The sequence below is a fragment of the Zosterops lateralis genome (assembly GCF_965231275.1).
Source record: "Zosterops lateralis genome assembly, chromosome: 8".
NCBI lineage: Eukaryota > Metazoa > Chordata > Aves > Passeriformes > Zosteropidae > Zosterops > Zosterops lateralis.
The window spans coordinates 12,930,689-13,074,867 of record NC_139768.1 but is presented as its reverse complement, the minus strand read 5'-3'; the positions used below and the strand labels follow the sequence as shown (position 1 = coordinate 13,074,867).

Below are 144,179 nucleotides of genomic sequence, written 5' to 3'. Positions count from 1 at the left end.
CCGACCGCCCTCTCCCGCCGCGTTCGCGCGGCAGAAGAGCCACCACCCAGGAGACATGTTAAAAAAAGCTTTTACTCCGCATTCTTGTATTCCTCTTCTCCCTTCGGGGTGCGGGATTGGGGCGCTCTCCTTTGAGTTCACCCCCAGCATCGCCCTGCAGATGGAACGTCCCGGCCTCTGCCGGGCCCCCCCAGCCGGCCCGGCGGGCTCCATGGCCGATCCTGCTCAGTGCGGGCGCTGCGCGCTCCCGCCCTCCTCGCTCTTAGAAGCGCTCCCGCCATTGGCTGCGGCTGGGCGCTCTTGCCAATCAGGAAGCGGCTCTCATGGAGGAAGGGAATAAATACAAGATGGCTGCTCATATAAAACCAGGCATTGGGCTTCGCCCCGGTGATGGGGGAATCGAGGGTTTAACCCGCGCTCCGAGGGTCGTTCGCCGCTCCCGCCCACGCCGCCGCCGCCCCGCCCGGGGGAGCGACACTCCGACCGCCGCCGGCCTCTGCCGCGCTCAGCCGCCGCCCGCGGATCGCCGGTGGGGCCGAGGCCGGGTGCGGCGCCCCAGGCCCGAGCGAGGCCCAGCGCCCTCCGCCCGGGCAGCGCCCCGGCCCCCCCGTCCCGCCGCCCGCCGCCAGCCCGGCCCGGCTCCGGGCGGCCATGGCCGTCTCCAGGTCGGTGGGAGCTGGGAGGAATGGGGGAAGTAGGGCCGACAGCGGCGCCCCGGCGCTCCCGGCTCTCGGTGTGGCCTGGGTGCGGGGAGGGGGGGAGGAGGGGGTGCCCGCTTTCCATCTACTTTGGCTTCGGGAGCCTGCGGAAACCTCTCGGGGCCTCCCCGCTGGGCTCCGGGGGTGCCTGCGTGCTCTGGGTTCGCTGCCTGGCCCGGGGTGACTCCCGTGCCCCCTCCTGCCTCGGGCCGCAGGGGCACTGCCTGGGGCGTCTCGGGCTCCTTCCTGAATTCGACACCTTCGTTTTGTTGGCCTGTCTTTCGTAGGGTGGTTAAACTGCTAGAGGGTAGGAAATTACGGTATTGAGTCCCAAAAACTGGCGAGAAAGCGTTTTTGCGTTTCAGAGCCCTTAGTTGTAAAGTAACCAAAATAAAACAGGCTTTCATGGAGAAGAGTGGTCAGTGTATTCTGGCTCTGCCTCAAAATGTTGGGCAGTATCTGCTCGCACACATGTGCTCTGGGGTGTGCCAGCGTTTGAAGCATTTACAGATACAGAGGTGTGTCTTACACAGCTGTTTTTGTAAAAAATGCTGAGCACAAAATCTTGCTCCTTTTTTTTTTTTTTTTTTTTTTTTTTCTTTTTTTGCGTGTGTGTGTGAAATGGGCAGGTTAAGCTTCCTAACAGGATACTTGAAAGGAAACCATAAATCCAAATTAAGCTTGTGATAGATTAGCTCCAAGTCACGTGTTGGTAGTATCTCCACTTCCAAAGTGCCATCGCAAAAGTAAATTTTGTTTCAGTAGCTGTGTGTGAATAAATTTACAATTCTGTAGAGGAAAGTAAACGTGCACATTTTTAATGAAAATCCATTCTTCATCAAAATTAATGGGAGCAGTGCACACCTTTTAAGAATTCTAGTAGCAGGTGTTGTATTTTGAGCTTGGTAGTTTCTACAAAGTATTCATTTGTTTTATTCCACTCTTATTTTTTTATCAACTTGTTACATGTTTGTTGTGGCTTTTTCTCGTCCCCCAAATCTGCCCAGAAGAACATGGAAGTAATAAGGATTGCTGTAACAAGATTACTTTGTACATTAAAATAAGTCATCATGTAAAGTAGAGGAGTCGTCTAATTACATTTGTCTGGTCAGTCTGCTTCACCAACTTTGCTGGTGTACATGTGATATGGGGGCTAACTGGAATATCAAGATAGAGCTTTTCAGCTGTGTGCTGAGGCTGTGTCTGCTCTAAAGGCTGGTTTCCATTTCAGTTCCCAAGGTTGCTTTAGTGGAAAGCAGCAAAACAAAGATTTAGTTAAGGCCTTTTGTGAGCTGAAAGGAAAACTAGATATGGTTCATTCTGAGATTCAATGTGAGGCATTGAAAGTTGGTGTGTTAATAATAGTGTTATATGTTGCTTGAGATTATAGTTTTAGTATCCAAATGTTACACAACTGAACACAAGGTATAGCACTTCAGTGCTGTGATGCTGGTGAGTTGCTGCAGAGTTGTTTCAGCTTCACTTGTAACTTAGGTAAAAGAATACTCACTTTGGAGCACTGTAACATCTCGACTATTCCTGGTGAACACCAATGTTTCTATAATTGTAAGAAGTGATAATGTGTAAATTTGGCATTGTGCTTGTCTTTAACAGAGCAAAGCTTGTCTATGTCCCTTTGAGGTTAGACAGCAGCGCCTGATAAAGTTAGTTTCCTTTCTGCTGCTGGGCCATAGGAGCACTGATACAGTGTCAGTGCTGCTTTTGTAAATAAAGATACCTTTCTTCACCTTTTACTTCAGAACACTGAACTTCAAAGAAGGTCCTTTCCTTTCAGAAATACTACAAATAATTGTTTGTATACTTGTGTATATAACCACATAACTTTTTTTTGTAAAGGCTTAGTTGGTTCAGCTTCTGTTCTAATTCCACTTTTCCTCTAGGTAATTATTGTTACTTTTTTTTTTATGGACTATCATAATATTTCATTGTTGAATGCCTCTTACATATACAAGTTTGGAGAGTGAAGAAGAAGCTGACTTGAATTAATCTTTCTCCAAAGCCCACAGTCCTTGTGGAGTGCATACCAAGCATTAATATTAACAATAATTTCTTTAGGTGTAGATCTATATTGGAACAATTATTTTAACAACAACTTTTTTTGGAAGTGAAGGTTGGAGTAGTTTTACATTCTCAAAACAGTAAATTATCAGGTGATTGTTTTCCCAGGAACGTTTAGTTTCTGCTTTTTGGCCAATTGAAAACTTTCTCAAAATTTGTTCAGGGAGATCCAAACAAACATAGGGAATGCATTGAAATACCTCCAAATTAGATTGAGAATTTGCAGCTTTTTTATTAGTAAGGTCATCTTAAAAGTAATTGAAACTCATTGTGACCTGTTGACAAAAAAGTGATATTTAATTCTGCATTTTACGTTACATGGATTGAGGACCTCCTTCTGTAAAACATTTGTGTTGATGCTCTAGAAAACAAGCATAAAAGCAAAACAGTAGATACCTCATACCAAAAGATGTTGTAGAATATTTGCACTGTCTGTTCATCTCTTTGGTAGTTCTGTGCTGAAGAGACTGATGAATGCCATCTTCCAGAAGCAGGCTTAGGTGGGTGGGAAGGTTGATATTCCTTCTGTGAAGGTGCAAACTGATTTGGTAAGCCCTACCTTCTGTCACCAATGTTAGCAGTATAAATTAAGTAGTATAATGTTTGCATAGCTAATAAAAAAAATACCAATGGTTTTGATAGTGGAACTGAGAAGGAAAAAAGGAAGTGAAAAGTTTTGCTTCAGCTTCATTCCTACAAAGTGCATGATCCAAGTGAACAGTTGCAGTGGCTCACTAGTGATCTTCTGAGATACTTCAGAAGGAAAAGTAATACTTCCAAGTGGATGACAGCTCATAGATTACTCAGGATGGTAGAGTTTCAGTAGGTAATAAAATGATGATAGTCCTTCAGTATCTAATAAAAGTCCTTTCCAGTCTCTTTAATGTGTTCAAAGGCACTTTGTGTTATTCTAACACCAAGGTGTTAATGCCTTTCTCCTGTTTTTGAGTGCCTTTGCAGTATGAAGGAGAACCAATGGACTTTTAAAATGTAATAAAGCTAGGAAGCTGGTAAGGTGCATTAAAAGTAAACAGTTTCATTTATTTGGTATATCCTTTAAGCTTTCCCTGAAATACCTTAAAGACAACCTCTTCGAGGTATGTTCAAGACAGTTCTTTACAGAAATATAGAGAACATAATTTGCTGCTCCTGCAACCCATTCTTGATTTGATCTGTGTAAGATTAATAGTGTTTTTTAGAGTTTTCAGGGTTTTGTTCATTTGAATTTGCATATGACTGGTAATATGTAGATTAGGAACCTAGTTTTTATTTTAAAATAAAGAATGTCAAAAGTCTGTGAGACTGAAGCTCCTGTGAACTAGGCATGCCTCATGTGTTGCTCTCAGCTTTTGAATTGTAGGGCTGTGGCTTCCCAAGAACAAGTGACTACACTGCCTGGCATCATTATTTATGTAACACTTCAGATTGAATACTGCATCAAAAATCTCTTATGTGCACTGTATATCTCTTAGATTTTTTTAAAATGTTATCACAGACTTCCTCTATAAAGAATTCAGCTTTTAGCTACTGTGAAAGCTATTACTTCACGGCTGCTCTTGCATAAAAAGCAGGAGTCAACCTGAGCAAGTTTGTGTTCACTACTGTTTAAAGGCCTGTGCCCAATGTTCTGTAGCCAATGTGCTTATGGGAGTTCAGACTCAAAAGAGGGGGAAGAATAATCAAAAGAGGAGGAAGAATAATCTAACTCTTCCCTTGGTGGTGGTGGAGATTAACTTGAAGACCAGAAGAGTGGACTGAGTGCCTTCTGTGCTGCTCTTTCTGGGAGGGCTGATACAGTCCTGGGAAGGGAGGAAGCAGAGCCAGCATGTGCACTGCTGCCCAAAAGAGAGAGAGTTCTCTGTTTCTCAGCCACACTTTTCTAATGGACTGAAATGAAAATTGAATGTCAGGATTGTGTGCTGATAGGAGTGCCAGCCTGCTCCAGCAGATGGAATTTGATTAGTCACCGAGGTGTTCACTTTGTCACTTACCAGTACACGTGTTGTATTAGTCTGTCCTGGCAGCTGCTCCAACTTGCAATTCTTTCTCACAGGTTTTGTGATGTAATTGGTCACGTTTTGGGGTGCATTGTAAGTTGTAGATACATATGTAATAGTTTACAAGTAAAACTTGTACAGCATAAAGTTGTAGATCACAGATGAAATATACAATCCATATGGAATTAATTATACTAATTTTAGCATTTGGTTGGCTTCCTTATGCAGTGTATAATACTGTGACCTGGTGTAGTCATGGAGCTGTTGTTTCATTCCAGATGTTCCTTCAGCTGCTGTGCAAGAAACTAGATTTCTTCATTGTCCACAGTCCCACCTTCCTAACTGCTTGCACACTTAGGAGAAGTAAAATCACAATCCATTTGTTGTGTATCATTGCACTTCTGGGTTTTGTTCTGAATTCTGTTGAGTGGGTTTTTTCTCTTACTGGCTGATTGTGTATTTGAAAGTTGCTTATTTGATTACTTAACCATTCATGTGACTGAGTGTTTAGAGCTGACCAAGCTGGGATTTGACCAAATGATGAAGTGACAGCAGAGAACTGTCAGGTCAACAAGAAAAGCTCAGACTCCATTAGAACTTAGGTTGAATTTCACTCTTGTCAAGTCTAAAGTTTAATTTAGACATATTTTCAAGGTGTCTGGGCTATTTCTGTATTAAGAAATAATGCCTGGGAGGAAGCTCTCTGGATGTTGAAAATATCAACTCCTAAGAGGATTCCCTTGCCTTCTGATGGGTGCTAGCAGCTTTCCAAAGAGCTCTAGGCAGAGCTTGACATTACTGTTCCAGGGACTGTGCCACTAAGGATTTTTTGTACAGTCACACAATTTTAATGGGTTGGAGGATATGCTATGGTAGTTACAAGGTGTTCATACCAGATGGCCTTTACTATTCGAGACTGCTCTCAGGGCAGTTTAACATTTTGGGGCACAGAGATGTAGAGTCCAAACAGATCTTTTCATGGGCAGCAGTGATCAGTTTCACTGTCCCTTTTAAGCCTCCGCTCGCTGAAAGCAACAAATTGGAAGTTTCATCATCTGAAGTCCTGTGGGACCCAGCCCAGTCAGAACACTTACCCTGGGACACTTGGGATCTTTATACAGTGCAGCTGCACATGTATTCTTTTGTAAACAGTTTGAAGAGACTGTTGCTTACCCCGGTATCTTGACATTAATTATCCAGCTACTAACTGTCTCATGCCTCTGGGGCTGAAGGGCTTCCAAATCCAGGTCCTCCTGTTTCCACAGAAATGCCACAAGGTTCACTTTAAATAGTATGACAACTGTCCCTTCAAATGGGGATCAGCCCTCTGTTTGGGGGCAGCAGCAGAGAACTGCAGATTAGCATGAAGAACAGAACAGGTCATTTGCTGCAGCATTTGCCTTCTGTGCCTGGGTGAGGGTCATGTCTAACTTGGTTTAACGCTCAGTGTGCAAAACTGGTGACCAGAAGATGGAATCCCTGTGGTACCTGGAGATGGCCACCACTTAGCTGTGCTGGCTCCTCTGTAGATGAAGCATCTCAAATGCTACTGGATGCCTGTTCTTGAGCATCTGCATTGATGTGTGTCAGAAACATTTCTAGTGAACTTTGTGTCAGTGTAAAAGGTGTTTCTTAGAAGAAAAAATTGTTGAGTGGAGTGCTGATCATAAGAACTTGAATTGTTGCTCTCAGTTGTGTCTTTCTGATCTACTTCAAAAGGAACTAGAAAAATCTCAAATTTCTAAAGTCAGTGGAAGAAATTTACCTCTTTGAGCAAGGCGGTGCTTTGTGCTGAGCTCATATGGGATGAGTTCACATCAAAGTCCTGTAGGGTTGCTGTCCTGCTGGTGAGATGTAGCTGACACAGGATTGGAAGATGACGGAAGGAGCTAAACTATTGTTTATGAATTAAAAGTGAAGAACTTTTTATTTTTAAGTTCTGGTTGCAGCAGTTAAGTGCAGAAGAAGTAGTTTTAGAGATATATTTAATTTTTAGCATGCATTAGTATTTAAATTTTCATAATAATTTACAATTATTTTTCATAATAATTTATAGATCTTTCTGGTTTTAGTATTTTTCTTCCTTGAAGTATTTTTTGTGTTTCTTTTGCTTGCTTGTGTCTTCTATAGGCTTACAACAGTTTTTTTGACTGAGTTTAAGTATTTCATAAAATAATTAAAAATTGTATCTGCGTTGGGAGCAGGTAGAGCATCTCCCTCTACCACATTGCTTCACACTTTTGGGAATGATGTGAGGCACATGGTGCCCTGCCTGCAGCACTGTCCAGCATGAGAGGCAGAGAACCACATGCCATTAGAAAACTTAGTTCTCTTTGGCTTTAATAACTTCTTTAGAGACTGCTAGTTTGTTCTGAAGGTGAAAATCTTATCAGAACTTAGGAAGCTTCTTTTTAAAGTGCAGGTACTCAAAACTAATTTGTTTGGAATATTTAGTGTGGTTTCTATAATTCTTAATGAAACTCAGACTGAAAGCTGTAATTTAAAAAACAAACCAAGTAGCACTGCTGATCATAGACAACTTTTTCAGTGCTACCCTTCCAATTCATGCAGAATTCAGGCTCCACTATACTCTGCTGCAGCAATGCCAGCACTTAATGTGGAAATCTTAATAGCTCCAAAATAGTATCAGTTTGGGAATTTTACATCCTTCTGTGGGAGGAAAAGAGCATGATTGGTGTGACCAGGACTACTGGTAGTCAGATGTTGGCTAATCGTGTTTCCATGTATTTTGCTGGAGTTGAAAGCTGAAACCTTCCTGTAGTGATGTCAGAAAAGTGTAAGGGTTTTTTTTTTTTGTTTTTTTTTGTTTTGTTTGCATTTGTGTGTAAGTGAAGCAGGTTACAATTTAAAATAACAAATTCTAAACCAAACACGCTGTAGGTTAAAAAAACAAACAAACCCCCCTGTATTTTGTAGGTAACACAGGTTTAGAGTGTTGTGGGTTTTAGGAGTGAAGATGTAGTGTTATAACTAAGTCTGGAATTCAAGTTGAGTTTTGCGGGTAGGCTGACTTAGTGGTTTCCTCCTGTTTTGACACATGAAGAGTTGTAGCTGAGGAAGTGGTCAAAGTTACATTGTGCTTGACTTTGAGATGGAAAAAGATAATTTGATAGTTAAAGGAGTGTGTGTTACTAGATGGCAAACTTGAGTATGGAACGCTGAAGCTTCATAGAGAGCTGAAGAATGAAAGGGCTGAGAAAAAGCAAGTTGGAGCAAACAGTGGTTCTGAAAGCCACCATGTTTTGTATTGCAAAATAGTGACTGCTGCAAGTCAGGTTGGGTTATTACTGTCAGAAGTACTGAAGAAAAAATACTGGCAACTAATGAGGTACCTGGTGTGTTTCTCATGACTAGTCCACTATCAGGGATTCAGAGGTGTTGAGTCTGTAAAGCTTTTTATCTCCTTGACGCTCTAATCACACAAAATTGCTGGATTAGATACATCTGGGGTTTAATTTTTGTGACTTTAAAAGAATTTACTAGCTAGTAAATCATAGCAATTGAAACTCTAGTTTTATCTACAGAAATTGAAATAAACTAACCTATTTTAGTAGTAGGAAAAGAATTATTTCTAGGGTGGCAGAAGAATTGTGTCTAAAAAATTAAAATGATTTTAAATACTTTGAGCTATCAGTTTTTAAATCTAATGAATACTTAAACTAATACCTTCAGTTATGAGAGTATTTGGGGTTTGGTATTGCTTGGGCCCTGCACTGCAATTCCTATTGTGTTGTGACATATTAAGGTATATTCAGGATTAAGTGCAGTTTAAGCATGCCAAAGAAAATACAAAATCCAGTGATGTTGGAATGAGGTTTTGATGTTGTTTCTTTTTCTTTTTAAAATATTGGAACTAAACATCAAAGGCAATTAACATGAAATGTAATTAGTAGCAACAGACTAACAGGGGCAAGGCATTTGTGCTTTCCTGTGTGTGCTCAAACCAAGGATGTGTGTTCATGAAGACAGGTGGTTCAGGATACCTTTATCTACATTCTGCCCCACTGGCCTAGTGAGCTTCGCTGCTGGGTGAGGTCTGGTTTTGTATTGGTGCAGTTCTTGGGGGAGTATTTTTATGATAAGGCTGGAAGGTACAATTTTGATTGCTATGTGTGAACAGGTAATTACCTCATACTTCCCAATAACTAGTACATAAATTTGGCACTCATTAAAGAGCTCTGATCAACCCACTGATAGTGGAGGGAATGATGAACACTTGCAACTTCAGTCATAGATTTGAGTATCTAGATAGATAGTTGTGTGAATATACACAGAGACAGACTTTATTTCTCATTCAGTAACTAAACAAGAAAGAAATTAGTTGTTCTACAAATAGATGATTGGACTCTTTCACTAAATACAGAGTTACTGTGGAAACAGATCTGCTGGTTAAATCTCTGTATTTTGTGGGAAGGGCAGAAGCGTCAGATGATTTCCAAACTAAATACAAGAAGTTTGGGTTTATGTATTCCAGGTAATTAGGGGGAAAAGATGTGTAAAGTAAAAAATGTGTCATCCTGGAGAAGCGGAGTTTGGTGTTATAGATAACAGGCTGTGTTGTCACTAGCAGTGATAATGCCCAAGAGGAGCAGCTGAGCCCTCTGCTTTTTCTATCAAATAGAATTTGATGATCACTTACAATATATTTGTTTCAAGATTGGAAGTGTTCTATCACAGAACAAAGACAGGAACGATTAATTTTTTTCTTGTAACTGTGGATTTTTAAAAATAGCATTTCTTACAATTACTCTTTTTTTGTTGTTATCAAATTAAATGTGCTTTTAAAACAGCTATGCTTACTATTAAAAAAACAGTACATTATTCACCCTGCTAACTGACAGTCTTCAGGCAGATGTCTTTTTGAGTTACATAAACTAAAAAATGTGGGGGAATATTAATAGAAATGGGCAACTGAACTATGAATAGCATAACTTTTTGGGTTTTGTCACATTTAGACTTGATCGTCTCTTCATTTTACTGGACACCGGTACAACGCCAGTAACAAGAAAAGCAGCTGCACAGCAACTTGGGGAAGTAGTGAAACTGCATCCTCATGAACTGAATAATCTCTTATCTAAAGTAAGCATAATTTTTTTCCCTGGTATGTTAATGGTGAGAATAAAACTAGTTTAACAGGGTGTGCTTCTGTGGGAAGAAGAAAATATATTGTGGTCTCTCAAAAGTAAGAGAATGAAGAAAATTAGGGGCTGCTTCTGTGAAAGGTGCTGTTTTGTCAGCTTCTGAAATTATTACATAAGTTTCACTTAGCATTCAATATTGATATTCAGCATTTGCTGTAACTTCAGACTTTCTTCTATAAAAAGAAGCTCTACTACCTTATAAAGATTTCTGCTCTTGCCTTTAAAGATTATTACTTGTGTGATAAAGCACAAAAATGTCAGAGACTGCATGTCTTTAAAAGGGCTGGAAATTGGAAGAGTTTTCCATTAGTTTGGAGACTTCAATCTGACCAAGTCTAGTAAAACCACCAAAACTGGTCCATATCTGACAGGTGGAGATGAGTCAGTGACCTCAGTTCTGTTCTGATTGAACAGGTGCTCTCACCACAATCGATGCTATCAACAGAGTGGCCAAGGAATCGTGACTATCAAACTGCTTTCAGAGAAAGAAATAGCTTTTCCAGATGTGTGACATAGTGATAAATCAGTTTAGAAGAGCATATATTGCTTCAAGTGACCCATGTTGTATCTCTTCTTGGGTTAAATGACTTCAGGGTTTTAAGGTCTGTTAATCAATTTTGAATGCTTCCTTGTAGAAAAAAAGCCAGCAACAAGCCAACCAACCAAAAAAATAAAAATGTGTCTCAAGCCTTGTTCAGTATCTGGAGGAAGTCAAGCTTCAGTTTAACTGATTGGACTAAATATATCTTAAAAAGTCTTAAGGTCTGGCTCTGGCAAGTGCTATGCTAAGCAGTCAGCAGTATAGCGAAGGCATTTCTTTGTTTTTTGTTTTTTTTTTTCTTGTCCTTTGCTTTTTTGTTTTGAATGTTGTATTAATCCATAGCATTAAAGTAATTGTGTTTTAATAGAGCAAAACAGCCAATGGATTTTCTTTGGAAGTACTTTTTAAGCAGATACTTATTGACCTATTAATCTCTCCCTCAAGGTGTTAGTGTATTTAAGAAGTACAAACTGGGATACTCGGATTGCGGCTGGCCAGGCTGTCGAAGCAATAGTGAAAAATGTACCTGAGTGGAATCCAACTCCCAGATCAAAACAAGGTGCTCCTTAAATTAATTGTGTATAACTCATTGTTTATCTTATGCAAACTGTCTGTGATATGAGACTTTTCAAGGCATCTCTGTCATTTGGTTTTTTAGGAGTGTAGACTTTTATTTGCATGTAAGTTGTTTGGAGCAGGGTGCTGATAATACCAGGGTTATTGGTTCAGTCCCTGTCTGGGCCACTCACTTAAGAGCTGCACTTGGTGATCCTTCTGGGTCACTTCCAAATCAGACTATTATATGATTCTGTGAGGTAGGACTGTAAATAAACCTCTTTGGCTTTAGATGTCCTGCTCAGCTGTACCTGACCTTTATTTGTTCCAGAATTCTTGTTTGTGCTTTGTACCCTCATAAAGCTTTTATAAGGAAAAGGAATAACTAGTAAAATGGTAAAATGTTTAACCAGTCAACTTTGTCGTGGTAATTTGCAGAAACTCTTTTCATCACTGTTCCCTTAATCCGAGCACCTTTCTGAGGGAGGTGTAAAAGCAGCTTCCTCAAGTGTGTTCTGTTTCTTTTCATCTGAAATCATCATGTTAGGGATGTTAGTTCCCTTGATTGTTGAGTTATAGACTAAGTGATTTTGTCCAAACCCTAAGTGATTTTTGGTACTGTCTATGTTCACAACTTTGTGGTAGAGGTTCCAGAAATTCACTGACTTGTTTAAAAACAGACACACAGACTCCCTAAAACAGCAACAATGAAACTCACATCTGTTTGAGATGATCTCATATTTGTTTCACTTGGTGCCTCCCAGTTCTGTTGGCTTTGAATTTGACAAGCAAGTTCTGCATTTTCCTTGTCCATTGTCTTTAATTTTGTAAACCATCATATTTGCTCTCCTCCAACAACTTCTCTTTATATTGAAGATTTGCGGTCTCTTCAGTCTTTCCTCACAAGACAGCTGCTTTCTTTTAAATAACTTTGTTTTTTCTCTGTGCTTTCTCTGACTTGTGTCCTCCTTGAGATGCACAGAACTCCACACAGTCTACCTACATCTCTAGAGTGCTGAAGTTTACACATAGTGACTAAATGTTGTGGTTTGTCCTGTCATCAGTGTCCTTCCTGGTGAGGCCCAGTACTTTGTTGTCTGCTCTGGCTTTCACTGCTCAGTAAACATATGAATACAGAAAACTGCCAGAAATGCCTCTAAGATTTTTATTGAACGCAATGTTGTGTAGGCATGGTTTAGGTTATTTGTTTTACACTTTCTGTACTTATTTGCCCATTAGTCTGTTCTGAGAGTCCTCCTTGGATTCCTTGGTTCCATTGTGACTTTGGGCTACCTAAAAGAGTTTAGTGTGACCTGCATGCTTGGAGAAGAGAGCATTAGTGATTGTCTTTTCCATTGGTTAAAGAATTTGTACCAACACTGATGGCCAAAGGACTCCATAACTAACTTCTGTCTTTCAGTTTGTAAAAGGATGTTCTCCCCAGCTCTGTGCTAACCTGGTTCTTTTGGTTTATACTTTCATATGAATCCTTGCCAAGAGCTTTTAAATGTATTATGTTCATTGGATGCCTTCCACTTTTTGTTCAACTCTTTAAGCACATTGATAATCAAGTTATTGAAAGCTGTTTTTTTCCAGAGTAATTCTCTTTTCCAGTAAATCATATTTATCCATATACTTAATAATTTAGTTATAGAATTATAGAATAGTTTGGATTGGAAAGAACCTTAAAGATCATCTAGTTTCAACCCCTTCTACCACAGATGGGGCCTCTGCTATTGTACACCCTATCTTACCAAGGATAGAAGTTCATTTCACTTGCCTAGTTCAAGGATTACTTTTAGCATGCCTTTTGTACATGGAAATTGTGTAACCTGTTAGTCTTAGAGTACAGCACCCTTTTAAATGCATTGTCCAGTTCATGCACATCTGCCTATCAGATTGTTAATGAAATTGAAAAGATAATTGTGTGTTTGAGAAGAGCTCACAGCTGGGTGTCAGCAGCCCTGTCTCCCAGTTTAGACCATTCTCCAGCTTCCCAACTTTGGATGCTTGGCTGCTAGGGACACACAGCAGTGTTGGTGTGCTACTTTTGATACTATTTGTGAGCCATATGCAGTTCAAAACTGTAAGCTGGCCCTGTGTGTACAGAGAAGGCCTGGTGGTAGGTTAGTGTCCAAGACTTTAAAAAGCTAAATTTATCAAGGGAAAAACATTAATTATTTTTTATCTATTCAGGTACATTTAGTGACCTATTTCAGTCTGTCTTTGTGAAAACGGAGCCTTTATACTTTGTGAATCAAAATGCTGTATGTCTGATGATTCTTTAGAGAAAAAGATATTTCTTGGTTTTCCTTAATCTTCTGCCAAAATTTTGAACAAAATTTTCATCACATTGTCCTTAATATTATTTTTATTTCCTACCTAGAACAAGGCTCAGAAAGTCCTAATGAAGACTCACCTTCAACAGATCGGTTGCGTTTTGACAGATTTGATATATGTCGGTTGTTAAAACATGGTGCGTCTCTTCTTGGATCTGCTGGTGCAGAATTTGAAGTCCAAGACGATAAATCAGGTATCTATATTTTACTTGCAGACAAGAAAACTCACTGACTTGAAAAAGTTCGTTGTGGCAGCATTATGAATCTAGACATCCATGGGTTCTCAGAATGTTAGGAAATAATGACAGAAAACATGCCCTAACATAAGTGTTTGTGTTTTCTGCCTCAAGTAACACAGTTTTTTAGGGGAGTGTATTGTTTGTTTGGGTTTTTGCCATAACAGTATTACTATGTGAACAGTGGGGAAGAAGGAGTGGAAACCTGAAAAAGCACTCAAGATGTCTGTAACTTTTTTTAAAGGGGCAGGCACTATCACTGCTTGTTCTTCACCTAAACAATGCTTCCACATACAGAAGTAGGATGTGGCTTATTTAAAAGCTTGAAGGTTTCAAGTATAGAAAGATAGCATGAAAAATGCTGAGATAAGACTGCCAAAGTTGGAAGATCAAATACCAGTGCCTCTGTGATGTTTGTTTCAAGTGGCTCGTCTAATATTATTCTGCAATTTTTTAGCTGAGACTTGGTTTGTCAGTGTAATGGCACTGAATTGTTTTAATCTAAGCTGTACTTTTGCTATTACTGTACTTCCCTGCTCTTAATTCCAGGCTATCTACCAGTTTCTGCACCAAGTTAAATGATGCTATTGATCAGAATCTGACTGTGTAGCCCTGATTTTTGTTCCTTCTGTGTGATGGGTTCTGTGCAGAGTACAGAGAAGATCAGTAGCTCAGCAAGAAGCAGAACCTGTGACTGCTGAAACTTGAGCAGTGTCCTGTCTCTTCAGCCTGGTTGCTAATTTATTGCTTGCCATTTTTTAGGCTAGATTTATAAAGTGGTGTACAAGTTTCACCTCGTCTAATGAAACCCAACACTTTGGTTCATAGAAACTTGATAGTTATCCCAGTGTCACATGATTTCACATAAAAAAAATTCCAAGAATGAAAATAAGTAAATAAAGTATCAAAAAATAAGAAAATGAAACAAAATGCTTTGGTTGCTGCTTTTTTTTAACTCATGGGAAAATGCACAGTGTGCTTTCTCTTCTGTGTTTTATAGCAGCTTCCCTTTTCAAGTAAGTAGACAACATGAATGGACATAATGTAACTTAAATAATCTTTAGAATTAGCAGTCTTTGACAATTTTTCCTAAGATGATGTTAGAAAGGGAAAATATTTTATAAAGAATGGAAGTTGCTTGTATTTGCTTGTCAGTTAAATGCAGTTTAAAAAAACCTTACTGGTATAGATAATATTAAGTACTAGTTACTACCTAACCTGGTGTACACCCCAAAGTTGTGCCTGTACTGGTCATCTACTTAAAAGTTTGTGCTGATAATTGGAAAAAAACCCCAAAACACCACAACATCAACAAACCAAAACAACAAACCAACTACTCCTGACTGTTTTCTGTACTCTGCATGCAAAGAGTGAAGTCTGACAGCCCTACCAGCTACAAGTTTTGGGTTGTTTGGAGGGTTTATTCTACTTGGGTGCTGAAATTTTATATTTTTTTATGTAAATGTAGGTGCTCCCAAAGTCCAGGTGTTCTACAGTTAGTGTTGAAACTTCACACATTCTTGAGGTGGCATCTGTTAATTTCCAAAATGAATCTTGTGTGATCACTTTTGAAGTACTTGTGTAGGTGCAGTAGCAGAAAAGTTCTTCCTGAGTATCAGTGTGATTTGTTTTGGAAGACTGTAATAGCCAAGTACAATTTAATCCTGTAAATTTTGGCTTTGTTATGTACATTGAGCAAGTAGTCAGTGAAATATCTGGTTGGAAATCTGACGCATCTTTTAAAACCCCTTTTTAAGGTGAAATTGATCCTAAAGAAAGGATAGCACGACAGAGGAAACTGCTGCAAAAGAAACTTGGCTTAGATATGGGTGCTGCAATTGGAATGAACACTGAGGATCTGTTCAATGATGAAGATTTGGACTATTCTCCTTCTTCAGTTTTACTAGTAAACAAACAACCTGTAGGTAAAACCTTGGGCTATTTGACTGCAAGGAATAATACAGTGGGTTTGCTTTATTTGAGTGTCTGTGGTTATAATATTTATATTTAAATAAGATGATTGGTGTCTAATGTAGCATGCTTTGGTCTCCTGAGTTCTTACATCCCGTAGTTGCTTGTTAGTATTATTTGATGTCAGACTGCTATGTTTGAAATGGAGGGTTGGGGAAGTTGAGAGCGTTGTGAGTTTGAGAATTTTTCAGGACTTCCATCCTAAGAAGAATTGACAATGAATAACTTTTCTTTCAGACTCTTCAGGCTGCTGAGTTAATTGACTCAGAATTTCGAGCTGGTATGAGCAGTAGACAAAAGAATAAAGCCAAAAGAATGGCTAAGCTATTTGCAAAGCAAAGATCCAGAGATGCAGTGGAAGCTAATGAGAAGAGGTATAATAGTGAACTGGTTTCCTTTTATTTCGGTTAAGCTGGGATTGTGATTTGATTTATCTGTTGAGAAACTTCGTACAGTCTTTGCATCTTAAATCTCTTATGTGCTAATTGTGCTGATGGTGGAAAGTTTGCGTGCAGTGCTTGTTCCCAGGAGAGCTTTGTTGAGGACCCAGCTTCAGAGGCATCTTGACATAATGGGATGCTACAGCTGAAAGTGTGCCTTGTCCCTGTTATTAAATATGGCTTGAGAATAATGCGTGAAAATGGGATTTTAAGAAGATGAACAACTAAAAACTTAGGATATAGTTTTCTGATACATGCTGTGTTCTTCAATGTAGTTTATAGTGGCATATTATTCTATCTACTGTGCTCATAATAAGCGGTGAACAAAATTCTTGATCTTATTTAAGAATTGCTGGGTTTCTTGGAAAAATCTGAGATGGATTGTGAATTTGGGACAGCATTCTGCTGTCTCCTCATTGCAGTTTTTGGTTTTACATGTAGATATACCTATCTTGCATATTTCACAGTATTAAACCTCTTTGTTTTGTATTCTTGCCATACTTTATTGTATCTGAAGACTTCAATTGTAGATGTAATTGCTTCCCTTAAAGCATACTTCTAGTTCATAAACATGTACTTGCTCCTTCTCAGCAATGATAGCACTGATGGGGAACCAGAAGAAAAGAGAAGAAAAGTTGCAAATGTTGTCATCAATCAGCCTGCCACAGACTCAAAAACATTGGTAGAAAATGCTCAGGAAGAGGTATGATGGTATTGGTCTGCTGTTAGCAGGAATGATAATTCAGTTTTTTAGCAGAGTAATTTGAAACAAAATTTCTTCATATGCCCACATTCTTTTGTCATTTTAGCATTTAGGGAAATGGAACAAAGAATTTAATGGCCAGCTTACTTTTATACATAATGAAGCAAGTGAGCTTTTAACTGTGTTACAGCATTGAGGAAGAAAACACATTTAATCCTTTGGTAGCAGTTAGTGACCCAAATTAACATGAGTAGGTAGTTACAGGTATCAGACCTGGGTATTAAACTGGAAAACTGTGCTAAACACTTACATGGTAGGATTACAGCGAGCCACAAATAATTCGATCTAAATGCTTATTTAATCTTTATTTAATCTTTGCTGTACTTTAATTAGGCTTAATTTGGAATTAAGTTCTGTCTTCAATAGTTGAAGATTAAAACAACTACCTTAGTCTTGGAAAAAACTGCATTAGTTGACAGAAACAGAAAAGCTAAAAATTAAGAAATGGTGAACCAGAATACAAATGGTGCATAGAAGTTTACTTAAGAAGATTTTATCTAGATAAATCTGTATTCTACAAAAATAATTTTCCAGACATAGTTCAGTAATTAATTATTTGCATAAAAATGATTGGAACGCTAATCTGAAATATTAATTATAATTATGGGCTAAATAGCTGCTGGTTGCTAGCTGTCTTTCAGTTGCTCTGTGTGTAATGATGTGAACTTACTAATGGTAGTAAAAATTCCTTTCCCACAGCTGTGTCGGTTTCTATGTAGGAAATTTGGAATAGTGGATATGCTTTGGTTTTCAAAAAGTGGAATGTGTTTAGAAAAGGGTGCTGTTTATTGCTGGATTCATTGACCCAATTTTGTTATGTAGCGTGTTTTCAAACTGAGACTTGTCTATTATGTTCTTTAAAGGCAAAGTTCATAAATTTAAAGGTCATTGGTCAGAATAAGAAACTTTGCTTAATTTTCTTCCTTAGCGTGGTTTCTAAAGGAAAGGTGAATTCCAGAACATCCAAATTAATTCCCAGATAGAAGAGGTTACACTTTTAACAGAAACTTCATAAACTTAAGAGACCCAGTGCTAATCAACAAAGTTTCTCAGCTGGGGAAGAAGATTGTTTTTTCAATTCAGTCCAGTAATGAAGAAGAAAAGTACTTAAGCTTTTGGAGTTTTTTGTATGCCATTTAAGTATGCAAAGACAACAATATAAGATGTGTTCATGATTCCTTTTTTTTTTTTAATCTGATATTAATATTTTTTATGGATTTAGGCAAATGAATGGCCTCTGGAAAGCTTTTGTGAAGAGGTGTGCAATGATCTGTTTAACCCTTCGTGGGAGGTAAGACACATGCACTATTGAAGGTGGAACTATAAGGTTGTAAAAAGGGCTTCAACAGAAATGCAAACATTGTATGTGTAGAACTTAAGAGAATTTTTCCAGATATCAAAACTTAAATCATTTGTCCGTACAGATTACATAGCCAAGACAAATTTGCTTTTAGCAAACTTAAATGTTTTCCAAGACTGATTTAAAGGGGAATGGAAAACAGATGGGTAGTGTATACTTGTGGAGAGGGGGAAAGATGTGAAAAGCAGTCATTATAGAACTGAGAATTGTGGGAGTATTGAAATTCAAGCAAATGAAATCTCATCAATCTATGGTTAAAAAGATTAAGCAATTAAAACAAACTTGGATTCATCAAGATTTTGAGGAATAGTATGTGAATCTCTTGTTGGCAACAGTGGCATGTTTGCCTAATGCAGAGCTAGTTAAAAAGGAAGGGGGATCAATCCTTTACCTACAAAAGCTGTATATTTGGTTGCTTAGACCACTTATTTTCAAGATTAAAAATGGTTCTACTCACCTTTTTATTCAGTCTCTATACAATTTTTCCACAAACTTTGGTAGAAATTTTAGGTAAAAAATATGAAGAAGCTGATAATGACCTAACTTCCTTGTGGTAAAAGTGGAAATAACTGTTGTCAACTAATTTAATTTTCTTAAGTTGGTTTTTTGAGGGGTTAAATATTAACAGCAGCTCTGACATCCTTATGTGTATCTGTAGCACGGTCTTGGTGATGTCAGAACGTGCAGAGGCAACTTGCTCTAGAACTTGAAAACACAGAGATAAATCATATGCAGCCAGCACAATCATTTTTGTCCCAGAAAAAGAATAATTATATTTGTATGGCACATCACTGCATCTGAGCTAAAAAGCCTCACTTTAATTGAAAGCAGACTGTCTGCAGTTGAAGGCCAGGTCCCTTTGTCTGGTATATAGATGTTCTTAAAGCTTTCTTAGTATATTTGATATAAGGCACATACATCTTAATAAGGGAAGTAGATCAATACAGAATCATTATTACAGTATGTTCTGGGTGAAAAACAGGTTAACCTGCCTCAAAATGTATGTTTAAAGTGGCTCTCTGGCAGTACCTTGCAATGTCAAGAGATTACCTGGGTCACCTACTTCAGACTGCTTGCCACGCTTATGGGAAGGATGAATCCTGCTACTGTTATTTCCTTTATACATATGTGTCTTGCTGGTTTGTGTTTGCAGAAGCTGAGACATTAACTAGCAAAGTCTCCTTTTGATTAGTGAAACCTAGCTCATCAGCTATTTTAGACCAAATAAATTGTTGTGTATGAACAGTTAAGATTTTAAGACTGGACTCTGGCTGGTTTTTATTGGCTTGCTTATAGCTTTAAACAGCAGCCACTGAGCTGTACGCAGGGGACATGTATGTTTGCACTTCATAGAAGATATTCCAGTGAAGGGAGGAGCTACTGCTCAGTTCTAGTTGTTGCTGCTGTGAAATGAAATGGAACAGTTTTCTGCTAGCAACAAAAGAGTTAATTCTCTTCCAACTTATGTAAAGGCCTCTCAATGAGAACCTGGTTCAAAACTCTGCTTTTGCAACTTTGTATATCTGTTGAGTGTGCTTTCCTTGAGAAGCCAATTACTAGTCCAGTTAGGTATAGAAATACCAGAAACAGCTGTGTCTTTAGCATGTCTTTCTACTGGTCTTTTGTTATTTCCAGAACTCTTCCTAGTGTGTTCAACTGTTCATGTTTGGTGAGGACATGCAAGTGCCTATAATTTGCATTCCCATATCACTTGTTCACTTATTTCTAAAATCCAGTCAAGCAAGGCAGTTTTGTAAGTTAGGCAGAATAATAATTCCCAGAAATTTGTTTTGCAGGCTCCAGAATACTCAGTGAGTATCCAAACTCTGTTTAAGAAATACAGAGATTTATAGAAAAACAGTGCTTGATGAAGTGCTTGATACTATAATAATATTGATTTGCTTTAGCTTATAAACTTAATAAAAAAGTAATATCTTCAAACTTCTCTTTGACCCCTAGTGCCATATAGCATAGTGGGGTAAAAGTAAATGAATGTTGGCTGCATTACTGCAAATGTCATAATGTGTAAGAAAATAGAAGCAGTTCTTAATTGCTTCTGTTCATAAGCTGGCAAATACTCGGGAAAAAGGAGGTTGATTTTTGGACAGGTGAATATTTTAATATGTGATTTGATCTAATAATTCCCACAAGTCTAAGTAGTGCTAATTCTGCAGCTCTTGAAATATCTCTGTTAAGAATACAGTAGTATTATTTCAATTTTCCAACATGGGTTTTGTATTCTGTTCCCTGGTATTTTAAAACTGACTTTTTATTTCACTTTCTTAGGTTCGACATGGCGCAGGTACTGGACTGAGAGAGATACTTAAAGCTCATGGTAAAAGTGGTGGTAAAATGGGAGATAGCTCTTTAGAGGAGGTAAGTTTGCAGTTATGTAGATTTAATATCTTACTTAAATGAAGTTTAGAATAGAGACTTCTTAAAATAATTTGCAGCAGGTGTGTGATGTGTGGGAATATAAAGGCTTCTCTGCTCAGAGTCATCTGGATGACATTGCTGTATGCACTGACAAAACATGGTTTTTAAAAGGCCTATGCAGAACCCAGTACTACTGAATAATTGGCCATTAATATGTTGGTTGTGTATGAAGTTCTTAAACATTAGCTTCCATATTAGAATATACTGTTTTCAAGTCTTGGTAAGGCTGTGCTGAAACAAAATGGACAGGTTAATTATGTAACTCTTGTAGTGTCTCAGACCATCTAACTCTACTTGCTTAAATAATAAGAGGACTCTATCAACCTGCTCTCTTTATTATGAGAAAAGGAATTAAAATAGTCTTTTTAAAAGGAGAAAAATATAAAAAATATATCCTGAGAGTAATAACTTGTTTACTAATAGTGAATTTCATCCAGATTCCTACTGTCTCACCTGCTGTAGGAGCAGCAGGAAGAACTTGTGGCTTAGAGAGTTGAAGAATGAGATATATGTCAATGTGCCTCAGCATATTTGTAAATAGGGAAAGCAAAAACTTCTTTACTTGCCTCCCTGTAGTATGTGTTCCACGGTTGTGGCTGGGTAATAATAACACAATCTGTAATGATAAAATACTTTAAACCATTTCTTAACTATTTATGGAAAAATGTGTACTTTAGCTAGCTTCAAAGCCTGCTGTGTAAGCCCTATGCTGGGCATAATTCTTTGGCATGTGTGGGAGTATGAAATCCAGGATATGCTTTGAGTGTTGTTCATTAAAACAATAGTTCTTAAGGGAAGTGGTGACCTAGTAGGCACATAGTGGAGATGAAAAGGATGATGCCTGAGCAGTTGTTTTTATGGGGCTTCTGCTCTGAGATAGAAAATTAGAGTTACTGGTATCTAGCAGAGGCTGGAGCTTCAAGATAAGCTTTGATAAATCTGGAGGAGATGGAACTGAAAAGAAAGTTCCTTTCACTGGGTCTCCCACATTGAGGTACTGCTTTAGAGTTTGTTTACTTGTAAATATGCTTCCAGCATATTAACTGACTTACCTAGGATGTGTTGCTGTTAGTCAGTATAGACTATCTGAATGACTTGACTTTGTGTGCTGTGTAGGAATAAATTGTCCACCTTACAAGATATTCTCAAGCTGTTGTGTTTTAGCTTCAGCAGGCAACAAAGCATCACAAAGCCTCTTTCTCACTCCCCTCTCTGATGGTATGGGGAGGGTTAGGGTTTGGGGACCATCAGGAAAGAAATAAAATTCATCAGTTGAGAAAACAACAGTTTTGTAATTGAAACTAAGTAAAATATTGTAATAATAGTACTAATTTTAGTAACAGTAATGAAAAGGGGAGAGAGAATTAAAACCTAAGACCACCAAGTGCTGCACAATATAATTGCTTACCACCCTCTGATCAAAGCCCAGCCTGGCCCCAGGCACCACTCAGCCTCTTCTGGGTACCTCCCTCAGTTTATATACTGGGCATGACATTCTGTGGTGTGGAATGTCCCTTTGTCACCTATCCCAGCTATGCTTCCTCTCTGCTTTTTGTGTACCTCCTCACTGGCAGAGAATGAGACATTCAAAGTCTTTGGCTTAGGGTTAGCATAATGTAGCAGTGACCAGAACATCAGTGTGGTATCACCATTATTCTTACACTGACTCCAGAACACAGCACTGTACCAGCTACTGAGAAAGAAAACCCACCTCTGTCCCAGCTGAAAGCAGGACACTAGCCTTTTGATAAAGGTACTGTGCTTTTTGAGAAGAAAACAACTAGGTTATGATGTTTATAGTAATCCAGGTGAGTTGAATTAGTGCTGACTACTTGGCCTGGACTGTCTCTGCAAGAGAATTATATTGAGTCAATATGAACATTTGTTGTCATATCTTTTACAGATTTTAGCTAAAGTAAGCATATCAGAAATGCTTTATGAATAAATGTAGTCAAAGTGTTCAACTTCTCTTACAGATGATTCAGCAGCATCAGGAGTGGCTAGAAGACTTGGTTATTAGACTTCTTTGTGTGTTTGCACTAGACAGATTTGGAGACTTTGTTTCAGATGAAGTAAGTTTAAGTTACATTGCATGAACAGATCAGGTTTCTGCAGGAGGTAACACTGCAGCAGCTTGGCTGTGCCGTGTGTAGTGCTACTGCATATACCTGTTATAAATGCTCACAGATGCTTATTAAATGTAGCTGATACGTAAACTTCACCCTTTTTGTATAGCAGTTTGGTCATCTCTTTAAGTCAAATTTTCTACAGAAGTACCTGTTCTATCATTTACTTTTTCCTAGGTAGTGGCACCAGTACGTGAGACTTGTGCTCAGACTTTGGGAGTAGTATTGAAGCACATGAATGAGACTGGTGTTCATAAAACTGTGGATGTTCTCCTGAAGCTGCTTACACAGGAACAGTGGGAAGTGAGACATGGTGGTCTCCTAGGAATAAAGTATGCTTTGGCAGTGCGTCAGGTAATAACCCTCATGACAAATTGTAGAGAACTTTGGATCAAAAATCTCTGCTCAAAGTAGAGGATGTGGCTGAACAGTAGATGGGTGTGATAAAGCAAGCTTGCTTGCACTGCAGTCCTGTGGGTTGAGATGTGTGACTGCACTTTTATATCCATGCTGCAAGTATATAGTGCTTGCAGAAAATGTTATAAATAGAGGATATGCCTGTCTGGTTTTGGTGATACTCTTGTATGTGAAGTAACAGAGCAGAGCGTTACAAGAAGTTTAAGCTGTCTTTGGTGGTATTCTGCAGACAGTGAGCTTTGTGTGTACCAAAACTAAGCTGTTCTATTAAATTTGTAACCTATGTTTAATTTCATGAATGGTAACTTAAAATATTTAGATTACCATCTTGGACCTGTACCATCCCTTTGAAACAGTCAGGTTCATTCACACATACACAGCACATCTTAGTTGGTTGTACCTATATAAGCTTTATCAGTTTAAAAATGCTTTTGATCTTTTTGGCAGGACATGATCAACACTTTATTGCCTAAAGTGTTGCCTGCAATAATTGATGGTCTGCAAGATCTGGATGATGATGTCCGAGCTGTTGCTGCAGCATCTTTAGTACCAGTAGTGGAAAGCCTGGTCCAGCTTCAATCTCAGAAGGTGACTGAACTGTTTTAAGTTCACTTTTGGTCTAAGTGAAGAAAACAATACTTACAGGCATCATTGGTTTGTTTGGGGTTTTTTTAATGATAAACCTCCTGTGCTTATTTGTGTAGGTGCCTTTTATTCTTAATACCTTGTGGGATGCACTTCTGGAGTTGGATGACTTGACAGCTTCCACAAACAGTATCATGATCCTTCTTTCATCCCTTCTGACTTACCCTCAGGTCCGCAAATGCAGGTAACTTTTCAATTAGTATTGCTTCTGAATTACAGGTCTGTGTCCACTTATTGTCAAATTGGAATCACCAGTTTCTTTCAAATCCACATACCAGGGAGATGATTAATTTAACTCAGTATTTTATTTCTACACTGGTTTTTCCATAAAGTGAAGGTTATGACAGTGTTTCTATTTTCGTTACGTTCATGAAATACAGCAGAGGAATTAAGAGTGTACTAGACATGGTTTATATGTGACTTTTTTCCCTTTTCTGTCTCTCCATTCATCTTGGGTGTTTTAGTAAAGGATATTTGCTCCACTCACATGGTGGTCTTGCCCACAAACATCTTGTTTGTTAACAAGAAACAGGCAAACTCCAAACAAGACCAAACTTGTGTGCATTAATACACGTTCATGAACCTGCAGAACTTTGCTATTGGAACAGCTCTGAAATAAGTTACAAATGTAAATAGTACAACCAGTAATTCTGTGACTGCCTAGTTTCTATCTCTTTGGGACTCTGGCAAATTAAAGGAACTTGCGTCTTAGTATGTTAATTTTTTTATAATACACGTGGTAAACTCAGAGTATCTGCACTTAAGGTAGATGTTGTACACATTTGATTTTTCTCATCCTGTATGATTGGCACTGCTGAAGCTGGGGTTGCCCAAATCCAGAATAAAGAATGAAGTTTTATTACTAATGTTGTCTTTAATTCAGCATGTAGTACTTGCATCAGCTGATAGTTCATGCTAAAAAGATGCAAGCTTGTTTTTAATTATTTGTAAAGTCATAACTGCTTAATAGCAACTTTGGAAGAGAGGCAGACCCTCATTTTTTTTAACAGTTGAACAAATCCTAAAGTATAATCTGGGAAGAAAACATGGTAAAAATATATGCTTGAATTGACTGGTTCTCGATACCAGTTAAAAAAACCCAAACCACTATTTTCCTGAGAAAAAGATACCAACTCAAACTGTCTTAAGTGTATAAGTTGTAGTAACTTGATCCTTCACTTAATATCACTGAGTATATGGAATGCTTTCCTTCCTTAAAGCTTTCTTTTGGTTAAAAAGAGAATATAACAAATTAAACTTAGCTCTGTGTGTGTTTTTATCCCTGACACTGCCTCTCTATCTCCCTGTCCTGTAGCATTCAGCAATCCCTGACAGTTTTGGTCCCACGTGTGTGGCCGTTCTTGCATCACACGATATCTTCTGTGCGAAAAGCAGCACTGGAAACATTATTCACACTGTTGTCTACCCAGGACCAGGTAAGAATTAGAGTTATTAGTGTCTTACTGTGATGCATATTGGAATGTGCTTGGTCATATGATATCCTTGTTTCAGAGTTCTTCAACATGGCTGACTCCAATTCTGCAAGATATGTTGAGGCACATATTTCAGTTTTGTATCTTAGAAAGCAACCAAGAAATTCTGGATCTTATTCACAAGGTATTTGTGTGACTCACCACCTAGCTTTAGTGCTTGTATCCTGCTCTTTTAAATCCTCTGTACTTTTGTGCAGATGAAGAAGTGTGCTCATGTGAAATACTTTGCAATTTCCCTGTGTGATGCTTTACTATAGAGCAAATGAGTGTTCCTGCAGTTTCTCAGCATGTGTATGATCTTATGTAGACCATGTACAAATTTGTCATGATTTCTACTGTGGTTCTTTCCCAAGGTGTGGCTGGAGCTGTTAAACAAGGCATCTGTACAGTATGTTGTTGCAGCTGCTTGTCCATGGATGGGAGCCTGGCTCTGCTTAATGATGCAGCCATCTCATTTGCCCATTGACTTAAACATGTTGCTAGAAGTAAAAACCAGGTCCAAAGTAAGTGAAATGTGGCCTCACTGACTGTTCTGAGGAAAGCAGGAAATTGTTTAGCTGTATATCAAACACATTCTAAGGATGTTAGAGGGGGGTAGTGGTGCCTTTCTACAGTTCTAAATGTAAACTGTCTTACAAGCCTCAAGTCTGTGTAGAGCAAAAGGATTCTTGTCAGGTTATCCATGAGAATTAAAGTTCTGCTGTGTAGTGTTCTGAAAACATGCTGAGAGAGATTTCCTTTTTCCTCTCTGTTTATCAGCTGTATGTCAAGTGTTAATTAACCTTTATATTATAGTGAAGGAATGTAGCATACATCTAACTGCACTACAGAATACTATTAGCGTAGAGATGATCCACAAGTATTGACTACTTTAAGAAATCTGTTGCCCAAGAAGTGCTTTTAGTCCAACTTTTTCATGGTGTGGTGATTATTTGTGTTATGGAATATGAATTCATCTCTTCATTACAAACACACTTTCAACCTTTCCTTTATTCCACAGGAAAAAGCAAGTGCTAAACAGCGTCAAGGTCAAACCCAGAATAAGGAGGTGATTCAGGAATACATTGCTGGGGCAGACAGCATTGCAGAAGATCCAGCAACCAGGGATTACGTTGTCATGCGCGCTCGGATGATGGCAGCAAAGTCAGTTTACAGGAAATATGAAAAAATACTTAAAAGCAATGTATTTTTTTCATAATATATAGTGCTTTTGCCAAAATCTAATTACTATTTTGGCATCTTCATTTCGAATCATTGATTGCAGAGTAATTATAACATTGAAGTGACTGTTCTTTTTTGTTTTGTCAGGTTGCTGGGAGCACTTTGTTGCTGCATTTGTGACCCAGGTGTAAATACTGTTACTCAAGAAATAAAGCCAGCTGAATCATTAGCTCAGCTACTGCTCTTCCACTTGAATTCTAAATCTGCCTTGCAGAGGATTAGTGTTGCGTTAGTAATCTGTGAGTGGGCAGCCTTGCAAAAGGTAGGATGTTTCTGCAGCAAAAATAAATTTTACTTACTATCTCAATCCACTGCTTGTTGTGTGGTACTTAGCTTGAAATAAGATTTCAGTAGGTAAGCTAAAATTGTGTTTATACGTGTAAATACCAAAATCTTGATCGTTAGACAGTGGAGGAATACAGGACTCAGTAGATAAATGCCAGCTGTCAGAACTATGAATCAGTAAATATGCTCACATTTTTTCTACCAATAGATCTATTCTCAAGATGCCTTTTATCTAAGGTCAATGGTTCCTTTTAAGGTGACTGTCTTTTCTCTATTCACTGTCTTTTCTAGTGGCAGACTTTTTGTTCCTAATCCTTTATCTTTAATATTCTGGGTTAGAAATGTTGATAGTCCTTCTGGAAACTGGATTTTTTAGCTAGATTGAGCTGCCCAAGACTGAACAAAAGAAATTGTGATTATTCAGAAATGCAAATTGTGTTTTTCTATTACAGGAGTGTACAACTGTGGCTATTTGTGTTCAACCTCGTTTGCTCGGTGTCCTTTCTGAACATCTCTATTACGATGAAATTGCTGTTCCTTTTACACGAATGCAAAATGAATGTAAACAACTCATCTCATTGCTAGCTGATGCACACATTGACATTGGAAACAGAGTAAACTGCAGTGTATTTACAATAGATCAAGCTAATGAGCTGGTAAGTAGAGGCATGCCTGCCTTTCCTCCAAATCTGTTGTCTTGAAATACGCCTTCAGCATGATTATTACATGGACAGTAACTTGCAAAAATAATGTGGTGACCTTTGCATATCTCATGAAAAAGTGTGTAAAGATTCTGAACTGTTTCCCTTGAGGTGTGTTTACAGTCTGACAAAAATCAAGTGCAGTGCAAGGTACATACTTAATGGGAGAATAAAATTGAGTGTTCTGATCCTGGGTGTGGATTCACTATTGAAATCTACACACAAGAAAACAAAGCAGGCTTCAAAACCATTGTTGGAAGACTTGTAAATAGACTATGTAAATTCTAGACCTTCTCCCCTGTTGCCCCTGACCTTTTAATCTGCTTTTAATCTTTTTCCAGTGAAAGATTTAAGCAACAATAGTCAACTAGTTGTGAGTGGGAAAGGTTATGGAAGGTTCTGAAACTACTTTGTTGTGCTTTTTACTTAGACTTTTATCCCAGTCTCTTTCCTCAAAAGAAAATCAGCTGAGAAACAACTTGTTCGTGCACAGGAGCTTGCACATCCTTCCTGGATTCTTGTATTCATATTCTGCTTTGCTAATCTGTCACATGCTTACATATTTCCAGAATATCTGGGTAGAACTGACATATATGGGACAATCTAAATTTGTAGGAGTATATAAACTGCTCTTGTAGCTTTGAGAACCTAGACTTTAAATGTTTGATATACCTGATTTTCTCTTTGATGTGCAGTTCAGGATCCCCAGAAACTACATTTTGGAGCATTTCCTGTTATTTACTGGGAAAGTAGGGATGGTGATATGTGGTCAAGTGACTCATGTTGCACCATGAGGATATCCCGTTTTGTACTCAGTGAAGCAGATTTGTAATTGTTTTTTCCTTTCTCTTAGGTTACTTCTGTTTTCAATGAGGTGACATCATCCTTTACTTTGAATCCTAAAGTTCTGCAGCAGTTGGACAGTAAAAGGCAGCAAGTCCAAATGACTGTTACAGAAACAAATCAAGAATGGCAAGTGTTGCATCTGCGAGTCCATACCTTTGCTGCGTGTGCTGTTGTGAACTTGCAGCAACTTCCAGAAAAACTCAATCCTGTTATAAAACCCTTAATGGAAGCTATCAAAAAAGAAGAGAATACACTAGTACAAAACTATGTGGCATCATGTATAGCAAAGTTACTTCAGCAGTGTACAACAAGATCTCCTTGCCCCAACTCAAAGATCATAAAAAATCTCTGCAACTCCCTGTGTGTGGATCCACATCTTACCCCACTGGCAGCATGTCCTGCACAGCCTCAGGGTAGCCATGAAAACTCAAAAGGTATGATATCTAAGACTGCCAGGATTCTTAATGTCCATGCTTATTTCTGAACTATTGAAATGAGTATTTGAATGAGGCTTGTTTTCATTGATTTTTAAAATGCCAGCATCTGAGTATTCATTAATAATGATTTCATTTAGGTATTTTAAACTGTGTGCAACTAATGTATATTGGTTTATAGCTAAATATATATATATGAAATACTGCAATTCCAATTTCCAGGTATTGATTCTTGTTCAGTTACTATCCAGCTATGATCACATTTCACTTACAAATGTTACTGAGTAAAAATGGAAATTAAAGTAGCCTGTCAAAAATGTGTGACTTGTGTTACATTCCATAGGCTAGTTACAAGATAAAAAGATGAGGACAGTGTTCAAAATTAATAAAATGATCCCATGCATGCAGTGGTCATGGATTCTTTAAATGGCTGTCCATTATTGAAAATGTATGCGTTGAATGAACAACCCAGATTAACCCAATTAAGATCTTAATATTCTCAAAGATTCTAATCTGCTTTAAGGTTCGATTGTATGTTTTACTCTTTCTTACTGAATGCATCCTCTTTAATCTCAGAGTAGAAAAACATTATATCTGATTGAAAATAAAAGCTCTTAAGTAAAAAATACCAACAAATCCAAAGATACTAATGGCATCTTTCATTGTATCGTGACAGAAGTATTGAACTGTTCTAAAGGACACAGAACACGAATTGGTTGAAACTTTAGAACATAATGTGCTTTTAATGAAATAAAATTGTATAAATGTTTTATATTTGATTGACGTGTTACCTGTGCTTCTTGCTGAACTACAATTTCTGGCAGTTTGAACACTTAACTTTCATTCCAAGTCTTTAATGTGCTCCTAGCACAGTAACTCTTCTCCGTACTGAAGTGTCATTGTCCTCAAGGGTAGAAAAAATTATGGATTTTTTTAAAGCAGAATCAGCAGATGACTTGTAGGTAGCTCTCACTTCCCCCTGTGTGTTAAACTGCAGCTTAAAGTGTTGTCAGCTGTTCTCCCTTTTCTTTTAGGGCCCAACTCTGATAAAGATGGGATGCAGCACACAGTTACTAAGCACAGGGGAATAATTACACTGTACAGACATCAGAAAGCTGCTTTTGCCATTACAAGTCGGCGAGGTCCTACTCCAAAAGCTCCAAAAGCCCCTATTGCAGATCTCCCCACAGGCAGCAGTGGAAGCATTCCTACAGAACTTGATGAGGTACATTTCAAAAGCTTGAATTTGCAACTTGACATCCATCCCTCCTTTCCATTACTTGAAGTTCACTGGAGTTGATACCATTGTATTGTATTGGATGGCAGGGGTTTTGCATCACAAAACAGGAAGTTTTGTGATGTAAGCAGCTTATGTTTGATGTTTTAAATGCTTGTCATCAATAACATTAATAACTCCTGAAATGTTATAATTACTGTAGAATATGAATATCAATATAAGTTAATGCAGATGGATTTCCACATAGTGTGGAACAAACACAAGAGGACATGAACTGTGTCCTGCCCATGTTAGTGTTGGTCCACCTCAATTTGTGCTGGATGCCTCTGAAGCATTAAAACCAGCAATTGAAATATGACTGTGTGAAGTAGCTTGTCTGTGTGATTTCACATGTGATGTCCTTAACTCTTCCCTTTGACTAATTTCCAGCTTCCACATGTTTTAATAAGATTCTAGACAGGACTGTGAACTCCTAAACAATGTTGTGGATTTTGTTCTTAATTATTAGTGATTTTTGTTAACTCTGCTTGCCAAAGAGGGTGGGAGCAAGAGAGGAGGGTAAACAACAAATCAAGTATAAGTTTTCTAATGTGTTCTTGGTATCACTGTATTGACAGTATCGGAGGTTCTGGAAACATCTTGTTGAAATGGACCAGTACCAGCGAAGGCCAAATCTCAAATTTATAGGCTTTAAATAATTGGCTATAAAATATTTTTGGTTTTTACATGTATAAAGAATAAAGTAATTAACTTGGGAAAAACCTATTGGTGAATGTGTTGTAGGTATGTTATAAACAGAATCAAATTTGAATGCCTATGTAGTGAGAGGTCACCCTTGGAAATAATTATTTAATATATCTTACTTTGCTACTTTGAATTGTTTAATTCTAGGCTCAGAAACCTTATGTTGTACAGAGAAGAGGAGCTGAATTTGCCTTATCTACTATAGCTAAACATTTTGGTGCTGAAATGGCAACAGGATTGCCACATCTCTGGGATGCTATGGTTGGTTCGTTAAGGAACAACATTCACATAAATAATTTCGGTAATTACACTTCTGATTTAATCTGGGAGGGGTGGCAGGCTGGAGCCAGTATGTCAGTCTTAAACTGAGCACCTTTTCTATTTGTACCAGACCGAAAGTTGTTACTGGAGAAAGGAGATGCTCCAGCCCAGGAGCTGGTGAATTCCTTGCAGGTTTTTGAAACAACAGCAGCTTCAATGGATACTCAACTACATCCTCTGGTAATCAGCTTTTGCTTGAAACACTTCAGTCTCTTCTTTATTGCTAGTGGTTTAAGTCTTTGGTTTTGTTCTTTTTAGATGTTTTTCTGTTTTTGCTCAAATGGTGTTTTAGTCACTCACTAGCCTGCCTGTTCTCCAGTCCTCTGTCCTAGTCTTGATTAAACTGAAGGCATACCCTTCAGCAGTCAAGATGTTCTGTTTCAAAGCTGCTTTCTCCTCTGTATTCTGTAGGATGTTAAATTCTGTCATTTATGCAGGTCGTAGAACAAACCATAAAAGCAAACAGCTATCAAAAATTTAGCCTTGGCCTACCCTTTTTTGGATGAGGTCCCAAACAACATTGTGTCCAACATTTGAGTTATGATAATATTTTTACTGTTGTGTTACATCGGAATCAGTATCTCTGCTCTGCTTTATTCTAATTCTGTATTTCCTAAACCTGGAGAACAGACTGGTAATATGATGCCTTTTGTTTGTTATGAAAGTACAGATAAAAATGTAGTTAGGCAGCACTGTGTGGCTGACTGAAATTGAGTATAATGCACAAACTGACGTGCAGTTTGTGTGGCCAGATTGGGGGCAAAAATGGTACTACTAAAATCATTTTATTGCCTGACTACTCTGTACCAGGCTGAAGGTTTTCAGAAGGGCTGCCTTGTGTGGGGAATACAAGAACTGTGGAGACCTCAGTCTGCCTACAAGTAGGCTAGATTTGATCATTTAAAAGATGGTTTCTTTTTCTGAACTTGGGAGAGAATCCTGGAGTTGGAATAATTCTGTGAAAATACCAGTAAAGTACTGGTTAAAAAAAAAGTTAAGAAAGAAACAGAACAAAAAAGTCATCCTTATGCCTCCATCTAAGACAATTTTCAGTACTAGCCTATCTGCAGTACTCTATTTCAGAGTAAGTATAGTAGCTCTGGAAGAGACACAGAGAAGGGCAACAGGATGACAGAAATATGTGAGGAGGCTCTCATGCAAGGAATAAGTAGGCCAGAAGTCTGGAAAGGATGGGTATGATGAAGGACTATAGAATTCTGAGCAGATGGAGAAGAATCATGTGGAATTTCTTCTTACTTAGTTTAATAAAATACTGAAGTCATTTTTAGTGCATTTAACATATGCCATGGAAAGACTTTTTTAATTTGTGCATTTTATATATGTCCACATAAATGTGGTATGTAGTTATTGTGTAGATTGGTTTTGGCGGTGCTGATACTGTATGCAGTTAAAAAAAAATTCATAGAAAGTCACAGAGGCTGAGCTTGGTTCATCAAAGCTGGTAGTTAGGGACTTTCACACTAGGAATGATCTGACTGTTTATGTATCAATACAAAAGCATATATACACACTGATTAGAAAGAAAACACATAAATACACCAAAGGCACACATGTATACCCTGCTGGGGCAATGCAGATTTCCTTCTGGATGTCCTCCTTGTCATACAGAATTATTGAGATTCCCAACATGAGTAATTAATCTGCTTAAACTCAAAGGGAATGAGTCTAGGACAAATCTGTTAGCTGGAAGGAATTCTTAAATCTGTGTAGCTGTGTTTAAGAAATAATTCTTCTTGTTTGATAAGACGTTCTGGGTACTGTATTTTAGTGTGAAACACATCATTGCTAATTAAGCGCTTCATTAATTTTGATTTTGACTGAAATGCTAAATATTTTGTTACTCTGAATTTTATCTCTGGGGAGTAACATGCATTCAAAGTTCAAATTGCCTTTTTCTTCTGAAATAATTTTTTAGTTCTAAGCAATTATATTTTGCAAAGGAGTCATTTTAAGCATTCTTAAATTACTTCAAAAAACTCAGTAGTTCAAAAAAGTCACCAGTTTGTTTTTAATTTGTATTAACCTTTACTCCCCACACCTTTTTCTTTCATTCAGTTAATACAGCATTTGCCTCATCTTTACATGTGCCTTCAACATCCCAGTACTGCTGTGAGACACATGGCTTCCCGTTGTGTGGGTGTTATGAGCAAAATAGCAACCATGGAAACAATGAATATCTTTCTAGAGAAAGTCCTACCCTGGCTGGGAGCAATAGATGACAACACCAAACAAGAAGGTGCAATTGAAGCACTTGCATGTATCCTTGCTTGTGTATTTGAAAACGTAAATGCTTCTTTACTGTTGCTTCATTTGGGTGAACAAAAATGGTTGCCTGAAAAAAATGGGAGGAGGAAAGAAATAAAATACTAAGCTGTTTTTTCTCCTGTGGAAAGAAACAGAAGAAGCTTTCATTTCCATTGCCCTTATTTTATCTACCAAGTGATGTAGATAATTCAGGTAATTCAGTCTCTCAAACCACACTCTTTGCTGGCCAGATGTAATTGGGCAGATCAGATTTCACTACTTCTGCATTGTTTTGTCACTAGAAATCTCATTCACCTGAGTGTAACCATTAATGACACTTACTGAGAGTGAAATCTCCTGGGTATTTATTTGTCAGACAAACCTGAACTGTTACAAACTGTTTCCTTAACAGCCACTCCAGGTGTAATGGAGCAGCTGGATGTTGGTATTGTTCCATACATTGTTCTTCTAGTGGTTCCAGTTCTGGGTAGAATGAGTGATCAGACAAACAGTGTACGTTTTATGGCTACTCAGTGCTTTGCCACACTGATTAGACTGATGCCTCTTGAGGTAAGCTCAAGCTGTAAGTATATGGAGTATGTGAACTGTCCTGTGTCCACTATTTCACTAGCTGCAAAGTCCAGGCTTCTGGCTTATTGAATCCTGAATGAGTAACTGGTTTTATAGGAGTCCAAATCAGATAACAGAAGACCCAACCTTTATATGTAAAATAAGCAAAATTGGACCTTGTGTTAGCATTTCTCTAATTTAATGTTAAAATAAAATTTCTCTTTATAAGAAACTCATTTCAGCTGTATACACAAAATTAAATGGTAGATTTATTAATTTTGTGCGTAATGCTGCTTTTTAGTTTGGATTTAAAAGTTTTAGGAGTTCTATGTGCATTCTCCTTAGGCGTGTGTGTTGCTGAGTATGTTGTCAAGAGAAATGTACAAAAGCAATACAAAGAAAAATCAAAAATAACATTAATAGAAATAGTGTGGTGATAAGTAGGATGACTTATTACTAGTTCTTAAAATCAAAAAGCATCACCCTACACATTTAGGCAAAATACTGTGTATTGTGATGCAGTAGTGTCTAATCAGTACAGATCTGCTTCAGTCTTTCACTCCTGCTACAACTTGCCTACCTCAGACAACTTCTGATGTGCATCAAGGACTACAATGCTTCTATGTAACTTAATGTGACCACCAGATGGTAATAGAAGACAGTTGAGAATTTCCACAGCAAAAATGAAAAACAATTGTCAGCTTAATGGTTTTTATTATTTCACTTTTCAATTTAGCATAATAGAAACTTAGAATCTGATAACTAGCAATCTGGCTTAACAGGAGCACATACTTTGTGTGCTTACACTGAGATGTTGAACAAGTTTAAAGATTTTAAAGAACTTAATTTCTAGCATGTTCATTGCAGTGCCATTTGCACCAGGGCCCTTTTTCATACATATCTTAAACACAGTCCTGTGGAATACTCATAGCTTAGGGCTTGGGGGGAGTTAAAGCTATTTTAATAAATTTTAGTGAGAATCTCTTATACTGTACTTGTTTTATTAATTGCATGCATATGCACGATCACTTTATATTTCTTTTCCATAGTTATGGAAGAAGTGCCTTAAAATTTCCCTTTCTGGTTAAGGAAGTTCAGTATCAGATATTGAACTATATTAAATATGTAAAGCAAATTAATGGAGAAAATACTTGTGTTGTCATGGAACACTATTTTATTTAACAATAAATAAATAGCATTAAGTGAGTTGGGGCAACTTAACTATGCTCTGTTTCCTGCATCTTTATTGCTCAAATTGATTATTCCTGCAACTCTAAAAAATGAAAGTATGACTGAGAGAAGGATTGTAAGATAAGTGGTTCATCTTGATCAAACTTGCATTGATAAGCATCCTGCTGCAAGTTGACAACCTACTTGAACCAAATGACCTGGCCTAGTGTTCATACTGCAGATAAGTTCTTCTAAAAGGGAGAGTAGGCAGAGCATTGAACAAGGAGGCTGCTGCCTCTGCGTATGTATGTACTTAAATATCATATGGGGTACTACTAATGTCCCTCTTCCTTACTAACCACATACATGGTGGAATTATTTGATAGAGGGTTTTTTTTAGCCAGGAGCCCTCTGTAAGTGATTAGTAAGTTGGGTTTTGAAGGAAAGCTGACTAAAGATGGAGAAGGCCCAGAAAAATGGGATGACAGATGTGATGGTGGGAAAAGAGCAGTGCCTCTGCTGCTACTGTATGTTACTAGCAAGCAAGAATGAGCATACTTGGCTCCCAAATACCTCCTTTGGGCTTCTGGACTGGTATGGGGAGTCCTAGGAAGTAAAGGTCTGCTGTTAAAAACAGAGGTTCAGTTGTTTTGGGGTTTTTTTCTCCCAACAGTTCCCAGCTGCTTGAATTCATCCGATGGATTTCAGTATCACTTTAGATGTAATCCTGCTAAGTAGGAGAAAAATCCATCCAACTTTGGATGGTAGCTTGTGGGTCGAGAGGAGTGGGTGTCATAGGATTCTCTAGCCAGCCAGATAAACTCTGATTAGAGGTAGAATAGCTCAGTCTTTGTAGAATCTCAGCAGCATGACCAGAATTTTCAATCAGTCTTTTCAAATGCATCCTTTTGGGGCAGGATTTGTCCTTGCAGCTTAAAACACTGCATATGTTGACCTGCAAGTAATCAAACAAGTGTAGCTAAATATAGTATTGAAATCCTGAGTTTAGATTCATACAGTTGAGAAGACTGCAAATTTTCACTGTATGTAGAAAATGTCTGAGTGAGTATGAGGCTTAATTTCTTCTTCTCTGTTGGCATTGAAGTCCTGTTGCCCTGACATGACTGCTTTAAAAACGTTACCCTAGGCTGGTATACCAGACCCACCAAACATGTCGGAAGAATTGATCAGAATGAAGGCTAAAGAAAGGCACTTTCTGGAACAGTTACTGGATGGGAAAAAACTGGAAAACTATGAAATTCCAGTACCAATCAAAGCAGAGCTCAGAAAATACCAGCAGGTAACAGCTTATACTTTTATTTTAAAAGTTCCAGTCTGAGATGATTTCATGGAATAGTAGTTGTTTGGGTAGTGGGATTTTTCTTGTGGATTTTTTGAGTGTATTGGTTTCAGTTGCTCAGTGTGTATCTTGGACTCTGGATAAGGAAGAACAAATCAAGTAATGCATGCTTCTTATACTGTTCTAATTATATTTTTTCCTCTTTCTGGATTTTGCCTTTTTGTGCGGGAATGTCCAGTGGGCTGTGCCTGGCTAACTGACTGTGGCAGCCCACCACTGCAAAGCCAGGCCTCACTGTACCATATGGGTTTGTTTTTCCCTTAATTCCCCCCACTTTTAGTGAATGGGTTGTTATGGATGCACTTGTGGGAAACCAGCTCCTAGTTTGGCAGTGCTGGGTCATTGAGCATATGGATGTTTGAACTGAAGCTCAACTAGCAAAAAGCCAGTTTCTCCTTGTGGCACTCTTCTTCTTTTCTGATTTCAGGATGGAGTGAACTGGCTGGCATTTCTCAATAAATACAAACTTCATGGAATTCTTTGTGATGACATGGGCTTAGGAAAAACTTTACAATCCATTTGCATTCTTGCAGGTGATCATTGCCTCAGGTAAGCTTAAACAACATTCTGTCTTAGACTTTGATGGTTGGTCTTGGGTGATAATGAATTTGGGCATATTCCTTGGAAACTGTGACTGTTGGTGGCTGTGCTTGGATAGTGGGTTTGGACCAGGGGGCATCCACAGGGCCCTTCCCACCTCAACTCTTCTGTGAAAACCATTTTTTTTTTTAAACTCTATTTTATACTCTTAAAGGGCTCAGGAATATGCAAGAACAAAACTGGTGGATAGTGTTCCTCTTCCCTCCTTGGTGGTGTGTCCTCCTACACTCACAGGACACTGGGTGGATGAAGTGGGCAAATTTTGCTCAAAAGAATATCTTAATCCATTGCACTATACAGGACCTCCTACTGAGAGAGCAAGGTAACCCATCTTGTATTTATAACTGGTTTAGAGTAAAATACTCCACATGGAATTTTTCAATTTACTACTACTATTAAAGCACAGTTTGTGGGAACATGGGAACACTTGTGATGGTATCTTTAACGACTGAAATAATAACGTGTAAGGAACATTTTAATTAACTCCTCATTTTTTTCCTTAAGGTTGCAACACCAGGTGAAAAGACACAATCTCATAGTGGCCTCATATGATGTTGTCAGAAATGACATTGACTTCTTCAGGTGAGAATTGGCTTGTTTTCTGAGGTTTTTAATAGCTTAGAATTTTAAAGGTTACTTAAGTCTGTGTTCTTCTTTTCTAGAAATATTAAGTTTAATTACTGCATTCTTGATGAAGGCCATGTAATAAAAAATGGAAAAACAAAGCTGTCAAAAGCAGTTAAACAGCTGACTGCTAATTACAGGATAATTCTTTCTGGGACACCAATCCAGGTAACTGATTTTCTATTCTGGATGAATAGTAGAAAACAAACAAGATAGGTCTATCTTGCACTCAGTTTTATTGTACCTTCTAACAACCATCTTGTTCGAAGTATACATTGCAAAACAGCTTTTCACTTCTAAATGCTCAAAATGGCATCTTTTCCCTTTCCTGGTATACCTGTGTATGGGGGAGTGAATACAGGTTTTATGGTATTAGTGAGGTTCAAAAGTTGGCAGCAAGACTTTTTCTACCACTTCCTCTCTAAATGTCAGGCAGGGAAGAGACCATTTCCCTATGCCTCAAGTAAAATTAGCAGGAAGCTCAATTCTGAGATCTCCAGATTTTGAGCTTTGTCCTAATGACTCACCTGTGCAGTATCTGTCTCACTCAAGACTAGACCCATGGTGTGTCCTGGGTTTTGTTAACCAGAACTCTGGGTGTGGCTCGAGGCACTGGACACAGTGGGAAGTCCATTTGTACATTCAAGTGCATGCAGAGGTATTTCTGTAACTCGGACGAAGGAGCCACCAAGCTCCAGAACCCTGGGACTGGGTTGTATGTAGCATGAGGTTTGGAGGGTTTTAAATATGTATGGAAGATTTTTCTCATACCTTGCAACAACTTATTATTTCTGTAAATAATTTAAATGTTTCTTTTATGTTCAGAACAACGTCTTAGAGTTGTGGTCATTGTTTGACTTCCTAATGCCAGGATTCTTGGGCACTGAACGCCAATTTGCAGCTCGCTACGGCAAACCAATCCTGGCAAGCAGAGATGCCCGAAGCTCCAGTCGAGAGCAAGAGGCTGGTGAGGATCAAATGTTTAATCTTTGGGGTTTTGTTTTAGCCTTTTAAATGAGAACTGCTAATGAAAAGAAAAAGCGTGGCTAGTTCTAACATCAGAGATTGAGGGGAAGCTGAATGTTTTGGAGAAAATGTTTTTCTTCTAAAACACTGGTGCTGTTGCCCTCACTAGGGGTACTTGCAATGGAAGCTCTGCACCGCCAAGTCCTGCCATTCCTGCTAAGGAGAATGAAAGAGGATGTGCTGCAAGATCTTCCACCCAAAATTATTCAAGATTATTACTGTATTCTCAGTCCTCTACAGGTACGCTTAAAAAGTGGCTGAAAGTTTATTTTTCAGCACAGTTAAGACCACATGAAGGCACGAATTCTGTATTCCTGTGTCAGTCTGATACCAACCCTGACATTCTCTGAATGTACTAAAATAATTTTGTGTTTAAAACACTAATTCCAGTCCTGTGTAGTAATGGAGTATTTCTTGAGCTTAATTTTGGGCATTGTTCAAGAACAACATGTAGGCATATGCAGATTGTTTTTCATTAACAATTTCCAAGTAGAAAGAAAACAAATGGCAAGAGATTCTGTTGTTAATGTTTATCTTGTGTTAATGTTATCTTGTGTTATATGAAATAGCTTTCTTGATGAATGATAATTCAGAATTTTAACCTGAAACTGAACTCTGAATAGGACTGTCTGTCTTCTGCCAGGAAAAAAACTCTCTCATTCTCTTGTCTGGTCTGCAGGTTCAGCTTTATGAAGATTTTGCCAAGTCTCGTGCCAAATGTGATATTGATGAAACAGTTTCTTCAATTTCACTAAATGAAGAAACTGAAAAACCAAAGCTTAAATCTACAGGTCATGTATTTCAGGTAATGTTCTTTTCAGTAATTTTAATTACTTAGTACGTACGTCTTTGGTAACTGTATTTATAGGTTTAGTAAAAAATGAAAATCAAAATAGTAAACTTAAACATTTGTGATCATAAGATCTAAGCGTATTTATGGCTGGAATGTGATGTATAGCTATTATGTTTAAATTATGGTTTTGCATCTTATGAAGCATAACACTGCCTTGTATTCTAATGCGAGCTGCTCAGTTGGTGTAGAGCTGTTATGTGGATCTTGTAAAAACTGAGTACTGAGGGAGCAAAACCTCAGAATGAGGAAAGTAATTCTGATTGCATCAGCTGTTACACTTCAACATTAAGATTCTAAAACATGGATAAAATGTTTCCTTAAAGGGTAGATCTGAATTTATGAAGGTTCATGATCTAAGAGAATTGCAGATTAACTCTTGGTTAATTTGAAACAATTATTCTCACACTGCTCCCAAACCCATTTCCTCTATTGTAGACTCAGATCAAAGTGTGGGAAATGGTAATCCTTGCATTTTTTTCCTGAAAGAAGGGACTGAGATCACAATGAGTGTGACAGTGTCAGGATACAATTTTAAATGCAGGTTTTAAATGTGCAACTTTGATGAAAATAGACCATAAAGTCCAGATTGTAGAATATGGCCGAGTGACCCCCCCTACTTACAATCAATTCTGTTAATCCTTTTTCTGTAACTGTGTTCTTGCTCATTATTTCTTTGAACTTCATTTCTTGAATAATGAAAGGCATTGCAGTACTTACGGAAGCTCTGCAACCATCCAGCTTTAGTGCTCACAACCCAACATCCAGAGTACAAGAGAATTACAGAGCAGCTTGCAGCTCAGAATTCTTCCCTCCGGGATATCCAACATGCACCTAAGCTGTCTGCTTTAAAACAAGTAAGTGGACATGTGTTGTGCCTTAAATTCCCCAAATGTCTCTACTGCTGTTAGAGTTTAGGGTGTTATATTTAAGATTTCATCAATATGGAAACTCTTCCAGATAAAATTAAGTAGCAAATGAAGAAGAATGCAAGGGGGTTTCAGGGATATGCCCTATTTTCCCTAATAATTCAAGAGGGAGGGGGAACACAATCTTCATAGCAATGATGTCTATGTAACTTGTTGGCATATGAAAAATCTTACTTTGTTTTATTCTTGTCCCTCTTGTTGCAGATTTTTTTTCATTTTTATTACACAGGAGACTACTTCCTTGATAAAGTTAGATTGCATTGCATAGCTTTACTTACAATAGAATTTAAGTGAACAAAATGTGGGGTATTTTTTTAATGACTCTTAAGATTTTCATAGTTTGACAGGGAAGCCAGACTTTGCCTTCTTGTTATTTAAGTGACTGTCATTTAGATATTTCCTTCTGCAATTTGTTTCTCTCATTCCTACTTCTGATAATCAACAAATATCAGTGTTCACATGAGATCTACAGTCATTTTAATGACACACTTTAATGTTCTTTTACTTAAAGCTGCTGCTAGACTGTGGTTTGGGGAATGGTGGATCTTCAGAAAGTGGTACAGAAGCTGTTGTGGCCCAGCACAGAGTGCTGATCTTCTGTCAGCTGAAGAGTATGCTGGATATAGTGGAGCACGACCTTCTCAGACCTCAGTTACCTTCAGTTACTTACTTACGACTCGATGGCAGCATCCCTGCTGGGCAGAGACATTCCATTGTTTCCCGGTATGCCTTACCCCTTCATAGCCACTATGAGGTCAACTTCAATGAACTGTATTATTTATATAGTGCAAAATTGGGGTTTTTGTCTTTCTCAAAGCAAATGAGGTTCATAAATTCTTGATTTAAATTAAACTTACCATACTTTACTTCTTCTTGCATGCAGGTTTAATAATGACCCATCTATAGATGTTCTTTTGCTCACCACTCACGTTGGTGGACTGGGGCTTAACTTGACAGGGGCTGACACAGTTGTATTTGTGGAACATGACTGGAACCCCATGAGAGACCTGCAAGCCATGGATCGGGCACATCGCATTGGGCAGGTGAAAACCTCTTCATTCCCCATAAGAGGGTGGCTTTTCTCTGCTGAACACTCTCAGTGCTTGAGAGAGTTTGTAATGTATAACAAAGTGACATCTGTAGGTTTCTACCAAGCTTCTATTCATAGTTACTTCTTGCAAATAAGCCAGCTGCTGAAGTGAGTACCTCCTTATTCCACCCCCAACTTGGTAAATCTTGGTAAAGCTGCTAGGGAGGGGCCAGAGAAGAATCACCCTTTGGTGGAGGAAGAGATGACTGAGGACTGAGGGGACAGCCCACAAGGTTTTCCTTCTCTGGTGCTTGAACAGGGCAGGAATGACTGCTGGTAGTCTTCCCCTAGAGCTATAAAGAAACAGTGAATTCTTCCAGAGGACAGAGGCAACTGAAGATGCCTCTACTGTATAGCAGCATAGTCTCATGCTTTCCATCTGATGCCTGTCAGACTGAGTAGTTACTGAAGGGTAACTCCAAGCCAAACTGCTTCTAGACTGTCCATGATAAACACTAACAGCTTATGCTTTCCTGAATACCTAAGATAATACTTTCTAGCTAAGTGCGATTTTTTTTCTTTCAGAAACGTGTCGTTAATGTGTATCGCCTGATAACCAGGGGAACTCTGGAAGAGAAGATCATGGGTCTTCAAAAGTTCAAAATGAATATTGCAAATACAGTGATCAGCCAAGAAAATGCAAGCCTGCAAAGCATGGGAACAGAGCAGCTTCTTGATCTGTTCACTCTTGACAAGGTAAAGAAAAATTTTTACATATACCTACCAAAAATAGTCAGCTTAAGGAAAAGCTTTGCTTTGAAATGTAAAATTTAATCACACAAACGCTTAAGTTGGACTGATGAAGAGTAGACAGCTCTCTGAACAACAGGAGGAAGAGATATTTCCCTGAAAGAATTTGTTAAATTCTTGGAAACATTATTCTGTATATTAACAGGAATCTTTTTCTTTTGTGAAGGATGGCAAAACTGAAAAAGCAGATACCTCTACCTCTTCCTCTTCTGGGAAAGCATCAATGAAATCAGTACTCGAAAACCTTGGAGAACTATGGGATCAAGAGCAGTATGACACTGAATACAGTCTTGAAAACTTTATGCATTCATTAAAGTAACCATCACATATTTGTAATACAACTGCTGCTAGTTCACGTGTTTTTCTGCTGATATTCAGCAAACTTCAAAGCGTATAGAGTGAACCTTTAGCTTAATGTGTAAATAGACTTACTGAAAGAAGAATCTTCGAAAGACTGGCACAAAGTAGTGTCAGCTGTTTCACTGGGAAGTTATTCTGTCTTAAACGTTTGCACTGTATAAAAACTTTAAATGTAAACATTGTGAGGTGGTTTGAATTTTACTTGTTCTGAACAGCTGCAAATTCTTACTTGGTAAAAGAATTTTAAAAAAGCAGGTTTTTACATTTGTTAACAAGTGTTACTTGTGTTTGCAGTTAAGTCCACCATTATTTCTTTCTGTATCTATAATAGTTTTGTACAGTTGTTTCAGTGAGTACTTTAGGTTGTTCAGTGTACATTTTTCTTTTAAACAGAACTTGCTTTTATGGTGTACTAAAAAAGCAATTTTCAACTTAAGCTTTCATTCAGATCATTTCAGGACTTATCACCAGAGGCAAAGCCTAGAAGCCTTGGAAGTATTGAATAATGGAATGGCACTAGGCCTGTGCACCCACCTTTGTATATTGACTATAAATATATCACGCTCTTCAGTCTTTTGACACCATCTTGTGAGAACAGCTGACTTGAACTTTTTAATGTAATGAGCTCTATTAAATACAGGTAATGGCCTATTTGAGGCCATGTTTGCATCCTGTTAGCAGGGGTGTACTTTTTTAATTTATCTATAAGGCTAGAATATAGCCACTTTGAGAGATGCATGTATTCCATATGTTTCAATCCTATATATTTTTTGTAACTAAAAGAAGAAATTAAATATACAGACAGACATTTTCCAGAAGTAGATTTTACACTGTCTAGGATTCTAAAATCCATGCTAAAAGTGACTGTGTACTAAACTGATGCATGATTTAAAGCTTCTTAAAAGAATAGGGAGGACTTCTTTTCTTTAGGAGAAAATATACATAGGAATACCTACATTCAGTTTGAGGTAATTGAATAGTTTAAATTGTGTAACAAAGATAGTAAGAGACTTTAATAGCAGTGAGTGAGAATAATATGGCTGTATGTTATGCAGCTTTTTATAAAAAAGGGAGGCAGTAGTAAAAGTGTGTTTCTAGATGTGCATATGTACCAGTATATGCACTTTTTATAAATATTAAATTATAGATAACTTACAGCAGTTGTCTGAATACACAGAATATATGTATAAATATAAAACCTAAGGTTTGTAGCTTGCTGTGTGCTTAAGCATCAGAGCTTAAAAACCACCAGAGACCTCAACTATTGTAAAATAAGATTGTTTTAAAACTATATAAATCAAGACAGTTCTACAGCATTGGAGATGAATTAATGTCACATTTCAGTAGTTCTGAACTGCCAGATTGTAACTAAATTAGCATTCCATGAAAATAAAACAAACTGGGAATGTATAAGTTGTATGTTGAGTTTGTCTGTGTTTAGTTTTGTTTCTGTAGGGAATGCTTATCTGGCTGCATAAAAAACCTTATGCTTTTGGAAATTACAGCTGGATTACGAGTATTACCTTGGTTAATTTCCGCCTTCAGACTATTTCTGTTGTGCTTTCAGCAATGATCCAAGCAGGGGAGACAAGATGGGGCTTGGTGGTGTTTGCAGAGAAGTTACAGTGCTGGAATAATGCGTACTTGAAGATAATTTGGTGCAGTAATTTGGTGATAGTGCCTAGAAATAATGAGATATTTGAATAAAGAAACTTCTTTAGTGGTAAAAATTGCATATGTTTTTCTTCAAGAGTTTTATTAGGTGCAGTGGTACAAAGCTGTTTGGGTCCTGTTGTGAAAGAAATAGACAGCATAGGACTGTTTTAAGCCAGTTATTTATCACATTGAGGTTGCTATGCAACCATAATAATTTTAGCGATGGCTCTCTTGGATATCACATCAAGAAGACTCCTGCACCTGAAAAACAGGGGAAGGCAGAACCTAGAATAATTATTTCAAGATTACTTGTATGTACAGACTGATTTTAAGTGTTCTGTGAATTAATGCTTTGAAATGTAAACCAACAGGAGTACTGCACCAACTATATAAAAAATGGGGTTTTGTTACCTTAATATTTAACAGAGAGCTCTTCTATGCTTTTCAAACTAGCAGAGCATTTGCCAAGATCTGGCTTGTTTGTGCAGTGTCCTCAGTGCACAAACTGCATTCACTTACAGCAAAACTCCAGCAAGAAATAGTTCTTAGAATGCATTTGATCTAACTGCATTTGATCTCTTTAATGGGTATTCAGCTGGACCTAGACCAAGGTCTGGACTGGAATAGGAAAGTTTCTTTATTTCTAGGCTGAAATGGAACTTTCAAATATGTCAGATTCTCAGCACCAACCATTTTGCTCTCCAGCTCTGCCCCTAGTACAGGTTGTTACTTGTTAATGAGGATACAGCCTAAGCCTTGATTGACTGCAGGTGGAGGCCCAAATAAACAGGAACTGAGTAGAACCATGCAAGGGCTCAGAATGCTTTGGGTTGGAAGCAACCCTAAAAAATCATCCATTTCCAAAGCTCTTCCCTGGGCAGGGACAGCTTCCACTACATCACATTGCTTCAAGATCTGTTTAACCTGGTCTTGAACACTTCAGGGATGGGGCATCTATAACTTCTCTGGGCAACCTGCTCCACTGGCTCATACTCAAGGCTCGATGTGTTGTGTGTAATTTGCACTGAATTAAACTAGTCTCTCTCATCGTTTAATAGCATCAAAAAAACCACTTAATAGTCACCAAAACCAAACCTCCAAATTAATGTAGTTCCTGATTCAGAGCTTGCTAATGTACCTCTGACTGGGTGACTGCATTCTGGGCTGAAAGGAATGACTTTGAAACAACTGTACACATAATGCTGCTTTTCAACCAAACTTAAGGACTGCTTGAAATTCTGCGTAAAACTAAATGGAGAAGTATTTTTTGCAAACATGCACCAGGTCTACTTAAACACACCTTCTGCTGTGTCTGTTGTACTTAGTTTAACTAAGAATTCAGTCTAATAAGTCTGTCTTTCTCCATGCATATTATCTTTGGAATTCACTTAGGCAGGAAGCTACTTGCTTTCTGCAAACTGCAGATTTCTAGGTTGTTTTTTTTATCCTTCTCCCTAATGCTTTTGGAAGTTTTTTTCCCAAGCTTGCTGAAAGCAAAATTACACTGAACATCCAAGGTATACGTAGTGATTTAGTTTAACTTGAATTAGTTCAAGTTGAATCTTTTGCTTTAGTCCATTATCATTAAAAATCTTATATTTTACCTTATGATTACCAGATTTAAAGAAAAATGCTTACATTTCTCGTTAGTGGTATCCCCAGCTTTCTTACTGTCTCATGGTTCTGTAGGTTGTAAGGCAGAGCACACATTTCCAATTAAGCCTTAGTTCAAGCAGAAGTATGGCACTTTTAAGCCATATTAGAAACTGTGGAAACCTTCTAAGATGAAAACATACTCACATACCAAAGCTTTTATTAACTTGCTTACAAATGGTAAATAATGTAGTGTTAAATCTCGCTTGGTGTGCATTGTTAATAGAGCTTTGGCATAGGGCAAGCTTTAAAGATTTTAAGGATCACAGCAGTAACTGACTTGTGCTAAGTTGCTTTGTAATCAAAAGCTTGGAAGATGGAGTTCTTTCTTTAAACCAGGCAGAAAGATGCTTTAGATTTTTTAAAAAATATTTTTAAAAATATTTTTAAAATCACATTTAAGTGAATTGCTTTCAAGGACAGTTCTTTGAATATAAGGATTTTACAGAGGTGATAATCCATCTAAATTCTTTCAGTGGTCTATAAAAAGACATGACCTTTGAATTTGTGTCAGAAGCCCTTTCAGTTGTCTCCGTATCTTCTAGTAGCTTCACTAGTTCTCCAGTATTCTGCTCTACAGCAGGTTTGGAAGTATCTGTTCAGTTCCACTGTCTGTTTTTAAGGCCAACTCCCTGTTCAGCAATCAGGATTTAGTTGATTTCTAGCAGCCAGGCCAGACTCAGGGATTCTGCCCAGCAAGGGAAAGCTTCCTTTGGTGTGAGACTGACAGCACTACCCTCTCCAGTACAGGAATGCCACTCCCCTCCTGGGAGGACCATAAGCAGCAGGGCAACAGAGCTCTAACTTCACACTGACAATTCTGTGATCTTGGATGTCACTCAAAAGGAGATGCTCTTCATCTGCTCTGTGTGTGTGCACAGGCAGAGCTCTGCTGGAGTGAGCCCTGAGATGAGCTCTGTTGGTTGGAACAAGCATGGTGCTCATAATGCCAAGTCCTCTCCATTCATAAGCTTTATGCAATAACAACAAAACCTTAATTTTCTTCTAACAGGTACCTTTAATTTAACATAAAGAGTAGAAGGTCTGTGCCTAGCTCCTCTGTATCTTTTTTCCTTGGGCAACAGCTAAATGCACTATGCTTACACTGTGCATATGCTGCAGTAGATAGGCGAGAAGACGAGAGAAAGTTGTTCATTGCTAAGGTTAAGAAATTTTTATTAACTTCTTGTAGACACTGGGATCCAAACTTGCAACTTAACTTCTCAAGTTGTACTCAACCAGCCTTGCATCTACACAAACGAGCACACATGGGTTTAGGAAATTTGTTAGGCTATCCTTCTTTAAGGCTACCAAACATATATATAAAAGTCCTATGTTCTTTTCTTAGCCCAGTCATGTGGATAGCTAACTTGGAGTTGGGTGTCTGACAATTTATGAAGTAATCAGCAATCACAAACTCTTACAGATTATGACCTTCAGTATTTTCTTTTAAAGTAAAATTCAGACCAGGATTTGCTAAGTTGTAAGAGGAATTCCACGTACTAAAATTTCCCTTTTCAGATGAGGGAAGTTGATCCAGAGAGCAGAAACTTCAAACCTATAAATTCAGCCTCAGGTGCCAAAGCTGCAGGGGAGAAGGGAAGGATACACTGCATCCTGCCAAATGGCTGTTCCAGGGATGCAGCAAAGTGAACTACTCTGCAGTTCAGTGAGAGGCTCAGAAATAGCTGAGCTATCAGAACATGCTGGCCATGTCTCCAATACACTCCAGTTCCAGGGGCCTTTGCAGGGCTATGCTGTGCTCTCTGTGCCAAGGCTGTGCCTGCCAGAGATTTCCCAGACATCAGGGTAATTACATTTCCCAGTTTATGCAGGCTGGGTGCTTAGATACTCCATTGAGAAAATGGGAATACTGCTCAGTGTAGCGGCCCAAGCGGATCATGTGGTTAACTCGTGTGCTTTTTGCTGCTGTTTCAATGTTAGCTCTCTCTGAGTAAATACTGTGCTCTCCAGATACACATTTATGTATTCTGACCCTGTTTCTTGTGACTCATACTGCACTTACAGAGATTTAATTATCAATCACAGCCCAGCATCTGAGAAATAAAGCCTTCAAGTAGAAATTTGTAATGGTAAGCCAAGGGAAAAGCTAACGCAGATGTTAAAATCTGCTTTTGCAAGAACAGAGCTTGAAAAAAGTCAGTTGAATTTGTCATGATCTCTGCTGTAGCCAGAGAGGGAAGACATTAAAAATACATCAACTCCCAGAAAATGACGCATTCCAATTCCTGCCTTTCTTCTGAATCAGAGCTGCCTCACTTAACAGCAAAACTGACTTTTGTCTTTGCATTACCAAAACAAGTGTGCCTTTAGGAAAATGCTGCACTGTATTCTGATCTATTTCTCCATGCTGCCCTCGCCTCCACACAGTCCAATTATAAAACACTTCTGGGACACTTGCAACTGCTCATTCTTGGCCTCTATTTTGCAAGTATCATCACTCATAAACCACAACAATCTTGTCAACTAAACATCAGGTACTCAAGTGCTATTTCATGTTCATTTGGACACACTTGGATACCTGTATAACACAGGTAAAGTTCACTTCTGGGCATAAAGTCAAAATTTGGCCCATGCTCATATTCAAGAGAATGTGTTTTCAAGAGATGGCAGAGGAAGGAATCATGCAGAATAACAAAACCAGCAGTAAGTGCCAGCCCACCAGTGTCTGTCTTCATTTATGACTAATTTAAAGCTCACCCACTTAGGCATCGTATCAGTTAAATTATCAGTTCATTTGCAAGTTGGAAAGGGCAACGTGGCAGAATTCAAAGTTGGTACTTCTCCTTTCTTTGCTGCCCTGGTGAGTGCTGCAAGATGTGATCAGCATTGCAGGCTTCTCACGGCCGGCACAGTCAGCAGTAGTTAATTATTGTTTATAAAATGCAGAACTCTGTGTTCTCACAGTTAGAAGTTGCATCACTCTTTGGCTGTGCCTATTATTTATCAGCTGAAGAGCAAGGCAGCAAACAAAGTAAGGAGAGTGAAAAAACACCAAAACCCATGGCAGTTTACATTGGCTGTAAAGGGGCAGGGAAAGCAAAGGAGGAGGAAGGGACATGGGATGCACTTGCCATCAGCCTATTTTCCCTGGTTCTGTTTGGTTTATTTCTTCCAGTTTCCCACTGTGCAGTATTTTTGCCTCCAATGTAATGTGGTCACAGCTGGCAAAGCCACCGCACACTGCTGTGGAAGAGATTAGAATGCCTTACCCCTGGGAGCCTGGTGTGCGCTGCTTCATCCCCTCCCCACTTAAGCAGGAAAAGTAGCTCCAACCACCACCACAGGAGCCTGCTGTGCCACCCCAAATGAGAAAACAAACCAGCCAGACTCAAAGTTCAGATAAGTTTCAGTGGCAGATGGCTCTGGACACCCCACAGGTTCCTGCACCTGCGCAGAAACCCAGAGAGGAACTCCGACCCTTCCAGGCCAGGCAAGGCCCAGCACCGGCCGTGAGGATACAGCAGCCAGTGCTGCCTTCACAGAGTCATGAAAACACAGAATATCCTGAATTGAAAGGGACCCACACTGAGCCCAGCTTCTAGCCCTGCACAGGACTGCCCTAGGAGTCACACCATGTTCCTGAAAGCCTTGTCCAAACAGCTCTTGGACTCTGTCAGGCTTGGTGTCAGACCACTTCCCTGGGGAGTTTCCAGTGCCCAAACATAGCCTGGGTGAAGAACCTTGTCCTGATTTTCACCCTAACCCTTCCCTGCCTTCACACCCTCGCTGACCCTCACTCTCCAAACGGCATAACAGAGGAAAGGGCCTCAGAACCACGAGTGTCCCGCTGCTCCTGCCATGGCCCTCAGGGGGAAAGGGCATGGAGGGCCCTCAGCACCTGCGGAGCCACACTGGATCCCGGGGCTGTCCCGGTGTGGGATCCACGCAGCGCGCCCACCCTCAGAGCTCCCACTGACCGCCCCAGTGCAAGGCGGCCTCAAATTCCCCCTCTCCCCATTTCTTCCCCCTCCCGGGTTTACCATTGTGAGCCCCAGAAAACAACCCTCGCCTCAGAGCCCGGAGCGCGGCGGGGCCGGCCGGGGGAGGTGGATGGCGGATGGTGGATGGCAGCTGGTGGATGGTGGATGGCCAGTGGTGGATGGCGGGTGGTGGATGGTGGATGGCAGATGGTGGGTGGCGGATGGCGGATGGTGGATGGTGGATTGCGGATTGTGGATGGTGGGTGGTGGATGGTGGATGGCAGATGGTGGGTGTCGGATGGCGGGTGGTGGATGGTGGAAGGCAGATGGTGGGTGTCGGATGGCGGGTGGTGGATGGTGGATGGCAGATGGCGGGTGTCGGATGGCGGATGGCGGATGGCGGATGGTGGATGGCGGATGGTGGATTGCGGATTGTGGATGGTGAGTGGTGGATGGTGGATGGCAGATGGTGGGTGTCGGATGGCGGGTGGTGGATGGTGGATGGCAGATGGTGGGTGTCGGATGGCGGATGGCGGATGGCGGATGGTGGATGGCGGATGGTGGATGGCGGATGGTGGATGGTGGATGGCGGATGGTGGATGGTGGATGGCGGATAGTGGATGGCGGATGGTGGATGGCGGATGGTGGATGGCGGATGGTGGATGGTGGATGGTGGATGGTGGATGGCGGATGGCGGATGGTGGATGGTGGATGGCGGATGGCGGATGGTGGATGGCGGATGTTGGATGGCGGGTGGTGGATGGTGGATGGCGGATGACAAATGGTGGATGGCGGATGGTGGATGGTGGATGGCGGGTGGCGGATGGTGGATGGCAGGTGGCGGATGGCGGATGGTGGATGGCGGATGGTGGATGGCGGATGGTGGGTGGCGGATGGTGGATGGCAGGTGGCGGATGGTGGATGGCGGGTGGCGGATGGTGGATGGTGGATGGCGGGTGGTGGATGGTGGATGGCAGGTGGTGGATGGTGGATGGTGGATGGCAGATGGCGGATGGTGGATGGTGGATTGGAGCTCTCGCACACCAACAGAACCGACCACTCCACCTCACCGTTCTGGGCTCCTGCAGGGTGAGGATCACCCCGGGTTTGGGGCCAAGTTGGGCACCTTGTGTTTTCCTAGTTGTCCACCCGAGGTCTCTAAAGGCAAGGAGGGCTCCTCTCCGTTTCCTTCGTCTGATGCTGATTGGTCACAGAGTAAGAGTTCCATCCGTGGCAGAGATGTATTCAAGGCACTAAAGGGCTTTTGCAATTATTAGATGACTTTATCAGCTTTGCTTTGGCACTTAATCAGCTGCAAAAGCTATTTATTGCCTCATAAACTCCTCTGCGGCAAACATTATCCTTTAATTAATCCCTGAAAATTACAAAGCCTGATGAGGTAACCCCTTTTTCACACCACCCAGTTAAGCTGAGGAGAATTTGTTGCTGTTTTCCCGTTTCATTTTGTTTTTAGACGTTTGTCAGCTGTCTCAGTCAGAGGGCTTGTCAGGACAGGTAGTGGCAATTTAGCAGCATGTCCCAGGTAACAAATACCAGCCAAATCACTGAGCTGTGAGGATTATTCACAGCTGAGAAAGTTAGGAGATGAGTAAAAGTTAAACCTTAATTTAACTCGCATTAAAATAGGAAAGGCAATCTGAACAGCATGTGGCTGCAAAGTTAGAGGATGTTACAGACTCATTAAAAGATTGGACCCGCTGCTAATTAGGATTTTTTGAAGCTTTAAGGGCACAATGGCAGAAGTAGATCTCTTGCATACTGTGAGACTTCGGATGCATTCTTGCTTTGTATATCATTAACTTTTGTATATCAGCACTCAGAGGAATTCAAAGTAACTGAAAAGCATCAAGATCTATGTCTGCAACAACTCAATACCTTAAGATTTCCACTAGAATAGTGTTTGGATACAAGTTTTCTTTACAGCACAGACATAAAATTTTGCTGTTTCCACACACCCCAACCCATACCCCCACCAGATTCAGACATTAGTTTTCAAGTAAAACAGTTCACAAAATAACAAAAGTGTTAGGCATCACTGTTTCAAACTTTTATCTGACCTTATGAGAACTAGAATTACAGCTGGAAATTCAATGCTCTTGTGTAAATGTGTCAATTCTACTTTACAAGGAGTTGAGAGGAGCAAGAAACATTCTACTAAATATTTGGGAGTTGGCAATGCTGAGTCCTATTTCTTCACTTCCCATGGATGACTGATAATTGTAATGGAATTACCATTGGCTGGTCAGAAATAGGATGTCAAGAGAGAGGTCTTTAAGCCAGGTCAGTTGCTGAGTTGCAAAAAGCTGTTGGCACCATGTAATCAGCCAGTTCTTTGCAGATGTGCAGAAAATGTTTCATGAACTGTAAATTGTATTTTAGGAAGTACCTATTAATGCAGGTAGTTAAGGTAGAATAAATTTGGTAGAGGACTTAAAGTATAGGAAGAGAGGTTGCTCTAAAAATTATTGCAACAAATTTTCCTATCAGCATTTAAAGTTTCCAAAGCAAATTCTGAAAGGGGGAAAAATCCCTTGTGTTTGAGAAATGGGGAAAGAGAAAACTGGAAAAAAATGTTGCCTTCCATGTCTCTTAAAGCTTTTTATTTTTCATAATTGAAAGGAAAAACACAACTCAAACCCACAAAACCCTCAACCTTATTCTAATCCTAGCTCACAGCTGCTAGGGAATTTACATCTCCTGTGGCAGGTGTTAATCATGGTGAGACTAAAGAGCAGTTCCACTTCAGTGAGTCTTTCTGTGTGTTAGTAGGTGGTAGCATAGTCAGGACTCAAATTATAAGAGATTATGTTTTCAGAGATTTGCTGAAAACCCCAACCCAGCAATCATGTTTTCCAAACTAGTCTATTTGTTACTGCTGGAGACATCCTGCACTGGCAAGTGGTGTGTTCTTGCCACCTGAGTTTCTGAAACATTAAGTATGGGGGGAAAAGATGAAGTAGGTGAATACTTTTAAAGCAAAACTTTGAAGCTAGAAAGTCTGAGGCTTTACATCCCAGGAGGAGCTGTGGTGAGGTGCAGCTGATGTGTTTTTGGAGTGTTAGGTGGTCCAACAGCCTCTTGCTGTACTGCTGGGGAGGGGAGGGCAGGGCTCTGCAGTGGTGGAGCAACAGCCCAGTTACCTACTCCAGCCCCAGGAACAGTCACACAGGCAGGGGGACACGCCCCATGCTGCAGGAGCACCTCAGTACCTGGAGCCCACAGCTGCTTGAAATGTAAGGAACCACAGTAAAAAAACTTGAGTTCATTGGTAGTTAAAGTGAGTAACTAAAAGTTCATTCTAATTCAAGATACTTCTCAGTTACCTGTGGTAGTGAGGATACATGCTCAGGAGCAGTGACATTCAAGACTCCCAGGTCTGTTTCTTGACCTTTGGCAAGACGAGGCCAAAGGTCCAGACCTGTGAGTAACGAGGAAATGCCAGCAGAGGCTCCTCACTGCAACAGGTTTGGTGTCTCCATGCATTCAGTTGCAGCTTTCTCATATGCCTGTAACGTTCTCTCTGAGCAGTTTGGTATTTTTGTCATGCCTAAACCAAAGGATTTGGATACAGGAATAATGCTCCTCATCCTGGTTTCATAACAGAGCACAAATACCAGCTGCTGTCCTTTTCTTTTAGAGCACAGCTGGAACACCAGGGGGAAATGGCAGTCCCAGCCCTATTTCCATTTTTATGGACTGGAGTGATTGTTCAGTGATGTTAGTGTAAAGGCCTGCAATCCACTAGTGTATGAGTGGATTTGTGTGGGATTCCTTCCACCCTGAAACCTTTCCACAATGCAACACAATCTGAAGTATCGTGGGGAGTAAAGAATGTGTAAGGATATCAGGCTGCTCACTCTAGTCTGGGTTTTATGTCTTCCCTATGGAAGAGAGACTGTGGTTGTGTCTCTGCATCACAGACTGTTCATTTTATGCATGTTAAAGCAAAACTTCCTTTGGCTAAAGTGCAAAAAAGTCCTGGTAATGTAATTGCTACTTTACCTACAGCTACTTGAAAAACATTCTCTTGACTCTCTAGGCGATACAGAAAAAAAAAAACCAAAGAGAAAGGATTTTGTTTTCCCCAAATTACATCACATCACACAATTTTCTATTAATCTTCTTTTCAGTGTGAAGACTATCCCTGTTGTTTCAAAAAGATGACAGCATGCAGCTCAGTAGGCCAAAGGAATGATAATGCACTCTTAGACATGAGGAAATCAGCCTTGTTAGCTCTTTTTCCAAGAATAAAATGGAGCAGAAAGGTTAATGCAGGGTTGAATCCTTTAGAGTAATTCATCAAATGTCTTAATGACAACACCACTTTGTTATCATTTCTAAAAAAGAGTGATTGGATCAGAACGACTTGGAAAGTAGAAACAACCTCAGCATATTGACTCTAGGATTTGGTAAGATAAAGAGACTCAGAGCTGCCTGAGGAGTCCCCTGCATCACTGAGCCCAGCCTCGCCCCACCACAAAATAGACGAGCAGGAAGCTGAAGGTGATGTTTCTGTGAGTGTCATGGGTGAGGGGGCAATTGTCTCCTACAGCTCCAACAGCAGTGAGGTGCAAGAGGCAGACAAAGGCAGAGCTGTTGTTCATGCTTTTTTTGGTACAAACAATGCATTTTAACCTGCCTGACAGAAACTGTGAGCCAGACTGAGTCAGAACTGTTTCGAACTTGGATGCCTGAGTTGTTCCTGATGTCTGAGCAAACCTTTTCTTCCAGCTTCTGCTGATCTGATTTGCAAACTAAAGGGGTTTGTACAGTTAACCTAAGTGCATTGAATAGGTTTTGACTAATTCAGTATCAGTTGGAAATGGGTGTGTATGTAATGGGATATTGCTGAGAAGCAGCTTCTTGTATTGTGCTCTTCTGAGTACAAGTTTTGTCTGAATGCTGCCATAGCCCTTATTGGACATCACAGCCATGCCTTTGAAACATTGACCTATCCCCAGTGAAATGTGAAACGTTCATAACCTCCCTACCCAACACAGTCCTTTCAAACAGGGGTCAGGTTTTCAACCTCAGCTCTTTACACAGGGAGAAAGAACCAGCAATTAAAGCTCCTTATACCCTTGTAGTTGTTAAGTACAGAAATTAAATGATACCAATATGTGTTCTCTACAATGGAGATGGAGGCAGAAAGAGACTATCACATTAATTAGTATTTTCTTTTGGAAAAAGGGCTGTCTTTATTGAGTATTATAAGTGAGACCAATGCATTCCTAACTGGCTGTAAGGTTTCAGAGAAGTAATTTCTTTTCAGTCCTTCTGTTACTTTTATGTGCTCATTTTGGTTTTCATACTTAGACTGACAGCTCTTCAGGACAGAAACTCACTCTCTCTGCCTCATGTAATGCCAGGCCTAACAAAGCTCTGCTTTACTTTGGGGCCTTTAGACACTGATGAAACATAAATACTTTCAAACAGTTAACTACACTGACTTTAAATGGCAAGTTATAGTCTGGCCTGAGAAAGAGGAATCTTTACTGCTCTACCCTATCTGCTGATTAGTATTCTCTTGGAAAGGAGGAGACTGGAAATTTTTGCAAACATTCTAAATATTCAAGATGCTTTCAGAGTTTTCACTGTGTCTGAAGGAGCTGGAATGTGAATGGTTAAGTTGTGCTTGGCTGAAAATCAAATTAGCTGGATACCTGAATGTCTCACTAGCACCTGAAGCCTAAAAGAGGTTTAGTAAAAATTAAAGAATTCCTTGTCCTAAGCAGACAATTGTGATTGCTTACAAAACTTAACCATCAAGCGCCTGAAGGGGCAGTGTGGTCAGTGTGGTCATATTTAGGCTGTAAAACAAATCAAATCAAAATAGGCTTTCCTTTGATGAATTATATAAATTTTCCATTAATTCTTTTTTTTTCTTCTTCTTTTTTTCTATTATTTTTTTATCACAACAGCACCTGAGAGTCCAATCAGCATAAAGAGCAAGGTAACATACAACCTCTGCTATAAAATTCTGCTCTTCCTCTGAAGCACAGTTGGTCTTAGGCCACAGTGAGAGGCAAATTAAGTTGCTTAAGAGATGCTCGGTGTGACTACATTTTATGACCTTTTCTTCTCCAGAAAGTCTTGTCATGTCAGTTCTACCAGCTGACCTACTTTATTAATTCTTTTTTCCAACTTGAGTTTTTTGTAGAGTGAGTTTGCATTCTGTAGTAATTAGACAGATAAGAGCTGAGATAGCTGGAACTCTGTCAGAGACATAGGATTAAGTGTCCAGGGAGTGGAAACTTCTTAACCATGATCAGCAGCAGAAGACACAGCAAATGAACATGCACTGATTAGATTAAGTCAGCCCTGGTGGCACAGGTGTGGGAAATAAGTGCAGTCAGAAATTCCTTCTCACTGAGTGCTAGGCTGTAATGAGAAGCACCTGCAAAGACACTTACTGTTGCAGTTACTCTGGCCTTTAATTTCTTTGTTTTAAAAGCCAAAGGAAGTCCCCCCCAAAATATTTTAATAAATCACTGATGTAATCATAGGAGGGCACATTTAAGTGTGGGTAGAGTATGTACAGTTTGCTTCACTCTTCTCCTGTACAAGGTGCTTTAAACATAGAAGTGTCACTAATTAGTCCACAGATGCAACACAAAAATTGTGGTCTGTGTGTTTTCCCTCAGAAGATTTGTGCCAGAATGTCCTTTGTAATGAGATAAAATATTTCTGTCATGGGAGTGGTCCAGGTTTAGATACTCTGTTGGCATCATCATGGTGAACTAATTTGCCTTCTAGATCACTAACAAGCATTCCTAGTAATTGCAAGTTTCTGAGAAATAACACCAGGTCACTAGACCTGCTGATTCTCAAGGCAGGCTCATAATTCACTTACCTAGAGTACATATAGGGGCAGCTAATAATATTTCATAAACCCAGTAGGTCAGGTGCATCTTTTTAGGCTGTTGGATGCCTGTTGGGTGGTTGGGGAATTGTAAACCTGCCCAGTGTTGAGGGCAGTTAATGCTTTCATACCTGGCAATGGAACCTCACCAGGACTAGCTAAGAGGAAGTGGTGTGGACAGCAGCACACCTGAGATCTTGCCCTTCTTTAGCACGTGGGAATGTCCTGTGGAATTCACACCTCTGTGTCCTTGCAGTCATCTAATTTTTTTTTTCTTTCTTTGATATGTCATTGCAACTGAAGCTCTTCCTGTGAAATGTGAGAAAAGATGGAGGCTTGGTGGTGGGAAATGAAAGTGTGCAACGCAGGTCTACAAAAACACTTGCTTTTTGGATTTTGGTACTCTTCAGGCAGACAGTATATAGTGACTACTCTGCTTTGCCAGGGCAGGCAGTTCTGGGTCTGTGCAGAGGCACCTTTAGGCAACTTAGCCAGAGAGTTCAGACAGCTTCAGAGTTATGCAGCAGCTGAGTAGGAGTTTTCAGGAACAGTTTTGGACTTCAATTTTTAATTACATCCTTTAATATTTTTTGCAGTTTGGCCCTACAGTTAAATTTGATTAAGACAATACTAAAGGTTTTTCCACACCAACAGTTTCACTTTCAAAAGCATTTGCAGCTGCGACTTCAGATATTGTCACTGTTTTATGTATTTCTCCTCTGATGACCGAAGGAGGAATTGGTTGTTCATAAATAGGATCATTCCAGAGAACATCCTGATTCTGTGTGCAATCTCTGCCTGCAGTCTGTCTGTTTGATCTGCCAACCCTGAATTTTCAGCTGCCCACCTGATTTGAAAAAGGGCAGATATTAGTTTCTCTCTGAAATGAACTGCTGAATTAACAACTCTCTCATCTAAGGGCCACAAATGGAAATGAAGGGCTAATCCCCTGTGCTGTGGTGCTCAGCTCTGAATTATGTGGCAGGCACTCTGAGCAATGCATATGATATTCTTAGAAACCATTTCAATGAGGTGTCGTTACATCAGCCGGGAGCAAATGTAGATGAAAGACTCAACAGAGAATAAAATCAGAGGAATTTCCTTCAGTCCGAGGTCCTTGTCCTCATTCAGAAGTTGAATTTGGAATCTACTTGTCCTGGGTATCATCAGAGAACCTTTTGGAAGCATGCACACAGCTGTCCAGAAAATCTGAGAGGATTGCTGGCCAGCTCATTTGTCTTTACAGGTTCCATCTGGCTTTGATGAGCTGCACATGCATGCACATGATCTTTGTCCAGGTGGACAAATGTCTAGTTTAATGTTTAGCAATAGGTCCTTCACAGCCTTTCAGTCAAGGGCTTCAGTTACATATTAATGGCACAGGTCTTTGTGCAGGTTCAAGAGCAGGAACACTGGTACATACTGGGGTAGGAAATGTTTTGGCTCACTGTCAGATATAGCTGTTGGCCCCACTGAATTACTTCAGTGCCCGTGTAATTTTAAGCACATAAGTAAATCCAGTCAGTCAGGCTTGTGTTTAAAAGTGCATTGCTGAGTAGGGAATTTCTGGCTTCTAAAGCTGTTCAAATCTTGGCTCTCAGGAGTCTTCCTCCAAATTTAACAACGTTTCTGCTTTACTCTCTCCTGGTAGAAAACTGGTAGCCTCCTTTGCTCTGTCAACACAGACAGCAAATCTGCTTTAGCTTCCATCCTGTGAGACTGTCCTTTATCATTGGACAGATACCTTGGTGGAATAAATGGGATGGTTTTCTTGAGAGGCCATGCAATGAGGATTGCTGAAGCTGAGACTCCTTATTTAGGTTGCATGAAAATGTAACCCAGACAACTGGCAAAATTTTTACACACACTTTTACGAAGTTGGGTGCTTGTTCCACAAAGTTTAGAAGTAGGGCAGTACAGAATAAGAGCCAGGAGACATATTGGAAATGGAATTGCTTTTGCACCAGGATTGGGAGAGAAATGTGTAGCTCCTTTGAACTAGTACATGAAGCTACATCAGCTCCATGCTACACATGAGATAAATATTGTTCAGGGCAAGGTGGAGAATATATAGCAGCTTAAATCTTGAGGGAGAGGACAGACTGTTTGGAACATTTGTAAGTAAGGGAAATATATTTAAATCTAAGGTGCTATTCCTTGTCCAGATTTTTTTTAAAAAATGGATCCTTCACTGTATTGTACCATAACCTGTACAAGTGAGGGAGTTTCTTCTTTCCTCTGGGCAGTGATGATTTTTTTTTTTTAATTCACTTGTACTAAGAAGGCCATCGGCCATTTCCCCCTTGGCTGTGGATGAATGAGAAGACAGTACTGCCCTACAGTGTAGTCTTTTCTCTTCCTTTTTAACCACATCTCTCTCCTGAAGAGCAGAGTCTGTCCAGCCTGACTCAGGTCAAAATGGGAGAATGGCAAAAGCAGATTTTCCTGGGAAAGCTTTTATTCTTTTCCATTTACAGCTAAGTGGGTGACTTCACATCAGAGTTGGTCTGGCTAAATGAGCACCTTGGACACCACCCTCCCCACTACATCCTGATTTCCTCGTCTTCAGCTCTTCCTCCAACTGGAAATGCCACAAGTAGCTGTGGGCTTCTGTCAGCTGTACTGAGAGAACTACAGTCAGCAATTCCACAGCTGCTCCCAGGTGCACCCCAAATATCTCCAAGCAAAGCAGCAAGAAGTGGGGTTCAGTTTATGACACATTTTCCTGGCTACTGTAGAATAAATGGGAGCATGCAGCTCAGTGGGTTGCATCAGAAAGCCCAGGGAGGTTTTCCTCTGCCCTTTCCTCAGCTGTGCACTTGAGGCTTCTGTTCATACTTCAGAGCAAGGATGATCTGAGGAGAGGTGTGTGTAAGGGTCTACACACCCTGTCTGGGACTGTGCTTGTGGGGAGAGGTGGGACTGACAGAGGGGTGATATCAGCACCTTCTAAAGCCTCAGAAGGGAAATCACGTTCTTTAGGTCTGGAGAGAACCAGCACCTTCCCTGATTGCCTTGTCCCACTGCCAGGGCGAGGCCATTACAAGTACATGGCTCAGTAATAGGAGGAGCTGCAGAAGGGCCCCAGGAGCCCAGGCAGGTGGTGCAGCTGGTGATGACAGGCTCAGTCTGTGGGAACAGTATGTGTGCTGGAGATAGCCAGGGAGAACCCATTTTAGCAGGAGCTGGGCAGACTCACAGTCACATGGGCTCTGGCTCAGCTGTACAGCCTGAGCTTTAGGAAGCTGAGAGAACCAAGTTTTCAGAATTTGCATATTGCAGCTGAGTGACTCCACTGACTCCATTTCCTGGGGCCCATGAGTTCTCACAGTCCTGTTTCTGCAAGAGTCACAAAATGGATGACAACACCCCCCCCAAACTTATAATCTGATAGCACGTTTGGAATTGGTGTGGAAATTGGGCAAAGATTCAACTGGAGTATTTGATATGAAGTGTTCACTTCTGGCTAATGCTATTTCTGTTACATCCCTCCTTCAGAGCATGATTTAAGAGGAGTGTCTGAGAGAAGGCCACTGCGACTTGCTGACTCTGTGTTACCTGCTGCAGCATTTTGAATGCAGCTTAATTCCCCTGTGAAAAGAACTGATACAACCAATCCCCATGAACTCTTCACACTTGACAGAAACACAAGTGAAGGGAGTGATCCATAATAATTAGGAAATTGGGATCAAAAGCAGGCAGGCTTAGCCCAAACTGTTTTGCTCAGGGGCAATACTGCAGCTCAAAATAAACAATTTAATTACTAGAGAACACCCTTTCTGCAAGTGAAGGCAGTTTCCAGAGTGGAAGACCTGCTATAAATATAGTTCTAAATTCTGCTCAAACTAGGTTAGGAGAGCATAAGCTTGAGTAGTATTTAAAAAAGGAGAATGACATGTGGTGTTGTCCTATTTCTGGCATCGCTCCTCAGTGGAAAGGCCATTGTCACCTATCTGCCCTCTTATGTTGTTCAGAAACAAGAAATCAAACACAAGACAGAAATGATGGCCCTTAAGATCCCTTTCCAAACAAAAGTGGTTGTCCTGCTTAAGGGCAGCGGCAGACATCTTCAGCTCAGGGCTGCAGTTGCTCTGTCAAAGGCAGACTGAGCTATGTTTGTGTGAAGAGTCCTTTTGTGTGTCACAGATACTGTGTTAGTAAAAGTCCAAACAGCAGAAAAGGTTCATCCCCACACTTTGATGCTTTTCCTCTTACTTTATACATGTACTCTACACTCTATAGGCTCTGTTCAGTGGAGCTAAGACTCACAGGATGGAGGTAAATTTAAGGGTTTCTTCTAATATGTTGTGTAAGAATAGTCTGACAAATGCAGAGGATATCACATATCTTAGCATTTGTTTTCCTTTGTCTCATACACCCCCCAGTTTCATTGAGGATTAGATGTCAACAGCCATTACACAGCAGGGAGTTAATTACAGAAGTTACTGGGTTATATAATGGTGTAAAGGTTTCCAGACTCAGTAAGTCATATCTCCTCATGACCAGGTTTTTTTCTGGACTTCTGGCTGTACAGTCTATACTAAACTTTTTTTCAGGGCAGTGACTGAAGTAGTTTTACTGAAGGAATTGTAGCACTGAAATTCCCTGGTGTCTGATGGATTTTTCCAGAAAAAAACATTAGCAAGAGACCATTACAGTTTGTCATGTTTATATCCTATCCTGCTCTGAGGGTAGTGCTTTCATTACATGGCCATAAAGTAATGGTACTTCTCTGCCTCTAAACTCTCTCAACAGAAAAGTGCTAAAACATTCTATTATTTCTGGATTTTTTTTTTTTTTTTTTTTTTTTTTTTTTTTTTTTTTTTTTTTTTTTTTTTTTGTCCTTTGTAGGATTGGGGTGAGGGGCATGGAGGAGTGCGAAGGTCTGTGATTGCATTATCAATATTTCATGTTTTGCCTCACAGAGTGCAGGTTCTTCAGCACTTCAAGACTTTAGAGTCATTTTTCTCTGTGTGGCAGGTGATTTTTTTTCAGTGTTTGTTGGAGTATGTATTTTCTGCTGTTGTCTGGCATCAATATTTAGCATCTTTGAATAGAACAACCTAAGCACCTAATGTACACATTTCAAAAAATTCTGAACTGAGAAAAGGAAAAACAAGTCAAGGTCTCAAAGCTGAATCTACAAATTATGCCAGTGATGTTGAATTTGAGCATCACCTTGTCTAGTTGTTTAGACTGTGGTGGCCATGGCATGATCCTGGTCCTTGAGTTACACATCTGTAAGTACATGCAATGCAGAAATACTCAAGGTTCTTCAGCATGGGCGAATTTAGTTGCTTTTCAGGGTGGTTTATCACACAGAGTGTTTTATACTCACAACAGTAGTGCTTCCTTGCACTATGCTGCCTGACTTGAGTAAGGCTTTTGCTTTCTGCTGTTCCACTTCTATATATAACAAATTAAGTTTCTCTGGACTAAGAGGGTAGAGCACAGGAATGACTTACTGACTGAAAGGCTTGGACACCCACTTGGGAGGGGGAAGCTGTGGGTTCTGCTTTCTGCCCTGTTTCTGAGTTCAGTGTAATAATCAAATACTCTTGTTTATCCTGTCAGAGTGACTGGAATTTGCCCATTTACAAATGGTAGCATGCAGGTAGAAAGAAAGGTAGAGGCAGATTGCTCAGCAGGACATTTCTGGCACATGTGTCTATGCTGTGATTCTGTGGGCCCTGAGTACAACAATACACACAAGGCACAGTTGGAGGAATTAGGTACATTGTGAACAACATTTTGCCCATCTCCTAGAATTTCACAGTTGTTATTTGACTCTGACCATGTTCTGTAGTCTGACAACGAGATCAGAGGGGGTTTTGTAACTCTGAAAGGCAAAGATTTTGGAGGACAGATGAGATGAGATCATTTATCTTTGCCATGACTTTTGGCAGTATTTTGTAGAATTATTTTGTGTATGAATTGTACCAGCTCTATCTCTCTTTCAGACTTCCATTTCACTGGGTACATGCTGAAGCTGGCAAGGAAGTCAAGAAATTGTCTCAGAGGGCAGGATCTTGTTACGTGTAATTTCATGAACAACCACTTTGATTATTTACCTTAATGGTGATGCTTATGCTCTTCCAGAGACCATTCTTCACTTGGTAGAGAGCAAAATGCGTATCAAAAAATAGTTGAGAGTCATTGCCACAACCATGGGTAAATAGGTTTAGTTCTTGCTCCACAGTGCAGGAAATTTTGAAAAAGAAAATAGTAAAACATAAAGATATCCCCAAGTGTTTTGACCACTCAGGCTACTGGATAGAGAAGGAGAAATACACCTCTGTTCTCCAGTATGTCAAACATAATAAATATGTTTGCAAATGCTTTCTGTGTTTAGGCCTCCAGGCAAAAACCCCAGGGTAATACCCTGAGAATTTAGGTAGATCTTACATTATTGAACAATTGAGAAGTATTATGACACAAACAGTTTTATATATTCCTGTTCACAAAAACATAGGCCCAAACAATGCTAGGGCAGCAGCTCAAAGGAGATTTTAGGAAATTGGTAGCAAATAAACATCCCTCAAGCTCCTAAATGGAGACCTGGTTTTATTGATTTAGCCCAAGGTGCCTCCCATGGTACTCAAGTAATGGGGAAGCCACTGTGCTCTGGGTGGGACAGCACCAATTCTGTCCCAGCTGTTGCCAAGGGCCTGCCATATGCCTTTACACTTGCTGGTAGTTTATTTCTCCCTCAGAAACAGGAAAAGGGGGAGATTTCTGGACCTTTGTCATGTTTCCTTCTCTAGTTGCTGGATAAGCAGTTTGTCACCCAAAATAAACTCCAAAAACTTGCTTGCCCCAGGGGAGGGAGGGGATTCATTTGAACAGGCATTGTTTGTGTGTGCAGCTGGTGCATCCAACTTTGCCCTGTGCTCATAATGGAATTGTGTTCTATAAGGGTTTTGCAAGTAGCTTGTAACATTTTTATGAAAACAGGTAACATAGGTTTCTTGTTTTAAAACCCATTTCTTGATTCATCCCTGGGAGAGAATGCAGCAATTCTCTCTCTGAGCTCATGCTGTTTATCTTTTGCTAAACAGAGGAAAGCAGATTATGGCTTTTAAGAGCTAAGCTTCAGCTTTTCTGCAGGTCTGTTTGAGGGGGGACACGTTGCTTTGGTGCCTTGAGTGCAAAAATGTTTAGCTTTGGAGCATGTCTAAATAGGCTTAACACACTTCCATAGTCACATAGGTGACTATTTTAGTTCAGGTTAAGTTTGCCAAAATACCACATACCAAGCAGAAGCAAAAGAGGCCATGCAGCCTTTTGTACTTAAATGCACTGGTTTAAATTAAGTTACTGCAGCCTTTCTTTAATGCAGGCAAAGGCTGAGGTAAACGCTGTTATCAGCTGGAGAAGGGAGTTATCAGTATCAGTGTACCTTGCCAGCAGCATGGCTGACTTCATCAAGAAGGGAAGCCCTGGGGATTAGAAGGTCCAGAGGAGCTGCCCTTCTTCCCACAGCTGTCCTCTTTAACTGAGGAGGAGCTAAACTCAGACTGATTTTTGTCCCAATGGACTTGGAACATGGTACAGTGAGAAGCTACACTGAGCGATTAACTGGAAGGTGTTTTGAAGAACTCCCTTCTCAAATTTAACTCTGAAGTAAGGAGAAGCTCACAGCTTCTCATACATTCATTCAGTCCAGGAATGAACATTACAGCTCACTGCCTTGCAAAAGCACTTCTCCTGGCAGAGCAGCCAGACCATTCTCCTGAAAGATATGGTTATTCACTACCAGTCTGAGAAAAGTCAGCCTGTAATTTCTAGTGCTGATAGTTCCAGCAGGGCTCTTGAGCTGCATTTATGCAGACATTGAAAGAAAGCAGTGACAGACCATGCACTATTCTTGAGGCCTTCACTTGCCCTGACATAGAAGAATTCACATTTTTTTCAAGGAAGTGTCCTGTAGCATTCTAAACAGCTGTAGCTAAAAGCTGAGCTTTATCTTCTCTTCTTAAAAAATAAACTTTTACAAACCTCTGTTGCAGTGGTTTTTTTTTCCTTTTTTTAACTGATCAATCTAATTTCTGCCTGCAACCATTGTTAAACTGCTAATAAAAGAGTGCAATATGCTAGCCAGCAACTTTTCTTTAGCTCAGAGAAAGTAATTCAACAGTTCCTTCTCTCAAGGCACTTGATTCCACATTCCCAGAAATATTTCCATCATATTTATTTTAGTATTTACATTCAGTTTAGTGTAATAAATACCTCTTTAAGGTGGCTTTTCCATTTTAGAGAGAATACATAAGTGGACCATATACTTGCATTATAAAATAACTAGAAAAGAGAGTTTGTGTGCATGTAAAGTGTGTCTTTGTTTAACCTTGGGGGGTATCTAGTTTACATTCCCAAAATGCATATCCCAAGATTTCCTTAGCATGTGCAAAGGATGACAAATATCAGTACTTCATACAACTATATTTAATAAGTTATTACAGAAAAAAATAAAGTCCAAACTACAAAGTTTAAGCAGTTGTAAGCAATAGCAGCATTGAGCTCCATGTTTAGTCACAGTACTGCAGTTCCATACAAGCATTAGTCCAAGCCAAAAAGGAAGAAGCCTTGTTAGAATTACTAGCAAAAACAATCTAAGAGAACATGTAATAAAAGATACAGTACATTTAAAATTAGTTGAAAAACAAGTACAGAGATCTTAGCTGTGAATGCTCTAAAAGTTATGTCCATTAGTTTGACAGTAAAATTACAAATATCTAATACTTTATACCCCAACAGAACTACATCCAGGAAAGAAAAAAGAGCAAAAATTATCTCTTGTTAGCACCCTGGTTTTCTACTTACTGATGAACTTTTTGTCATGTAAATTTGAGTGTGTCAGAATTATGTGACCAATGTGATTTCTGACCAGCTACCCATTTGGGGTATAGAGTAGTCACTAACATGAATATAAAATACTCCGTGGTATGATAGAACACTATAGCAGCAGAGATTAAGAAGTTTGTCTGTTTAAAAAAAAAGAAAGAAAGGAAGGAAAAGAAAAAGGGTTTAGCTGACATCATACAAACTAGCATAAAAGCAACTACATACAAGCAGATTAAACAAAAGAGACATTTCTACAAATCTGTGACTAATCTTTCACTCATACCTTGCAAGTAGAGATGTCACAATACTGAAATATTAACATGGGAGCTTTTCCCAGTTAAGCGCCTTTTTTTTCTTTTTTTTTCTTTTTTTTTCTTTTTTTTTTTTTTTACTACTCTAACAGATAGTGAAATCAGCAAAGTTATTTGCTAACTGCATATTTGCAATACAATTTGTTTTAGCCCATGCCTTGCTAGCAGGCTATAAAATACAAGCATGTCGGCAGAAATATAAGCATAAACTTTGTACCACTTAGCAGGAATTTTTTATTCCCTCTTCATTCCTTAATCTCCTTTGTTTGCAATTTGTGTACATTCCAACCAGTAGTACCTAATTTGAGTCTAAATTTTACTTCACTATTTGATCTAGTCTATACATTACTTACAGAACTGAACACACAGAGGATACACAATAGACCAACTCTGGGCACATTCCTTCCCACAAGTCGCGGACGAGCCACTCTAACGCTCGAGCAGAAGTTAAGTCTAAAAGGTCATCGGCGACTTGTGGAAGCGAGAGTTTTGTCTAGAGAAAGTCATTGTATGCCCTGTTTACGCAACACCAGTTTTAGTCTGGATTGTTTCAGGTGCCAGAACAGAGTCACTGGCTTCAGGAAGGGGTTTCTTCTGGCTGCATAGGGAAACAAAGGTGATGGAAATGGAGGTGGAAAGTGTTTTGATACTGGCCCTTGGTAATGCCAATACAAAAGAAAAAAGGGACAAAGACACGAGAGAGAAGAACGGAGAAAGACAAAGAAGCTGAACGGATGTTCAGACGTGGTGGCAATATGAGTTACTGCATTGCTACCGGGGCATGGACAGAGAGGATTTTGCATTAACTTGGCAGCTCCCACCCACGTGGGGTGGCTGGGTTAGGAAATGCTGTGGGCACCGACAGTCTGCTCCACGCTGCCACTGAGAAACGCATGCAGAGAGGGACCTGTGCAGGAAAGGGGCAATTTCGTTAAATAAATAACACGGTGGCAAAATACAATGAAGAATATATATTTTAGGAGGTTCAATCTAAGGCTATTGAAAAGAGAGTTTATTGAGTTCATGACAAGAAAAGTAATGAAGAATTATGCTGAATGGGCAGGGTCAAAAACCCATTGTTCAATAGATTTAGTTCCTTATAACGGCAATAGTATTTCATCAACACTGGTGGTGTATAAATCTAGACAGCGAACTGGTACTGTGACATCCCTATTATCTCCCTAAATCATTTTGATAAAGGAAAAGGCTTTTCAAAATATCACGTTTTTTCTGCTTCATTCTGTCATTTTATTGCCCAATTCTTTGTTACAATTTTCCAATCACTTTACATAACCAACCATTTTCATCATTGCCACACTATTGTAAACCACATCAGCAAGTTAATACATAAAGCTTTGCATTTCAAAAAACTAGACACTTTAGTAACAATATTACAAAGATTTTAGCTTCAAAAATAACTGAAAATGAAAAAAATAAACTTTTAAAGAATCAGCATCATAAAATTAATTTATTCCAAGTAAAAATACAAAATAATATTAATGACATTGACCAGATATGAAAGTCTCTCCCAGAAACAACTATATTAATGGTTGAGAAAGCACTCCTTAAAGAAAATACGAAATAAAAATGAAAAATATGTAAATATGTTTAATTTTTTTCTTAGCAAAAAATCTTTCTAAAAATAACAATGAAAATTTGTCTCAGTACAAAGGCTACATTACTATTGAAAAAATACCAGCATGAAGAAAAGGTACATATTTGACAGTAGAAAAATGATTTTAGTGAATCACAATGTCTAAAGTCTGCAATGAAAATAAATCTGCAATAAAGATTTATGCCTTTTTTCTTTTCATTTTTCTTTTTTTTTATACAAACAGTACAAACAGTATTGCACATAACAACAAATAGTCGAGGTTAGGTTAGCCTTCAAAAAAATCGACTAGTTCAAGTCTCACATCAGAAAAGGCCACAATAGGACCTGTTGTACCCAGGGGCTTCTTAGTCAAGTTGCAGTTCAGAACTCCATATTTTAAAAAATAACTTTTTTTGAAGGACCCTCTTTTAATATAACATATTAACAACTCAGGGGCACATTCATTTACAAAACAAAAGGGAGCATGTCATAATTTAATAAACTAAAAAAAGTTCTCTTTAAAAAAATACAAACAGAAGAACTCTCACAATTCTGGTCAGTCGTGCATAATCACACTTGATTATAAATATACAAATTAAGGGAAAATATTTTTTCACCTTCTATTCACAACTTTCAGCACCAAATGGAGTTTGTGTTAACACCTGTTCTTTATGATGATTTTGTTTCAGATTTAATCCAACATTATGCTATATTGTACATTTTCCAGCTTCTCTCGCTCTCGCTCTCTTTCTCTCTGGGAGTATTTTTCTACATGAAAGAGGGGTATTTCTTCAAAAAGGTTTACTTCTTTCACATAATTAGGTAGACTTCTGTAGGTTAGCTATGATCTTTAATATTACAGTTATAAAGCTCTAACTTCTTCATTTTCAAAAAAACTCAAATAAGCATGAAAAAAATAAAGTTACCCATCTGTTAAATCATTTTTCTTGCAGAATTAAATTAATATATATTTTTCTGAATAAACTTACTTAGAAAATATCATTTTCTTTCCTATATTTCAAAATTGAGGTATTGCAAAAGATCATGTCAGTCAGAAAGCATGCCTTTTTCTTTAAAAAAAATCATCAGCCAACTGTTGAAAACTGTCTAGATACAAAAAGTAGTGCATAACAAAATGTCTTGTACAGATGAAAAAAAACAGAAAAGACACCTGGGCTGGGAAAAGCAATATCACAAAACCGCCCAGAAGTAACTTCAAAAGGGATAATTATAATAAGCATTTTAAACCAGTAAAAAACTATTTTTTCTTTTTTTTTTCTCCAAAAACAGAAAAAATCCTTTCAAAGCCAATACTTGCAACTAAACATTGGGAAAACCAACTTACTAAATTAGACACAAAGAAGGACATCACAACAAACAAAACCCAGAACATTTAAATCTACTATGCGGTGTCATATCCAGTCAGATTGTCCCCAGAACTGCAAAAACAAAGGAGGAAAAAGAAAAAAAAAAATAGTGTACACATTCTCACAATCATTAGTATACCAAGTGTGTTTATATTTATATGCTATCTGCAGCCCAATAGTTCATGCTAAAAAAATGTCCACTGTGTTAGCAGGTCTTAATTGTATTCAAGCTTCACAGGATACATCCAGGGATTAGAGAGATAACGCCACGTCCACAGAGCAGACATCTCACGTTACTTTAATATGCAGACATTTCTTTAGCACCACTTTGTTACCTAACTTCCTTAAATGTGCCTAGGTTATTAGTTTGACAGACTATCTAATCGGTAGTGTATGTACGCCAGCATGAGCTCTTTGGTTTTCTGGACAAGGTCTGCAGCTACATAAATGATGCAAGCATTAGGAGAGAGATTGTAACTAAGAGCTCATTTCTGTTTATGTACCTGTTATGAACTGTCAAAAATGTGTAATGTCAGATACAGAGGCTTTAACAGTTAAGTTTGATCACAGTACTAGACATAATCACTTTACTATATAAAATAAATTGCACGATATATAACAGAGCACCGCAAAGTACTTCATCTACCATCCACAAATTTTTTTTAAGAATATCCTACAGCTAGTTTTTATATTTGTTGTAATATAGGTCATTCTGTAATGGGCTGATCCTAATTTCAGAAGCATTACATTTACTGAGGCATGCCTTCCTCCAGTCAGTAATCAATTTTTTTTGTTACTGAGCATTTTGTAGCCTACGTAGATTCATAATTTGTGCATTGTGGGCAGGTTTTATATTAGACATATATAAAATTTATTGCATGCAGCAACCTGATTAAGTAAACATGCAGTCAAAAAATATTGACCTTCCTTGGAAGCTTTTCTGTATGCTATACTGATCTCCTTTCAGCAGCCATCACTATTTTAATCACATATTCATTTTTAATTGATACCCTAGCCTGAATAGAGTATTATGGTATTAGTAATACCATTTTAATAGCAGCAAAAGCTATTGCAGCATACATTTACATAACACTAAAAGACCCTAACAGAACAAAACAAAAAACCCAACAAAACAGAACAAACGAACAAAAAAAAAAAAAAAAAAAAAAAAAAAAAACCAAAAAAACAAAAAACAAAAAAAAAACCCTCAGCAAAACAAAAGAAAAAAGTCTGATCCAGCTTATGAGGTATCATCCTTACAAGTCAAAATCGAGAGCAACTAAAGGCTTATTTTCTTTAAGGGTTATTACTATTCTAAATGACCCAAACTAATGATTGCTGAATATCTGTTTAAGTTTTTGCTACATCTGCCACCTACTTGTGAATATTACCTTTGGTAAGTCATCTGCTAGGGGCAAGTCTAAATTTCTGAAAATAAGTGCATGCTCCAGTTTAAAAATAAAAATAATTATAATTACAATAAAAAAATCTTCATCACATACACATCAGCCCAGTGAAGACTGATGAGAATGGCAGTCTACATAATGTCACTAGTGACAAGTCTTGTGTAGGAAATTAAGGTACCAAGCAGATGTTTGTGTGAATCAAAGTGCAAAATCAGTACAGTTACACTCTGCCGGTTTGTATTATACTGGACACTGAGTTCAGTAATGTGACTGTAAATAATAATAATAGTAATAAAAAGACCCATATCTTCATTAAAGTCGAGGACGAATGCACAGATTTCCAGAACACTAAGCCCTGAGGCAGCGCTCTCTTTTCACTCAATTTTATTTACTCCAGTACTTCTGGCTGGGCGCGGCCGGGGTTCAGCTCCAGCGGAACGGGACGTGGCGGGGCCGGTCACCTCCCTCCTTTACCAGTGGTTTGTGGAACTCCCGCCCAGCACGGGAGTGTATGCTGGCCCAGCAGTATTCACAGTAATACTGCAAACAGGTCACGTTGGCACAAAAGAATGGAGCAAATTTTCCACCACAGCGAGTGCCCTGGCATTCGTCACACATCTGATCATCCAGCACATATGGCTTCACTTCCACCTGCACCAAGACAAGAAAACAACTGTAAGAATGTTTCACAGTCTTGCTAAGCATGAACACAAGCCCCAGTGTTTTAATTCTTTCTGGCTCTACTGAAGGGTTCTGACTGATGCAGGATTAACCCAAGAGTTTGGTATTCAATTTTCATAGCATGCACTTTACCTGTCAGAAAATCTCAAGAAAGAAGGGTGTGCTTTCGTAACTATTCAACATTCCTTGGAAAAGCTGGGTGTGGGAAAGTACTAAGATGGAAGTACAGTAAAAATCTCCAGGGATTTTCCATTAAGAAAATTCCAGTAATCTGAATAGAGTTGTTACAGGGGCACAGGGGCAGGCCATGAGTGCAGCATTTAGGAAGGAAATTTGTAATGAACGAAATTATATTTCTAAACTTCAGAGGTCTATTGAGTTTCAGACATTCTTTTCCACAGAAGATTATTTTTTTGTCTGGGTTTTTTTTTTTTTTTTTGTTGTTGTTGTTTTTTTTTTTTTGTGATTTGCAAAATGTAGGACCAGACTAGGAAGAGATTCCTATTGAACTTACATTAAATACTCTCCACTTTGTTGGCAAAAATCACAAGCTAAAGATTTTTAGCTCTTCAGGTGCGATAAAATTTCATTGTAGTTCCAACTAGGGCCTTGCCATCAATTACAAATAGTCTGGAGAGCTGCTGACTTTTGTCCTACACTCAGTTGTAAACAACTTGAGGCTGGAATGCCTTTTGTTTTTGAAGCACTTGTGCCAAACACAGCAGGACTGATGCATGATTAGGCACTTGCAATAATGCTATTACAGACATTGAATATGTTCCTATGAATTGTGCCTACACATTTAAATTGAGTGTTCATTCATTCCAGGGAAATCATGAGTTCATGCATGTCTAATTCTTATGGCTCCCTGATGCTATTTATAAAGTGGTTTAAGTACAGTCAACTGCACTAGAAAAAGCAGAAAAAATTGAAGTATACATTTATTATAAATAATTTTGCTGTAACTGCAGCAGTGCCAGTCAGGCACAATTTGTATATTGCAAGGAAAACCTCACTCTAGTAACAACACTTAAATATGTTTTAAAGAAACAGAATGAGACGTTGAGCTGAAAGACAAGAAACATTCTACAAAAAAAGCTTTATGCTGAATTTACTGCAGCTTATCCTGATCACACTTCAACAAATGTTACTCTTTTGAAGTAAAGCTTATACAGTGAGTTACATTTCTTGCCTAAGGAACAGCTAGAGCTGCCAATCTACTTTTTTTTAATTACACCCTGCTACTAGTATTGCATGGAACAAGTCTGAGTAACTGCCATTTTGCATATCAGATGCCATATCACTAAAATTAGAAGCATCATGTAAAATAAAACAGCACTGTCTCAAATGAAATTGGAAGAAAGCAGGTCCAATGTCCAGCACAGCTCTAGATCCCCACCTACTCAGATTTCCCAAGCATGAATTGTGAAGGTCTCAAACAAACAGAGTCTCTTTCTCTCTCTCTGTCTTCTCTTTTCTTGCATTGGTTACTAGTGAAATAATTTTAAGAATGTTTGCTGTACAGGGATTTCAATCTATTAGATTTAAAAATTAGAATTTAAGGATTCATTAAAAGACTTCATACTTCTTCAAACTCACACATAAATCTATTTTAAAAACATATAAAAGGTAACTAAATGAACTTAAATTATCAGTCCACCAAGTAAAAGAAGAACAGATTGATGAAAAAAATTACTAGCCAGTCACCTTTTGTGGCCTTAGCCTAAAGCTTAGAAAGTTGCAAGCATGGCTGATATATAAATCTCAACGGGTTCAATGTGTGATTAAAACTCCAAAAGTAAACTTCTCAATCTCTCTGTAAGATTTTTCAGAATCTAATGGACAAGAAATGCTTAGGAATAGCTTTGTCTTAGTTAATGTAATATGGTGTAAAGCACCACACACAAATTGTTTGAGGACTTATAACTCCATGAGCTCCTCGAAACTGACAAAAAGTACAATTCAAGTTTGTAAAGACAAAGTCAAAATAGTTTGAACTTTGCAGCTGTGGCTTTATATGCATACTGCACACAATAGACACACCCAATACCTGTTAAACTGACTTCTGAAAAAAACATTTACACCAGATTAAGGAAAAAACAAGACATTCCTATGAGAAAAATACATAACAGTAGTGCATGCTGTGTGTCCTTTTGAGTAACTCTAAATGCAGAGCCCTCAAAAACATTGGTGTTTTTTTATGTGTAATCAAGAGGTGAAGACAGAAGGTCCAGGGGAAAAAAATAATTTTGGAAAGTAAGTAATGCTTTCTTTTAATGTGTTCAAGTCAAATTTTAGTGAATACTGTAACTTCACACCATATTTGAAAAGCCCATGAGGGACTTCATATGGACTGAACAAAACCATCTCATCTCCCCCTCTTCTGCCTATCAAGCACCTTATGGCATTTGGTTTTAGTTTAATTCTGAAGATTTTTGAGGTCAGCACTACCTATTTTATTTTTACAATAAACCTGTGCTTTAGAGACCTCAACTCTAGACCTACACTACTGACAGAAAATGGCCTAATAACAGCAAAACTGTCAGAAGCTTGATGCACAATAAGCAAACATCTAAAGGAGGAGAATGAAGCTGGGAAAGGCTATGGAATTTGACCTATGGAATTCAAAAGAGAACCAAGGACAAATGAGCTTACAATCAACTATATTCTGGGTTTAGCACTAAACAGTTATTTAAGATGTATAAAGTATTTTTTCACTCTGCTTTAGGTGCTCAAATAAGCTTTTAAAAATTTGAAAAATGTCATCTGAAGAACAGAACTTACAATATTCTCCAACACAATGCTAATAAAGATTTTTTAAATACTTGTACAGTTTGGTGACAACCATTCTGCTGCAGGCTCTTTTACTTACCCGTTTATCAATGTCATTGTGTTGGAGCTGGACAAAGCGAGCACTGATAGCAGCAATGTAGCTCTGCTGATTGGAGAAAGCCACTCTGCCAGCACCTTTTGGGTACTTCAGCTCTGGGTCTGTATCAATGCCAGCATAGCAGACACCTCCATATAAACGGTCCATAATCATTGCCAATTCAACTGCAAGGAGTCAATTGTTAAATATAACAGATTTAACATAAATAATGGTGTTGCATTTGGATTGTTGCATTTTAAAAAGCACCATTTGCCTTATCAGACGTGTCTTCCAAAGTCTAAAATTGCAAAGTGAAACACAGATTGAATCAACCTTACATGAATTATAGTAAAATATAAAGGCAAAAACCAGAATCTGTAAAAAAGTTGATGTGGCTGAAATGTGAAAAAAAAAAATAAAAAATGCAGAGTTATACTGTTAAAATAGGTATCAGATAAACAAGAATTTACAATATTTCATAATAAAACTCTGCTACTTGGTAGGCTTTTTAATGTTAGTTTACATGTAGGATCACTTTGGGATATTCCTGTTTTTAGAATCTGATATTTTGCCCTAAGTACTAAGGTTCAAAAGATATCAAGATGTGTTTCACATTGGAAACAAAAATCTGAAATTCCTGCAGGTAAAGCATGCCTACATTTTAGGTGCAATTTAAATTAGTATTTAAATTGGTAGAACATTACCTTGATTGTGGATCTTTTAAAATGGTTTGTTGCTTTTCATGATATTAACAATAACTCTAAAGAAGCTATAAATATTCATAAAATCAGACAGATTGAGTGCATGGCTGAGGACACAGAGAAGGACAGTTAAGGGAAAGAAGTGAAGGCAGTAGTAAAGAGGCTGAAGAAAGCAGGGGAGAGCCATGTGAATTGTGCAAGGTTGTATGGCCACTGAGCCAAGCTCTGTGTAAAACCTCACAGGCCCAGAGATTTGTCAGATGGACAGTGCAAGAACTGAGACCTGTACAGGCCCTGCCAAGTCAGCCATTTTCTAGTGCTAATATGTGAAAACATTTCCTGTAGCAAGTTACCATTTAACTACCTAAAATAAAATTAAAACCCACGAATACTAAATATTTAAATTCTCATAGTTCTCACAAAATTTTCATTAGTAAATTGAATAGGTATATGTTTTTTTATAAATCTGTGTGCAGGGAAGACCATATGCTAATTTGTCCATTTGCAACAAGCAAACAAATGTCTGACTTATTCTACCAAACCAGGGAATACTTTTGCTCCAAAGAGAAAGGAAAAACTACCAGCATAATATAGTGATTAGTTGATTCTTCTGCTTTCTAACGATTTGGAATCATCACTTGGGTAGTGATCTCAAAGAGTGACAGTACAGAATAAACATCACAAACACAATTACAATAGTAGTTCTACTAAGTTACTCTTGCCAATAGAGAAGGAATATATAAGATTCCAGGGCAAGGAAACAGGCAATGTTCGAATATCTTAGGAAAAATTTTGCATCTGATCTTTAAAGCTGTAAACAAGAAGAAATGGAAACTGCTTTGGACAAGTTACCTATTTAAAGGCATCAGTTTTCAAATGTAATGCATTTCAAATGTGATCTATGACAGGCCAAATGGCATACAGTTTTATAAAGGCTATCATTAGGAATGAGCTGATGTTTAATTGTTACTATTTACATAATTACCACCTTACAATTGGGCTTTATTTTAAGATGGTGAGGAAAGTGAAAGCCACCAAGAAACCTGGAATAAGAGAAATCTTACTGTCAGCAATAGCCGGGGGACATTGGTACTGCTTCCCAAAATATTTAGGATTAGGCAAAAGATAAAGTGAGGAGTTGAAGTTCCACTGGGCTGGAAAGAGGCAGCTGAAGGAAACTGAGGGCTACAATGAATGTCTTTCTTCCAGACAGTGACTGAGAGGCCTTGTCTACCACGGTTTCCCAGGATTAGGATCAGGATTTGGATTAGGGTTGAGAGGATGAGAAAGACAAACCATGCAGCTGCCTTGGAGTGAGGATGGAAAGGGAATATAAACAGAAGTAAGGCTGCCAAAAGATCTGGCTAGGAGAAATGTTTTAAATTGCTTCATGACTTTGTCATTGGCTCACCAAAAAATGTCAGGATTAGAAGAAAACAATGAGGGTTGAGCTACAATTGGGAGCAGTGCCCAAATGGGGCCCTCAAAACAAAATGAGGACTACCAGGAGTCCTGGGCTGGGATAAATCTTTCCTCTGACCAAAAGCTAAGGAGTCTTGTCTATGGCTCTGCAAATAAAAGTGAAGAAAAAGAGCAGAAGGGTGAAGAAAAAAAAAATGGAGGGAAAGAAGCTACATTAGAAGTAAGTCTGGAAAATGGTCTTCCATGTGAGGCCACCAAGAGACCTGGGTTGGGAGAAATTTTTCTTCCCAATGCACAACAGCTGAGAGGCCACGTCCATAGCTCCATTGGGAGAATTAAGGTAAGGGGTGAATAAAAGTGAAGCAGAAATCATAGAGCTGAGGTTGGAATTCGTTTGGAAAGGGTCTGGGAGAAGGATGTGGTCTTTGTCTTCCAGTCAAAGGACAGGGAACTTGTCCGAACTCACCAAACAAATCAGGGTTTGGATTAAGACGGTCTACATTACAAAAAATCAGCCTATCAAATTAGGATATTATGCAAAGTTGAGGAAAACTCTTTTTACTGGAAATCCTAATTAGTAACCTATTTAAAAGGTAAAACATGTTCACTGTTTGTGTTCTGTAAACAGGAAGGTACTCCTTGTCTTAGAAAGCAAGCTGTGATCTTTGGAAAATACAGGGTCCACTTTCTGATCTTTGACAGATACTATTTATCTTTCCTCATTTTTTTTCTACTTAATCTGCTACATGTCCTACATTTTTCTTCTACTCACCAGCTCGGAGAGGCCGTGGAACTCCTCCAACAAAGATTGTTTTTCTTGGATCCAAAGGCTGAGACCCATCCATCACAAAGTCACTGTCACTTAGGTTCCAAGGTCGAATTTGCACCTGTATTAAGGATCATTTTTAGCAGAAGAACTTGGCCACTTAATTAAAATTAAGAAAAACCTGACAAATCTTCTTGTAATTAAAAACAAAAAGCACTAGCTTTTCAAAAGCAGTAAGTTGGTTTTTATGAGAACCAAGACAATCTGAGAATGTACCTTGTCTAAGTATCTGAAAGAAGGAGGACAACTCATTTACCACCTCTAGAGGCCAGGCTTGAGTTAAATCTCCTCAGCACAAACTCCTACACTCATTAATTCCCTGCCCCTAATCGCCATCATAGGAAAAAACCTGTGAAAGGACTTCCAGAATATTTTACCACGTATGTGCAATTACAGTTGCAGTTTGGGCTTCTGGCTTTCCTGAAATCACATACAGTGATCCACAAACTTAAAAGCACTGTTACAAGCTGATAAAATTAATTTCTCTGCTTGGACGCAAAAGGAATTTGTATAATATGTGAATGCCTATTTCTATTGAGCAGCAAGCAGCACAGCTGATAAGAAATCTTTAGATTACACAAAAAAAAACCCTGCTCAGAAGTTATTTAGATAAAGCTGTTCATCAACCCATTTTATTGATCCATTTGAATCACACAAGTCCATTCACTGTGCTGCAATCCTCAGCTGTTCATTCATCTCTGCAAGATTTTTCATAGTACTTTTAAAAGGCAGCACATTTTTTATCTTATTTGTCTGCAGTTTTCACCTCGTTTGTATATCTCCACAGGCACAAAAAGAGACCAGCATTAAAGAATTTTAGAGATGTGAACAATAAAAACAGGCTACTGTATATCTTCTAATCTGCTACAGCTGTCTGCAGTAGTTGATTTTACCCCATAGTCTCTATAAGGTAAATGAGGCCTAAATTATAGATTGATTAGCTACTGAATGCATAAAAAATAGTAATAAAAAACCCTAATGAAATACAGGGCATATTTGATGCTATCTGGATCTTAATTTGGCAGGGTTAAATTTCTTCATTTCACCACATAAGGCTTTCTTTCCTCTCAAATCAAATAGATGAAAAATTACCTTTCCATTGTTTGACAGCTAACACTGTAAAAGGATGCACACTCCTGAAGCATACCAGGAGTACCAAATATAGAAGTTAATTGAACATGGCATTTATCAGAAAGAAGAAATGTTAAAGCCACATTACGCTGATACAGGAAGTCAACTCAATGTAACAGCAAGGTCAGAAACAGGAAATGACAAGTAATTAAGTATTTTTTATTTATTTATTAACTGAAAACAGTAAGAGCGAATGGGTTAGCAACCAGCATAAGTGTCATGGCATAATCTACTTACTGGTTTATCCTTGATTGTGGGACTTGACACACACAGGTAAAGTTTTCCATCTTCTTCCAGACAGGCATCTATCAGAGCTTGCACAGAGCTTTCCTCCTGGAACAGCAGGAAGGCGTAACCTTGGAAAGGAGAAGGGAACAAGAAAGAAAAGTAACAGATTAATTTATAGAGCATTTTTTAAACAAAGAAGCCGGAGAAGTGGGCAAGATACACAAAATACAAATAACTGTTAAGGCTGGTAGTTTGTTTCCATAAATTAAATTCACTGAACATATCCATGCACTACAGATCCCCACAGTACTAATCTCAGAATAGAAACAAGAGTATTTGCTGCATCTGAGGATGTTTATTTGATTAATTAATGATTCTGAGCAGTGAGAATATAGGCTGGTGAATGAGGGTCTCTATTATCCAACTGTGTTGAAGCTATTCCTCAGTGGTATCAGTGATTATCATCTTATAATGGAGGCACAATATGTCTACTTACTATATACAATTAATAAATTCTAGAAGAGAGGGCTAAGAAAGTGGGCAGGTAAACATAAAAATATTCTATGCATACACACTTAAATATGAAAAAAAAGGTTCACTAAAAACAGTAAGCCCAGTGAAAAAGAACAAAATACTTTGTGCTTTTTTATTAATAAGAGACCTGCTATTGTTATTTATACTTCAATAAAGCAATTCAAAAGAAAGAAGGAAGTCTACTGAAATTGTTTCATGTGATTCAGAATTTTAGAACTTTAAATTAGCCAGTAAACCCAAGTGTGTAGCACTCAGTGCTCTGCTGAATGCAGCTGCCAAGAAAACTTTCTTGACTTCTATTTAATGTAGTTAAATCTGCACGAAGAGTTGACCCAAGCAGCCCGTGCTTCTGCTACCTGAGAAGTGACACTAATACAGCACCCTCTGCACCCAGCAAAGCCAGGTAACACCAGGCTGCTGGATCACTGGAGCTGCCTGGTCAAGAGGACTCCCATGGAGCAGGCACTGCCCCTCTGCTCCACAGTCACTACAGCACAGTTTTCTCAATGTGAACATGTGGGGCGTGATCTTTGTAATTTGCCACTTGTGTGTCTTTTTTCAGGGGCATTGCTAGGTCACAGTGAGAGGTTACGTCTGTGGGAGTTGGAGGTGAGCACTCTTTGGGGGTACAGTAAATGCTATAATGGTAATTTCCCCAAACAGTAAAAATTAACCAAACAGATCCGTGTTATTTTTCTCTGGTTGCTAGATTAGAAGAGTAGTCCAAGTTGGTGAGGTTTCAGTTTTCTAACCTGGGGCTAGTGCCTGCCATGAAGATCAGTGAGGTAACACCTCCTCACTTCTCTAGACCTGTATGACCAAACCATTCTCCTGCTGTGGGGTCCAAAAGGATCCACCAAAGATGCAGAGGCTGTTTACAGAACAGCCTTGTGCTGACCTAGAAAAGGAGGAGGCTGGACTAGCATGACATGATGTCCAGCACTACTTCAAAATCTGGTAACTGCACATCTACTCCTATTATTCAAGGACTTCAGGTACTGAAGAGTAACAAAGATTACATGAAAATGAAAAATAAAGAACAGAAGATAATATTAGGATCATAGGCGCTGATATGGTCAAGAAAGATACGCATCGAAGTTAAAGGTATTTTTACTCATTTTCTAGAAGCAAATCGGGATGCAAAACCCTTAAATTCAGAAAGGTGCAGCTCTTCCCCATGAGCAGTTCTAGGCATTGTTACTACTGAAGACTTACCCTCTCCGTCACAATGCCACTGTTTAAAGCTACATCTGCTTGTTCATCCAGGAAAACATGTGCTTCCATGGATGCACTTCATTTGATTCGAACTCTATAGAAGAAGATGCATTTTGAATTCAGGTTCCAGTATAAAAAAAATAAATTGGAAAGTACACGGGCCAAAATTGGCATTGAATTTAAAAAATCACGCACTAGGTGCAATTTAGCAGATGCTGAAAGTTGCTTTAAATTCCCCAACATCAAGTGCTTCAGCATATTCTCCTACCTGTGCTTCACAAATATCATATCATGTTAAAAAGTATCCATCTTTTCCCAAGAAGCAAAAGATTTGATAAACGTCAAAATTTTAATGCTTTATGGCAGAATTTTGGTAGCACACTGTGGTTGCAGTCAAACTTTGGCAATGCTCCTTTCTCACCTGACCACACGCTCTAAAGGTTTGAGGGCTCAGGGGGCTGCCCTTGACTCAAATTCTGTAGAGTAAAACAGGCAAGATATTTAAGACCTCAAAACCCAGCAATCTCACTACAGCTGACTATTCTCTATCCACAGATATTTGGATTCTTGGCAGAGTAGAAGCAACTCAGCTTCTCCTCTGTTGTTGGTGCAACACATCACTGCAGTGCTGACAATAAACATTGCAATTCCCTGGGAAAAGGCTTTGGCGTAAGGAAAGTCACTACAACTTTTCAAATGATACAGCAGAGGGAGGATGAAGAGAAAATTAATTTCCTTAGTTTATGAGGCCAACCTAGGAGATCCTCGACCCTAAGCTCCATGATTCATTATGGAAAGCAGTATAAGAACTGAGCTCCTTTGTACATGTCCTATTCTGACATCTAAACAGTGACACAATTTCCATATGAAAGGGTAATTTAGTCCAGCTGGTCTAATTTCAGTTAACCTTGCTGAGAATAAACTGGAAAATCTGGCATATACACTGTGTCCCACAAGCTCGAAACAAGGTTGCCACTTAAAATGCAAGATACACTTGGAAGTAAATAAAGTTGTTATAGTTTGGCATAAGCATTTTGGCATAAACCAGCCTCAAGAGTCAGGAAAAAAAAAATCTCTATTTCAATTAATACCAACATTGGCATATCTTCTCTAATGATGGGAACCTTTCTGTATTTCTGAAAGCACAGTCTGTTAAAAGGCTTCAGTGACCTCTTTCTTCAAATCAACATGCTAGATGGAAAGCATATTCAGGTGCCTATTCTGCCTTTCTAATAAAAGAAGATCTTGATATTCATACTTTTGTATTAAAAAACTGGCATGTTGGTACAAATTACAGGCAGTCATACTGGAGTTTCAGCTAGTAGTGCATTATGCACGTACTCTGCCCATCCTTCCTCAATGTTATTAACTGCAAAGAACTACTCATGGACCTTTATTATGACAGAACATGCTTTATATGTATTAGGCATGTGAAAGAAAATAAACATACTGGCCCTGTGGACACCATTCAACTTACCAAGCCACAGCTGGTAGAGTTGATGAGAAAAGACCTAAAGCAAAATATTTCTCAAGAGTTAAAGATTATCCAGCTTCACGCCTGCCATGGCTCACCAGAAAAAGCCTGACTGCATTTCACAGCATTGGTGAAAAGAGCATGTTTAAAAAATAAAACGTTTTCTTTTATTCTTCTAAATCTGGTAACACCTTTCTTTCAGAGCTCCATGGTTAAGCGCAGTTCGGTGGAGTAAAAGGAAATCACCAACTGTGTTTTGTAACCCATGGGAGAAGATAGGAAAGAAGTTTGTTATATTAGAATTTTTATACTCTGTTCAGCTTAAGTGATTAATTACAAACATTATGCTAGTAAAGGTTGTCTGGACAGTCTCTAGTTATTTAGTGGTACAGGATTATTTCAGAAAGGTATTAATGGAGTAACAGCACAGATCTCTCACTTAATGAAGTCCAGAGTGGATTGAGTTTAATCAAGAGTTTTTTCTTTGGAATTTCAGTCAGTTGTAAATTAGTTCAATTTTATTATAATAACTGAATTAGTTATTTAACACTTCAAATCAGTTATTTAACATTTTATGCTCAATGTGTGAATACTCAAAGTAATTAATAATTTAAGTTCTTGCATTTGAGAAAAACAGTAGATAAACTGTTGTTCAAATGCATCAACCATGAGCTGAATCTTCTGGTACAAGGCCAGCATTTTGGCATGCAAACATTATATAGCCAACAGGGAAGGATTAACCTATTTCTGGTTCTTAGAATCTGGTATCTTTTCAAACAAAGTGAAATGCTGTAATGAAGAACTATATATAAGGTCAAAGAGTATTCGAATCTCCATGTCACGTGTCTGCATATCATCTATTGATTTCATTTGTAATTGATCTGAAATCCATCCTTCCCACAATTCAGCCCACTTGCAAAATCAGATGCAGGATTCATAATCTAAGGGTCACGTGTTTTCAGCTTTATAACACTCAGGTTGGGTGGCAGAATTAAGAGAATGAAGAGACCTTCCCCTTTCCATTCTGCATAGCAAGTCAGAAGAGCCTTTGGGTAGTCACATGCATTGATTTCATCTGCAAAAGGGAAGGACCGTGAAACAAGCTGAGCTACCTTCGAAGCACATCTTTCATCCGTTTAGACAGCGTCATTTCTGATGTTTTTATCAGCTTCAAGATTACAATAAAATCTAGCATCGACTTCAGATTTCTTATAAATCTACCTCATATTATGTAAAAAAAAAGGATGGAGTTAAAATGTGCAAGAAAATTAATGTTCTAGTCTCATTTCTTTAGGATTGATGTTAGATGGCTGAGATGGCTGCCTCAAAGAACTAGATTTAAACAGACTTAACTTTTCCATGAAATATATATATTTCACTTCCTCTTCTTCTTTTTTTTCTACTAGATATTAAAAAATAGTTTTGAACTGAATTATGGTTGTATATACTAGAACTTTTAGAATAAAGTTGTTTTAAAAGCCCACAGGAAAGGAACATTTAGAAACAGTGTGAACCAAATTTCTAAATCAGTTAATGTGATGACAAGGGTCATTGCTCAAAGTCACCTTAGTAATCTTATTAGAAGATGCTTTGAACATGAATAAAACACATTTCTAAATGCAAAGATGAAACGACTATTAAAAATGAAACTCATTTTTGAAAAATAAAAATCCGAAGTGTTAAAAAACCTGCAGACTTTCCTTTAAACATTGCAGTGACATGACTGCATTTTCAAAAAACTTCAAAGGCTTTAAATACTTAAGAAACCTCAAAATAGAAAAGGCTGTAATCTCACTTAGCTACTGCGGAAGAGTGAAATTATGTATTAGTCAGGGCTGCAAAGATTAATTTCTTTTAGTCGGTCTAATTTTATATGGCAGTGTTTGACCCTGTCAGCTGATTCTTTTCTCCAAAAAACAAAGGTGTATAAGAAATAGGAACAGTCTAGAATCTTACAGTGACTCTTCTATTTCTGCACATTTACATTTTTACACGTTTTTCATGAATATCAGACTAAGCCTGGTTGGTGTGATATGTAAGAAATTCCTCATATGCCACATTACAGACAGGTACTGGGGAAGGGTTTGTTTGATTTTAATTAAAGGATTGTAATCCATATTCTCAGTTACATTGAAAAATAATTGGATCCTGAATCTTAATAGCAATAAAATGAAGAATACATGTCAAATGGAAGACAGGAGACATAACAAGAAAAGGCAGCAGTCGAGTGGATCATAGAGAAGAGCTGAATGAAAACTGAGGCTCTGCATCAGTAGCTTCTGTAAAATAAATTGCATGTCTTCATAATTCCAGTCTTAACACTAAATAGCCCACATCATGAGATCACCAGAAGAACTGAAACTAACACTTCACCCTCACTAATAATGATCTTACCATATCACAAATAACAGAGAAAACAGAAACCTTCTATTTTGTCATAAATATTATGGAGCATTTTTCTCCACATCTTCAATTTAAGTGGAAGAAGAAACCCAATTCACCCACAGAACCTCTGCTTTCTGGGCATGATTATTTGTGGGACATAGGAGAGGTGCCCCAATGTTTCCTCAGTAGAAAGGACATTTCTGCAGTGCTGTAGTAAATAATACAGCTAAAGATTTATAAAGTCTTTTCAGTTCCAAAATATGTCAAGAAGCAGAAAGGATTTTCTAGCCATCATTACTTTATTTTCACCACTTATGGGTAAAAAAGCCCCAGAAGAACAGTATACATATGCCATCTCAGTTTGTCCTGTAGTAAAAATACTCCCACCCACCTGTATTAAAAAAGAAAAGACTGAAATAAATTACTTGGAGGTTTTGGTGTTTTTTAACCAAAAGAATATTCTACAGGCATACTGAAGCCTGTCTTTATCTGGCATTTTACTTCTAAACTAATATAAAACATTGCAACAGCAAATTTATAGTGTCTCCTCTTTCAAAGGTCACAGCCATTTTCAACATCAGACTTCAGACTGCAACATGATCTACAGCAACTATAAATCAGAATTAAAGGGTATAAAAACATAAAAGAAAGGCTCTAACATACAATTTGGTTACTGTAGTTGTAACAGTAGTCATATGAATTTCATATGATGAAGACTAAATATTTGATGAGGTGGAAGCTATCTTTGGGAAGTTTACTGAGTTAGCAGCATGAAAAAAACAAGCAGTCATACTTGTAAATATAAAAAATCCAACTAAATTCAGAATTGAACTTTTTAAATTTTGATTTTCAAGGGCAATATGCAATGGTGACTGCTCCAGGCAGAGCAGCTCATGGTTATCATCTGAAGGGGGTCAGGTCTGTTGCTGCTGCTTTTGCTCTGAACAGATGGCTTAAGAGAGATCAGTTTCCAAGTTTGAACAAAACCTGTTACTCTTCTTTGCAAAAAAAAAAACATTTTCCAGTCCTACTCCAACCAACGTTAACACGGAAAAATTCTACAGAAATATAAATGCTCTGCTTGATTTCAGCTTTTATTTCAAGCACAGTATCAGCATGAGGTAAAATGAATTTTCAGAGGAAGAAAGCACCGGTCCAAAAATCCAGGCTAGCTGGATTTCAGTTATTTTAAATTAAATTTGATATTGGGTTTTACAATAAAATAGTTTTCACTTTAAATTATATGTTTTTCTTAACTTTTTTTTAAGAAGAAAGCAAGCAGCACTTGCTAGAGCTATGATACACAAAATATTTGGGACTGTTGTCAATAGCTTCAAAGTAAGGTACTTCAATCAAAAAGAAAAGACATTCTATGTCATTTGCACAGATGAAGCTAGTAACATATTTTCTGATTTTTGTATGATTGTAACCCTCCTGTGAGCTGTAAAACATTTCTAAGGGCAGAACACAGAGCTTCAGCACTAAGCTTTGACTTCCCTTCTTTTAATCAAGTAATCAATTTGTCATTTGCTGCTGTGGTGCTGCTAATAACTGGTTTGAATGTTCACTCACATGTGGATTGGTTTCAGGTTCTGGTTTGTTCAAATTTCTTGTCTTTGTTGACTATAAGATGCAGCTTGAAAAATCCTCCTTAATAACAGAAGGAATTTTCAAAAAATTGGATTATGTTGAACAACAAATTCCTCTCAAAACCAAAGAAAACCTAAAACTGTTTCTGGTGATTAAGAGTATGCATGTTCCTGGGAGATAAGCAGAGTATATTTAAAAAAAACCCCAAAAAACCTGGATTTACAAAATCCTCTAAAAAGTTGTGTTTACCTTTATTAATGGAGCTGCCCAGCCTCCACTGGTGTACAGCTGACTACTGGTTACACTCTCGGCGTCATCAGTAGTCAGATACATTGTAGGTCCCAAAACCAGGTAGGATTTGCATGGTATGGAGTAGACACGACCTGCCAAGCACAGCACTGAGACAGCTGAGGGAAACACCAGCTCTGACGTGCTCCAAGCTTTTGAGATCAGAGGCAGATGCAGTGCCTTGGGCAGAGACACCCACAGCATATCCAGCACCTGAAATACTCACACTGCCAGTCCTAACCTCCGATTTGAGGGGACACAAGTATAATTAGGGGTATTACCTTTGATAAATTGATGATGTGTGCATTCCAATGATCTTGCACCAATTTTAGATTACTGCACCATTATTAGGGGTAGAATCACTGAAGTGATCCTAGGAACTGAATACATAATTTTACAAATATATTGCCTGTAGGGCTTCTTGAAGAGAGCACAAGTTTTTAATGCATTAAATAATTACAACTGGTTGGGGGTGGGAACAGGGAACAACTTACTTTTTAGATGACCATCAGAACAAAGAATATGCTGCAGTGCTAGTACAGAATCTGTCTGTGCACCACCTCTAGAACAACCCCTTCAATATATTTCAATAATTTGAAAGGATAATTTGGTGCTTCATAAATTATTAGCAAAACAAGGTAGCACAAGCTACTACAAAGCAAGAAATAATATTAAATCTTCAACAGCACTATTCAAAGGACAGCTTTTATCCTGCAGGCCATAATACTTACAGACCAATTCATGTATTTCCATTTATAAAATAAAAGAAAAGGCAACATCTAATAAAATATTATTGGGGGGGACCCACAGTAAAACCTACTTTGGTTTAGGAGAGGTTAATGAGAATAAGACAAATATTTAACCCCTTCTATTTGACAAAAGTGGTCTGGCTACCTCTAGAGATAAACATAAAGCTTTTTATGTACTTAGATATGTTCAAATTACTGAAAAAAGGTCAAATGCTGGCAAAAAATGTGATTTCTTCTATAGCAACCTAGCAATTCTGAAAGAAAGTAGGCTCTGTTGAAAGCATCATGAAAGCTGGGAGAAAATTATCCTGCAATGCTACTTCAGAATCAGATTTGTTCTGCCCAGGCTGGGATGGCTCAAAAATACTTTTGTGTTTTGCCTCACCAGATTCTTATTTTCCCCTAGAAAGAGCAGCTGCAAATGGCATCATTTTAGAGGCAAATTTCTTACATGAAGGAAGCTCCTTGAATGCTCTTAGACACCTGGCACAGCAGTCTCAAAGACAGACATTTAAAAATCATCATTATCTGCACACCACCAAGAATCCTCAAACGTTTAGGACAAGACACGAAACAGTGTTAAGAGCTTAAAAAAGGGAGGCTCAAACAAAAGTCAAAGAAAATTCTCTGCAAAACCAAGCTGAAGTCACACAGCTACAGAAGAGCAGATTAGTGAGTGCTGCATTTTGCCGCAACACATTTTGTGACTTGCATCGATTTGGGATTTTGCTGCCCTGCTGTGGGAAGACACAGGGACTACAAATGACAGTCATGACCTCAGATGTCAGTGGGTAAACGACTGACACTGCACACGAGTGTTGGGACATAGGTAAACAACATCTAAAACCGCCCCCAGAATCCCTCTTTGCCATGCAATGTAACTCTGGATAGGGAATGCCAGTTTCCATTCTAACAAATATTTCCATTCTAACAAATCTCTGACTTCAGTTTCTTAAATACAGAAATCGGCTCAGCATTTCATGCTGGACTGTGGTGGTATCATATATGATTAGTTAAGCCAGGCAGGTTTCTAGATTAGCTGCTGTATTTGGACAAACCAGATATCTTCCTATGAATATAACTAATTAAATTCGAATTGTGACTCCATACTTTCTCCTTGCAACTGCTCACTCTTGTTCCTCTGGCAGAAACTACAACTGCCACTGCAGTGGCAATGGAATTAACCATGGAAATGGTCTTCATCCATGAAATCAAGATCAGTCACAAGACTACAACAACAGTGTTCCCATCTAAACAGTACTTTGGAGAGAATCAGAGAGGCTCACACGGTCTGTCCCACCAATTGTTTTTAAATTAAAGCACGAGAAGCATTTAATATTACTTTGTGCAACTTTCCTTACACTATTTTGTTTTTCACGAGATCTCTCTCACACTAGTGGCCCATATGGAGCAGTAGGGACAAATGTGCTTCATTTTATCAGATAGCAGGATAACAAACTAAAGAACAGGGAAAACAAAAGGATCAGACTGCTGCATCACACATCTAAATCAACTGTAAAGCCAAAGCATTCCTCCCATTTCAAACCCATCCTATTTCCATGCTTCATTTTCTAACTCTAATTCTCTATCCAAACATCAATCTTTCTAAATGCAAAAACAAAAACAAAAAAAAAAAAGGAAATTTTTGCATAATTTTTGGCATTTTAAAACACATGGTGCAGTTCTTAGTGATTACTAGAAAAATACTAGTTATCTCAAGGAAAACCCAGTAAAGAGTTTTTTAAAAGTTGTTTTAAAGCCAGAAATCTGTTAAAGAAAAAACAACTGAAAAAAATGTTTTTGAAACAGTTGGCACCATCTGTTTCATAAAAAAAAAAGGAAAGAAAAAAATTACTGTAGTTAGCATAAGCACTGCTTAACTCAGCACACCAGCAAATAAGTGAAAATCCCATCAATTTCTATTTAAATAAAACATGAATTATCTGAATTTTGCCAGAGATAAATAGACTGTGACATGGTAACGTACAACTACTTTTGATAGCATTCTTTAATACATATTTCTTTATTTCTCAATGTCTCATAGGTACTCAAAAGATACTTAATCACAAACCACATTTAATTCCCAAACTCTGGGGTGAAAGCCAAGTAAACACATTATGAACTGGGCATCTGCTTACCCAAGACCAACACATGGCATTTATAATTTTGCCAGTTCAGTTAGTAACATATCCAAACAGATGCCAGAGGAAGTAATCCAAAGACTTCTCAGGCAATGGGAATGAATTGGCCTTATTCAGAGGCAAAGCATTAACAACCACCTCATGCATGACACAAACATAAAAACATGGTGCTAAGCTTTACAATGCACAGGAGGGGTAAAAAGAAATGTTAAGGCAACAATGCAGATGCTCAGAACTAGAAATAGGAGCCTCTTACACACATTGTCAGCTGTTGGCAGTTTCTCTTGCCCAAGTGCACAATATTCACTTTCAGTGATGAAAACATCCCTGTTCTCTCAGCAACCTAAATATGGAATTCACTGGGAACCAAGGTAAGGTAAGGTGTGCTTGATCTACACAAGAATTTGGGGTTTGCTGTTACAATGCCCAAAACTCAGATGCTGACAAAGCCAGACTACTTTCACAAACATGTGATCAGTGTATTCTGTGATGTCAGACAAATGGCAGCATTTGGGTAACAAACCCCAGAGAGCAATGATGTGCTTGAGGAATATTTTGCAGATACATCTGTGTTGCTGTGCCATCCCCAAGGTCCAAAATGGCACTGTTGACACCACACTGGGATAAGCCTGGTGTTATGCCCACGCTGGAGGTCCCAGCTGGAGCTCAGCATCATTTCACACACAAATGTTTGTGTCTGTCAGGCCCAGCACTAAATCTGAGGTAATGTGCCTGAGCAGACCTGTGGTGACACCATCCTGCTCAGGATGCCAATTCCAGGAAAACCTTCTTTGTTCAAGCTCAGTTCTGCAGGAATGTTTCTGGACTCCAACTGGTCCCAATGATAGCTTACATGACACAGCAGCTAAGCTAATCAACCCCACCAAGGAATAAATTAGCTAATAAGGCTTGCTGGAACTGACTACACATCTATAGCCTGACTTGCTCACTAAACTAACCAGATAAAGCCCTTGGGGGGGCTGGTGGCTGGTGGTGGAGGTCACTAGACTGTAAGCAACATTTTAATCTTTCAGATTTCATGCTTGATCAGATTAGCCATGGCTAATGGTTTCTGCAGCCCTCTCTTCCTAGCCCTAAGAAAATCAACAGAGTGCTCCTAATACAGGGTGACTACAGGGAATTCAAGTGTTGCACCAGCAAAGCAAACATTCCAAAATTCAATAAATTATACCAACAAGTAGATACTGGAAATCTGTATTGATTCACTCAGGACTGCAGGGGATGTTGCATCACCTGGATGTAACTGAAGACAGAAAACCACGATGTGAAGCAGTTCCAGCATAAAACTTCACTGACTGTGCTGACCCATGGAATCATCTGCTGATGTTCTCTGCCCCAAAGCTCTCAGTGAACACTTCTCAAAGCAAACACAAAAATCCTGAACCTTGCTGAAAGAGCAGACAGTGCCCAACGGTCTGACCCTCCAGTAATGGAAAAGGCCATCCATCAAAAGGACACTGAAGTCCATCTGGAAGTGATGACATCTGCTCAGAAAGAGCAGGGCTCAATTTTACTGTCTCTGGGGCACATTCAAGGAGGTGGGAGAAGCCTTGAAGGTCAGGATTTATCAATGTGTGAACAGCCTCTGCATCATTCCCACCTCATTCCAACAGTTAATTTCTCTTGTTTTCTTTCAAGACTGCTAGCATACAAACCCCAGCTCATTCTCTCCTCTATAATTTCATTTGTCCTTTGTTTTTTTGGACATGTTTTCCATTTGGAAGACTCATATTCATAACGTCAGAGAATTTACAGACTAACAATGCAACATGGAAGACATCTAGAAAAATGAAGGGAGAAAACATTTGAATTCATGAGTACTTGACAGCTGAATAAGTCTCACTGAATTTTACACCAAGTATAATTTCAAATATCTCTTTTTGTATTTTTAAGGAAATGTCCAATAATGCGCCAAAACAGCTTAAAAAAAAAAAAAAAAGTAAAAGAAACCAAAACCCCCCAAAACTAAAGCCCACCAATTTAAATTTTAGGTCTAAAGGAACTTCTGACCAAAACCAGCATTGGAGACATTTTATTGTGGTACTTCTGAAAATGATTCCATGATAACTTTGAAAAGTACTCTTTATTGAAAAAAAAAAAAAAAAAGGCCGAAAAGCTGTGAAAAAATTACAACAGACATTACTTTACCCTTTAACTCCTGGAAATAATATTGTGTCTTCTGTGTAGCTGCTGCCTGTAGGGGATGGTACATTTGACTTACAGAGCTTACCATGACTGTAAGTGAATGTCAGAGCCAGGCATGCAGGATGTCTGATGCTGCAGCCCTGACTGATAACTAAGAAGTCAGATATAAATAAATCTGGAACAGTTGGGATTGACTGTTGTTTAGCACTTTCAGACAGACGTTCAGGGCAACTGGCAGGGGCTTTGAAAGCTGTTTCCTATATTAGAATCATGACAAAAATAGAAGTGAGGCTTCATTCCCTTGTCTTCAGCTAAAATAGATCTTACTCAAAAACATTTTACAAGTTTGTCAAGGCATAACTAGTCCACAATCAGATACAGAACAAAATCAAAATTGGAAGCCCTATGTTAATCCAACAAATAGTTTCTTATTGAATTAACAAGAGGAAAAAAATAAAAATGGAAAAGAAGTAGAGAATACTAAGAGATAATAAGGACAAGGAGAAGCTGGCTTTTCTACTTTTTTAAAAAAAATCTTTTAAGTGAAGGCACAATTAGAATTCACTAGCCAGAAAGACCCAAAAAAATCTCTAAAAATAACATAAAGGGAAAAGCACATATTTTACCAACTATCCTTAGGAATATTGCAGGGAGATTGAGGTTTGGGGGGGTTTTTTTGCTGTCTTTGGGGCTGTTTGATTTGTTTTTAAATTCAAGAACAGATGTTGCATAACTGCTGACAGCAAGGCTGAGTGGTGAGAATGGAACAGGAAAGAGGAAGCATGTATTTCTCTTCTGATTCTAAGTGAGGGTTTCTCTTCTGACTTTAAGTGTTCCAAAAACTGTTCACAGGGCAAGTATTTGTCACAGTGTTATCTTGCCTCCAGCAATTAAGCTTCTAAATAAATTAAGTTGGCTTTTATTTGTGTGTTTTTACAGTCAAAATATAGCTATCAAAATATTGCAGGATTAGCTAGTTCACTGACCGAACAGCCCATTGTTCTGCCAAAATAATCAGTGGCCTTAATGAGCAATTAAGACCTTCCAGGGTCAATGAGAAATTAAAATCTTTGTATATAGACCAGAAATCTTATGTACAACTTCCTGCTACTGTTTCAGATGAGCTTACGAGTGAACTCAGGAACTACATGCAAGAGGCACATGTGAAAGAGGCAAGAATGTACCATACAAAATCAGAGAGACTAGGGTATAGTAAAAGCTATTGGATTTAGCCAAATAACCCTCCCAAAACAGATTTCCCACAAACTCTTTTTTCTCACCCAGAACAGCTCTGCATAAAGTTGTGCTGCCTGATAAGAGGTTGCCCCACATGCACACGACTGGGGCCCACCCTGTGCCCGTGGTGCCCCCTGGGCAGAGCCTGCTCTGTGCTCAGTGCCCAGGGAGCCCTGATGTGGAGCTCTGGGGCAGGATCCATATGAAGAATGACTGAGGGAGCTGGGGTTGTTTAGCCTGGAGAAAAGGAGACTTAGAGGTGACCTTATCACTCTCTACAACCTCCTGAAGGGTGGTTGTAGCCAGGTGGGTGTTGGTCTCTTTCTCCTGGCAGCAACTGACAGAACAAGAGGACACAGTCTTAAGCTGCACAAAGGGAAATATAGGTTGGATATTAGGAGGAAGTTTTTCACTGAAAGAGTGATTAAATACTGGAATAGTCTGCCTGGGGAGGTGGTGGAGTCACCATCCCTGGATGTGTTTAAAAGAAAACCAGATGTGACACTTGATACCATGACCTAGTTGTAGTGTTAGGGCTGGGTTGGACTCGATGATCTTGAAGGTCTCTTCCAACCTACACATTCTGTGATTCTGTGATCCCAGGGCAGGATCTCGGCTCCTGGGACGCAGCACACAATGGAGTCACTTTCCTGCAAAACTCTGGGCACCCAATCCAGGGACCCAATCCAAGTGACTTCCAGTTTATTCCCATGGGTTTTGCAATGTGCCAACCACAACAGAATCAACTAGGAAATCCCTGCAACTCACATTCTGTCTACTGCTGGTACAAATTAAGGCATAATTCCAGGGTTCAAGGAGTGCTGAAGAAGTACACGCAGAGGAGCACATTTCAACAACCAAATTGTGAACTTTTTCCCCATCATGACAATGGCTTAAAATAGGCTTGATGAAAGACAGAAAATTCACCATAAAGAGTAAAAAGTTTGCTTTATAGTGGATTGCCACATGGCAGATGTAGTTTTCTTTTACTAGAACAGCCTTCTTAAGTGTATTTTAAACTATTTACCTTTAGGTGGAAAATATGACTTGCTTTCAGCTTTGTGAGGCCAGTCCACCACAAGAGGTCCAAACCTACGAAAGCTGGCAGTGATTTCATCTACAAAAAAACAAATGAGGCACCTTAGAGAGAATGTAAAAACTGACAGTGGCAAGGTTAAAAAGTCTTAAAAAACAAATCAAGAACAGTGAAAACTGCAATAATGTCCATAGAGGATGCCTAAATATTCTTTCATCTCTGTGCTGTACATGGCTGCTTAAAAAAAGTGATTTTACATTCCACTAGTGGAAGTCTGCAGCAGGACTAAATGCAAACATGATCTATCAGGAGTGAATATGCTTCAGCTGCGGTCTATTTCTAATTATAGCCACAAAGCAGGGTCAGATGCAGCCACATGGGACTGACGGAGGAGTTCCATGTCAGCACGGCTGCTCCTTGCAGCCTGCCCTAGAAAGAGGCTGCAGCAGGTCATGCCACTGTGGGCATTTCACCTTCCTCAGGCCCCTCAGGAAATCTGCCTTGAACTAACAAGTTTTTTCTTCACTTTTTAAGCATCAATTTGCAACCACTATGTAACACACATCACAAGCTACCCTATAGGACAATTTTGGTTTATATGTAAATCCTTCAGAAAAAAGTATTTTAAATTGTTTTTGAAAAAATCTTATTTTCTCAATACATTTTAAAATTTACTTTAAAGAAAGAATGAGTTTAAAATTGTGTCTAATGTGATGTTAGGCAGATCAGAGTAACAAACCATCAGGAGAAAAGGCAGTGGGGTTTTCCAGTTTGATTCTGAATGACCCAGCAATGTTCACATCAGTTGTGCCTGTTGGGCTGCTGCTTCTTACAGCTACAAATCCAGATTACCCACCAGACCCCACAGAACAGCCCTGTAACTAGTGGTGTGACATGGGAACTGCATTTGAGGTGTTTGTAAACATCGACTGGCAACTCATACTACTTCTTCATTAAAACTGTACATGGTTTAGGCTTCAGATTAGAGATCTCCCTCTTTTCTTTATAAGGCATCCTCAGATTCCCTGTGTATGCCCATTGAAGCTAGACAGAGGTGGATTCCAGCTGTATTCCACCTATGAAAAATACACCAAAAACTGTCATGATTTTAGTTTGGGAGTAAGGGTTTGTGGGGCACACACAAGTAGAGCAGATAATTATTGAGAAAAACTCCGACCATCCTTGCTAAGCAGGTTATTACTTTGTAACCATATTATTACCCTGTATTTATCATCTGAAGCCTGCATACAGGCTGGGTATAAGAGCTGATTATTTAAAGCCCACAGTATTTTGGTAAGGACTGCATTAAGAAAGTCTTTAAAGTCAACCACATCCAAGAATAGGAAAAGACTATGGAGGAGAGACAGTACCCACTAAGTTCCCTTTTTCAGCTTTCCCACTTGACAGCCGTGGGAAGACATGCAGATCAGAAGATCTGCTGTGCAGCCACTTCTGTCTCCATCTCTTCTCATCTACAGTACACAAGAACATCAAGTAAATTCTCGGGTGTTGCAGGGGGTGGTACTGTGTGTTAGTTCTAAGTAATGCCACAAGCACTGCAAGAGACACACCTGGGAAAATCCATTTGCTCCTATGAAAATCTGACCTTTGTAATAGTAATTATATGAAAGTCAATTCCCACAGCTTAGCAATGCAAGTGATTGACAGTACCTTCATCAATGTCAGGAGGGAGCCCTCCAACAAAGACCTTTCTGGAGTAGCGTTCCACTCTCTCCCCGTTCTGGCAGCGCGTCGGAGAGCTGAGACCCGAGGACAGTGACTGATCACCGTGGCTGTCGTCTAGGAACCCATCCTCAAAAGGGAACAGTGAAGACCGACCTGAAACAGATTTTGTAGGTTCTATAGTTAACGTTACCTGCTGCAGAAAGAAATATTTCAGTAAAATCTTTCCCTTTTACTGTTTTCCTTTAACAGAACTTGCATTAAAGGACCCAGCCAGGTGGTCCAGTTGTCCAATTCATGTTCATTAGTATTGTTTCTATTTTTCCAAGAGTGTATTACCCTTACCAGACAATAAACCTAATTTAGCTCTAAAACAAACTCTTGAGAATGGATAGAAATGAAAAACAAGTTATCTGATGAAATGATGTGTCACAGCTGTAGAAATAATCTTTGCAAGATTTACATTTCAAATCAGATTTACACCTTCCATAACAGATCTTGAAGGAATGGTCTCAAGATCCCTCAAGCCTCTGCACTGCAGAACAGGACAGTTCTCTGAGTGCTGTACAGGATCCTGAGAACAAGGGCTGCAGCACTTCCACCTCCATGGAACACAGGCCCATGCTGAGAGGGGAGCAAACAGCAAAATAAACATGGAAAAGCTTTGGACTGTGGATATTAAACACAAAGTAAAGAAACTTAGTGAACAACAACAAAAAAAATCTTGTTAAATAAACCACAAAGAACTTGCACTTGAAGGAAAACGTTAGCTAGAACAGCCTGTCAGCCTGTTTGTTACTCAGAGTTAAAACATCTTTTCAGTAATGAAAGAGCAAAATCAGCATAAATGGCTGCTACTCAGTTTGTTAATGAAACGTAAAGAATTTATCTGTAACTATCTGATGTGATTAACTTGTTGCTATTACTAACAAAGTATATACACATTATCTTAAAAACAGATACATTAACAAGGAAGATTAAAAAATACTCAAATACAACACTTGCCAACTTTGCATTTAACAATTCCCTACAGCTGAGTTGAAAAATACATCCTGCAATATAGAGAGATGCATAAAGAGGAACTACACCTCAACTCTGAAAAGGCTACTTCTCCCTTCATACCATTGCTCCCAGGGATGGAATTATAATTAATTGATACAAATGGTTTATAGGGGGGTTGATTACAAATATAAATATATTTATACTTTTGTAAGCACACAAAATTAAATTCAAAGGTAATGGATCACATGGAATTGATGTAGCAAGACCTAAGGATCAATACCATACTGGTATTAACAGCACAGGGAAGCAAAGGAAATAAAAAGAGGGGCAAGGAGAAAAATCAAGACAGAGAGACAGCAGTCAGAAGAACATGTACACTGAAAATATCAGTAATTGTCTCCAGTAGCAAAGGACAGATTACAAAAAGAAACAGTAATCCTGTTTATGGAAAATGAGCTAACAAAGTCAGGAAAGATGTTCTCACTGACACACAACATCAGCCTGATTTTTTTTTTTTTTACAAATATCAGGCACCAGAAAAGTGTTGATTGAAAAGAATATATTGAATATTAAACACTGACAGATCACAGACACAAAAATCCACTGAAGTAAAAATCCTACCATGCATTTACACATCAACATAAACAGGGTAAATGCCACAATCAGAGAAGGATGGAGAGATGCTACCTTTGAAAGACTTGTCAGAAATGGCGGGTTTAGAGCATAAAACAGACTTTTGATGAATATCCCATTAATGGACAAACAGATCATGCACATGTATAATCATATGCATTTCAACATAAAAGAGAACATTTGAGAGAAAAAAATAATTAAGAATACTACAACTACAACTGTGTAAAAATATCACATCAGAACACTCACTGAAAAGCAGGAGATCTGAAAATGTCTCAGAGATTTACATTACTGAAGAAATAATTTTTTAATTCCTGCCCATCAACCTACCTTCTTGTGAAAAAGTAAACAAACAAGAAACATGAGCCATTAGTGGAAGACGACATATCAAATTAATAACAAGGTGTTCAACTAAAATACAGCTCTGCAGAGAAGACTGAGTTCTGAAGGAAATAATAAAAATTGACAGCAACTTAGAAAGCAAGGCATCACCTCTAAGCACCATGCCAGCTGCTTGGCGGTCTACAAGCACTGCACTCACCTTAAATAAATGCAAATGATGTTCCTTAAGTTTAGAGCTAAGTCAAGTATAAAGCTAAATACAAGAATACATTTAAAATAATGGAAAGCATACAGACAAGGGAATAGGGGATGACTGTTCACAGTCTTCTCCAGCAAGGGAAAAATAAACTGCATTGAACACAATCAGTACGTGCCAAGGCTGAAAGCAAGGCAAAGTTTGGACTTTTTGGGATGTTGAAAAATTTATGTAAGCTTAGAAAAGGCAATGAGTAAATACAGGAGAAAAATGCAATCTAAAGCAATAAATATTAAAATATCACCTCAAGAGACCCCCCTGGGGCAAATTTCTGGGAGAACATTACAGGAAAGCATCACTAAATGCACTTTTTTTGTAACATACTCCTGTACCCCTCCCTGGGCATCTTTAAGTTGTCAGTGTAGCAAAATAGTTTGGGCTGATTTCCCACAGTGGTGCTTACATCTGTACCTGAAAAACTGGTTGTAAAAGTTTAAAAACAAGGTACCAGGAACATGACTCAACAGCTCGAAACATGATACCTACAAAGAAATGCTCCTCTCTTTTCTCAAAGGAAACAGAGAATCAAGTAGAGAACTGAGAGTTCATGGCAAGCCTCAAGAAATGTCTGAACAAACCTCTTCTCTCTGAAGATGCTTAGTCACAGTGACAGAATCAAACGCTAATTAAAATATCCAAGTATAACAAACATTAAATGAGTCCTTGCACAGACTTGCCTGTGGTTACTCTGCATATTATCCCAATGCAAATGGTAAAAGCAATAATAGAGAGGGATATATGAGAATATTTGATAACCAACACATTTTTTAACAGACTGTTGAAGAATTTCATGCGTAAGGTTAAGAAAGCTCAAAGCCAACATTATAAAAGTCAAGGTAATGATAAAGCATGAACATCACAGACTTTAATATGAATGAGGCAAGTCAAAATCCCTAACAATAATGACAAGACACACACACACAAATCTGCTTGTTAGTATGGAAAAGCCTGCACTTCACACAGGAAACAAATCTTGTGGAATGAAACATGCTTCTTGGTAGTGAGAATAAAACAAATCTGAAAAGCCAGCACATTCAGAACCTGTTTGTCCTGTTTTATTTTCACTAAAATTTGTATAAAACAGTCTAAATTACATTCATCACAATTACTTCTGAATTACTGTATTTTCCTTCTACAAATAAACATGAAATGCATGTAATTTATAGTATCCTACTGATTCCCACCTCCTTTTCTACTTTGGTGCCATTTGATCAATCTGGAAACACCTGCTACAATCTTAAAATAAAATTAAACAGTGTTCACGTGCACAGAGTGTATACCCTACTGTATATACTCCACATAATTCCCAATTTGTTTCAGTACCATGAAAGCACTGAAGAAATCTAAGTATTAGAATGCTTTCAACATCTGTTAACAGTAGCCTGATCTCTGCAGGTGGGGAAGAATAGGAAGGTAAGTTTGTGAGGAAAATTTGAATCTTTTGGTTCAGATTTAGCAATCAAATAAACACTGAAATGAGTCAGCTTTGAACAAATCAGAGCAAATTCTTTATTATAAACTGTTAGTATGGCTTGTACAGCCTACCACCTCAATCCATACAAATCACAAGCCCTCAGACACTATTGGTCTGTGTGATGGATACATCTGTCTCTAAGGTTCTTCAAAAACGTGACACAAATTCTACATTTGGGAAAGGAGGCAATGTCACCTGCATAGCTGGTAGAGAACTTCATGGAAAGGAAGATAAAATGAAATTTAATGATAAAGGACCCCATGCAGATGGCACTGCCTAAACGTTAATTGTTAAAAGCTGCTATTATCACTGTTATTTTCTCAATAACAACCATTCTGTGTAAGCTCCAGCACAGGACACAAATGTAAGCTGCATTAGTGGCTTGCTCAGTACAGCTGTTGGGACTTGCTATTGTCCTTGTTCATTCATCTCTCAGAATAAACTGATCTACAGCACTGTACATTCATAAAATATTTTCAGTTCGCTTTTATGTTTTAAGGGCTGTCTATGATGAGAGACTGTTAAAATGTGCTCAAATACTGTATCTTTTCAAAATGATTATCAATATTCACTGCTGAGGACAGTTACTAGTATTGGTACTCACACATGCTCTATCTGAGGTAATTCAATGTAATGAAGTCTAATATTCAGCAAAAGCTGTTCCATGTAAGAAAAAAAAGTAATTTTCAAATGTTCAATGCAGCAGTTAAACTTTGCACTTCTACAAAACAAACAATCAAACACCAAACATAAACCTCAAACCGATCATTTTTTGGAACACTATGCGTTTCAAGTCACAAATACGTGTCATGAGAGTCTTTACATTCAGTCATCCTCCAGTTCTCTGGTAATAGCAACACACTTCAAGTTATCAGCTCAGGACCATCATTGCTTTAAGATGCTGTTAAAAGGGAGCTGTTTTGCAAAGGAAGAATATGAGATTGATTTATATGAAGCAATTGATGAACTAAATAATGTTGAAATCGGTAACATCATCTTATCACAAGAAAACTAAATATTTATTTCTCCCACTATTCAGCAAACAAAACATTTAGTAAATACTTTTACCTCTTCTCCGCCCATAGCTCCTGGCTGCATGTAAACACAGAAGAAAATTGTCGGTACAGCTGGCATTAGATTTAGCTCCAAAAGCAATGAAAATGTATCTTCTACCTCTTCTCCTTTTCCCCTCCCACCATAAAGAAGGAAAAGACATTTAAAAGTGAAAGATGAAATTTAAACAACCCAAGACAAGAAAAAAAAGTTGAAGATGATACAGCCAGGGAAGAAAAAAAATTTAAAAAAGAACATACCTGCTGTGCAAGTTTTCTACATAGCAAAGGGCAAAGATATTGAAAAAATCAGGCATATAGGACAGTATTATAAAATAATAATTTAGGATTATGGTTTTAAGTGGCAATAAACATCTAATTTTGCATTTTATTAAATAGTTGTGGAGAACATATTTTCCAGTTATGTTTCAATTTAAATAATTACCATATGTAAATGCTAAAATTCTACTAAAACTGAATTCAATAGCCAGTACATTTAGATGAATAAAACCAGATTAACAAAATGCCTTCGTAACTACCAGAATTAACACAGCATTTCAATGAGATATGCAACAATGGCAAATCCACAATGTTGGACAACTTTAGAATGATATTTTGTGATGTAGTGGCAAATGCAAAAACCAGCATTCTTGATCTGAAATGTTAGAAAAACAGAAAATAATCTGGAAAACGTGTGCCTTCTACACAGGATCTCCCATCTATCCCAAAAGCCATCTATCCTTCCAAGGTAATCAAATGTGGAAGGCTGGGGATCAAGCGGGGTTTTTCAACAGAAGTGAGCTTAGGAAAGCGGTAATGGAGCTTTGTTTTGTTTCTTTCTCTCCTCATTGTAACACTATCAGAGTTCCTGCTCCTTCCAAACCCCACCTCTTATTTCTGAAATAACTCAGTGCCCTCCAGTCCAGCCCTACACCCCCAGGTGTCCCACCAGACCCCTCAGCATTGCCTGGCTACTCCTCTTCTGACCGACAGGCCCCGGGGTACCAGGGCAAGGCTGGCCCTCCTTCAGCACAGGCACCCCTCTTCTACCCAGGCAGCTTCTTCCTCAAGCCCTGAAGAAACACCACACCCCCACATCTTTTTTCTTCCACTATCAGTGAGGTCACAAAAAGGCAACTACATGAGTATGTCATTGGGGGATTAAAAAATTTCAAGGGCTACGACGACCTGCTCTGCAATTTATGTTTCACATGAAGACAGCAGGAGCTGTTTGTGTGAACAGCTCCTCAGCCACAGTGAGGTGGTTGGTAAACCCTGAGAGAGACTCTGTTTCTTGCAGAGCAGGCAATAGTGAGAATTAGTGCTACAGTTGGCTTTGCAGCAAGAATAAAAATTGCCCTCCTGCTTTCTAGTTACCGCCCTATTTTATTAGTGATTGCAATGGCAAAGGATCATTGTCAGATCTCTTGTAGTAAGTCATTGTCTCGATGAATGCCCACATTCCCATAAAAGCACGTTTCAAGGTATAGTTATGGACACATTCTGAGACCAATTAATCTGAAAGAGGTTTCTCAGAATGTTACCAATCTAAAAATTAAAGAAAGAAGTATTATTTCAGTATGAGATGAGAGACTCCTGTGTTTCTTCTGAAGAAAATAGATTTATATGTTTAATGTAAACTTTTAGGCTCTGATCAAGACCAGTACGTGATGCCAGAAATCTACCACAGGCTTCTGTAAATTTTAAAATATCCTATTGCTACTCATGTATAACACTTATATGCAATACTGCACTGCAGAATAATACTTTTATCCTATATTTGCATTCACACACAATCTTTATGTCCATAAAAGTTAGTGAAACTCACTGAAGGTACATTTGCCTGTAAATTCCAGGGGCAAAATAGTGCAATTCACTTAAAACAGGAAGTTTAAGTGCAAGTCACTTTTTGCTGATTTAAAAACATTGTATCACATTTAAATACTCAAAGAAGGTGAAGGTTCACCATTGTTGTTTATATTTTGTATAATACATAATTTGAAAATTATCTCAGTTTTAACTAGTATTTATATTAAAATGATAGTTTTTTCCAAGCAGCTGAGTTATTCAGCATGACAACTTCAGAACCTCAATGCACACTTTATTAAGTTGCTTTCTGCGGATGTGAAATTTGAATGTGTAATTTGAAACAAGTTAATTAAAAAATACCCATCTTGCTCACAAGTCAAAATTCACAGCACAACAGATTAAACGGCAGGAATAGTTTATCAGGTAAATTTCATAATGCCTCCAGTTTGAGTAAATTCTTAAGAAAACAAAAATAATTTAGAAATTAAATAATTTAGAAATTATTCTTGAATGAAGAGAGAAATTTTCATTCTCCCAAATTCTCATTTGGGAGAAAATAAGATTACTGCACTATTCAAACAATGAAATTACCAGAGCTAAGTATATAAAGTTACTTTCTCTCTTTGGCAATTCCAGCAGAAGACAAAAAGCAACTGGGAGCTCCTTAAACTGTACCCCTACCAATGCATCTGCTCCCCATGTATTGGTTTTGGTGCCACACATAAATGTCCTTTTGCACAGAAAACCATCTCCTGGAATGTTTCTAAATGCAACATACATGATTCTTTCCTAGGTACCTCCTCGACCATCACAGTATTAAGGCAAACCCAGGTGCTTTCAGAGGGGCTGAGCACATTTTCCCGTATACAAACTGCACTGATGGATGGTGCAGCTCACAGTGGGATCATCCCTGTGTTGGTGTTTGTCCATCCTTAGCAATGTTCTGTAACTGTCAGGTACAGAGTTACATAACTGCTGTGGCCCAAATTGCATGGCCTCAAATGCAAAGGAACAGCAGATTCTTTTTCACCTGCTGATCACTCTCCTGAAACTATTAACTCACCTCATCCCAGAAGCCAAGTGTATTTTTATGAACATGAAACTGTATCATGAAGAACAGAACTTTAAGTTTTTAACAAACCAGAAGAACAAACTCTCCAAACCTTAAATCTTGCAATGCAATCAAAGAAACTCAGTGTTAATGCTTTGGAATTCCTCAAAGCCTGCAGCTAAGATTGCCCATTGTTGCAATAAATCAAAACTCACTCAAATGAACTGCTCAGATTTTAACTGCATCTCAAGGCTACATGAAACTGGTGGAAAAAGAACTTTTCTGGGATTTTTTGACTGCTTTATCATAATATGGGACTGAAACTGCACCTTGTATTTGTATCAGATAATTAGCAGTCCTAGGAAACAATAAATTTGTGAAACTATAAAACATTAACTCAAAAGGACTACATGCTCTCCATATCATAAATTAAAATTAATTTTACCATGTAATTTCAAATTTAGAAATAGGCAACAAGACTTATTTCTATTACCACATTTAATGGAAGACTTAATAGAAACTATTTTGAGATTTTTTAAAAATATTCTTTCTTCACTTCTGGTATTCATCTTGTTCATGCAATTATGTGGTCACAATATCAAAGATGCACACTTCAAGAAAATCTTAAAGACACATCTTAAATTGACATAAAATAACATTACCTCTATGAAAAAAAGAGATCAGGTTTCCAAACCAGAAATTCTAGAGCTATACCGGCTAAAGGAAAGTTTATTTGACAAGACTGGGAACCTCCTTGATTTATAAGGTACCAGAATCTTATTTCTAGCTTGGAACACTCATTTGTATTCTTGAAGCAGTCAGCAGTTCAGAACAATACTTGCTTTAGGACATTATGAGTTATGCAATGATTTTCTAAGATCAGAAAGGAAAATATGTCAAGCTTTTGCTTTTGAACAGAGGGTCTCTGAAGTTCTTAGGAATCTGGAAGTTTACAAGTGAATTAAAATACCAGGGAAAATGCATTCATTAACTGAGGGAAGGTGATAGAATCAAGTATAATTATACAATGCATTTTTCTGCAACAGAGAGATCATCTAGACAAATTGCAAAGATGGACACTCATCTACAAGCAGTTCAAAAGGTGGTTCTCAACTTCCACTGATAGATGGGCTGGATGTGCAGATGGGTGCTACAGTAATTTGGTTATATGAACCTCAACAGTCCCTTTTGTTTGATTTTTTTCCCAATACTAATGATGCAAGTATTGCAGCACTCTCCCTGCTAACATATGCTCATATATATATATACAACTGAATCCCATCACCAGAAAAACACAATCTACATATAAACTGGATGCAGCTAAGTCCCACACACTGGGCCTCAAACACTTGATCAACACATGAACTGCATTCAATACCCAAAACTAGCTTAGATGTCCTTTCCTGAGGCATAAGAGCAGCCAAGCAACTATGCAAGAGGGAAGGTTTATCTGTTTTCATCTTTTCATTTCAGTTAAAAAAATCTGTTAACAATAAAACTCACATTTTTAACAGCCAGGCTGCTTCATCTCTTCTAGCATCATATATAATGCTCTTGGAGTAGCCTGGCAAATCTTAAAATTCAGAGGAAACAGATGGCTCTAACCCACAAATAGAGAGGACAACAAAGATGAAAGAAAAGCACATTGGTGAGGTTGTGAGGCAGGAAATGCAGTGGGGAAAACAAACAAACAAATAAAAAGGTATTAAAGAGCTACCAAGTTGCATTAAGAGGAAGATGATTTAAGAAATTTTCCTCTGCTAGAAAAAGCCTTTAGCAGCCACTGATAAGAGATACTGCTCCAGCAGCAGCCAAATCGGATCTCTGGAAATGCAGAATCCAATATAAAAAACTGAAAGGAAGAAAGAAGAAAAAGCAAACACTTACTATTGCTCCCCTGCTTCCCCCTTCACCCTTTTAAAAATTTAAATAGGTACAGAAGGGACTTTGAGCTATCAGCAAGCCCTCCTCACAGCCTCCAAGGCAGCATCAATACCAACTGCTTGTACACTGGTTCTGACAAATGTAACAAGGTGATGTGCAGAGTTACAGTTCCCACACCCGGGGACTCCTCTGAACCCCGCTGCCTTTGCTATCTCACACTTCAGCCATTTTTTTCCCTCCAGTTATATTAACTCAGATCTCCTCACAACTAAATCAGGTCTCGTTTTGCAAACCCCTTAAATTCTTTCAGTGTTTTTTATTCCTTTCTGTTATTCTATCTATGCTATTAAGATGGTGACACATTAGTAACCCAACCTGGCAACAGGGCTTAAGAGCTCAGCAAATTCCTACAGGCAAGAACTAAATTATTAGATGAGATTGATGCCTCTTGGAATTCAGTCACACACTTGCCCAGAATATTATGACTACAAAAGGAAAGCTTTTATTAGCTATTAAACTGCCAACCCAAGATCTTGCAAGACAAAAGTAATTCAAAAAAGCTTTCCACTTGGAGCAGGTTATTTTAGGGTATAACAGTAGCATTGGCAAAACTTTTAAACATAAAATGTTACTCCAGCAACTTTTATATCTAAACACTATATGTGTTTGAAAGCGACACATCAGGAAGAGCCAATAGCTCTTAAGGACACAAGGTAATTTTAAAAACAACACATAAACATGAAAAAAAAATGAAATAGTTTTGTTGTCATTACATTTCCTGTAATGGCATCAACTCTCCCACATAGATGGGATTAATAAAACAAAACCAAAATCTCAACACAGACATCTAAAAGGTGCCCCAAATCCTTTTCTTAATGTCTTTTCCAAATTATTTTATTCTGAATAAATAGAACTAAATTACACTAATGAAAAGACAGTCAGATGGAGAGCAAATAGTACCAGACCTCACAGATGACACATTTTTGTATGAGACAAGAATGAACAGTGGAAGCAGATGGAACATTTGTAGCCCAACAGGACTGCAAAGTCACTGTACAGAGGAGCTTTACGAAAAACAAAATTCCAGCATTTCATAAAGGGGTTTTTCTCATTTGTTCATTTAACTACCTTTAGACTACATTTATTTTACAGAAGATTGTTTGGATTCCAGCACAACAGTTCAGTGCTTCCTTATAAGATCACACACCCTCATTTATTCCCATCTCCCTTTTTCACCTGCCACACTTCCCTCCCACTGAAGCAATTGTGGCTTTCTGGAGTTTCCAAGAAGCCCTAAAGACAGCTCACCACCTACCATGTAGCTGACTATGCATTCATGCTGATCACTCAGTCCTAGTTACCCAGCTAATTAGAAAGGAGCATATATTCAAGAGAAGAAATGGCTGCAGAAATCTATGGCTACAAATTGTATTGAATATTAGCAAGAGACACCTTTGAGTTAAATTTATGCCACATTTCCCTTACAAATTACAGTATCAATTATTTTAATAAGGTGCTGTAGATGAAAGTTTATAAAAAGTTCTTGTACTGCTTAGCTCACTATGAATGATACTACTAAAAAATTACCTTTTGTCGCTAATTGATTCAAAACACTATTCCAGTTAGAGAAATTTCACTTAGATCTAGTATAGACGAACGCTATACCATTTCCCCTTCAAAAATGCTTCCAATCTAATATTTGCATCCTCCTTTTGTTTAGATGCTCTGTAGGATTATACTCAGATCTCTCGGAATATTTGAACATTGCATTCCCCAAGAGAAGCCCAATTCTGAACTAAGAGCATTTATAATATAAACATGTTTAGACACATGTGCAACTCCATGTACACAAGCATAACATCCCTAATGACATGAAGAGATTCAAGAGTGCATTTAAAACTAATCTCTTTTACCCCACGAGTGTCATTATTTCAGAACTAAGGGCTTTAAGGTGGTGATGATTTAGCCTTGCACAATGCTGAACAGAATGGTGGCAGCACACTCCCCTGTGCTGCCAGCTAAGCAACACCTGCCCTCAAACCAAACAATGCCCTCCAACATTTACAGACAGCAGCTCAAGACAGGCAGGCAGGAAAATCCCCAGTTTCAAAAGGCTGTAATCAGTAAACAGGAATAACAGCTGAAGTACAGTTGAAAGTGCTGCCACAGAGGATGAGAAGGAGCTTGAGACAAACATCCCCTGGAAAACTTCCCCTCTCCCTACACCATGTGAAGTTTTGCATTGCTGTTGGCATGAGCATATGTTGTCTTCCAACTTCAAAAGGTTGCCTACATTGTCAGTATGAAACTGAGCTTTGAGTAATAAATCTTAAAGATTATTACTATGTCTTCACAGGAAAAGAGAAAAATGCTTATGAAGCAATGACTTTAAATAGAATGTGAAGGCTGGATTTGCAGACTCAGCAGAGAGTGTTTTGTTTCACAGAAATTAAACATAGATATGACAAGTATTATGATTTAAAGACATTACATAAGTTCTCAAAATTATTCCAAAAAATACTGTGATGAAGTATCTTTTGGGAATTTTTCTTTAACTTATTTTATTTTTTTAACCCAAATTTAACAGCCTTTGCAGCACAGAAAAGTTTATTTCGTTTTGAGCTAATTTTCCTTGGTATACTTTCTCATGGCAGGGAAGAGGTAATGAATGACATGGGAATTACCTCGTTCTAAATTTTTCAAGTTTAGCTGCATACAAAAAAGGATTTCAATCACAGAAAGTAATTTTTAAGCTTGTGCACTTCAATATTTTCTTTTATTCTTAGCCTTTCAAAGATTTAAAAGCAAAACCCAAGAGGCTTCACAGTACAATATTCTAGTTCAGGGCTCTCACTAATGGCCAAAAATGGTGTGGCTTTAACCAGTAAAGAAAGGAAGGGAGGAGAGTTGCAGAAGAGGAAAAAATATATGGGAATTTATTCAAACTTTGGATTTGTGCTTAATTTAATTTCGCATAATTTGTATATTTATGATTCCAGCCTTATTTAAGTCTTTAAACAGTTAATATTTGAATAAACACATAATACTTTTAATTTTGAAAATGCATAAATCTATATAGTTTTGGTCCCTCAGTTAGCTATATTGATGTTTTAACCATGTATCAGGACTATAGCTACAAAAGATGATTTTTTTCTGTAAAATATTAGAGTATATAGCTGCTATAAAGTTTTCAAAGAAATTAAAAAGAAAAAAAGCTTTTTCTATTATTTTCATCAAAAAGTAATCAGAATAAAACACATCATTCATTTAAGATAAAAACAAGTTGTCCCAAAAGAGTGTAACTTTTTGTTTTAGTTTTTCATTCCCATCTTTCAAAAATATGTTAGACTTTGTAAGAAATACTACTACATATTTCATCATAACTGCCAGATTTTAAAGGTAACTTAAAATTCAGTCATAGTATCCCATCTTCACAAATATGTTTCTATTGTTTGCTTGTTGAAATGCCCACTTTAGAACAACAAAAACATTCTGAGACCAGAATTTCTGTCAAACACCTGACAACTGTACTGTGTAGACCTTATTTACACAGAGGGGAATGAACAGCTTCCTCTTTTGATAAAGTCTTTAATTAAACCAAAAGTTTCTCTCAGTTAATTATTTGATTTCCCATAATTTCATGTGCCATAAGAAAATGGGGTTTATATACTAACTATGACAACAAAAACTCCCCAAAATATCACCTCACCATTAACAGTGTAAAACTAAGAAGAGCACAAGCAAACTCTTACAGGTTTCAAAAGCTGACCTTTAAAGCCCAATGTTAAACATCTTACATCTTGCCTATTACAAACTTTCGGTTCTTCACATCTATAAATTATTCTTTGCTTGACACTACACAAAAACCCCTGCAGTTCTCAGCTATACACAGTCTAACTTACATAGACAGTAGAAAGGCAAAAAATTTTAGACAATGTCCAATACAACACTGTAAAGAAAAATGGACATTTCAAAGCAGTTAGCATTTCTCAGGATTAGAAAAACAAATCTCTGCTTTGGTTTGCACGGTTCAGTTCAGCATTATGCTGGTGCTGCCTGACACCGTCTCCCACCCTCCCCACATAGGAACTGTCTTCCAGATCCATTCTGCCAGGTTCTTTGAGTCTGTATGTTCATGACTGGACTTCTAATTTTATTTCCTGACACAAAAAAAAGCAATAATCTCTCAGTGAAGTGCAGATTTCCCTCATTATTTAGATGTCTAAACATTCTCCCAGTTCCTGTCTACATAATGAAAACCAACAAAGCAAACACCATCAGTCCATGTAATTGTATGCAAAACTTGTAACAGCTCATCCCAACAGGAAGAAATATGTCTGGAGAGATCTCAGAAATTAGAGTTACAGCCTTAACACACATACACACCCACAAAAGAGGGAACAAGAGAGACTGTTCTGTAATTTTCCATAGCAGGCATTATGAAGCTTCCAGTGAAACACATAAAGCCATTACAGAGCTAATATTAAGAATCAGAAATGATTGATTTATGAAAAACATTTTCAGAGAATGAACATGAACTTCTATGCAAACATTGTACATATTTATCTCTGACTGTGCAGCTACACACACAATAGATGTAAGAAATAATATTCCATGTGGCAACATAAATCACTAGACATTAACTACTTACTATTAAGAGCCATAATATTGTCTGTTCCTGGATGATGGAAGTTTATTCCCATACGCCCTGCAATGTAAGCAAAAGCTATTTTCAACTTTTATTTCAAAACTGAATTAAATTCATTAATGTGAAAAGTTTCTAAAGGGAATGAACAGTCAGGGCAGCTGAATCTTCTATCTTTTGAAGACAACTTCCCAAAAATACACATTTAAAATATTAAACAGCACAGCACCTTCAGTATTATGTATTCAAAATACTGAAAAAATAAACAATGAAACAATTATTTTAATACATTCCTTTACTTTGCACTAAGAAAGCATTATGCTTACCCTTTCAAAACAAGGCCTCAAGTTCAACCTTGCTGCAGTTATGCCATTTATAGTTGGCTTCCAACAATGAGTACAGCATTACAAAACTCCATTTAATTGGTAAAATAAATCACTACATAATACATGCAGCACCAGAAGCTTTCAAGTTAACAGATAGCTGGAGAGAGACTTCTTACCCTGGTTTTGCATTCTTCCCTAAGAATCTCCCATCACCTACCATTTCGGATAAGACACTGGGTTGGAAGGAATATTGTTCTAAAGGAGTACATTCATATGTACTTTGAAAAAATTGATATTCTTGACCTAAAGGAAACTTAGTCCAGAGAAGCCTACTCTTACTGTTAAAGCAAGAAATGAGCCAACACAGCAGCAGTGCTGTTCAGATTAGTTTTGGATACCTTTTAACTGAGCTGAAGTATTAAACCTTATCCTGAAGACACTTTGTCATAGGACTTTTTAAATTAAACCACCCAAAAAAATCTGCAAGCTGTAATTCGTACTAGTCCTTACTTGGAAAAATATATAAAAGTATAATTATAGCCATTAAAAAATTATTCCAATTAAGTACATTAAGTAACTTTATGTATATATTGTAATTCCATTTCATATGCTTTTCCTATCTCTAGGTCTGTGGCTAAGTTTGGGAGCTAAGGAAGAGGTCGCTTTCCATTTCTTCACTACAGGGACACTCAAATATGGGAGCTCAGGATCCACTCACTATGCTGAAAAACCAATATAATGGTTATATTCCTATACTTCTGCAAACCCAAGTTTTAACAAACAAACTATGGCAAAACAGAACTAAAGCCAACCCTCTCCAATATTTTTAGTTCCTATTGATAATGAAAGGCTTCTATTTCCAGTCACTGAAACTGCTGTGCTGTAATGAATATTCTTTCTGAACAGATGCAGCATGAAGTTTCAATACACTTCTGAAACTAAGTCATAAGGAGGTTAAGAAAAGTAAATAAAGCTTTTCTTCACACTGAAGTTTTCTCCTGTTTTTTTAGAAAAAAATGCCACCACAATAAACCTATGAAGCAAAGAGCACCTCCAGAAAGAAGTGGGGAATTGAAGGCAAATAGAATTTCCATTTTTACTTTCCAACTCCTTGAGCAAAGCTTCTTAAAGAGATGATCTTCATTAACCACATTTCCTAATTACAGACACAATTCTCCTATACATATTTTCACATTAATCTGGCACTGCAGAAACATTAAAGCTGCTGTTACTTCATTTAGTATAACCTTTGCTGAAATACTTCAGGCATTTCTCCAAATGGACATTAATTCCCTTTTCCTTAACAGTGTATTAATGAGTGTGAGGTTACAGGTATTACTTGTAAAGAGAAAAGGTGTCTGTACTAATTTTGTACTTTAAAATTAATACTTAGACTAGAAGAAGAAAAAAAAAGGAAACTACTATTAAAAAAAAAACAGAGTAAAATTTGAATGCATAAAGCTTGGATGGGTCCTTCTCTTTTCCTTTGCTGAAGATGAAATTCTGCTGTTTGACCAGCTTCAGAAATAGAATCCTATCTGTGACATCTGGGTTTGGTTTTTTCCTCCCTCCAGGCTGTCACTGGACCAGGTGCTGCTTGTGTGACATTTTGTCACCTGCCCTTGGCCTGCTATTTTTAAACAGTTCTTGTCAGCTATCTTTTAAGAGGAGCAGAAAATACAGAGCAGCACAAGCAGAAGGACATGTTCTCCCACTGAGCTAAGCCAGCGTGCAGGATAATTCTGTACATCTTCACAGGTCCCTCATGCAACTCTACAGATTAATGGAATCCTTTCAAAACACACACACCTGTATTAAAAGCATTCAAAAGAGACTGGCAATCTACCAATCGTAAGGCAACAAATTAATTATGAACAATTATACAGCCTTTCATATTGGTTATAGTGTTTTAATATTTTGTTGCTTGAAGCAAATTATTCAATTGAAAAAAAGAAGCCATCTGCAGATTACAAAACTGCATAATTATCTAAGGAACAACAAGAGAGCACAGAAAGGAAATTATATATTTTTTAATTTAAAGGTGTGATGCAGAACTGTGAAATGTAATTAAAAATATGTAGCTTCAAAGACCTATTTAGGTGAAACAAATAAATGCCTATTGGAAAACAATCAATTTTAGGAAAAACACACGTATGTTACCTGAACACTTACAAAACCTTTATAAGCACGTATTTCTAATTATAGTTATAAAATCAAATCTCTAGTTTACTTTTCAAGAAGATTAAGCACACTAAACAGAAATGTAGAGAAGTTAAGAGCACAGAAGTTATGAATCCAGCAGTTCAGTGAAATCATAAATAGGAACCCTTCCAGTAACAACATCCCCACTACTTGTATTCAGTGTACATCTGCCATTTTCAGTCTGCCTGTCTTAGTTTCACAACTATTTACTGAGTCTATTTTCAATTATGTGCTTTATAGCATATACTTTTCAATTACATTTTTATAACATACATGTCTTTGCAATTCCTAGTTTAGAAAGAAAAGGTCTAGTTGTATACTTCTTGCTCTTTAAACACTTCAGAGCATAAATGAAGGCTTGATGATTCTTGTGTAGCCCAGACTGCACTGTTGCTTATCTTACATCCTTAAATTTCTTAAATTATCTCTCCTATCAACATTTGGAGAGACTTTTCTGGCTGAACTGCCTGGGTGCTCTGCTGCATGTGCAATATCATACTTGTCATGGCAGAGAGCCCAAATCTTTTTTAGAGCACATCAAGTCTATGCATCTTCTCTTCTGTACTATACTGGAAATGAGAAGTAAATGAAATTTAACTTTACCTTCTTCTTTGTAAAGGAGAGTAATGATCTTGAATGAATTCTGAAATTTTTCTAACAACTAAGGAAGTATATCCTTCCAACATATGAATCTTTTTTGATTCTTTCACAAATAAACTTCTTAAAATTGTCTAGATAATTTTTAGTTACATGATCAGTTTTGAGAAATAATGCTGTTCCAGAAATAGTAAACATGAGTATCAGACTCAGTTTTACTACTATTGCATTTCTTCTTTTATTCTTTTATTCATTTACTCCTCCTAAGTGCTTCATGGTTTTTTGAACTGCAACCCCAGGATCAGCCCCTGGATATGAACACTCACATAGTGAAGGACCTTAAAGACTACAGTTTCCTATTCTAAACTTTTTTTGCCTAACAATCAACATTCCAAGAAACAATGTTTATTGCTTATATACTGAGTAAAATTTCTTGCATTATTATACCTCATGATTTGCACCAAGATTGAGCACTTATACCAATTCAGCAATTAGTATTTGGTGTAATATTTGCTAGAAAATAACAATGTTGGTCTGCTTTTGACCTGTCCTGAACTTTCTGGGAATGTGAACTTCCTCTCACATAATTCTTAAGATCACTGTTGATTTCAATTACAATTTATGACTATACAATCCTGTGGCAAGGTCAAATGAAACTGGCAACAGGACTAGATCTGCTCTATTTCTTTAGTAGTAATACCTCCTTTATCACTCTTTTCTATGATTTCCAAGTTAGTGCCAACAAAAGGCACTAAAAAACCAAGTAATACTTATTTGGATAGACAGGTAACAAGTGAGGTAGGGTAAAGTTTAGACACAGAAGAGTGCTAAAAACCAAAGCAAGACCAGAATATTACCCCAAACATATGAAATAAGATTATTCATCTGATTCACATGTATTTAGGAGCCCAGTTTACAGCATAATCTACAACTCCACAAAGCCTCTCTCATCCCCCCACATCCCCAGCTCAGCCATGAGTGTTTGCTCCAGGATTCACAAATGGCCATGAAGCATGTGTGCATATACAAGACTTCTAATATTTTTTACCTTCTAATATTTTTTAACCATTCTCTCTCCTTTTCCCCAAAATTACAGACATGTAAAACTATGCTGCATTAACTCAACATGCATGCTCAAGACAACTTCACCACCAAGAATGCTGTAAGCAAGGGTGCACATAAAAAACATAGAACTAAAACGTAGCTCTCTGAAGAAGTTTATTGACTTTATTCTCCCCACACTTTTTTATGTATATTTGTCATTTGTTCATACCCATAATTTAAACACCTACACTTATAGGTCTTCAAAAAACCTAAAATACTGAGCAGAACAAAAGTACTATTGTTTGCCAGAAGGGAAATAGGAAGAACTGTTACTGTGTTCACATGCATATACTTTAACTGCACAAAAACATATTGTGGCAATCTGAAGTGCGTAATTATCAGCTATGAATATCACTAATAAAACTTCTTCCTATCACTGACTAAGAATATATATCCTATTAGTAGGGAAAGCAACCTATAAACTAAAACAGAATATACATTACAGTGAAATGCAGACTTCATAAGCAAATTACATTGCTCCAATAAAACACAGCAGTCTTGAATAAATTTAAGTAGGGCAAATATTTTTAGCTTGAAAACAGTTATATTTTCAAGATAATAGTACTTTGAAAGCAAGACTTGAACTCAAAGTTAAATTTGGCATTACTTGTAAGTGGTAGACAAGTATTTGTACACATATGCTCATTCTACATGAAGTTCTAGAACTGTATTCAAAAGAGCAATATTGGTATTTTTCACTGGCATGTTTGGGTGGGCTAAAAAAAAAAAACTGTATCCAAGCAGACTTTTCCATCAGCAATCCATACTAAAATACACAAAACCCTCAAAACAGTAGCAAAGTGAGAAAGAAAAAAAGCAAAACAGCTTTAGGTCTTTGTGAGGTCAGTTTTCAATAGCACAATGAAAAAAGGGAAATAAAGAGAAGGAAAATTTGCTATCTCTATAACCACTTCTCAAACTAAACAAAGCAAACAAAAACCCCCGACCCCTCCTGACCAAACAGATTCAGCAGGTCAAAGACAAGGACATGCTGGTTGCCAGCAGCAAATTAGGAAGTATGATCATACTACAGGATCCTTGCAAAACGCACTTATTTAAGAAATATCAACCATTTAATGACCATACTATGTCCTGAAAAAAAAAACATTAAAGAGGATTTTCTTAAATAGGCAGAGTTTTAAATGGAAGGGCAACATACTCTCTTCCCTTCAAAAGGATTAGCACGAGTGGCCTAATTTTAAACACAAATACACGTGCAAACACATCTGCCTGTTCGCTCTGTTTTTCATGAGTGTTTACAGAAAGGGGGCTGATGAGCACTGAGATTTTGGCAAGTGCTGGTACACTGCACTTTTTTTCTAATGAAAGTGTTGCAAAAAGCTCCAACAGTGTAGCACCAAATCTAGGACTGAGATGACAACACTCGTTCTATTTGCACGACCTTTGTGTTCAGCTGCTGACTGCAAACACAAATATGATCCATTCACCTTCATTTTTCTTAGGTCATGTGGCAAACTTAGCGCTTTGCTTACAAAAAGCTTAGGGACACTCACAGCTGAACAAAATCAGGTGACATGTACCGAAATTAATGCAAATCAAAGTGGAAAGTAAAGGTCCATTCTGTATTTATTACAACAGCCTTAAGCTGCATGTAATCTTCAAACACTTGACTGTCAAAAATGTGGTTAATTTAAATGTGAACAAGAAATCTTAAATTTTGCTTAGTTTTCATATGACCTGATAGAATCTTTATGAAAGTTACGAAGTAGTAACCCAGTAACTTCGGTTTTTTATTTCACAAATAAATGGGTGACATTAAGTAGTGAAAACCAAGATAAAAAGTTTCCCTACAGATGCTATTTCTGCCTCTGAACTGTGGCATATTTATATTTAACATCTTGATCACTACTGAAATATCACGACATAAGCAACACATGCTTTATGTATCTTTCTACAGTATGATATCCATTAAAATTAGACATAATGAAGCCTACTCTTGAAATCTCCCTGTACAAGTGTTGTCCCCAATTATTTATATTTGAAGTTGTCACACTGATACTTTTAAAAAAACAAGAATTTTTGGTAGGTGAGGATTTATAAATTACAAAGTTTATTTCTGTTCTGATTTAGAATAAAAACCAAACATTACTGCTATCTAGTGTAACAATAAATTTAAAAGAAATATTTTGAAGGACATGATTTCTCTGTTTAATTTTATACTTAGTTTCATGACCTGTCAGTAGCACATGTGCACAGCATATGATCTAACACAGCTGAAATATTTTATTTAATTATTTAAAAATAGAACAAAGGCAGCTGCTAGTTACTACTGATCAAAATATTTTTTATAGATCAGAATGCCTCTGTTTGTGTTGTAATGCAATAGTTTGACATGGATAAGCATATTGCAACAGTGACATATCACACCACAGACAGGAGACACTTTCATGTAGGAAAGAAATGTTCTGGTCAGTGATAAGTGGCATCTACCCATAGCCATTCTGATAATTCACTTTTGACCTACACTTTTAGGTCAAGGCAGAATGTAATTAAAAAAGGTTATAAAATACTGCAAATATAACCTTTCCTCATTAAAGCAAAACTGTCCCTCATACTTCTGTAGCGTATAATATATTTTACTGGACACTCAAAAAATAAGTAAGACTGTTCAAGAAAAACATCTTAGGAGATACTGCAAATTTCTATCAAAGAGGCCTCGTTATGACTGACATGGGGAACAGCCAGATACCCTGGGCCATACACTGTAATTTGTCATTAGCCAAGTGAAGCTTAACAATTCCTTTACTCAACTTTTTTTCCTTTTTTTCCCCTCCTTTTGAAAGAAGGAAAGTATTTAGAGTATTGACTGAAAGAAAAGAAAAATGTTGAAGCTGGTCTTGATGGTAGAGAAAGCAGGTAGGGAAGTCTGCCAAAGTGTCTTGGGACAAATGAAAATGAGAATTCCTTTTCAATTAATTTACGTTCCTTAAATCTCAAAGCACAAAAAAGGCAAATGATTTGTAAAGTTACACAGTTCCCAGACTATGAGGACAGAAAGACAGGAACACACAAAAGGGTTCCCCTACCTGGCAGGAAAAGCTGAGGAAAAGAAATCAGTTTTAGAAACAGAACAAGAGCTGACTCTGAGCACCTTCTCCCAAGACTGGGCTCATGATAAAATGCAACTTAGATGGACATGGTGGTAATTTATGCCCAGAAACTTCACAGCTAGATTTCAAATCTCTTTTACAGCAAGAAATACACAAAAAGAACTTTAGTGACTGAGTGACCCTGGCTCTCCGGGCTGGAGAGCACCAAGCCAGCCTGCCAATCAGACTGGCTCAAGGAACATTGCAAGAGTGAGGATCAGACCACTTCTACTGCACTAACAAACTGTCAGACTTGCTCTGCTCCACTCTTGGAAGCAATAAAAACATTCCTCCCTAAAAAAATGTCACTTAATCACATGCCTTCTTGAGGCCAAGTGGATCATGCTTTAAAAGAAGTGATCTGCTTTGGTGACCTTGAAATAAACTCAATTTCCACAGCCTACAGGACAAGGTCTGACCATACCTCAGACCGAGAGAAGGGTATGAAACTTCAGCTACTACAAACAAGAGGACAGACCCTCCCTTTCTTACCTTGAGCTTCTCCACTGACTCCTCTGAACTAAACAGAGCATGAGGAACTCAGACCCCAAAACAGGAACAAAATATCCCAGAAGCATTTCAATTTGGTTTTCCCATCAGAACCTTTAATGGTTAATCCCCTCACTCACATTCCAGTTGGGAGCTCTTGTTCAATACCTAAGAGAATTATGTTTTGTTCCAAGTATCTGCTGGGACATGAAGGACACATATGCCAAGAAGGATGATGTTCCAAGCAAAGTTTCAAACTTCAGATAAACTGCTTGCAATATTTCACTCATGAATACATATACAGGCAGTACTTCTAAAAATAAGTATTTGCTGGCAGCAGCAGGTTCAGGAAATGATCCTGAAACAGCTCCACTGGCTCTGCAACATGCAGTGGAGGCTCCAAGAAACATATAGTTTTTCTAGAATCAAATCTTCCTGTATTTTCAAAATCACAGGATTTTGGTACTCACTCCTTTCACTTAAAAAATTTGGATAGTAAATGTAGGGCAAACTGACCTGTAAGCACTGCTAGCTGTGATTGTTTGAGAAAAAAGGGCTCATTTACCAAAAGAACAATTTTAAAAAGTCATATGAAAGCCATCTCATTGCTTTTATTTTAAATTAGGATTTTTGTGGCTGCTTTATTTTGTATCTACAGAAGAAACAGTGCACAAACCTAAGAGAGGACAACCAGATGCAAGAGGAAGTAAAGATTTTTAAAAGGAATAAACAGTTTATTACCAAAGACAGAGGTGGTAAAATGAAGAGGAACTAGCTCAGAGAGCTGGTTAAGTTAGTAATATTCCAAATATTTCACACAAGAGACATTCACATGCGTTTCTCTACAAGGAACTGAAAAAAATTAAGCTGAATTACGAATTGGTTACAAATACATAACCAATGTATTCAAAAAGGTTCAAAGTGAAAATAAACAAAAATTTGGCAATGACTTAAAAGCAAGCCAAGGCAAGCAGAATTGATCACTTACTTTCTGAATCTGTTAACAGACTAAAATTTCCTGCTACCTTAAGGGGGAGAGTCAGAGGAGAGTGAAATAAATAAGGAAAAGCAAGTGAGTTTAGAAGATGACAAAGTGAAATGTGAGGAAGGTGCAGAGGACAGCAGATGAAAACCTTCTGCACCTTTGTAGAGAAGAAGAAGTGGGATGTACAGGAAAACAGTCAAGACCAATTTTCACAGAAAAAGAAACACCAAAAATGCAGTAAGAAAGTGATTTGATGACTAAATCCATTTTTGGAGAAGAATGGTTTCCAGGAAATGATTCAGCTAAATTAGTAACATAGATCCATTTAACACAGAGGAAGGTAACACCTCTTGCAAAGGGAGAATGAATGTGCCCTGAAAGAGCCTCTCCTACAAATATTCCAGTCATGCTGCAGTGTGAAAACAGGAGCAGGGAAAGGGCACATGAGGCCAAGTCAAGGCTGGGGGCTGGCAAAGTCAGCCCTGTACTTACATAGAAGAGAAGAAATTAAGACAGGGAAAGCAACTGTATCTTTGGGGGAAAAAACCCATCAACCAGACAGGCAGAGACACGAGGAAGTAACTAACAGAAACACAGACTTCTCCAACAGCTACTGACTGGAAGTGAGCTCATTGGCAAGGCAGGAAGGCCAAAAGAGGTGAGAAGCACTGAATGAGAAAATGAAATAGTTAGAAAGAGCACATCCAATCTGAGACAGAAGCCTTTGTTAGAGCAAAAGCAAAGTAATGGTCCCACTGTCAAATGGCAAAGATCAATTTAAACTTTAGATAATATCTGACTTCAACAATTAATATCAAACAATTAATATTAAATACAATTAACATTAAATAACAATTTCTAACCCCATCTTTGTAATTTTTTTTTCCACACTCAGATTCATATGGAAATTCATGCTTAAAAAATTAGTCTCTATTTGTATATGTCTGAAAAACTCCATAAAAATCATTGGAGTTTCAGCTAAAATACATTGCATCTAACAAGATACAACAAATACTTTGATGTATTTACTAGCTACTTGAATTTTATTTAATGTTCTAATGCCAACCACATGAACCATATATCCAGTAGAAATGTCAATTTTGTTGAGCTTGGTTTTTTAAGTTCTACTTTAACCCTTATTTTAGATGTTTATGATCAGAATAGACATGAGAGTACATTCCTTGCCATTTTAGACAAATAATGGTTAAAGACACATGAAGGCTATGGTACAGCAAATTTCAAGGTAACAGTGGAAAGCACAGGTTAGAAGATGGTACAGAAGCCAGTTTGTTTGGGTTGTGAAGAATACCTGTAGCCAGAAAGATGGCAAAAAAAGCACAATACTTTTGACCAAGAAAAAATATTTTTACAAATGGAGAGGAGAGTAAATGAGGCAGTCATGACATCAAAAAACATGTATATGAGCATTAGCATAGGAAGTGCTATACACAACTAAATTTCTTCTTTGTGCTCTGACTTCCTTAGCGTTTGGGAATCATTTCCTGTTCAATACTTCCTTGGTATACAGCTTACAGCTATCTTCAGTCTTATAAGTCAGCAAGAATGCATATCAGAAAGAATGTGTACCTATTTTTGAACTTAACCAATGAAAGATAAAGACAAAGGAGGGTGCAGGTTGATCAGGAATTCAATGAAATGCTGCCACACCTTTTACTATACTATCAGCCAAGTATTAGAAATGGTTTCATCTCTAACACAATACCTGGTAGAACAAAACACATTTTAACACCATAAATAATCAAAACTTCCCCAGTACTTAATAATATCTAATATCTTTTGGCTTCCCCTAAGAACTTGAAATCCAAATTAAGATAAATTTGTTTAAAGGAAACCTGAAATAACTGTAGAGAGTAATCTTGATACAGTGGTTTTAGTTTAGGACCAGTGTATCCCAGCTCATAACCCACACATAAGTGAACCTACACCTTTGAAAAAGATGTTGGACACAACAACTGGACTTTAGTTGCATGAAGCATTTTTTGGAATGACTACAGCAAGAGATCTCACTCTACAATTTGCTGATACAAAATCCCATGTTTCAGATATGCCAGTCAGATAATACTATGATTGTACACTTACAATAAATGGATACACATTTCACCTTATCTTCCTAGCAGAGAAATGTATCTTAAGATGGGAAAACAGAAATTTCACATAAATGGAAACTCATTTATTAACAAAAAGCTTACAGAAATACTGAAAAGCTGATTTTTGTTTAAACACCAAGCAAGCATGGACATATGAATATTCCTAACCTGTAAAATGATTCCTCCACATTATATCAGCGAAACTCATTGGTGGGCCACTGGGAGGGTAGTGTTTACCTTTCAGAGGCTCATGATCAGTCCTTATCATATCCATTAAGGAATTTTCCAAAGAGTGCAAGTTAAAAGTGTCATAGGGCCTATTCCGGTCCTAGAAGAAAGAAAACAAAAGAAGAAAAGACAAGTGTTATTGCAAAATTTAATTTTCTAACATAGGCTCATTTCCTGTCATATAAATTCCAGCATCCAATTCTACATTTCTTCTTGATAGAACTTTTTATAAGAAAAAAAGATTTATAAATATGTCTACAGTTGTTTAAAATTATACCCTTCATTTTGCCACTGCTGTTTTCACCAGTACAGATATGCAAAGAGGCTTTTAAATATTTCTAAAAATATACACACAAGCAATAGCTAATTCTAAACATTATCATTCAAATAAGAACTTAGAAATAAATCAGTATTAATGCTTACACTGGAGAAATGACACTGTTTCAGAGATTTTTGGTTTACAGCTTCATTATCTGCTTTCTGTCACTGTGCTCCCTTAATATCAGAGCAGAAGCAAGCAATGCTCAAGCAGGCACCTTTGTGCCAGAAAGTACCAAATAATTCTTCAAATGTCTAACATTAATCTGACAGGTTTAAGGAAAGTACACTAGGTGCAAGGGAAAAAAAAAGGCAAGCTAGGATAACACTTCCACTGTAGGGCACTCAAAAACCTGAGCAAGGGCTGGTCTGTATTGTTTGAATCTCCCATTTTTAATTCACTGTAGTTCTGCTTTTGCTTTTGGTAAGTAAAAGGGAAAAAGAAAAGAAAAACAAAACCCAGAATCAGTCTTTAGCAAGCCTACTAGAAGAACAAGTTTCAAAGTTCAGGAACAATTCCATGGAGGAAATAATCAACCAATGTCCATGTATCCAGAGTACTGTACACCATAAAACAGTATAACAGAATGGTCCCTTGTAGCCATCCTATTGCTTAAAAAAATTAATTTTCCTATTCTCATTAATATCATTAAAATAAAGAGGGGGAGGGAGTTGTATACTATATTATGGTACAGTTGATAAAGAATGGTTTAACATTCCACCCTGCAAACTGAAACCTTCTTTGTAATATGCTCCCACAATTCCTGGAACAATGCTGGTTACTAGAAGACATTCTTGCTTGAAAAACTAGTTTTTAAAATCCTCAGAGTAAAAGCAGTATCCATAGAAAAAGTAATAAAATTCTGTCTTAATCAATATTATTTCTCTTGAACCATATTGTTCTTATGCTGTCTTTAAATAAAACTAAAGAAGAGAAGGGAGTTCACTGGTATAATTAACCTTTCTTTTAATATTCCTGTTCTGGAATTAAAATAAATACACATCATTAAAAGCTTGCTGTTACAGAAAACTCCAAAATACAGATAATCTTACTGTCAAAAATCACATGTTTCCACAGTGCCTACTCTAAAATGAAGACCCAATTTCCCTTATCCAATGTGCTAATGTTGTATTTTCTGTAAGTGGACTACCATTATTTTCTATACACATTTATTTCATCTATTGAGCATTTTTGGCAGTCAAATATGATGTTCAAAGAATAATACTTGATTTCTGTTAGAAGCTATATTAAGTACTGAAGTTCAAATGTTCTCACTGATTTTCAATTCTCATTGTTGATGATTTTTGTCTTCTACAGTTGCTTTGAATTCCAACAATTGTATTTAAACAACTGTATTTAAAAGAATACTTGTTCACCTATCCAAGCAGATCAATACATTGGAACATAAAATAAAATGTAAGTCCAGCAAATCGAAAGTAGAGCCTAGGGGAAAAAATAACCTCAAACAAACAAAAACATCCAAAATGCTGAGGTTGGGGTGGTTTTTCTCCAAAAAGAATACTTTGTTTGGTTAAAACAACCCACTTCTTAGTAATATACACTAGGAGAGAAGTTTGTTTTATTTTATAATCGCTTCCTTAAAAAAAATGCAAGGCTAAATTGAAAAGAAAATTGTTAACTTCGATGAAAAAAAATCCATTCTACTGATATATTAATAAATTGATTTAATAGAATCTGTATTATTCCTTAATCAAAGAGAATCTATATAATTCCTTCAAAGCAAAACTTTTGTTGTCCTTTTCTATTTGTGTCTTTTAGATACATGTACTGCATGTAAGTGGTCAGATGCTTCAATACCCAACAATAACATCTTCTTGATGAGAAAATATGAATGCAAAGATATAGCTTATATCCTAAACAGGGATAAGGAAGTCAAATGTGTGCCCTGATCTGGTTTACTATACAGCCATAGCAGAGCTGAGCTGGCAAAACCAACACTGGCAGGCGAGCAAAAGGGCAGGACTGCTGCTTTTGCCACAATGGTAGTTTATTCCAGCTTCAAACATTCCTGAGATTACAGTCTTAGAGGTCAGAAGGCATTGAGTTCACAAGAGGACACAGCCTACAAATTGAATTTAATTGCCCTTCATTAACATATGTATGTTATATTTTAAGTATGCCACTATAGCAGCAAATCCCTGGGAGGTCCTTCTTTGTTCTGTAACCTGCCAAGGAGCTGTGCACACGGACACAAATGGAAAAAAAAGAGAAAGAAATCGCAGCATGGCAGCAAGGCTATGCAGGGCAGGCTTGTTAAAATGCTGCACTTTCCTCACCTTTTAAGGGGCACACAAACTTGCAATATATTTTCAAGATTAAAACAAATCTACATTAGACACAGGAAGATCAATTTAATCAAAATCCTTTACCAGGCAATTATAACACTTCCCATTATAGCACTTGAGCAAGATAAATCTAGTAAAAGAAATTTTAGACGCAACAGATTTTATGAGTGTGTTGTGGCACTGCATAAGTATAATGCATGCTGACTACAGACTTTGCAGTGTGGGTGATAAAACACAAGTAAGGGCTAACATTCTAGCTCCTAAATAAAAAGGCCATTACCATTTTTCTCAGTAGCTTTCATTTCAGTAGTAACTCATTTGTACTCAGCAGATTTGAAAACTGTTTTCTAAATTCAGCAATTTTTTCAAGACAACTGGTGCTTCTGCACACACACACACAATTATGTTTCCTCATTTCTCAGCATGAACAGGTTCTCCTGGTTTGTGAGCTGATACTGTTTCGTCTCCTGGATTTGACTTTTGCATTGTTTTCATAAGCCACCAATCTATTGCCAAACAATCCCAACAACATAAACAATTCATAGCAGCACATGAGAACTTTGCAAAAAACTTCTGGGACTAGGACCATGAACTAAAATCAAAATACAAAATACAGAGTGATAAAGCATAATAAATAACTTGGAAAAGAAGTTTGAAAATCCATCAAGTCTGGAAGATTTGCTGGGATATCTTCCTAAAGAAGACAAAGCTCCTAAGACCTACTTAGATAAACTGCATTATGGATAAAAGAGAAATCTCCAGCTACCAGGCACTGCCTTTGGCTACAGAATAATCATTAAGTCAGCAAAAGATTAAGTCCAGCCTGCCCACGTTGGATTGTATTACTGCTGTGTGCAGACAGCAGCTCCTTCTTGCTAGCTGCTGGGTGCATATGGCAGCATATTTCAGTTCTTACAATTCTCCAGTCTTGAAAGCAAGAAAAGCAGTTTAGTAGTAAGAGCTCTTAGAGAAGAGATGGGTTCCAAAACTTTAAATCCCAGCCCTTTATGTCTGTTATCTATACATTCATCCATGCCATGGACTTCCTCAAAGTGGACATGTTAAGCATAGTGAAAAATCACAAATGCATATCAGGATCAGATTTTGAAGGTGAAACAGACCTTTGGTTGGAGTTAGGTCTCAACTTTCTACCTCTAAATATCTTACTTGTACGTTTGATAAAAAATGTCACATAATACAGTGTCTACAATCTTTTAATTAAAAAAAAGAAATCAAAACCAAAGAGGAGTAGCTGCCAAAACTAACTGCAGAGTCAATACACTAAAATAAAATGAGCAAATACAATAATGTGCATTTTATCTAAATCTTACACTTTTGTGCATACGCATTATGCTAGTCTTTAATTACACAACCATGATAATTATTCAGAGGTCTCCAGTCTCCATCCAACACATATAATGAACAAGCTCTAGGAATGAATCAAAACAGTGCTTTGAAGACGTCTGTTTATCTCTAGGACAGATGCCTGTGTTGCTTACTCCAGGAGATGGCTGAATTATTATAAGTGCATCAGCAAATTCCAGGAAGACAAAAGTAACTTTGAAAGTTATCTTATTTATGAAACAAATATATTTTAGTAGTACCTGAAGTATTGACACATTTATACCATTTGAAATAAAAAGAACTCCTTCCCATTTGTTGTACCCTGTAACCTGGTAGGCTTTGTTTTGCCCCCTTCAGACTCACAGCAGGGGCAAGTAAGGGCAGGGCATACCCAGCACTACTTCTGGTCCCTCCCAGTAGATACACAAACCATGTCTTCACTGCTGAGAGGGAAAGATAAAGAATGAGAAAAAAATATATGACTACATCATGGATGACAATGTAAAGATCAAATCTGTATCTAGGACCATACAGGGGATAAGTGGATCTTATACAGCCTGATTTCCTCACTAACTCTCTCAGCTTGAACAGGTAGCCCAAAGTAGTTGGAACTAATGAACTAAAAAAGGAAATGACTGACCTATCCCACTGCAGAGACATGCATCTTGCTCCAAAAGCTGAAGCTCTATCATTTTCTTCTGTCTCTGCAGCAGATTATGGCAGAAAAGACGCTTGTCCATTAATTATTAAAGTATAGTTAAAAAGTGACAAGTTTCACCCTAAGAATGCATGTCAGCAATCTAACAAACGGTGCCCAAGCCCAGCTACCATCCACACTCATATATATCTATAACATAAAATACACACGGAGTTGAGAGATGCCCCTCATCTGCATATTTTTTATTGGGCAAGCAACAATTTCTCAGGTATCCAGACCCTCCCAAAGACACATTTCCCTGGGTCTACATACTTCAGTTCACTGACTTCCTACTAAGCTTCCAAGCTTCCTACATTCTGAGCACTATCTCAGTTTCAGTAATTTATTTCAGCGCTCTATATTTTCATGCTGCCCTAGATTTTTCAGCTTTCTGCACCAGTATGTGGCACACAACCCAACTCTGCTGAGCAACAAGATGGCTCCAACTCACTGAAATATTAACTATTTCCAGAATACCACAACTCCAGTGGGGCTCACAGGAGTCATCAGCGCCCACGACATTACACGTCGTATTTGGATCAGAACAATGAGATCTAGGGAACAGCTTAAACTCTTATGGCTTAAACAACTTTCCTATCAATGCAAACTTCTTCACAGGGGTCACTGCTGTGGTTTTTTGTGCCTGACATAAACCTTCATTTGGCTGGACAGGATTGCTATGCATTGCCAACCAAAGCTGTAGTCAATGGAAGCAGAGCTTTGAATAAATACAGGGTAAAGTGCCAGCACTGTATCAAACAGGGCTCACTCACTCTATTCTAGCACCTGCAGCACAGGTTATTACTGAGAACACGAGGAAAACAAGTTTGTCTTGTTTCAGTATCTCAATTCAAAATAGCAAAACCAACAAATGAAAAAAAAAAAAAAAAAGTATTCTGAAGTTTAGCTTGGGACATGCCCAACATGCCACGATGGTGCACATGAACGATCACATACAGCACGCTCTAAATGCTCACTGGGCAGTCCTTTACTTCTTGCAGCTTCAGCTGGGATGCAATCCCACCTGCATTCTCAAGGAAGTTAAAAAAAAAGTCTTTCAAAATATAGGAAATCTGAGCAATACAGTCACATGGTAAAGTAAAATTATCACTGTACAAAAGAATAAAAAAAATGTAAATAGCAAGTGTTACTTCCTTTGCAGCTTGGTGCTGGAACGCTGCCAATAACAACATGACTGACAAGCCAGATGCACACAGAACTAGAACAACCAGAAATTTCAGTAATTCTTCCTTATATTATATTTAATAAAAATGAAATAAACCAAATCAAACAAGAAGACATAAAATGTAGGTAGGATGGAACAATGGGATAAATTTGTCTATACCCATAATGAGGCACAGCTACTAACACCAAGCTTTAATGGAATTTTATTTGAATTACACTTTCTTTTTTATCTTTTCAGTTAATTTTGGGTAGTAGTAAACTAAGGTGGATTTATTGTGTTCCTTTACTGGAACAAATTGGGGAATATTTTCTTATGTTATTGCTGCTCTTGGAATGTGCACAGAACACATCAGCTTCTCACATATTTGTCTTTTCTCACCATTACCAACTGTAGCACATTTTATTTTCATAGGTGTTCAGAAGTTCACTGGGCAAAAGGTGAATTTTTTAAAGCCTATTTAGAAGTCTTCTAAGAAAAATAAGGAAGTTTAATACACACATAAAACAATATCTGTATAAAGATTATGGAAACATTTCCATGTAATTTGAAAAATAACATTTCAAAACCCTAGTTAATATTTAGTCACCTTGTCTGCGTTATATAAACTTTTATAGTTAACATGCAAGAACTCGGACTGAATCCAAAAGCCTTGAAAACTTGACCTACTCAAGCAATTTTTCCACAAAGAAAGCTAAAGTTGTATTCAAACTTTAACCCCTTATAAATTCTGAATTCTAAAATCTTTTAGTGAAATGTTCGTAATTTTTATTTTCAGATTAATTAAAAAGCACAGAACTTGGAAGAGATACCATCACAATCAGCATTATACAGAATTACAAAACCTAATAAAAATTGTATTATTTGGTTCAAGTTTCCCTTTCCTTCGCAGTTGAGATTCCCTTTTTGCACATCCTTAATACATGTCCAAAATATATATAAGAAAGCTCAATCTTTATAGCTATGAGACTTGGCATCATACTCACTAAAGAGAATATCCTGTCAAGTTCCTGAATACTCAATATTTGCTTGCAAAGTGGGGGAAGAAAGTAATTGAATTTACTCTGCATTTTCCTAAATAGAGCTGATAAGTTAGTTATTCTTCCAATACACATTTTTAGAATATGCCAGGCATACTATTTACATGATCACTAGTGTTATTTCTCCATTCAATGACAGTCAAGCACAGAGTCAAATGCTGCAATGGGTAACACCACCTTTTACCTTGCTACCATCTTTGTAAACAGAAATATAATAATGTAACACAATTAATATTTCAAGCATCATCTTTTGCCATGAAAACAACTGAACAACATATTTTAAAAAACCAAACAAGAACCCTACCCCCCAAAAAAATCAAAATCAGAAGGATCAACAAAACATCTATTATTTTTACAGCCATTACACTGCTGTAGGGAATGATCTGCAGACAGTACAACTGACTGAGCACTCAGTGACAGGATTTATGTTTAGTCATATTTTGTTCAATGTGATGCTTCAGATAAAAATCTGCTCATCAGTCCTACTGCTGAATGCATCTCAAAAAGCTGATGTATCCACTTTCTATTATAGTTACTGATTCCAGTAACAAATGGTTCTAACACTTGGAAAATATAAGATTAAAGTAGTTACACCCAAGATGACCATCAATTCACAAAAACAAGCCAGTGGAAAAAAAAAGATGTCAGCATTAGAATTTACAAGCCCATTCATTATACTCTTGAGCTATTAAAATGACATAATTTAACTGGTTCATTGGCCTGCTGTGCAAGAGTTCAGCACTGATAAGTTACCTTTGGGCTTCTACTACTCTGTTCAGTAGAACGTTGCCTGTGTCCCAAACCAAGGAAAAAGTAACACTGACTAAAGAACTCCTCGCCAGAAAAACCAGCACAAGTGCAAACCTCAATTTGCAACACGAAAGCACCGCAGAGAGGCAAAGGAGGAGGGAGTACTGCGGATGCTACAGCATGAAAGGATCTGAATAACCCCACTTCACAGGCTGGACTGCAGAATGTAAGAGACAGTAGAGACATGTTGCGTAAGGAAGCTATTGTCTCAAAGATTTACAGTCTGTCTCGTGGTATGAGAGCATAATGAGACAAAATGGGAGATAGGAAAGAACACAAGTAATCACTGTCAAACAGATGTCTGAGCACCATTGCCCAGTAGCTTCATTTACTATGGCCACCAAGCAAAGGAGACAAGGATTTCTCTGAAACAACGGTTTTGTCTGAACAGTTACTGATCATCAGTGACAAGCAATATATTGGTAAGAGGGGGGAAAAAAAAGTGTCACTGAAACGTTTAAGCTTGATGACAAATAAAATACTGTCTCTCACCCTAAATCATTGTGCTTTTAAGAAAAATGTGACTAACATCTAAATGGCACATGTCATGCTCCTGTTCCACTTCTGTTGTGCTCAGGAAATAGTGTCTCCTGAAAAAAATCTTGTAAGCGTCAGAACTCCAGTAGCTATTTCAATAAGAGAGAGGTACCATGTTTCATCTGTTCACACAGAACAAGATCCTCACCTCCAGGTCTGGAGAACTGTCCTTAGAGAGGACAGTCATGTTCCATTTCAGAAGAGGAAATGGTACAGTGGGGATTGTTGTTTGTAAGGCTTGGGGGGAACTGGGGCCATTCACCAATATTTACTCACAGGCCTGAACCAGGCCAGAAACACTCGCAATGAAAAACAGCTCCCAGAGAAGACCAGGAGGTGACCTTTGAAGTGTGATGTCACTTTTCATCCAGCAGGATTTAAAGAAAAAAATTAACCTATTAGTTGCAATATACTTGTAATTACTAATTACTTAGCAATTACTCATGTGAACTAAGTCCTAACTTTATACTGTTATAGCAAGATTAATATGCACGATAAATTGTGGCACACAACAACCCACTCTATCACCTTCTTCCTAAGGGGACTGAGAATAGTTAGGCAGCAAATCTTGTCCATCCTGGGACTTTATCAAGGACATAATCAAACACAGAATCCCAAGCTGCCTCGGACACCTTCATGTAAGGGAAACAGAACTACAGGCTTTCTCAAGCAGTGCACCTACCTCTAAACACGAGCTGAAGACTCCAGTACAGCCAGTGACATACCAGGCAAACCTCTTCCTAAAGTGTCACTATGTTAGAAACTCTAATTTAAAAATATTTGCTATTACATATTTGATCATCTGCAAAATTACCAAAGGCTGCATATATGCAACTGAACAGGCAGGAAACAGCAGACAGCAGCAATCCAAAGACCACTTGTAACATCAAGCTCCACTTAGAAGAAGGAAGGGCAGAAGCAAAGCAAAGAAGTCCCAGTCCCAAATTATGTTTTAATTAGAAGCAACTCTTCAGATCAATTATATGCAAGCAATTCCATTTCATAACAAAATTTATAAACAAAGGAACTTTTCCAGTGGCAAGTACTGAATCATTGCATGTACCAAAAAAAGTTCCATTTAACAACAAATTCAGAATTAATTTATTAAATATATTACCTTCATATGATAATATATTAAAATAGTAACTGAATTACACTATGCATACTTCCATCTTTTATTGCCTAAGGGGCTTAAAGGCACAGAGGATATGAGGAAAAGAATAACTAACTGTATCATGTATAAAATGCCTGAACACTTACATTAAAATTCTTTAAAATAACCAGAATAAAAAATACTTCTCTTAGATAAGAGGAGGCCATGAGCAGTTGTGTTGTCAGGTAGGTGTTATGCATTCAAATTACTGCTGCACATTTGGATTTAATTAAAATAATTCAGAAATCACTTACAAGACACAAGTACAAGTGTGAACAGCCAATTAACCAAAAGGAAACCTTTATGCAGAAATTGAAAACCATATTCATACGAGCAGGAAAAGCACTTTCCTTTTACATCATAAGAGCTAAACTGATTAGCACATGGCAAATTTAGTAAAGATTGCTTCAGACAGGAAAAAATGTCTTGAGATAAAAGCCTGCCTAATTTGCAACAGAATTACAGAATTCTCTCTCTTTTTTTTTTTTACACAGGATAATAAAAACTGACAGGTTCCTTCATATATTCAGGGAAACTGTAAGAAGGTCAGCATGAATACCTTGGACCATAAATGTGTAGAAAAAGTCTAGCAAGACTGAGAAAAAGATTTAAAAACACCAGAAGAAATGAGGAGAAAATAATGTACCCTCCATAACTGTTCTTCCCATTCAGAGGAAAATCAGGTAAACAAGGGTGAGCTGAGAAGACAGATAAGCAGTAAGAGAATGCAATATCATCTATCCAGCTCAGTAACAGATGAGGGGCATGGCAACATCATAATCAAAAGGAGCCAGAGTCAGTAAGGCCATCAGTGGAACCACTAAAGCTAGACCAAGCAACAAGGTCAGTACTGTGTATATCTGACCACCAAAATAAAAATTAAAGAACTGCAATAACTGATGCAGGATATGAAACTCTCGATGACAAACACAGTTTCCAGTTTTCTTGACTGAAATTCAAGGATTTCATCTTTTCCAAAGTGCAGTGCAGAAATAATGTAGCATTATGTGTTACTGACGCAATACCCTGGAAAAGACGATTCCTGCTTCTTGAAAGATTAGGATATGGCTGATCTAACGAGGACTTCCACAGAGCATTTCACATGGTGCTACAGGCAAAGTAATCATGTAAATGGAGACAAAAAAGTAACCAGTGCAATTGGGGTAAGGAAGAAAATGGCAAAACGGGAAAGAACTGCCAGTGCTCAACAGAATCTGCTAAAGAAAAGTGAATAATGCGGTTTCTTAAGGGCAAATCTTGAGACCAGTTTTGTTGAGATCACTTGAGATACTTGAAATGAGTAATGTCAGTTATTAAAGTAGAAACACAATAATAATATTTACAAGACATGATCAACCCAGAGGAGATAAGCTCATCATACAAAAAGAGCTGAAGAACTGCAGCAAAGCAGACTGATATTTAATAGCACCAACTACAAGGTCACAACCTCAAGGACTCAATCTCCACCATAAAGTGGGACCTCATCAACCAGTAAGAACGACTCAGAAAAGAGAAATACAGGAGTTTTTCAGTTGATTTCTGGACAATTATAAACCACAAAGATAAATGTTATGTGAAAAGGTAAATGAAATTGTAGGTTGTATGAAAAACTCTGCATCTCATTTGGTTGCCTTATGCATCTATGCACACCTGTATTCATAAAGAAAGCTATTTTCACTGTGTTTGTTCTTTTAAATTAATTCTCCTAGCTTTACGTGTCCAGTGGAGCCAAGGACTGTGCTATATTTGGAGACATTCACCAGTTCAAGTTTATATTCAAACAAAGCTACTGTGCAAGCAAAATAATTTGCAAGAAAACTTTGCAGTTTCTATACAAAGTGAAGCCTTTCAAAAAACCTGTAAAATTTACTACAATCAATTTTCAAGTAGTTTTGAATGGCATACACAACAGCAGGTACTTCTCCCTTGCCTAGGAAGAAAAAATTGTTATGTAAGTAATCTTCTGCTTTGTAAAACCACATCAGAAGAGTGTGTTCCTGTTTAGACAAGGGAGATAAGACTGTCTGCAGAAACTTGCATTGATACACCACCTGTAAAATCTGCTGACAATTATGGCTGATTTTTTTACTCAGAAGTCACAGTACAACTTCACTTATTAGCAGCCAAAAGTCGCAGGAGCCACCCACCTGAGGACCCTTACCACTAAATGTTAAATGTGGTCCAAACTTTTCAACATTTTATTTGCAGAAATTCTCATCCACAGAAAGTGAATGGGTATTCTGTCACGTTGGATTACCATACTTGAAAATGCCACAGCTTTCCTTCCATTCTGTACTATAGAAGTCCTTCTTTTTCTTGTTCCTGACTTTTGTTTACTCTCTTGTTCTCAGTCTTCCTGCTGCACAGTCAGCTGCTACTTCAGGCTTTCTGAATTTTAAGAAAAACCCTTTCAGTTAACGTGAGAGGTCTCACTGCTCTTAATTTTTTTTTTCCAATTGTCACAGGAAGAAACAATATGATCCTGGAGAGAATACATGAGAAAGGAAATTATTTAGCAAGGTGAAATAATTAGGTCAGACTGTTGTGGGCATCAAGATTTAAAACTAAAAGTCATCTTTATAAGTAGTTTTAAAAATTTCAAGCCCACAAAGTGTGCTATAAACATTTTACACACTTGGCTATTACACACCTTAACACTTACTAAGGACATCAGTAGATGATACTAGATTTGCCTATAAGGCATCTGTTAACATGCTAACAATCAGTTAATACATTAAAAATTTGTTAACCTTTTATAAATGTTAAGGTCATGTGGCAAATGGGAGTAACACTAGCTACCTCCATGTTAATTCATTAATGCTTTTAAGACATCTCTTTCACAAAGCAAGATACTTCAGCAGAATGAAGCAGCAACTTTCAACAAGGAATTAGGAATTTTCATTTAATCCAAAGCAATATTTAACCATTCAAGCATTTTAAAACAAAATGTTTGCTCTGTTTATTTCTGCAATTTCCAGAAGAATCTGCAATTTCCAGAAGAAGCTACAATTCCCAAGACTTTCTTTGAGTCTTACCTGCAAAAAAGAGAGTAAAACCCACAGAGCTTTGGTGGGTGAATTTCTTTGTTGTCTGACATTTCTTTGTTGTCTGACATTTCTCATTAAAACATCAGCTTTAAGTTGCCTACAGTGTTGCCAAAAATAACTTTTTAGGATTAATCTTTTTAAGCTGAGCACCTTCACAATAATTCTTCCATGTGGGAAAGATGAGTTTCACCAGAACATTCATTTATGATTACGACAAAAACCAAAATCACATATAAAAAGTCCATGATATAGCCATAATGAATGATTTCTCATTTATGTCAGAAGTGGGTTTTTTGTCAACTTGTGTGAAAATCCATCCCAAGTCATACATTTTGGAAGCTCAGTTTGGGCATAAGGAAAGAAAATCAGTTTTGCATGTTCAGACTAAGTTATTACTTGGTTAAAATGTCTAAATTTCTAGAATTTAGAACTTCTAGCCAGTATTTCTGAAAATTCCATTCTCCCTGAATTTGATTATATCTACTTAAACCCCTCATGCTATTAATTTTGCATAGGACTAAGTGAACACAATTTGGCTTACAATACAGGGATCTATCGGGCCTTCCTCTGTAACCTGAAACTTTGACAAAGAAAGCGGAATAGGGGAGGCCAACTCAAAGAGAAGCCTCATTGGAAAAAAAAAATTAAAATTCAGAACAGGAAGAAACAGATGTTTGAAAGCAGCTGAACAGTTCAAAGGTGGATAAAACAAAGAAAAGGGACCATGCCCACTATTGACAGTGCTCTGTACACAGAACTTTCATTAACTTTGTTAAACCAAGAACAAAGAATTAGAGTTGATCATAACTTGGGTGATGAATCATGTGAAGTTTATCATCCTAATACGCAACAGAATCTGTGGTTTTGCTTAAATAGTTTATTTAGACTCTAAGAATTTAAAAGAAAACTGTTGCAAATTCTTGCAAATTTTGCAAAGCCATCCAGAAAAAAAGAATCAGGAAGAACATTAGTAGGTTTTCCAGAATCTGGAAGATGTGCAGAGAACATTCACAGCTGAAGGAAAAGTGGGTATCAAAGAAATTAAATATTTTGCTTCCTTTCTCTTCCCTGATGAAAAGTTCTTAATTCCTGAGTAATTGGTATGTAGCATAAACTAAAAGCTTTCACAGGAACCAATTTGTTGTCTTCACTTTTTCATGCCTAATTTGAAGTTCACATAAACAGCAAACTAAAAAGAGATTGCAGTGGCTGTTCTGTTTTCAAAAAACGTGTTTTCTAAACATTTCAGAAAAAAACTACAATTTTTTTAGTCTTCTCAGATTGAACATTGAGAATAAAATTAATTTCCCAAACTCTGTGCCTCTTATTTACCTCTGCAGAATGGACTTCACATCATCTCTTCTAACACTATTGTGACAAAGCAGATCAATATCTATCCTGATTGACACAGTCTTTCTCTCCTATAAGACCTTAGAAAAATTGACAACTTTATCTCTGGAATGAGCTTGAGAAACATGCAATAAAGGGACAAAGCCACTTGTTCACAAGGAGGAAAAGGAAGACATCAATTAATTGTGATTTACAAATCCTACTTGCAGCTTGTAGGAAAAGACAGAATCATATAACAAATTTAGGAAAATTGAAATGTTGACCAACTCTGAACGAACACAAGCAAAGTTTCTATGACTTTTCACAACTTGCATTTTTAAAATTCTAAAATTTACACATAATAAAATTATTACACAAATGAAGATATAATTCTATATACAAAAATTTTAGATTCTTCTAACTACTGAGACAACTGCTTAGTACCAGTATATGCACCATTCTAATAATCACTTACAAGCAATGTTTCTGTGAAATATGGAAAAATTGGATTTAAAAAAATAATGAAACAAAACATGGCAATACTACCCTAAATTTAGGTACAGAATGTATGAGATAGCCTAAAACTGTAAAGTCTAGAACAGAAGCAAAATTCAGACATGTACTGTTTAAGATCACTTTCAAACTTTAAACTAAATAGTGCTACATTTTAGTCTCCCCTTAATATAGGTCTGCTAGGAATTGCTTTTGAGTGACCTTAATGAAAGGAGAGCTATTTTACCAACTGCTAACAAATGGAAATATTCATCATTCACTCAGCAAACTCTTTGTTTCCCTTGAAAACCACCAGAACCTGAAAACACTACTTTTCCAGGTCTCTCTTCCTCTTACATTCCATTCACAAAGCTGCCTAGGCAAAAAGATGAAACTGCGAGAGATGTTCCAAGAAGGGAAATAGCAAAACAAAACTCCATGCCCTTCACCTTCCCTTCTACTGTCCCTCCCAAAAACAGATAAATCCTTTATCAAATCTTTAAGACAGAATTATTGATTCACTGTTCGATGGTAATGCCTTTAATGTTTTTAAGGAAGTCCTGTCTTTGTACAGAGTTGATCAGAATATCAGCTGCCGACTGAACTCAGACCTTTGCTCCACCTTCACTAACTCTGACAGTTTAACTGATTGGCCCCTTCAAATCAGAACTCTGATCAATAAGCAATTAGTGCTCAATCATCGCACTTTGAATATGAAACAGCCATGTGCTTTTTTTTCCACGTTTTCCAACTAAAACTATGTTTTAGTTAATTTGAAAATGCAGACATTTACAATTCAATCAAATTTAAAATCTAACAAAAAATTGTGAAATATTTCATGACTGTTTAGCTAGAACATCACGTGTTAGTTGTATCTGTTACACTGGAAGACTACTGAGATACCAGGATATGTGCTCCCACATTTTAGTATTCAGAATCTGGCTACAAACAGTGCAAGCTAAGAGTTCCAACAGAAGCATGTAAGAAAGGTGTGGGGGGTAGAAATAGGTACTTTTCTCTTTTTTTTTCTTTTTGTCCATAAAGTTGTAGGCTGTCAGTGCTTGTGCATTGTCATGCAAGAAAAATTAAGACTGGACTACATGTTAAGAAATAGTTTTTAAGGTAACAGTAACAGTACTAAGTGTGGTTACCCACTAAACTGTCAAGAAGCTAGAGCCCAGAATGACAAATTTAGAAATTAATCTTTAAATAGACTTACTAAATAGTTGCATACAACTAATTCTGACTGAAAAAAATCCTCTAGATTTAAAAAAGGTTTTTCAAAATTAGTCACCAGAGTTTATTAGCCAGTAAAACTCCTTTACTCATAAACACAAAACTTTGTTACACTCATGAATGTTCCAATACTTGACCTCTATATTTATACATATATATGCACTTATATTTAAATACAAACACACTTCATGTTAGAATTGGCATTTTGATTAAGTATGAAATACTGAATTTTTATAAAACTTCTAAATTTAGCTTATCATTTTATCTGGTCCAGACTAATTCCAATCGAAAACAATGAGGAAAAAAAACACGACACCAAAACATATCTCCAAAAATCCTTTCTCAGTCTCCCTGCAAAAGACAGCACATTAAATCTTCATATACAATAAACACCACCTTATTTATTTCTGCTAGAGAAATATTTATCAGTAAAGCTGCCAAGAATGGTTTGATGCATGCCAGAATCTTCAGAGCACAAACTGCAATGCATTTCTTGTTTCTAAAGAACATTACTTGGAAAACAGCAAAACTCAGCACAGTTTCTGGAAAATTGTTACAGTGTTGCTATAATTAAAAATCCACAAGGTAGACATTCTTAATTAGAATAGTGGTCTGCAAACATTTCATTCCTTCTCCATCTTCCCTGCAAGGAGAATTTCTTATCCTTGCCTCCAAGGATCTATTTCAGGCACTATCAATCCTCCTAACCCCACAAGCTGTGTCCCAGTATCTTCCCATGGCCAAAAGCCAAAAGAAATGCACTATTTACCTGAGACAAGCGAAGGGAAAGAGAACAGTGGGAACAGCTCAGAAGCAGGAGATGACAGTAGCTCTGCACAAGCCCCACTACTCTGCTGGAAAAAGGAACTGAGCCAGTGCCAGGAGAGCAGCATCCCAGGGACAATCAGTTCATGCCAGCCTCAAATGCCAGAGCTGAGGATCACCTAACACAATAGCACAACATGACCACTTCCACATGGCAGCAGAGATCCTTCATCTGAACCACTCAGAAGCCAAAGAATATTCAGAAGAACAAACTGACCAGGTATCTGTATTTCCTATCTGGCCTCGTTCCACATCTGTTCCCATGATCTCACCTCCAGCTCTTACTTGCTACATTACATTTCATTCCAGGCTGATCACTTCTCTTTTTCCTTTCAACTATCAGCTTTGTATCTTCATATTTCTTTTTAATACATTGCAGTCAATTTTTCTGAGTAAGTATATGAATGTAGCCTCCTTCAAAGCATTTTTATGGGCCTTTCCACACCAATCAAAAGGCAAACACCTGCAAAATTCCTACCAAGTGGTATTTTAAATCTTCTGATACATCCTGTAGCACAACTCCTTGGGACAGACACCAATTGGTTTTGACATACAAGATGTGCTAAAGCATTACTCAAATTAAGGTATGAAAATACCCAGCATATTGCTTCATATGCATGTTTTAAGAGAAACATTTTCAAATTGAACATTTTTTCCTAGAACAAGATATACTATTAGCTGAGTATCAACTGTCTTCAAATATTATAGACTCAGAACACAAATCTTGGTTATAGATATTTTCTGATCAAAATTTGTGATCACTGCAAAGACCTGAACTACAAAATAGCTCTCCCTGATGTCATTTCAAACAGTGAACCCATTAATAGTTTTCTTCTTTCTTAGAAAGCCTCATAATCTTAACAAGAAAAAACAGGTTAACACAAGGGACTTGCTAATGTGCCTAAGTGTGTTGCTAGAAAGTTTACTGGAAGGTATTTCTGAAGCAGCTCAAAACCTCACAGTTATGGAGAGTGGCAGATGTGAACGGATAAACCTGCCAGAACTGCTTGATAGTGCTGACAAGCAGAACTTACTGTGTCAATGTATTGCCCAATTTAGGGGTGGGGGGAAGAAGAAAAAAGACAACCAAAACCGTGGCAGCAAATATTAAACTCTGAGACTAATGTGAATTTCATTTTTATCAGTGTAACTGAACAGTTGCCTCCTACCAATAGTATGGTTTCAAGGTGTCCTTGGCGTTTCGTTAAGTATAGCAGCAATTAACACTAACCCAGATTACAATTTTTAATAAGCAAAATTCAGTGGCTTGTTTAAAAAAAAAAAAAAAAAAAAAAAAGGAACCTAATAGGAAAAAAGAAATTAAAGTGTTCCGAGTCTCTGAAATCAGACTGTTACACCAGCTGGTGCTGAGAATAGCCTAAGCATTTGCTTTCAGCTGAACATGAAAATACCAGGTTAAATTCACAGAGAAGAAAACAAGCTTCCAAATTCACATATTGGCTAATACTTTAAGTTTTTTTGAAACCTTAATTTCAAAATCAAAAGAATTTCTCTTTAAAAGCAGTTAGCTATTTAGCTATTTTTTTCTCCTCGTGATGAGTAAATGTCTGCCAGTTTAATTTGTGACAGTTTACAGTCACAATAATAAAGTTCTGTATTCATTAAAGAGGTATCTCACTAACCAAACCACAGAAATAAGTTCATTTACTGTTGCTTTCACTACTAATTCAAATATACCAAAATTTGTAATGTCTTACTTGCAGACAATTAAGAATACTTGTAAATTGAAACACATTTCCCACTCCTAAAAAATGACCTGGAGCTATTAGCTTTTGTGGTGCTGTGCTCTGTGCAACACAGTATTTACACCAGGCGTATTGTGTCTAAATTGTAATCTTCCTCCAGCCTTCAGTGCTTCAGAGACATTAACCAGCAGCTCACCAGAAGCCACTCCACCTTCATTTAGGGCAGCCAATAAAAAAATTGCAACTCTCCCTTTAAACAGAATGAAGCAGCAAAATGAAATTTCAGGGCTGACTATAAGATGTCCTCTTTGAATAGGCCTGGAAAGTGCATATATTTTACTTCAGTCTCCAAAAATAATGGGGGTGTGGGTGCATTTGTTTGATTTTTTTTTTTTAACTGTGTTTCTAAAACTAAGTGTCAATCTAAATGCTATTCTTACCAAACTGGTAAGTTAAAAATGTTTGAGAGATCATACTTTCTTGAGAAAACAAATACCTAAAGAGCAAGTGCATATGAATGATTTAACTGTATTTCAAAGCAGAAAATTTTGATTTGTCTGACACCAAAACAGCTAATCTAGAAAAAGTCCGAGATTCACTTCACCTAGTATACATATAACTGCAAGTGCAAGCTCTGCTTTTTATCAACTTAAAATGGATTTCACACCATGACAGGTTTCATTCTGCATTAAAATTGCAAATCTTCCATTTGGCCCAGTTTCAGCTGCAATTGATCTGCTTTGTCGTCATAGATTAAAAAAAAAAAACAGTGAAGGGCACTGCAGCTTTAAATATTTCAGAGCTATGTAGCTAGTAAATAGACTCCATTGCAATATGGCTCTGAAGGTCGTGTCCTATTGTCTCTTTTCTCTGCAAATATTCTGAACTGCATAAAATGGTTTATTTTATACAATACCTCCCTGCCATTTCTAAATCATGTCAATTGTATCAGGCATTTCCTTACTGGAAAGGACAGATACGCCACTCTTTCCATACACACCCACGCTGCTTCGAGATGTATTCAGAACGTCCAGTGTGAATATAACAGCAGGGTGTACGTATTAGATGTACACAGCTTTTCATATGGATGCTTTATGTGGACAGACTCCCCGTTAAATCCCACCACAACATAAGGACAATTAGTTATTGCAACAGTGATAAAATAATCAGCTGGATTTCAGGTCAAGGAGCATCTTGGGTTAAAATTAACAGCCCAGTTAGAAAACTGAAGCCAGCAATTTCAACATCTCAGCTTTCTCACATATGGCAGAATATGAAAAAGAATTCTAACACAGCACCAAGGGAACGTAGTCTGCTGAACCTGTTTTTCATGAAGGCTCCTACCTTCCAGATGCTAAAATAAGAAGCAAAAAACGACAACAAAAACCTCCCATACTCCACATTTAACAATAAGTTACAAGAAAAATAAGACTGCAAACTGTAAGCTAGAACTGGAAAATCTTTGTGTATGCACTCCCTAGGTTCAACCCCACTTCTTTTCATGTAAGGTGACTATATGATGAAAATACGAGTTATGGAGATGCCACTCAGACAGAACGGTAACATGAAACACAGCCCCACAAAAAATACCAATTTGTGATAGCTGTAATCATGCAGAAGGTGCATGTATTCATTTACCTGAAAAGGCAACAGATTGTTGCCATTGTCCGTCCTGAACGCGTTGTCTTCCATCCAGGATTTGGGGGTTAAGGGTGCAGCCCGTGGGAACTTCGGAGGGGCAATGACATTGCTGGAGAAGGGTTTTTTAAGGGGTGAAATGGGATTGAGGGGGGAGGGCACTCCGACTCCTACTCCCACGCCAACCCCCACTCCAACTGCCCTTCGAGGGTCCCTACCAGCCTGCAGCCCACCCCAAGGGTTGGAAGGTGTACTCCAAGCTGCGTTTTGATGGTTATTCCAGCTGGAGGAAGAAGAAGAAGAGGCAGAGGAGGAAGACGGTTTGCTGGTCATGATGGGCTGATGGCTGTAAGCAGCATTTCTCTGGGCGAAAGGCGCCTGATTAGGACTCACAGGTGACCTCCGCTGCTGCTGCTGCTGCTGAGCTTGCTGCTGCTGCTGCTGATGTTGGTGGTGTTGAGTCTGAGCTAGGCCAATCTGAGGTGAGAAAGTGCCACCAAATACAGGGTTGACATGGTGTGGAAAATTCTGGAAAAGCATTGTCCCATTGACTGGAGTAATCCCTTGGAAAAAGCTATCATCCACCGTGTTTGTGGTCCCCGTAGACCAGGTGCTGCCAAACGAGGGAGACAAGGAGGTGCCGGCTGCAGGTTCTTGTTGAGGCTGGTGAAAGCTCAAGCCAGGCAAAATGGGGGACTCCATCTGCATCTTCTCCTTGCTATTTTGGGAAGGAGCTGATGTGCCGATACTAGTCACTGAGCTGTTGTCTTCTGGTTTGGGTGTCTCCGACGAGATGGGTGTAGAGGGGGCTTCTGCTGAGTTTGGATCTTGCTGCTGCTGCTGCTGCCGCTGCTGCTGGGGCTGGGCTTTGCTTTTGTCCATCAGTAAATCATCCTGCATGGTTTGCGCAGCTGAAACAGTAGGGGAAAAAACCACAAAGACAGATTATTAACATTGTCATTCATACCACAAGCCAGTCCGTTTTAATCATCTGCCAGCCAAAAATCTCGTCCTATTGCTAGTACTATGCTACAGCATATTGCAAGGCAAACCCGTAATCTTCCCCCTCCCCCATTTAGGAATATGTAACCTTTGATCGTGCTAGATTGCCTTTAAAATATTTTTTAAGATGCTTCACCCTTTTTGATGCCTTGTTTCCCTTCAATCTAAATGAGAGATGTGTTTATAGGGCAGAGATATACAGCAATTTCGCCACGTCTCTTTTCTCTTACACCGGAACTCAGAGCTCTCACCCTGCAATGAGAAACTGATTCTGGTTCCTGTTTTTCCAAGCACCCTCCTCCTCCACCTCCTCCCCCTGGTTATTTGCATACGTCAATAAATACTGCTGCGTCCTTCAGCAAGGTTAAAAAGACACCAGTCTTCGCTCTTCTCCACCCCCTTTTCTATTAGGGCACCTTTAAAGGAGCCGGGTACCGATTTTCCTTAATTAAGGAGCAGGCTGGCAGTGATTGAGGTCTCGGGGAGCGGAGCGCACAGGGACGCTGGCGCGGACACGGGAGCGGCTGCACAATCGCTTCCTGCCCGCTCCTGCGCCCAGCCCGGGCGGCGATGGCACAGCCGCCCAGGGGGGCCGGGGGGCGGAGACGCCTCCTCTACAGAGCCACCCATGGGGGTTACATTTGCCTTCCGTGACCTTACGATCTCCCCGCGTAAAATGCTGTTTTACATCAAAGCTGTCCTTTAGTTGAAGGTATATAGCTGTCTGCTCGCTCTATTTATATACGTACCCGCTCTATTTATACACATACATATGAAATCATCTGGGATTTGTCCATTAGGAAAACGTAAGGTCAAAATCAGCAGACGGGGGAGGTATTATTAGACTATGATCTTTTTGATGCTTTCAGATGAAACATAAAACCAGGAAAAATCGAAATATTTACATTATAAACATGCTGCATTTTAAAAATCATCTTTATATGCATAAGACAAAGGCTAGTGATGCAAATTAAATCAATACATAAGTTTAAACTTTAGAAAGGAAACCTTTGTGGAATGGTTGAGGCTTATATCTGCTAGAAAAGGTGCTCCATATGAAACAGGGCAGATCAAACAATTTTATTATTATTTTGAGACCCAGTACTACTAATACTATGCAGACGTCAACAGCAAGTGTATGAAATCACAACAGGAACCTCCATATTTTGCAGGCTTTTAGTCAATTGAGGAGATCATTCTAAATCTCAAAAGTATTTTAAATGAGCCCCAAATCACTTTAATTTAGTAACTATGTCAAAGATGGCCATTGCTGAGTGCCTAACTGCATTGGTATTCAGTTAATCATATGACATTTACATGCCTTAGACTGCATTTTTAAGGATTGTTTTTGTAATGTAACAATGCAAAGCCAAATCAATGAACTGTTTAAGAAAGGTAGCAAAGTGTGAAACTGTCGACACTGTCCTTTCTGACATCAGATGGTCCAGGTGTATCTTACATTTTTTTGTTCTTTAAATACCTTCTGAGGCATGCACACACATTTCCGTTAAAATGAATGTCAGGAGAGGTTTCTGGTATCTAGTAAGTCACTGCTTATGCTCCCCCTGATTTACCAGATCAATATGTAAAGCAAGCAGTGAGGCTTCCTGAGCAGACCATGCTGTGAGACTACATTAAGCTCCTAAGGACAGGGTAAACCATTGCATCTGTTCCAGGCAGCGCTGCTGCTGCTGCTGCTGGGAGTGCAGAAAACCTTGCAAGGCATTTTAAAGCAGTACTGCAGTAAACCACAATATACCAAGCTCTGTCTGTGTAACTTTCCATTAGCTTCACTTCTACCCACATCACCATTACTCCTAAGGCTACAAAGAACTCCTGATGACTCCACATCAGAGGGAGAAAAGGATTATGTATATCCCTCTCCCCTGGGTCCTGAGTTATCAGTATAAAAATACATTTAGAGAGAAAAACATAGGAGCTGAAATGTTAAAATTCTGTCGTCAATAAAGTTATATTTAAATGAGTTAGTCACCAGGTTATCTATAGTGGCTAGTACAGCAGTTGTTTCAAATATGTACCTTGACTTAGCTAGCTAGTTTTGAACTTTATCCTAAGGACTGTGATTCATATTCCCCTCCATATTGCTTCTTAAAGGCAAAAATCACTGCACAGTTCAACCCTCTTGTCAAGGTCAAGACCTTCCTTTAATGAATGAAGTCAGTCCAAATGAAAAAATACTGGTTAATAAATGACTTTGAAAAACAGGTCAGCCAATGTCTAATGTTGGACTAGTATTCAGTACTCTTGATTATTTGCTGGTGTAAGTATTTGTACAAATCTACAATCCAGAACAGGAAATCTATATCCCCATAGCAATACCAGCTCCATATGCATGCAGAAACCCACGCAGCCAACACAGAAATGTTTAAGGAACAGTTACCTTTGGATTTTCTGTATTTAAAGATCAAAAAAAGGACAGTGTATTTATTTTCTTCTTTCAGGTTTGGTATATGACAAATAGGCGACCAGTCTGGCAAGAGCACTTTGACAACTGGAAGCTTTCGGCGCATGCTCTCCCAAGGAATCATGGGGCTTGAAGTCTTACCTACCGACAGCATTTCAGAGCTGCTTCCTGAAAGGAAGAGAGCTCGAAAGGAAAAAAATATTATGTGCACACTCCCTCTTCCCAGGGAAAACTGCTGCAAACTGAGTCATCAGCTCTGAGGAAATATCTGTCAGACTGAGCTGAAAGTGACTAAATAAATATGAGCTCTTAAACAGTTTGATTTAGAAGCCCAGTTCAAATAGCCCCCTATTCAGAGCAACTGCTGGACAATAAATAGTTCCAGTATTTCCAAACTGCCCTTACAAAATCCTACCATAAAAAAAAATTAATTATAAGTTCATACCAACTATAAAATTTACAGCTATTACAAAGGAAATCATGTCACATTGCTTAGATGAAGACTATATTAAATAATCATGTGTCATAATTTCTAAATATATTCTGAAACTCAAACACAAATAGGTCAAGTATGAAAATTTAAAAACAAATCAAAATCATAACATAGGTGAAAAGTTGTACTTTTTCAATAGTTTCCAATTTTCAAGTTACAACTTTTTCATTACTGAGTTGTTACTACACTGAAAATTCTACCAAAAAAAAAAATTAGCTACTCAGACGAAAATCAAGGTGTGAATATTACTATTTAACATTCCATCTATTCTGTACATAGTGGTGCCACACTTCACCTCCCTCTCTTTCCCTACCCACCATCTACATATCTCCAGCCTCTACATCAATACACAGCCTGACAGGAGTTCCTCTCATAAGATATTAATATTGTGATCATTAATGTAGGTCAGGTAAAATTTTCAGAAATTCATTCACTGGCACTTGGTGTTCTGTTTTGGATTAGTGCATGACTTATTATGTATACTTATTCTGGGTAATTCATAATACTAATTTTTCAGACCAAATAGTAGTGCTCATAAGGAAATACATAGTTGAAATCAGAAGTGTGAAAATAACAGGGTTTAATAAAAGTGCAGGCTGATTTTCCAAGGATGAAATATGCGTAGCTTTGTGCGTGAAAGAGAGATGAC

The 144,179-nt window shown here is 38.0% G+C and overlaps 2 protein-coding genes across 11 annotated transcripts; one reads left to right on the top strand and one right to left on the bottom strand.

Moving 5' to 3' along the window:
• Window positions 1-612: 612 nt before the first annotated feature.
• On the top strand, window positions 613-44,060 carry BTAF1 (B-TFIID TATA-box binding protein associated factor 1). 2 transcript variants are annotated; one of them, XM_083866789.1, is made up of 38 exons: window positions 613-665; window positions 9,751-9,874; window positions 10,922-11,036; window positions 13,419-13,565; window positions 15,365-15,528; window positions 15,816-15,952; window positions 16,610-16,721; window positions 18,004-18,072; window positions 20,428-20,517; window positions 22,554-22,649; window positions 22,881-23,057; window positions 23,568-23,708; window positions 23,825-23,949; window positions 25,081-25,201; window positions 25,278-25,382; window positions 25,612-25,761; window positions 26,259-26,401; window positions 26,567-26,741; window positions 27,217-27,420; window positions 28,319-28,745; window positions 29,780-29,970; window positions 30,874-31,027; window positions 31,118-31,227; window positions 33,124-33,325; window positions 33,734-33,882; window positions 36,200-36,352; window positions 36,840-36,961; window positions 37,167-37,334; window positions 37,517-37,594; window positions 37,675-37,804; window positions 38,462-38,603; window positions 38,772-38,902; window positions 39,342-39,467; window positions 40,217-40,369; window positions 40,953-41,164; window positions 41,325-41,484; window positions 42,057-42,227; window positions 42,448-44,060. In XM_083866789.1, exons 1-38 carry the CDS (start codon window positions 652-654, stop codon window positions 42,598-42,600), a joined length of 5,541 nt encoding a protein of 1,846 aa, XP_083722915.1. In that variant the 5' UTR covers window positions 613-651; the 3' UTR covers window positions 42,601-44,060. The 2 variants fall into 2 exon arrangements, with proteins under 2 accessions (XP_083722915.1, XP_083722914.1); XM_083866788.1 differs by having other exon boundaries at window positions 29,759-29,970.
• Window positions 44,061-52,191: 8,131 nt separating this feature from the next.
• Window positions 52,192-141,064, bottom strand: CPEB3 (cytoplasmic polyadenylation element binding protein 3). Of its 9 annotated transcripts, none has more exons than XR_014590643.1 (11): window positions 140,864-141,063; window positions 139,611-140,521; window positions 119,889-120,048; window positions 108,806-108,862; window positions 94,640-94,807; window positions 92,960-93,049; window positions 78,164-78,282; window positions 76,742-76,856; window positions 73,850-74,031; window positions 66,306-70,947; window positions 52,192-52,301 (listed from the first exon to the last, which is right to left on the bottom strand). XR_014590643.1 is itself a non-coding variant. In XM_083866781.1 (10 exons), the coding sequence occupies exons 1-10, from the start codon at window positions 140,940-140,942 to the stop codon at window positions 70,720-70,722; spliced, it is 2,109 nt and encodes a 702-aa protein (XP_083722907.1). In that variant the 5' UTR covers window positions 140,943-141,063; the 3' UTR covers window positions 65,202-70,719. The 9 variants fall into 9 exon arrangements, 7 of the variants coding, with proteins under 7 accessions (XP_083722907.1, XP_083722909.1, XP_083722910.1 ...); XR_014590644.1 differs by lacking the exon at window positions 52,192-52,301 and adding an exon at window positions 65,202-65,758 and having other exon boundaries at window positions 66,283-70,947; XM_083866781.1 differs by lacking the exon at window positions 52,192-52,301 and having other exon boundaries at window positions 65,202-70,947.
• Window positions 141,065-144,179: the final 3,115 nt, after the last annotated feature.

Bases quoted from the DNA above. Each gene is read 5' to 3' on its own strand.
- BTAF1 (XM_083866788.1), top strand. The intron at 37,335-37,516 runs GTAACCCATCTT...TTTTTCCTTAAG, and splicing joins CCTCCTACTGAGAGAGCAAG to GTTGCAACACCAGGTGAAAA. The intron at 39,468-40,216 runs GTAATGTTCTTT...GAATAATGAAAG, and splicing joins CTACAGGTCATGTATTTCAG to GCATTGCAGTACTTACGGAA.
- CPEB3 (XM_083866781.1), bottom strand. From the start codon at position 140,942: ATGCAAATAACCAGGGGGAGGAGGTGGAGGAGGAGGGTGCTTGGAAAA. The intron at 108,863-119,888 runs GTTAGGAATATT...CTTACATTGCAG, and splicing joins GTGGAGGAATCATTTTACAG to GGCGTATGGGAATAAACTTC. The intron at 76,857-78,163 runs GTAAGTAGATTA...TCCTTAATACAG, and splicing joins CCACAATCAAGGATAAACCA to GTGCAAATTCGACCTTGGAA.